This window comes from Dreissena polymorpha, chromosome 3, assembly GCF_020536995.1.
Source record: "Dreissena polymorpha isolate Duluth1 chromosome 3, UMN_Dpol_1.0, whole genome shotgun sequence".
Lineage (NCBI taxonomy): Eukaryota > Metazoa > Mollusca > Bivalvia > Myida > Dreissenidae > Dreissena > Dreissena polymorpha.
In genome coordinates, this window is record NC_068357.1 from 114123917 (window position 1) to 114232031 (window position 108115).

The 108115-nt window shown below is 35.6% G+C and overlaps 4 protein-coding genes and 1 long non-coding RNA gene across 7 annotated transcripts; 2 read left to right on the plus strand and 3 right to left on the minus strand.

Annotated features, from left to right (window-relative positions):
- Positions 1-8901: 8901 nt before the first annotated feature.
- LOC127871095 (uncharacterized) lies at positions 8902-32583 on the plus strand. Of its 3 annotated transcripts, XM_052413774.1 has the most exons (4): positions 8903-9598; positions 15876-16086; positions 30900-31419; positions 31682-32583. In XM_052413774.1, the coding sequence occupies exons 2-4, from the start codon at positions 15979-15981 to the stop codon at positions 31852-31854; spliced, it is 801 nt and encodes a 266-aa protein (XP_052269734.1). In that variant the 5' UTR covers positions 8903-9598; positions 15876-15978; the 3' UTR covers positions 31855-32583. The 3 variants fall into 3 exon arrangements, with proteins under 3 accessions (XP_052269731.1, XP_052269734.1, XP_052269732.1); XM_052413771.1 differs by lacking the exon at positions 15876-16086 and having other exon boundaries at positions 8902-9598; XM_052413772.1 differs by lacking the exon at positions 8903-9598 and having other exon boundaries at positions 14954-16086.
- Positions 32584-36680: 4097 nt separating this feature from the next.
- On the minus strand, positions 36681-65423 carry LOC127871094 (EP300-interacting inhibitor of differentiation 3-like). The gene is made up of 11 exons (XM_052413770.1): positions 65314-65423; positions 64367-64484; positions 55345-55425; positions 54770-54900; positions 53926-54050; positions 53395-53497; positions 52662-52758; positions 49180-49265; positions 44203-44254; positions 39824-39924; positions 36681-37150 (listed from the first exon to the last, which is right to left on the minus strand). The coding sequence occupies exons 2-11, from the start codon at positions 64467-64469 to the stop codon at positions 37076-37078; spliced, it is 954 nt and encodes a 317-aa protein (XP_052269730.1). The 5' UTR covers positions 64470-64484; positions 65314-65423; the 3' UTR covers positions 36681-37075.
- Positions 65424-69653: 4230 nt separating this feature from the next.
- Positions 69654-90495, minus strand: LOC127871097 (uncharacterized). Its single transcript, XM_052413776.1, has 21 exons — positions 90239-90495; positions 88723-88910; positions 87494-88112; positions 85488-85729; positions 85177-85343; positions 84565-84746; positions 82907-83173; positions 81960-82083; positions 80980-81207; positions 79329-80119; positions 78899-79029; positions 76290-78111; positions 74199-74404; positions 73771-73825; positions 73503-73563; positions 73259-73357; positions 72962-73111; positions 72449-72567; positions 71892-72050; positions 70976-71106; positions 69654-70331 (listed from the first exon to the last, which is right to left on the minus strand). Exons 2-21 carry the CDS (start codon positions 88879-88881, stop codon positions 70197-70199), a joined length of 5847 nt encoding a protein of 1948 aa, XP_052269736.1. The 5' UTR covers positions 88882-88910; positions 90239-90495; the 3' UTR covers positions 69654-70196.
- Positions 90496-98943: 8448 nt separating this feature from the next.
- LOC127871099 (uncharacterized) lies at positions 98944-101272 on the plus strand. Its single transcript, XR_008045097.1, has 3 exons — positions 98944-99040; positions 100640-100678; positions 101210-101272. It is a non-coding gene; the product is annotated as an uncharacterized LOC127871099 (long non-coding RNA).
- Positions 101273-101702: 430 nt separating this feature from the next.
- On the minus strand, positions 101703-107819 carry LOC127871098 (putative nuclease HARBI1). The gene is made up of 5 exons (XM_052413777.1): positions 107187-107819; positions 104328-104429; positions 103971-104048; positions 103448-103554; positions 101703-102617 (listed from the first exon to the last, which is right to left on the minus strand). The coding sequence occupies exons 1-5, from the start codon at positions 107722-107724 to the stop codon at positions 102612-102614; spliced, it is 831 nt and encodes a 276-aa protein (XP_052269737.1). The 5' UTR covers positions 107725-107819; the 3' UTR covers positions 101703-102611.
- Positions 107820-108115: the final 296 nt, after the last annotated feature.

A 108115-nucleotide genomic window follows, 5' to 3' on the forward strand; every position in this document is an offset into this window, starting at 1 on the left:
CAAATGATGATGACGCACGTTTTAACATTTCACTCAACTAACTTCAAGAAATGAGCAACGTATGCGTTGAACGGAATGCATTTTCAAAAGATCAGTCAACGGAAATCGATATGCTTATTTAACCAATATACAAATTATTATACGCACTAAAACCAGTTATCTCTCTTGGTATGAAATTCAATCACGGCGTTCAGAGTATTAAAGATAATATCCCGAGTAAAATGACAATGATCCGTCATGAATACCTGTACTCAAATATTTTTTTTAGGATATTAACACGTCTCCGATAATGCATGTTACTCTACTTGCAAATAAATCACTGTCCAATCTATTTTGCAAGTCATTTTAAACAATATAGACATCGGTATTATTTGTAATAGCATCAACAGTTATATTGTCGCATTACAATAGTGACTGTGACACATGCAAACAAATGTGAACATTTCAGCTGAAATATTTATTTTTCTTCATTTTTTCAGCTATAGTTTTTGTTTATTTCAATGGTCAATATAACAAATTACATACATGTTCAGTATGAGATTTATGTAATAAATTAAAACACAAAAAAGTAACCTGGTACAAAATAAACTGACTGAGGATGAATGGGATTTCTAACGAGAAAAAAAGATTGACGCTTTAATGCACTTTAGTGTAACTATTACAAAGCGAACAACATACACAACCGCATGTTGTTATCGAAGGTATAAACTGACAAACATCTGGATACAACTGTCATGTGATATTTTCACGGTACAGCTAGAAATATATTTCCTTGAAACAATTTGAGAGATGAAACGCAATCTTTATGACCATTATATTAATTTCATTAGTGAGTCGAGTGAGTAAATGGGATGAGTCGTTTGCGATACTGTCAGTTTTTTTCTCTCTCAAACGGTCGTTTGTTAATCTACAGTCGAATCTAATCGCGGATAATTCATTTCCATTTAAGTAATGTTTGATGCCTGGAGCGGAAAATGTATTTGCATTCAAAAACAGAAAGAAAGTTAACAGCAGGTAAGCGTGAACGCGCTTTACAATGAAATATTATTACTTTTACTAATGTTTTGCTTTACTTGTAGTAAACTTGGACAGGTTTTACAAAGATGGACTGATAAAGTTGTCTATTCTTATCAAGATTTAATATGTTGCCGGCTTTACTAATGCATCTATGTGCTTGTTGTTATTGTAAAAATTCATATTACTATTGCAGGTATTGTCAACGAGGTACCGGACGATATCGAGGACTTGAGATCTCGTTCAATGCGATGCAATTTGCTATTTCATGGCTTTCCAGAAGAACCCTCTCCGGCAGCAAGGAGGTCCGAGAATTGCGCGAAAACGGTGCTAGACCATTTAGTCAATTCATTAGAAATTTCGCACGCGCATGATCTGATCAAAATTGAAAGGGCGCATAGATTGGTGCAAAATATGATGTCACAAAAGCGAGGCCGATTGTTGTTATGTTTAATCATTATCCCGACAAAATGCTTGTAAAGCAAAAAGCGCAGGAGGCTTGGAAGAAGTTCAATGATTCTAGGAAATCATTTTCCTACCCTAAGGCGCCTGGGGCTAGAGGCGCTGAGGGGTCGGATACTCCCGACGCCAACTCCATGGATGAAACTGTTCCGGTACAGAAACCGACCATAAGTGTGAGCGACCAGTTTCCGAAGACTGTACAGGCGCGCAGAAAATCCTTACTTCCGGCAATGATCAATGCCAAAAAGAGTGGTAAATCGGCTTATCTATCGTACGACAAACTTTACATAGACAATAAAATGTACACGACACATACAGTGTCATCATCTGGTTTTGACATTAGTTAGGAAAATGATCAGGGACACCTTTCATTCATCCTTTGGAATGTTCAGGGCTTAAATTCAAAATTACATGATCCTGACTTTCTTAATTTTGTGTGTGATTTTGATTTTCTGTGTTTTAATGAAACATGGAGTGCGTCTGGTAAAAAAATCGATATTGATGGTTATGAATGTCTTAATTGTCCCCGTCCGAAATCAAATAAAAGGGCTAGGAGATTTAGCGGAGGAGTAGTTGTTTACTACAAAAGTTGTTACAGTAAATACATACATCTTGTAAATATTGATCATAAAGGGATAATATGGTTTAAAATTGATAAATGTTGTTTACAGTCTGAACATGACGCTTTTGTATGTTTTTGTTATATTCCTCCGGAAGATTCAGAGGTATATAGGAATATTAACTCTATATTGTACGATTTTGATTTTTTCGAATATTTGAATACTGAAATACGTAAATACTCGGATCAGGGTGATATCTTTTTACTAGGCGACCTAAATAGCCGCACTGGTACTCTGTCGGACTATATTACTGACCTAAATCTTGATCGATATGTTGGATTACCTGAGTCGGCTATGTCTGGGGTCAATTTACCAGTGCGTGCAAATCATGACAATGGGTTTAACAATTACGGTACAAAACTGTTGTCTTTATGCAAGGAAAATAATCTCTGTATTTTAAATGGTCGTAAAGAAGATGGTAAATGTACTTATAATGCTATGTATAGAAATAGACCAGTGTCTAGTTTAGTCGACTATGTTATTTCAAACTTAGACTGTTATGAGAATATCTCAAATATGTGTGTATTAGATTTAACTGAATTTTCAGATCACTGTCCGTTAACTTTTTCTCTAGATGGTTGTATACACGTTCAACCAAGTGACAATTAAGTATTTGATAAAATTGTATGGAACTCGTCTGAAAATGATTTGTTTGATAATTTAGTGCGAGAAAAGTGTAATACATTTAATGAAATAGTAACACATTTGTCAGAAGGTGTATATAATATTGACGAATGTATGAAGTGTTTTTCGGATACTGTTTATGATATTTCTTTCTCATGCCACGGAAAAACGTATAGTAATCGCCATTGCTAAGAAAATGTTTTATGATGCGAAGAGACGTCTTGCCGCTATTAAATCGGAAGAAAACAAATTAAATATGTTAAATTGCAGAAAAGAATTTATCAAAGTAAAGAGATTGGCCAAATTTAATTTTTATAATAAGGAAAAAGTTAAAATGTCCTATATGAGCAAAGCGTCTCCTCGTAAATTCTGGAAATATATTAAGAAATTTAGAAATAGTAATAGTTATGATGCTAATGTTAGTCTAGATGACTTTAAAAAATATTTTCAAAATATATCCAATGATAGTCAAAGTCCGGTTACAATTGATGATCTAGACTTAGATAGGGATAATATAAATGTTGAATGTCTTGATAAAGAAATTACTGTTGAAGAAGTTATGAAAACAATATCTTCTTTGAAAAGATACAAGAGTTGCGACTATGATAACAATGTGTCTGACTTTTTTATCGATGCTAATAATATTATATCTCCTTTTTTATGTACAATATTTAATTACATATATGATAACTGTAGATATCCTGAGGCATGGTCTAAAGGAGTTATTATTCCAATATATAAGAAAGGTGATACAACTGTTCCTGCTAACTATAGAGGTATAACTTTAGTAAATGTTATGGGCAAAATATTTTCGTTAATATTAAGAAATCGCATTAATAGCTGGTGTAAACAAGAACATGTTTTTAACAATAGTCAATATGGTTTTAGAGATAAACGCTCTACATCTGATGCCATTTTCTTATTGCACTCGATCATACAGAAAGTTTTAGCTAAAAAGTCAAAACTATGGTGTGTTTTTATTGACTACCAGAGGGCCTTCGATTCTGTAAATAGGGATGCATTATGGACTAAATTGCTTCAATCTGGAATAAGCTGTAAAATGACAAATATGATAAAATGTATATATTTAGACGTCCAAGCATGTGTAAAAATATCAAGTTCTATGAAAATGTCTGACTTTTTCAATGTAACATTAGGCTTGAAACAAGGAGAGCCGTTATCGCCTCTACTTTTTATTCTGTTCGTGAATGATATTGTTAAAAATTTTAACTTTGATGCATTAACTGAAAAGGATTTTGAACTTTTGTCTATGTATATGATCTTATTTGCGGATGATATTGTTTTGTTTACCACAGATCCAAATAGTCTTCAGTCACAAATAGATGCTGTACATCATTATTCTGTTAAATGGGGTTTAAAAATTAATATTAGTAAAACCAAAATATGTGTTTTTGAAAAAAAGAAGCAAAATGTATATCCTGATTTTTATATAGATAATGAAAAAATCGAAATTGTTGACAATTTTGTTTATCTTGGAATTAAATTTACATATACTGGTAATATGCAAAATGCAGTTAGAGCACTAAATGAACAAGCCCTTAGAGCTTATAATAACCTTTTGAATGTCTTTGATAAGGTTAGTTTTGATATTAGTACAAAGTTATCTCTGTTTGACTCTATGATTGTGCCTATATTAACATATGGTTGTGAAGTATGGGGTGTTTATAATTATAAAGAGGTGGACAAATTGCATATACGTTTTTGTAAGTATTTACTGGGTGTTAAGAAGCAAACTCCTACATATGCAGTGTATGGTGAACTTGGTCGAGTACCTCTATCTGTTATTTGTAAAGAAAGAGCTGTTAAATTTTGGTTGAAAATAATGAAAAATAACGAATTACCTATATATCACATCTATAATGATCTATGCGATAATGTCAATACGCCTTGTTGGGCAAGTAGAATAAACTCCATTGTCGATCATCTAGGCTATGCACATATCAGATTATTTTTCGATCATAACGTGTATTATTATAGTTTGTTGAAATCAAGAATAAGAGATCAATTTGTTCAGGAATGGCATGATAGTATTAATGCAATGTCAAAACTTGATAGTTATTGCAAATATAAAACCGAATTTTGTTTTGAAAAATACTTAGATGTTATAACTAATGACAAGTTACGAAAATTATTGACAAGTATACGATTATGTTCCCATAGTCTAGAGATAGAAGTAGGAAGATATTATAACATAGAAAGAGATAATAGATTGTGCAAATTATGTAATCAAAATGCTGTAGAATCAGAATATCATTTCATTTTATGTTGCTCAAAGTATAGATGTATAAGATCAAAATATATTGGAAATTGTTCATGGCCTACTGTTCAAAAATTCATTTTATTAATGTCAACAAATAGTAAAAAATGTATGTATAATCTTGCAAAATATATTAAAGAATCTCTATGTCTAAGACAAGAAGCTCTTGAAAACCTAAATATTCTCTGATCGTTATGTAAAACTCTGTTGTGTTCTTTGTTATATGTATATGGAATTAGTTTATATAGAAATTGTATTTGTATATATGTATATGATTGTCTTTGCCATAAGTTTTCATATTTGTAAATGGCCAAAGGCAAATATTTTGCCGATTGCTAATAAACTGAAACTGAAACTGTCAACATGTATATATGCTTGCAATTATTTAATTCTTAACGGAATGAAGTGGATAATTCATTTCGTTTCACACTTAAACGCTATCTTTTGACAAACAACAGGCGGTATTGTTTATACAACAACATGATTGGTTACAATTTCGTTTCGTTTAAACCACTAACAACAATTTAATCCCCTCAATGATTACTAAAACCGTTTACATTCCGCGAGTGTATGTCACTTTTGTGCTTGCAGATCACGCAATACTGATGACTGGGTTAACACAACACTAAGCCTCTTGAGGTGTCAACGCTGTCCAAATGAAATGACAACATTTTAATAAGATATGTATTTTGACACTTGCTTGCACCTTGACCTGTTATATCGAGACTGTTTTCTTCATGATTCAGTTTCAATGAAATGTCGTGTTTTGGCAAAGATCTAGTCGTTGTAAAATGCATGTAATTTATTACAGATGAAATATCAATGTGAATTTAAACTCAACATGGGTCAATAGTTGTAACCATGTTCTGCAAGTAACCTTCTTATCAAGTGTCGACCTAATGGTCACAACAGCTTATGCCACTACACTTGTTTGGTTTCAAAGCAGCGGATCGACGAGCCTCAAACAAAAAGTTCAAATTATTTTGTATGCAAATAATGGTGCATTGTTTGTAACATATACAGCCCCGTTACTTTCATAACCTTACGCTGACAAGGAATTCGTGATATCTCCAAATTAAAACTTATGAATGGCCGACACTCATTCTGTTGGAATAAACATCTAATTAAAATCTTACGATGACTTAATATAAACTGTATTAAATGAAGAAATGTTTACCTAGGCTAATTACAAACACAATCGTGACAAGATAACTCTAATTTGTAGCAAGGAGTTACTTGAATAACGTTGTCTTTTGGATTAAAATTAATTGGACCATTTAATTGTGGTTTTAGTTACCAAATGAATTAGAGGGTGTGTCTTGTACTTCCTTTACTGATTAAAATACAATTTAAAAATATCATTAGCTCGTTGGTATTAACTATCAGATAATCTTAAACTTTATCTTACCTATTTGAGTTGTTGTAAATTAAGCTGAACAGACATTTACACTACACCACATTAAATATCAAATAAAGGGTTTGAAAAAAATAATTGTGGGATGCTATTTTTGTATATCCTGTTATGGAGTCGGTGTGATAATGAATTAAGTCGACCTAAGGTTGGTAAAGTGACTGACGTATTTCAAACACATAAATACAGGGTCTATGCGTAACGATAAGCTTGTTAACATACACGTGTTGTTGTTTAGTTGATCGAAAAATTATTATTACTTTTTGTTATCAATTTACTAAATTACAAGTAAGAGCTGTCTCGAGACAGCGTGTGCGACTAGTCTGCCGCTTTTATAGTAACTATAATTTACATATTATGTCGGCCACCTGATGCAATGACAACAAAGATGGTTTGCATCTACCTTGAAGGACACGGCATGTTAGAAGTAGGGGTTCATGTAGGGGCAGCAGTCGTAGCTAATGGCGCTGCTACACTTCAGAGATAGCAGTCGAGTGCTCACTAGGTCAAAAGTCTAGGTTTTATCAACATCCTTAATCTTTATGTCAACCTTTTAGATAATTAGAATTACCTTATAGCTTTTGAGAACTTAACCTATTTAAATGTCCATCGTGAAGACAATGCTGGCTATTTCGAAAATCTGTATAGGTTTTGAGAACATACGAAATATAATGCAACACGAGCAGACAATATTTGCACTTTTGAACGGTCGTTTAGGTTTTGAGAACATACGAAATATAATGCAACACTAGCAGACAATATTTGCACTTTTGAACGGTCGTTTAGGTTTTGAGAACATACGAAATTTAATGTCCCCCTTATAGACAATGTTTGCACTTTCGAACGGTCTTTAGGTTTTGTGAACATACGAAATATAATGTCAGCCTTGCAGGGAAGGTTTGCAAGTTCGAATGGTCGTATATATTTTGTGAATACAGAAAATATAATGTCAACGTTGTGGACATTTTTTTTAACGAAATGTTGCAAAACAACGACCGCATTCTGTTAACGACTGTTTGCTAATATGATATCACATCAATTTGGTTTAGTTTGTTCAGCCATTACCCCTATATAGTTATAAAATATTGTATTTACAGCGCACACATGTATTCGAATGGTCGCATAATGTTTCATAACAGCCGTTGGTTAATCTAAACTGTTGTTTAAATCAATTTATTTGAGGTCAATGGCATCGAAGTTTATGTCTGATTGAAACCCTGTCGAGTCCGTTTCTTAATATCGCTCACACATTGAGATCAAACTCGTGACCTCTTGGTCGCTAAGCGGATACCATAAAATCTACTACGAAAACCTTTCGTCTCATCTGTCCAGAGTAAAGTATACGACTGGCCACACAAGTATGGATATCGTCGAACAATTTGTCAATATCTGATTTAATAGTTATACTATTTTAGATTTGTAATGAAGGAGCCCCAATAAGCAAAGCTAATTTTATATAGAGACAATAAACGTGAAAAAGAGTATTTAAACTACATTTCAGTTGCCGTAATCAGGTTTGACAGCTTTTTTGTATTTAAATGTAGATATGCAATACGTGCGACGTACAATGTTTGTCTTGGTCGACCGGCTAATAATGTCGTATCATTTGTTTGAGGTCCTCTCTCTTATTCAAATTGAAATATACTTTGCGGTGAAAATATAATATAAATTGCGCGAGCTTTAATTGGGGCGTTGTGATAACTTGATAAAACGCGCGGACAGTGAATGTGATACCGCTTTATAATTAATTTAATTGGCGTTGATGACATTCGTGCGCACTGTAGTGTTGGAGCAAGATTGGAGATGTTTAAAGCAGACGTATTAAATTTGGAGTACCGCTTAAGCAGCGTTGTAGGTCTTTTGATAATAAACAGAACAGAACAGACAGTTTATTAAGACTTATACAAATGTACATCGTCTAAATACACAAAATATAATACACAATATTGTCACGTGTCTATATATTACAACGAATAATGATAATAAACAAGTGATCTTTTAATCAGTCTACAATAAGTTCTGACTGGTACACGAAAGTTATTTATAAAACATAAACCGTTTTCAAAGCGGTGTATCATTTACACAAAATGTTCAGATTGGATAGAAGTGTGTTTATTAAATATTGGTTCTTGCTGTGCCATCCTTAGTATGATCTGTAGAAAGTTTGACATCAAACATACGGTTAAATGTGGTCTGTTAAGATTGCATTCGGGTGAAGGACAATACAGTGTAAAAAGCGGCATGTGCAGAAGTGGATCACATTCGCCACACCACGTGTTTACGTTAACCATATGTGAAAGCAGACGTTTGAATGAAATATTGTGTTAAGACAAAATATGATTACCAGTTTTTAATATTGGAAACGCCTTTTGCTTAATACTGACGCTGGTCATAAACATATAAACAAGATATAAACAAGATATAAACAAGTTATAAACAAGATATAAACTTGATCGAGTGAACGCCTCTTGAGTTTAGTTTAATCGCAAAGTATAGAGACTCTAGTCGTCGTCTTATCAGTGACTCTAGTCGTCGTCTTATCAGTGAATGAGTCGATGGTTTATGGCAGGAAATTGGAATAATTGCGTCTCCAAGGTCCTCAAAATCCGCATAAGATTTATAATGTGTGTCTAGTGTTTAGTTTTTGTGTGTTTAGAGATATAATGAAGCATGAAACGTTGAATGCGAGCATAACACACGTATTTTAGCGGTCGAGTTTTATTAGGATTGATACTTAAGAATGATGTATGTGTCATCGCAAGTGTTGTCGTTGACCAGTATGTGTCATCGCAAGTGTTGTCGTTTACTGGTGTATGTGTCATCGCAAGTGTTGTCGTTGACTGGTGTATGTGTCATCGCAAGTGTTGTCGTTGACTGGTGTATGTGTCATCGCAAGTGTTGTCGTTGACTGGTGTATGTGTCATCGCAAGTGTTGTCGTTTACCAGTGACAAAAATGTATAATTTTTAAAATTTAAACATGGTTTTAAAACTTGAACTTTGAGACTGTCTTTGTGTTGGATTAAAATGGCGCCTAAAACTATAGTTTAGTTTCCGCATGTGTTGGTGTTGTTCCGGACATGAGAACTAACTCGGATCCCAGCCATTGTGTAATTCATTGTTTGAAGACTTGTTTTATCATGCTGGTCCGACTTGTGTTATTATTGGCTATCAGCGTCTGTGCAGAGAAGGTATGAGTAACATAAAAAAAATCATTTCTGCTATAAAATAGCATTTAATTTGGGAGTAAATTAACTGTTAAAGGTACCTCACTTTATCTTAGTTGAAACTGTTTCTAATGCTCATTGTACATATACTTTTATTAAAAAATGACAAACTGAATAATGTTATAACAGCAACTGAATATATACACAATTTGAACAAATTAACATTTTTTTTTCAATTAGATTCTAACATGTCGGCAAAATATATCAATTCAAATATATAAATGCGATAAATAAATTGATCAAATGCATCTCCATTTTTAGATCAACGTTTTCAATATCAAACATTTAAATTTCTAATTTTAATAATTGATGAACTGGTTGTGTTTGACAGCGATTTGAAGCTCCGCAATCATTGAGGCTATTGAACATGTCCTGCATTTGCGGTCATCAATTAAACCTGCGTTTGCGGTCATCAATTATACCTGCATTTGCGGTCATCAATTAAACCTGCATTTGCGGTCATCAATTAAACCTTGAAATTTAGTACGTTGTATCTGAAGACGAAGTTTTCAATGTATTGTAGAAGAATGTATTTGCAAAGGCAAATACGTACATACAAAGCGAAACATCGTATAACAATCACATAGGACTTATTATTTTGAAAAACCCAGAAATGGACTACAATAAATCGTTTGCCTTTGAATTTTGATAAAATCAAATTAAAAGTATGCCCTTTATGCACGCAATACAGTGTTATAAGTCACAAAATGAACACTGTTAACTGATCGCGGTAGTCGTGTATGCTATAGTAAGGTTTCGGGGATCGTCACAGAATTATCCGTAATTTTTATATTATATAAAAAGCACATAACATCACTTTTATTTGTGAGCGTTAGAGGCAATTTTGCAAATCAGTATGGGCTTAACTACGCTAGGAACCGTAACCCGTGACTGCCTGTGTGGATGACAACAGTAAAATTGAGCAGACTACGAATGCTAAAAGCGTCTGCTCTAACCACCGCATCTGCCTGTTTATAGTTTCCACTGGTACACTACATAGCGTGTATGTATTCAAAAGTATTTAACAGCATTTAAGACAACGTTGGCCAGTCTAGTGTTCATAATTGAAATCTGTACATATTGGCTGCTTTCAGGGGAAAAGGGGCTAAATGCATGTCAAATAAGATTAGCCTGTGCACACTGATTAGCTGTATCAATGATTTGAAAAAAAAACACCACCTCTCGACCTGAGCTTTAAGACACACTCTTTATAAATTTGAATTGGTTGTGGTCATTTCAAACTTGCGATATAAAAAGCCATAACATAATTTGAAAACTGAGTTGCGTCTAAGATTATACAACAGCGAATAAAATCAGTGCCTTCAGCGCTTTGATTAAGATAGCTATCACGCCTAAGGCTACGATTGTCCACGATTTATTAACATACTTTTGCTAAGGCGTGAAAACGTATTCGTACTGGCTTCGGTGCGATTCTTGAAGAATCTCTGAAGATCGTTTAATGTCACGACAGTTTTGAACATGTCAAACACGCTCGTTGCTCCTCTCAGCTCCGAAACAATCATTACAAAACAACGGATCGGAAGAGTTGTGTCGTAGGCCTATCTCAGTTTAGGTTATTCTAACAGACAACGCAGAGGCATTCTTTTAATACGTCTATCAATCTATCAATCGTTGCATATCGTAACAAACAGTTTGAAAGGAACTTGCCGACGCATGTAGATGTTAACAATGCATAATCACGTATTATGCAAATTAAACAAATACATTAAATTTGCATAAATGAAATATTTAATGCAGAAATATACAAGCAGGCTTTCAATTATAAATGCATGAGTGCGCACGAAGATATTTATTCTACGCTTTCACCAAACATCATTATAAAATCTTATTTGTTGCAACATCACAACACACTCATATGTTTAAATTATTTCATTGTGGTTTTAATTGCCAAATGAATCAAACACGTGTTTTGTTAACACGACTTTGTTTACGGAATGAACATAAATAAGATAATCACTAGCTCGTTGGTGTAAAATATCAGATAATGTGAAACTATGTATTACATATTTGAACTATTGTGAATTAACTGAATAGACAACAAATAGTACAGTACACTACATTAAAAATCAAAAAATTGTTTCAAAACAATAATAATTATGGGATATTACATTAATGTCCTGTAATGGAGTTGATCTGATAAAGGATTAAGTCGACCGAAGGATGTTAACCCATTTATGCCGAGCGTCTAGAAAAAACGCATTGGCAAACAGCGTAGACTCAGATGAGACGCCGCATGATGCGGCGTCTCATCAGGGTCTGCGCTGTTTGCTTACATGAATTTCTGTAAGAAATATTCTAAATATAGAAATTAATATACTAGACATCCCTAACGTTGGAAGTAAATTGATCCAATTTAGAAGGATGGGAGAGTCCACTAGGCATAAATGGGTTAACGTGGACGATATGGATAAGGGAACGTATAAAAAATATATCAAACATAGAAAAACATGGTTTATATCATATAAGACCATCACATAAACATACACGTGTTGTTGTTTTGTTGATTGAAACATTATTTATCTATTTTATTATCAGTTAACTACATTAAGAAAAAGAGCTGCCCCGAAACCGCGTGCTCGACTATATTGACGATTTCATAGAAACTATTATGTACATATTCTGTCAGTCACCTGATTTAATGACCACAAAAACATATTTGATGGTGAATATATGTAGTAGTTATATTGCATATGTAAACTTAAAGCTGATTTTTTTTAAATAAAGACACGAAAAATGACCATCATGATGGGAAACTAGATTTTTACATGGATATCAATTTACTTAAGTGAATTAAATTATTTTTGAAAGCAATATCTCCATCTAAGCTAGCTATTGACAAACCAGCACAATACCTCCATCACAATTCAAGGCATTGAGCGGATGCCATTTTCTACTTTATCTTACAATAACCTTGAGCCAACTGACCATACATGCAAGGACATCCTGTGTCTGTATAAATGCTACCCCATAAATATAGAAAATTACATCCATCCAAACTGACGTAATTGAGCGGAAACTCACTCTATTTATAGTAATAATTACATTGACCCCACTTGCCCATATGCATTTCACAGCTATATCATCATGTAACCTACTTACACAAACAATTTCAATCCAGACTGAAGTTATTGATTGCAAACTATTTATCTATTTCCACAAACAGTGGCCTTGACATTTGCCTAACTGGCTTCAAATGCAACCCCATGCTAAATTTGCATGTCAGCAAGGGATAGGAGTTGTTTGACATGTTTGACCTGAATGTCTTGCATACGCAGCTTGCACGCAAACCGCAACCTGACTTCTCCTTGTATAAAAAGTGGCATAACCATGTTTAAAGCATGTCTAATTTATAAGTCTAAGTGAGTGAATCTTGATAAAGATATGGAACATATATATGAAGCGTCTCATATTAATAAATACCTGTAGCAAATATAGATTTATGAAGTAGTTGCTCGCAAACATTAGCCATAATTTTCTTAGTAAAAAAAGATACATAATTCGGCTAAATTTAAGGTCGGAGTAATTGAACTTTGTATGTGACCTCACACAACTACAAAGAACACATGAGTAAAGTTTCAATTGATTACCTATAGAAAAAAACAGAGATATGGAGAAGTTGCATGTTTACTTTAGCTACACTTGTTAGCTCGAAAATAGGGCAAATTATGTTAAGATGCGGGTCAGATTTATGGAACATGGTCAGAGACATAACAAAATGGCTATGAACATGTGTTTATTTTCCATTGAATAGAAGAAACAGTCATACGGAAATATGCATGTTCAATGGCCCCGAATATGTGAAGTTATACATGAAGTTTTAATTGACTACCCGTAGTAGAAACAGTGATCTAGATACGCTTACTACAAACATAGAATAACGCGGACGCCGACGACTACATAGAATAACGCGGACGCCGGTGACATTTAGTAGTATTGATCGGACAATTCAGTGAACAGTGGATCTAAATAGCAATTCAAAATATGGAGGCATCGTATTCAAAATTGAATGAACTGTTGTTTGTTCGCCTTTTTTTCTACAACTTATGACATCTTCTAGATATCCACACATACAAACCGACCCCGTTTACATTTTTTACATTAATTCGACGCGCTAAAGTATGTTTGCATCTTATTTGAAGGACACGTCATTTAGATGCATGGTACGTGTAGGGGCATCGTTATCAATGGTAGCACAGGGCGCTGTTGCACTGGCACTGGAGAGATAGCGTTCGAGTGCTCACTAGGTCAAGAGTCTAGGTTTGGACAATATCCTATATCTTTGTGTCAAATGTGTAGACAATGAGAAATACCTTATGACCTCTGAGAACATCGAACATAAAATGCCATACGTGTAGACAATGCTTGCTCTTTCGAAAAGCGATATAGGTTTAGAGAAAATACGAAATAAACTTTCACACAAGAGGACAACGTGTGCGTTTTTAAATATACTATATATATAATATTGAACAGCCGTACAGGTGGTTATATAGTTCTATATTCACTTTATTTATTTTGTTAAGCCATCACATTAAAAAATAGTAATTTTTTACTGTGCGCTTTAGAATGACCGCATGCATTTTAATATCAGCAGTTGTTTAATTTCATCCGTAAAAACCAAGATGTGTTTGTGAAATACTATGTCTCCCCCCTCCACCCATATATTTGACTTTTGACCTTGAAGGATGACCTTGACATTGACCCTTTTTGAGCTCCATGTGATATACATGCATGCCAATTTTCAAGTTGCCATCTTCAATATTGCAAAAGTTATGGCCAATGTTAAAGTTTGACGCAAACAAACCAACAAACAAACCAAGAGACAGGGCAAAAACAATATGTTCCCCAGTATAGACTGGGGGCCATAATAACGTACATGACCACCAAGACAAGTGTGGATATCATCGGACAAATATGCACAATTTCAATAATCGTTATACTATTTTATATGTACTATGGAGAAGTCCCAAATAATCATAGTTAATTATATATAGCCATATTAAACATGAACGAAAGTACGTAAACAGTATATATTAAATATAAATTAAATAATCATGTTTTTAACAGTGTTCTATTTTACGCAAATGCGCGCACAGTTGGTCTCGGTCGACCGACTGATACTGTCGTTGCATTTGTTTTTATGTCCTATCCATTAATTAAGTTGAAATTTACTTGCGGTGAAAATAGAATATTAAAATCACGAGCTTGCGGCTGTGTTTTAAATTAATTTTACGCACAGACAGTTAACATATGTCGCTTCATTATTAATGTTATTGGCGCTTATGAACTTCGTAACGTTTGTACACACTTAATTGTTTGAGAAAGATTGGAGATGTTTAAATCAGACGTATGAACTTTATGGAGTAACGCTTTCAGACGCGGAGTACGAAATGGGCTTTTGATAATAAACAAGTGATCTTAAATTCAGATGACAATGCGTTCGGACCTGTACACGAAAGCTGTTGAAGAAAATGTTTTGAAAAGCGGTATATATGCGGTATATATGCGGTATATATAATACAGAATGTTGAGATTGTATAGAAGTGTGTTTATTAAATATGGCTACTTGCTGTGCTTAGCTCAGTAAGATCTAGGTAGAAATAGAAAGTTTGACATCAAACATACGGTTCAGTGTGCCTGTGAGATTGCGTTCGGGTTAAGGACAGCACAGTACTTGATAACAGTCTGCGCCGAAGTGGATCATATTTATCTCACCACGAGTTCATGTTAACCGTAGGGAAGAAGTTTGAATAAAACATTTTGTTAACACAAAATGTTGTGGAACGGTCTATCATATTGGAAAGGCCTTTAAATTGCTTTATAACGCTTATCATAATTATATAAACAAGATATAAACTAGATCAAGTGAGTGTGTGTGCAATTTTAAACAGTCAAGTGAAGGCCTTGTTAGTTTCGTTTTATCGCAAAGTGTAGAGACTCGAGTCGTCTTATCAGTGAATGAGTCGATGGTTTATGGCAGGAATTTGGAATAATTGCGTCTCCAAGGTCCTTAAGATCCACATAAGATTTATAATGTGCGTCTAGTTTTTAGTTTGTGTGTGTTTAGAGATATAAATGAATCATGAAACGTAGAAAGTGAGCATGGCGCACGTGTTTTCGCGGTCGAATTTTATTAGGATTAGTACTTGTTGAATGTTTTATGTGTAATGACAACTGTTGTTGTTTACCGGTGACAAAAATGTATATTTTTTATAATTTGAAGGTAGCTTTGAAACTTGTACGTTGAGACTGTCTTTGTGTTGGATTTAAACGGCGCCTACAAGTGAAGAATAGTTTTATCGTACGTTAGTCAACCTGTTTCGGACATGGGGACTAAGAAAGAAACCGGTTATTGTGCAATTCATTGTGGAAAGACATGGTTGATTATGACTCGATTAGTGTTATTATTGGTCTCCAGCGTGTGTGCAGAGAAGGTATTAGTAACATCTTGTTATTTATGGTACTAGTATAAATTGTCTTAATTCGGTTTTGATTAAATGTTCATTTCTTACGTATTCACACTTAGTAAAACAGTTCCAATTAAAAGCGACTTTCATTAATGTATGTTATACTGGCTAATGTTTAAACATCAACTACTAAATATGTACAAGTAAAATCGATTGACTTTTTCATTTGCTTTAAACCTGTCTGTCGTGACATATCTTAAAGATTTGTCAAATATATTGACGCGATATATTCAATTACTAAACTGGTCCTCTATTAACAAATTAGCTCTTTCAATATCAAACATTTAAAATTTATTTTGAAAAAAACTTTGATAATTGCTGAACTCGATATGTCTGAGAGCGATTTAACGCACCGCATACATTAAAGCTATTGATTCAGGCATGCATTTGCGGTAATGAATCAAACAATTAAATAAATTATGTCGCATTTGAAGACGAAGTTTGCAAGCAATTGCAGCACAATGTAGTTAACATTTGAGAAGACAAGCGCACCAATGCAATGCTTAACTTTGTAAAACGAGCGCATAAGACGGATAAATATGAAACATCCATTTACGGACGTACATGTAGTATGTGTCTTTATAAGTGATATAATCAATTTAAAAAAAGGTTCTAAATACATGTTATATAAAACAGATCTAAGTAAAATGCTACATTTAGAGTACAGAGCACTGAATTATCCCTAATTTGTCACACAAGAATTATTGCCATGCTACTTGCGCAGGAACATTAACGAGAAATATTTACAGCATGTTAAATGTTTATAATAGCTAATAAGACCCGTCCTCGCGGTCACGTTTCAGGCTACGACTGTCCACGATTAACAATATCTTGGTAAAACGTGAAACATAACCGTACTGGCATCGGCGTAATTCTCGAAGAAGCCTTGAAGATCATGAAGCGTATAGACAGTTTTAAACATGTCTAACACCAACCTCCGGGATTTGACGGGAACCAGCATAGCTGGATAAAATCCATGCCTTCATAACCAACCACGGGATGAAAGCCTAGCCATGTGGGGAGGCGGAAAACGACAACGGGCGAGGCATGGTATGGTATTGCGCAAGGGGGGGGGGATAGAGGGTTATGCTTAGGGTTAGTGTTAGGGGTCGGGTTAGGGTTTGGGTTAGCCTAAACCCAACCCTAACCCTAACCCGACCCCTTACCCTAACCCTTTTTGGGGTTATCACCCCTGACCATGCCTCGCCCCTTGTAGTTTTCCGCCTCCCAGCCACGTGGTGCAATAACTTAACCGTTGTTATTTTTACTTTTTTTTAATTTAGGTAAAAAAAGTATTATGAACCCAAACTTATACACTATTTTCAAACGTAAAAGGAAATGATACTAATTTTCATAGTATAATACTTAAACCAATAAAATAAAATCCTACCATATCCGGTAGGGTTTTCTTGTGGTGGCAGAGATTGTATGTGAGAGCAAGGAACGACAACTCTGCGTGGAGAATCGTCTAACAAATTCATGGCTCCGTTAACGATGCATAATCACGCACACACAAAACCATTTATGTGAATGAATCATACACGAAATACGTATAAATATTGTTACAAACATCACAAAATATAAAAAGTGGCCTATGAACTTGAAAAAAAGTTTCATTTATTTTCTTAAATTCGTATTTCTGCATATTAAATGCATACAGTATTTAATGACGGTGTACAATTATAGTAAAATGTAGTAATGAAAAATCAGTCATATACATAGGTTCAAAGACAGACAGGAGTGCAACAATAATCAAAGTGAGCAAACAGTTATAATACATCGTAATGCATTAACAGAACATTGTATGACGTGTTTAGAATTTATATTATATATAAATCCTATACAGTATGAAGATATATATATATACATGTGAGCAAAATATAATATGAAGAGGTCTTGGTTCTTTTTCTAGATATAGCAGACATGCGAACATTTCAAATTATAAAGATTTTTTTTAATTCACGAGTTACACAATGCACAGTCAATATTGTCAAAAAAGTGAAATTATTGATTCAAATGCATTTACAATATAACAGCTTGAAATCTTGACAGCTTTAGCTGATCCAATGTAGTTTAAAATAAATCTGAGTCAAATTGCATTCACATACACGTATATGTGTTTTCACCGGTACGTTACGTACCCACGATTGTCTTAACTCGTGTTATAGAAATAACTACTAAACGGCAAAAAATCGTGGGAAATTCTCACAATTCATATAAAATAACGGTGTTTGCGTTGTAATGACCAACTTTTGTGCGTTTTAATAGTGTGGTGGTACCGCGTCGCTTTGCTGATCTGACGAAGGAGCGGATCTGAATGTAGTACTTTATATATCGCACTGTAATTATATGGTCCGCTTTGAGAAAACGGGGCTTTATGCATGTGCGTAAAGTGTCGTCCGAGATTAGCCTGTGCAGTCCGCACAGGCTAATCAGGGACGACACTTTCCGCTTTTATGCTATGTTTCGTTTAAAGGAAGCCTCTTCTACACGAAAATCCATTTAAGGCGGAAAGTGTCGCCCCTGATTAGCCTGTGCGGACTGCACAGGCTAATCTGGGACGACACTTTACGCACATGCATTATGACAAGTTTTCTCAGAACACGACTCATATTGTAGATTGGCGAGTTTTTTACTTTTCAAGTGGCTAAACGCGTATAGACACATATATAATTCAAGCAATAAACATGTTAGCTTATTTCGATAACAAGAAGCAAACCGAACAGTGCCATACGCATTATAGTATAAGAATTTGTATACTTTATACATCTAGAAAAAAACAAACATTTTTGTAATGTGCAATTTATAGTTTAATATAGAGAGAAATGAAGCACAATATTAGAGGGTACTAAAATACACTTTCCATGATCCTGTGTATATCCTGTTGCTTTAATGTATCCAGAAATACATGCGTTGAAGTCAGTGCTGAATGAAAGAAAGTGTTGAATGAACTAGCATGAATTTAGTTTTATCAATGTTTAATATTTGAATGAGAAGTGCATTATAACTTTCGTCTTGTAGCGTTATAAACTTAACTAGTTTGTGAGTGTAAACGACAACGAATACGAAAATATAGGTTTACCTCAATCGACTTGTAATCACTCGAATAAGGTGTTTAAGGAAAGATGATAATTATGAACAGTTGGCCAAACAAATGCATGAACCATATTTTGACAATTCTTCGTGTTATTTATATGAGTTAATATCGACGAAAATGTTGCATGAACGTGTCAAGAAAAAAATATGAATTGAGTCAATGTTGAACAGCCACTTGTTATACAATTAATAGGCGTTGACAGAACAAGTAATTCACACGTGTACGTACCAGTTTATAATAACATTGTAATGTATCAAAGGTAGGCTATGTAATATGATCCGTACGTTCATGAATGAAGGAAATCAGTAACTCGTATACCCCTTTATAAATACATGTCGAATCTGAAACAGATGTTTTCATTGTCGACGCTTCTACTTGAAATCCACACACACGGTTCACTTTCTTCAGTTGGGTATTAATTATTTAAAACATTAGTAATTTTAGAATAGGATATCTTGACCTGGGTCCCGGAAAGTGTATATCCGGTATCAACCTTTACTCATTTTAGTAATGTGTAACCTATTGAGCGCGCATTCCACGTACCAATTTCCGAATTTCACACGGTTTCATATGCTGCCCGGAAAGAAAGAAGTTGCCCATCATAATTCTCCATTGACGTTTCGGATTTCGATTCAGATACAATAGTGCTTCTGTTTGAGCATGTGTGTCACATAAGCATTTGTCGCAATCTAAGACATAAGAAATGTTCAGAAAACTGTTAGCAACCCGTGGTGCTAAATATAACCGGTCTAAGCAAGACAACGTGACGCATAATGTTGAAGGGACCTTTTCACGTTTTGGTAAATTGAAAAAATTAAATAAAAATGTTTCAGATTCGCAAATTTTCGTTTTAGTTATGATATTTGTGAGGAAACAGTAATACTGAACATTAACCAGCCCTAAAATAGCCATTATATGCATCTGTTGATGATTTAAAAACCTGACAATTATAAAGCGTTGCAACGCAAAACGATTTTCAAGAATAATTTGGAGAGTTCTGTTGTTTTGTTATATTTTGTGAAACTACGAGGATTGCTTATTTAAAGTATAAAACACATTAATTGTTGTATGAGCACGGGCCGAGCGGTCTAAATGGTAAACTTTTACTCCAGGACTCTCGGGATCAGTGGGCCCCATTGAGGATTTTTTTCTTTTTCAAATGTTATTCTTGATTTTTTACTGGAGCTTTTTATATCCAATGTTTACATTTATAAAGCATTTAATGACAAACTTGAATAGCTTTGATTTTGCTGAACCATGCAGTGTCCTCCATTTATTGTAATTCATATTTTTGATATTTTGGTGTTATTGATTTTTAATCACGACAAGGTATAAGATAGTTACGATAATAATTAAATACACTTGTCATTACGAGTTCCTTTGTGTTGGCCCCTGCTGCCCCGTTTGGCTATGCAAAAAAAAACTTTTGAACATAAACCTTTTGATGGTCATTGTGAATAAATAAAACATTTCAATATTCAGTATTACAGTGGAAAGCACAAGGTGATTACAACATAATATAACAAACATAGCATTTTTCACCCAGTATCTTTTTTGCTGCATATCTTTGGAGAGTTCCTTGTGAAGCCGTTGGGGCTACAACCGGTGTACAGACAAACACCTTTTTTGAATTGACAGTATGTACATTTGTTAATATAACATGATACGATAAATGATTTAATTCACTGTTCATCGAGCATGTAATGTTACTGGTTCGTTTTGTTAACTCTTTCAGTGTTGGAACCGAACTTTGAAGGCCTTTGCAAACAGTTTGGATCCAGATGAGACGCCACAAAACTTGGCGTCTCGTCAGGATCCAAACTGTTTGCTATTCTGATAGTATTCTTTGAAAATAATCGAAGAAAATGCTAATTTTAGAAATTCAGCAGACGGCATTTTAGCAGACGACAAATTTCCCAGCATGCAAAGGGTTAATATGTAGTTTCAAGTTCCAGTCTTGCACTTATTCAATTCGTTGCCAACGATTTAATTTTATGACAAAGATGTCGTCTCAATAAAAGGGAACTCGTTTGTTGAAAAATAAGCAGTTTTGTTTGTTAAATGGCATTGTGTAGTCTTTTCCTATGCTTGTTTAAAAAGCGTGAATATTCAGTATCTATAGAAAACGTACAATACCCATATATCACACTCTTCAATGACTTAGTGTATATGAAATTTGATTTAGCAATTCAATTTCTTTGGTTTTCGTAATTCATATAAATTTAGATTCCGTTTTTGATATGGAATGTGAAAAATGAAAGGTTTTTCGCATATAAACAGTTGTTTTATAGTTGCGTACTTTAAGGACTATTATTTCTCTTTTGCAATATATCTTGTATATTGTATTTTATTTGATTGCTCTTCTGATGCTATTAAATATTTAATCAGTAACGTCGTTGGTAAGGAAACTTTGTGATTATTCATTACACAAATAATAAAAACATATTGTATTGTAATTTATTGTAAATATAACACGTTCTTCACACTTACATAACCAAATGTTCATATGTGAAAATAGTATATACATCAATTATTGTATGAGCACGAACGGCCGAGTGGTCTAAATGGTAAACTTTTACTCCAAGACTCCAGGGATCAGTGGTTCGAGCTCCGTTGAGGGTTACTTTTTTAATTTTTTTAAATGTTATTCTTGATTTTTACTGGAGCTCTTAGATCCAATGTTTACATTTATAAATATAAAGCTTAATGACAAACTTCAATACATGCCAAATTCTATGAAAAGGCCCCTTTACGTCTAAAAGCGTACATGCTCGGTAATATAAATTTTAAATCAAAATTGTTGGCGTTTGGTACATCGGTTTGTTGAATGCATATTAAGAAGTTCAAGATAGAACAATCTGATGGACAGGGACCAACAGCTTTCATTTTGCTGAACCATGCAGTGTGTCTTGCATTTATTGTAATTTATATTCTTGATAATTCGATGTTATTGACTCTTAATCAAGAAAAGGTAGAAGATAGTTACGATAAGAGTGAAATAGATTTGCCATTCCGGGGGCCGTTTCATAAACGATCGTACGACAATTTTAACTTACGAGAGAATTTTGTAATGTTAATAAGTAGACGAACTAGCTCGCCATGCTCGTCAAATATATACGGCGCTAGAGATGCCAATGTAATTAATTAAGTACTGAAAATTTATAATCATATGATATGGACTTTCGCAATTATGTATCTTCGAAAAATGTATCGTATCATAGATGTGTACTACGATGTTAATTGAAACGGGCCCCAGAGTTCCTTTGTGTTGTCCCCGGCTGCCCCGTTAGGCACTGCATAAAAAAGAGTGTGAACATAAACTTTTTGATGTGCAAATAAATAGAACATTTCAATATTCAGTATTGCAGTGGAAGGAACAAGGTGATTACAACATAATATAACAAACATCGTGTAACTTTTTTCATTCTGTACGTTTTTTGATGCACATCTTTGGAGAGTTCCTTGTGAAGCCGTCGGGGCTACAACCGATATCAGGACCGTAGCCAGGGTTTTGAAAAGGGGGGTGTGAATTTTTGTCGTAGACGATTGTTACTGAACAACGAAGTGGAGAAGGGAGTATGTGCGGGAGGGGATGTTGAAACGTAAACTCCTGCATTCTGGTCATTTTTAACCAGGTTTTCCGAAGGAAAAAACTGGTTATTAGATTGGCGAATGCGGGCGGGCTGGCTGGCTGGCTGGCTGGCTGGCGGGCTGGCTGGCGGGCTGGCGGGCTGGCGGAACAAGCTTGTCCGGGCCATAACTATGTCGTTCATTGTCAGATTTTAAAATCATTTGGCACATTTGTTCACCATTATTGGACGGTGTGTCGCGCGAAATAATTACGTCGATATCTCCAAGGTCAAGGTCACACTTTGAGTTCAAAGGTCAAAAATGGCCATAAATGAGCTTGTCCTGGCCATAACTATGTCATTCATTGTGAGATTTTAAAATCATTTGGCACATTTGTTCACCATCATGGGACGGTGTGTCCCACGAAAGAATCACGTCAATATCTCCAATGTCAAGGTCGCCACGACTAAAAATAGATTTAAAAAAAAAAAAAACTTACAAAGGGGGTTAATTTTTTTTGGTCATTTCAAAAGTTCAGTTTGAGTTTTCTCCCTTTATCAGATTTTTTTTTCACAATGAAAACCTGGTTTTGTGACAATTTTGTCCCTTGTTTTTTTATGTATTCAGAGACTGAAGTTATAGAGCATTTTATATGAAAATTCACTTTCATTGACTTTCATATCAGTGACTGATCTACATGAATATGATACAACATACATGTATTCCCCACCACGTTTTTCAATAACCACCTTTTTCGATCAGTCACGGGAATACATCATTTTATACGGTGTTTAACCCGACACAAGTATGCGCGCACACACTTTGTTTACCTATGCAACACAAATTTATAGAATGTGAAATCAACAATAAGAACGGTATCAAATATCATTATTTATTGGAATCTTGGAATCTTTATAAAATTGGTGTTTTTTACCATTCTAACATTCTACCATTCATAAATCGAGCGAATGAAATGGAAATATTTGACTTTTTTACAAAACAATTATTTGTCTGCTACTATGGATAGTATCAGAGGCCTAGCATTGCTCAAAACGTGCTAATAGTGTATTGTACAGCAAACACTGATTAACAAAACCGGGTCTTCTCTAATGTGCATCAATTCTAAAAAGAAATCAAAATGGTATAATTGGTTACTTATTTATTTTTCTAACTATTTTTAACAAATAAGTTATCTTTTTCAAAAACAAATTTCGGACACATACGAACACTTAAGGCTTCATTAAGACCCTATAACTACAAACTACTGGCCCTATGGTCTCAAAGTCCTTAACAATGTATACCAGGACGTTGAAGCAAAAAAAGTACTTATTTGCCCATTATATGCTCAAGATCCGTCACAGGTGATGACAAATTAAACGTTTACGTCCAGCTGATCATATAACGTCTTGAATTCATTATAACAACTGTTAAAGAGTAGGACATTCATAGTGTGAAGTTTGACATAATTAAAACATTGTGGAATGTTCTGTATGTGGAGCAGAACAGATGCCATAAAGTGTTGGGAAATAGAAAAAAAGCTACATTGCTTTGTAACAATGATTTGTTTTCTTGTTATTCAAAAAAAAATAATCACCTAAACTATATTTTCTTGTTTATAAGATTATTTATTTATTCAAGTTAATCAAATTGTTTTTCCAGCCGTTTAGATAATTTTCGAAAAAGGCTATTGGACTGGGATTTCAACCCACAATATGTAGGCTTCAACATTTTGTTATGATATCTATTGTAGTTATAGCTTTAACAGACATTAAAAACGATTACAAAAGTTACAAAACAATCATTTAGTATCAAATATCTATAAATAAGTATTGATTGTATACGGATTAGAGTGCCAGGTTAATAATTTTGCATTATACAGAAAACAAATATCTATTTGTAACAAAGATTCCAATGCCATTTTGCGGGGACCGGCTTCTTAGATCTTCTTAAATTTTGCTATCACTACTTCTAATGATTTCAACAATTCTACGGTTAAAACTTGTAAATAAAAATCACGCACTATCTTGGAAATGACTTAATCGAAAAATTAATTATATGGAATCTTGTCGGTTGCATATTGAATACAACATTATTTTAACGCTTAAATACGAAGACTCACTGGGTTCCTGGAAAAAAAAATTTTTCCGTTTTTGCGTCCAATAAAGTTGGGTGCAACTGAGAGTACAATTTTTTTACTCGTCCAAAAAGGTTGGGTGCGAACGCACCCAACGCAACCCCCTGGCTACGAGTACGGATATAAAGACATACACCTTTTTTTGCATTGACAGTATGTACATTTGTTCATAAAACATAATACGATACACGATTCATTACACTGTTCACCGAGCATGAAATGTTACTGGTGCGTTGTGTAATATGACGTTTCAAGTTCCAGTCTTTTAACAAATTCAAGTCGTTGCCAACGATTTAATTGTATGACAAAGATGTCGTCTCAATCAAGGGGAACTCGTTTGTGGAAAAATAAGCAGTTTTGTGTGTTAAATGGCATAGTTTAGTCATTTCCCATGCTTGTTTAAAAAGCGTGAATATTTAGTATCTATAGAACACGTACAATACCCATAGATCACACGCTTCAGTGACTAGTTACGGAATACCAATTGGGCCATCGTGGTTGCACATTAAAATCCAGAGGGCGACAATGCGACAACGCGATAGTACGATTGCGACAATGCGCTAGTCATATCGTACTGTCGCCATCGTATTATCGCATTGTCGCCATCGTACTATCGCATTGTCGCCATCGTACAATCGCGTTGTCGTACTGTCTTTATCGTAATATCGCATTGTCGCCATCGTACTATCGCACTGTCGCTATCGTATTGTCGCACTTTCGTCATCGAATTATCGCACTATCGCATAGTCGCCATCGTACTATCGCACTGTCGCCATTGTATTGAGGCACTATCGTAATCATATAATCGCACTATCGCAGTGTCGCCATCGTACTATCGCACTGTCACCATCGTATTGTCGCACTGTCGCCATCGTACTAATAGTACGATGGCGACAAAACGATAGTCATATCGTACTGTCACCATCGTATCATCGCATTGTCGCCATCGTAATATCGTATTGTCGCCATCGTACTATCGCGTTGTCGTACTATCGTCATCGTATTATCGCATTGTTGCCATCGCACTATCGCCATCGTATTGTCGCACTGTCGTCATCGTATTATCGCAATCTCGCATTGTCTCAATCGTATTATCGCACTGTCGCCATCGTATTGTCACATTTTCGTCATCGTATTATCGCACTATCGCATTGTCGCCATCGTACTTTCGCACTGTCGCCATCATATTGTCGCGTTGACGCATTGTCGGCATCGTACTATCGCATAGTCGTCATCGTACTATCGCGTTTGGCTCCATCGTACTATATATCGCATCGTCGCCTTCGTACTATCGCACTATCGTATTGTCGCCCTCTGGATTTTAATGTGTAACCACGATGGCCTAACGGTGTTCCGTAATAAGTGTCTTTGAAATTTGATATAGCAATTCAATTTCTTTGGTTTTCGTTATTCATATAAATTAAGATTCCGATTTAAATATGGAATGTAAAAGATGATTTTTCGCATATAAACAGTTGTTTAATATTTATATAGCTAAAGGACTATAATATATTTTTTGCAGTGAATCTAGTATATTATATTTTATTTGATCGCACGTACAATTATTTAATCAGAAACGGTCGTTGGTAAGGAAACTATGTGATAATTCATTACACAAATAATAAAAACATATTGTTTATTGTAAATATAACACATTCTTCACACTTACACAACCAATTGTTCATAAGTGAAAATATACAAAGAGACAAACACGACTCATGATCGTAATAATGGTCATCGTAATTATACGGCAAGGGCTTTTAAGTCGGCCGATATTTTGTGTTCGTAAACGTTAAATGATAAATTAGTTATGCACAAACAAAAATTAAGTATGACAGACACTTTCCCACTCTAATGAACATTCTTTCCATATACACTGTACGTTAATTTTGCGAATATTATTGAATTTCATAGATGGACAATACAAACAATTTTTATATATGACTCAACCTTTTTTGGTAGCCAACAAGTTAAGATGGTGAAATGTTTCTAATATAATTAGAATCTACTTGTGTGAATTATATAATTAAGACCGTTTAAATACTTGTCCATAAGATTAACGCGGGTTGATTTTTCGATCATAATTCTGAAATGTTTTTAGAAATGATGCGGCCTTTTTTAGTCTGGAACATGCTCAGACGTCCAAGGTAATAAATAGAGAATAATAGGTTGGTGACGTGGATGAAGAATGGTTATCTGGCAAGTCGGAGGAATGTTCGGCTCACCCGATAAGATCCTCCGAAGCCAGATAACCGTTCTCCATCTACGTCACCAACCTATTATTCTATTTATCCTGTCACATTTACAACATTCGTTAAAATGTTTCTAAAATATCTAGTTTTCGAGTATTTTGTGTTTAAATATGTAATATTGTTAACATCACGCGCGAAAAAAACATTGTGACGTCACGTTAGGCAAAGCGCTTAGTCTAGCTTCCATCTTGTTAAAACACACAGATATCGAGCTACTCGTAATTAATTCAATACACAAAGACGAAATTATGCTGTTTAAATAATAATGTTTTTACATGTATTTGGTATTTTATTAACAGAAAAAAGTATATTTTATTAATAGAAAATAGTAAATGCATGCGCTTGCGCGGATAGCAACTGACGGATATTCGAGGTCACGTGGTCATCTAGCCTAATATCTTTTGGGATATTAGGTTACCTGGTTATCGGGCTTATTTAAAGGCATGTGACAGGATAAATAGAGAATAATAGGTTGGTGACGTGGATGGAGAATGGTTATCTGGCAAGTCGGAGGAATTTATCGGCGAACCCGATAAGATCCTCCGACGAGCCAGATAACCATTCTCCATCTACGTCACCAACCTATTATTCTATATAACCTGTCACATTTACAACATTCGTTGAAATGTTTCTAAAATATCTAGTTTTCGAGTATTTAGTGTTTAAATATGTAATATGGTAAACATCACGCGCGAAAAAAACATTGTGACGTCACGTCAGGCAAAGCGCTCAGGCTAGCTTCCATCTTGTTAAAACACACAGAAATCGAGTAACTCGTAATTAATTCAATACACAAAGACGAAATTATGCTGTTTAAATAATAATGTTTTTTACATGTATTTGGTATTTTATTAATAGAAAAAAAGTATATTTTATTAATAGTAAATGCATGCGCATGCGCGGATAGCAACTGACGGATATTCGAGGTCACGTGGTCATCTAGCCTAATATCTTTTGGGATATTAGGTTACCTGGTTATCGGGCTGATTTAATGGCATGTGACAGGATAAATCATACACGAAAAAACAATGAAGCAAACTTAAACATAACATTATAACCATAAAAACATGAGGAATGCGACCTCGCTGTAGATGTATTGTTCTGACATGTTTCTTGTTGGAGAAGAACCGCTGACTGACAGCAACATGGGTCTGTGAGTGGAGGATATTGCGGTTTGGGCTGACAGTCAAAGACATGAGCAAAAGTTGTAATGAGTACAGGCAGTGTACATGCAGACACAGCCGAATTCCGAACGGCTTTGATAAGATCGAGAAAAACGCGGTCGACAATTAGTGGTGTTATGTATTGTATTCTTAAAAAATATATGAAAGCAATTTTGCGCATCAGGCATCAAAAACTCACTCGTCCGCTCATGTATCGAGTTCTTTTACTTGAGAAAAGTTGTAACGATTACATGAAGAAAAGGCCGAATTCCGTACGACTTTGATAAGATGGAGAACAACGCAATCTATATTTAGTGTGATATATACATAGTATACTGAATAATACCTGTAAGAAACATTGCGCACAGTGAACAATATCGTAAAATAGGCCTAGAATTTAATGTAATTTGGGTTTGTTTGAATCCATCAATTTAATTTTATCATTCTTAGTTTAATCTTTATAAAAGGGAGTCATGATCGACAGAAACGCAAAACAAAACAATAATCACAAGGCCCGAGTATTCTGTAGTTTTAAGCTAAAGACAATAATTAACCATAATGCCACCGTCAAACATTGACAATAACTCCTTAACCATAATGCCACCGTCAAACATTGACAATAACTCCTTAACCATAATGCCACCGTCAAACATTGACAAAAACTCCTTAACCATAATGCCACCGTCAAACATTGTGCGTTGTAGCACTTGCATAAAATTATTCTGTTAACGTTTGATGAAAACTGCGTGCAAAATATGGGCTGTGAAAGGAACAGAAGCTTTTAAAATGTAATTATAAACAAAAGCGATTAGTCTTTGGAAAAAAAATATTGCAAGCGTGAAACCTTGATAATATGTGCTGTAGCACTTTTGGATTATTATTCCGTTTAAGTTAAGTGACAATCGCATGCAAAAGCTGGACTTAAAGCATACAAGCGTTTAAGTGTTATTTGAAACAAAAAGACAATAACTCCTACAACATAACTACATTGCTAAACCACATACATATACTCCATAGCACTGGCCAAGTTTGGCGAAAATCGCATTCAAAATGTAGGAGAAGTTAGGAACAGCAGAGTACGGAAACACACGTGCAAGCACACGGACGCCAGCCATTTTTGTATTGTTTTCCTTCGTCATTTGCGAGAGAAACAAAACGTTACCACTATTACATGCATGTGGTTTTCATAACATAACATCTATTTCTTTTATAACAACTTGGCTTTTTGATAAAGCTATACACCGACCTCATATCGGTAAAAGCTATTTTTACTTGGATCGTACCTACATGTATTTATGATCATATTGTTTTAACAATTGCGCAATGAGAAACACGACAAAGCCGCATTATGAATGAATTTATTTCACTTAGATTTGGAAAATTTACAAGATTGTCAATGTAAATACATACAGCACAGAGAACTACACATAGAACAGGGTTAGTTATGTGTTCCTAACAGATAACACCTGTAGTATCTTTTAAAATCCCTCTTAAGGAAGATCGTGGGTAGAATCTTCAAAGCAGGATATGATAGCTTATCTAATGTAAATAAAAGCGTGCGCTGATATGCAAAACTTAAATAATGTTTCTACTGAACAAGTTTAATATTTGTGATCTAAACGACTTTGCACAGAGATAAGTTAACGGTTTGCACTTCGTGAAAGTAGAGACCTATTGTGTATGGGTGGATCTTTGTCAAAAAAATCTATAGAACAGTCAATATAATCACAGTAATTACCTTACATGGGCTATATTGCATTCACTCATACAATAACAAATGATAGGGAACTGGTAAAGTAATTAATGATAACAGCTAAACTATATTTAACATGAAGTATACAACTACATTTGCTTTACGACTGTTCAAACGGGATAAACACAAACACATCGATAAGCCTCAGCTTACAGACACAAGATGTGTTACACAGTTATTACTTGAATATGGGCCGTGCTCTGTGAACAATGGGTTTAATGCATGTGCGTCAAGTGTTGCCCCAGATTAGCCTGTGCAGTCAGCACAGGCTTATCAGGGACAACACTTTCATCTTTGATGATATTTTGCGTTTCAAGTAAGTCGCTTCTTAGCAAAATTGAAGTTTAGGCGGAAAGCGACATTTAACGCATGTGCATCAAACCCCCTTAATGTTTACTTTATTGTTTGGCACAAGTTATACCTAATCATGGACTAAACGTTTTGAAAGTGCGTACTCAATCTGCGATATTATAACCAGTACATGCTTTCGTATGTGTTCTTACATTTGTTGGTTTTATAAACACATGCATGAATAACTTGTGTTTTTTTTGTTCAAGATTAAATTCGTATAATTTTAACACAATACAACAGTTGTCCGTTATGGTGCGTTATACAAAACAAAATTAGCATAACTTAGGTTTGGTGCCTTATAACGTTATTTTGTTTTAAATTTGAGTGTATACTACATTTTTGTGATTAGTTTGTGTAAAACCAATCACAATAAGATATGGATTTTCACACATAGGCAAGTATATAGACGACCTAACGCAAGGCTTTATAATGCTCATGTACTAGTATGTATTATTTTCAGATCCCGCTGCCCAACTTCCAAGATCTCCGATCCAACTACCCGGGCTACAAGCATCATGGCGGAGTATACAGTAAGCCCGAGCTACTTGGCCACCTTGCCCTTCACAACGCCAGTGACCTACTTATAAACGACACAAGCGCCTTACGATTGTCTTACAGTCTGAATCACATTGGCGGGGTTCATTCGCTAGGCACGGAGCTAATTCGACTGTCTAAGTTCGGACATGATAGTGTTCAAGGCCAAAATAAAATGCAATATATTTACCTTCCAATTGCGTTTGGACCATATTTGGCTGACAAGTACGGTTACCCAAATATATCAAAACTGCATATGACTGATCCGTCGCAGACCAAACACTCGTTTTGGGGACAGCAAGGCATTCTAAGGGTCATTACTTACACTGAACATGGAAGTCGACCAAAAGGTCACGTTGCATTGTGGGATTGTAACCATTTCCACCAATCAAAAGACTGGATTGCTGAACATAATCTTCTCACTGTGGAATTCTGGGCTTCACCAGGTTGGTGTAATGACACGCAAGCGCGATTAAATATATGCTTATCGGTCGTTAAAACACATAAGTAGATAAGTAAAATTTAAATACATTAGTCAAATATGTTAATTTTGATCTTCCATTAAGTTATATATACAAAGAAAACACAATAAGTCGGTTGACATATATGATATAGTTTAAAAAAAAATCAATTTATTAAACATTTAAATTAATAGTTTGGCATTGATATATAATTATGAAGAACTATAAATTATACAATTGGTTCCAGATTCGGCATGCAAAGAAGCTGACCTGGATTACAACAAATCAAAATCTGTGTTGCAAGATGCTAGTGTCCAATCGGATTCAGCGTTACAAGCCCACCATCAGAGACACGAGGCTATACCACAAAATGTTCGACATCGGGCTCGTAAATTGCGAAAACAACAACGCAGGCACTGAAAAAAATAATTGTTTCTAACAAAAAGTATTGTTGATTACAAGTTACGTCTTCCATGCACATGAAACACTGCGCTCTTTATTTGACGATTTGAATGCTTGTTGTTACGTTACAGAGTTCGCATTCACTAAAGTTGTGTGAAGCAAAAAAAACAGGGACGTTACATAACCATTTGGCGGATCGGTCTCCTCTAGACCGTGTATATGTTTGCGAAAGAAAGGATAGATGTTCAAGGGAGAGTGCATTTTCTAATCATGCTCTACTGTGTATTCATTTTGACTCGTGCAAGTCGCATACAGCTTGCATATCTAATAATGGAATATGCTCGTCTGCTGTATGTACCATACAGAGTATCTCTTGCTAGACTTAAAAGTTGATCACATGTGCGTTCAGTTAAATTATGTTGCATAGTGTGCAATGAATATATATGTAGCTTGGATTGTTTTATCAACTCAAATGTTACAAAAATAGTTGTCATGGGCAAGTTTATATGCATTTAAAATACTTTTCAACGTAGGGAGTGAACCGTTGTGTTTGTTTCTAATCTCATTTTCGTTTCATTATGGAAGTACCACTGTAATGTTAAATTCACATTCAAACATGCCTCTAGTCAAATTTGAAAAATGTGGAATATGTTAAATTTAATTCTTAGATATTCGCATGTGTTTGTATTAGATTTATGCAAATGATTGTTTATATTTCATGCTGTCGAATATTAAGTGCTATATTTATTATAGTTTGTGTATATTGTCTAAATTCGTTCAAGGTCAAGATGACGTTGAATGATATGGCTGGATTTGGTATGGTAGTAAGCATCTAATAATGTCAGTAATAATCGACGTGTTTTACAAAATGCTGCACGACGAAACAGAAATATCTAGTTAACCATGGACCGATTTGAATTATTTCCAAGTCCAGATAAATCTGATTAAGGTAATATCTATGTAAGGTCGGTGATTTGGCTGGAAAAGATAGTGTCGTAAGGAACAACAGTGTCAGTAAAGAGTATTAGCAATCGGCGATAGTTCTGGACCAAATGCATAACCTGTAACATACAGATACAACAGTAAGATCACTTTATTCCTCCCACATTAGGATGGTTGGGTCATTAAAATAGAAAAGATGTTTTCAGCACAATAATTTGGTTCTGTATTTGATGCGTTTGAGAACAAATTCTATGAGTTCACCACTTTGATTATTGAATTAAATACAGCAAGCTTTCAATTTATAATCGAATCACAACGCACAGGGAATGAACAAAAACTGTAACGTGACCCCAAAGTCCACGTCAGTAGGCGTTTTATTGAGGAGAACAGCTACCGAGTGAGCTTACCGAGCCGCTTACACAGCTTATCACCAATCCCGCTACAGTTTTAGGGTGCAGGATCACGTGACTCTGTTAGTATCACAATAAAATGTTAATGGATCTAAAAACACTGTTATGTGGTGCTTTTTCCAAAAAAATATTAAAACAATTTTTCTAAAAAATTTCAACTAGCAACTAAACTTTTAACTAAAAGGCAGATTTTTATGCTGCTTATGGAAATGCGAAACACATCAGAATTACTTTATTTAATAAGCCTTTGTTCTTGTTCAAAAAATCCATTTGTACTGCATTCATTGTACACGTTTATGCTTCACACAATGTGAAATTTTGTCACCGATTTCAGATGTATTCAAAGATTTATACCATAAGATATCGGAACACACTGCAAGAAAAACTGCCTTTAATGCACAAAAGATTTTTGAGAATGTATTTCCATAACTTGAGATATTAAGATGTTAATAATGTTAAGTATCGCAGGATACATGGTGTCCAGAAGATGTGTCATGGAAACAAATTCAGTTTATTTTACAAACAGTAGGATAAAAACAAGTTATTAGACTAGATACACAAGTAATCTTATATATAAAGTACGGGTAGCAACAAGGACGAGATAAACATATTGTACAACACATATTTTAAGGACCAAATGTTTAAAGCTGACCCATACATATAGGATCTGACACGATTTGTCATTTCATACCACTATTTTTTTTAAAGTTCAATAATTTTGGCAATTAGCTAACCTTTGGCGAGTTTACAAACAAATTTCCTGGACCTGTTGTATAAAACATGGTATGAAATGCCAACAAGTATAAGATATTTTTATCACATGCTTTTAATTAGCACAGAAAATTGTGTGACGTGACTTGAAGTTGCAACATCATTTATGAAAATATTGCAGCGGGATAGATCAGTGAAACAAAAAGTAGCCACTAAAAATGCTCAAATAGCTATATTACAAATGTTAAAGATAAAAATATTCATAATAGTTAAATTAAATAAAAAAATCAAACTGTCCTGAAATAAATTATGGTACAGGACTGCTGAACTAGAATCAATAAACATAGCTCATTTATTGGTCCTATCATGAATGGACTCGCAGGTAAGGAATGTAACCAAACAATTTTACTTATTGCACTTTTTTCCTGCTCAATTGATTTGCTTTAAGTATGGGTATTTTTTAAATTTTGTTTGTAAATTTACACAATACTCCTTCTTCATGTATGAAGTTTTGACAAAAAAGCAGCAACAGGTACTCGGTAATTAAGGTTATCTACATATATCACACTAAACACTTCAATGTGTTTATAATAATATAATAACACATGCAATCTTTAACATTAATCTCATATTGTCACAATTTTATATACAAGTTTAAAACATTAGGTAATCAGAAAACTTGAACTCTTCTCTTAAACCAATAAATATAATTTCACATTCTACATATATACATACATATAAGGGCTCTGAGAGAACCTGGCTTAACCCTTTCAGTGCTGGAACCGAATTTTAAAGGCCTTTGCAAACAGTTTGGATCCAGATGAGACGCCACAGATTGTGAGGTCTCATCAGGATCAAAACTGTTTGCTATTCTGATAGTATTCTTTGAAAAAATCGAAGAAAATGCTAATTTTAGAAATTCAGCAGACAACATTTTAGCAGAAAACAAATTTCCCAGCATGCAAAGGGTTAATGCATGTGTTGCTCCAGTGAGCACAGGCTCACCAGGGACGACACTTTCTACTTTAACAGGAAACACTTCACATGCATGAAGCCCGGTTTTCTCAAAGTGCATCTCACATTTTAAACATCAAAATATGATTTCTAGAGAAAATTAAACAATAAAATCTTAGCAAGCTCTTATATGTACATAAACTAAAGGTGCAAACATAAAAACTTTTAGGTAAAAATTGATCCTCATTTTATTGAACTCATATCAACAGTTACTCCATAAATGAACACACTGGGCAACATGTATAACTTATAAAAACAACAACAACAATGCCCATGGAAGACATTGATAGAAATAACCTGTGCATGTTCTATGTTTAATGTCTCTTCTAAATTATATCACTTAATTTCTTCAGTATTAATATCTGGATCCATATTAATAAAACTCCATAAGACAAAATCTAGTTACATTTTTTAATATCAAATTCTTTAGTCACTGGCTATTTCATAAAAAGATCATTCTACACAATAAATTTTAAACAGGTTATTTCTTCCCTGACGTATATAATGGAATATCTTGTAAATATTAATCACCGGATAGTAGAATTGTTTGAACACTTCCACTCATGTTCAATACCCATCCTGGTAATAACATTTCAGCGGAGACTTAGTATGAGCCTGTTTAGAAGTAAACAAAAACAGCGCAAAATGTATAAACAGACCCAACAAATTTCGGATCTTAAAAAAATAAAAAGAGAAACATCTAGCGTTCCTGTTGAACTAGGGAAAGATCAAATACAAACAAGCAAATGTCTGCACTCGTCCCATTTCTGCTTTCTGAAATAGCATGAATACTGGTCATGTACGTAATTCCGGCCACTTTTGGGACTATTTAAGAAAAATCTTTAGTGTTAGGCAACTGTTTGAAACTAAACTTCACAAATATAATCCTGGGTTCAAAACTCACCTAGCATGAAAATTTAAATAGAATTAGATCGGTGAATGTTACTTAATGAACAGAAAATGATGACATGTAAACTATCCATTTTCGTAGGTTAAATGTACCTTAAAAATCGACCACTTTTCGGTTTGATCTGCAGATAAAATTACAAAGCAATATCTTTTGACAAATGTCCTCAATTTCAGAGTATTAATCAATGTTTATACTATTAATATTTTTGACTTGAAATTTAAAATAAATGCGAAATTATTATACCATTTACTCCCCCTACCTCTTTTAATAAATATGCACAATGGGGAAACTGCTATTTCATTAAAAAATATTTGTTTTTAATGTGTTTAATAAATTTTTTCAAACATAGCTAAAAAAGTAAACACATTTTGTTTGAAAAGTTGACTTCAGTGTTGATTATTAGTAAACGCTTATATATAATATTTAAACATGTAATCTAGCAATATTCTTATAAAGGGAGGTAATTCATATATTAAAAATTTATATTTAGGTTCTGATTTGTATGTTTTGAATATAAGGTTTTGTACAATAAATTGGTAAAACTTTGATTAAAGTTTATTAGATAAAATAAAAATAATTTTATCAAATATATTTGTTTCTTATATGATTATAATTGTTGCAACATATGATGACATCACTTTCCCCATGAGCCAAATATTTCCTGCTATATTTGTGACATTTTAACACAAAAGTTTACGGTGATATGGTTCTTACATTTGCAAAATATTGAGAGTGGGGATGGTTTTCATGTTGATTTTTCTAAATAAAAACAAAATATGTGCGTAAAGATCATGAAAATGATTTTACACAGGTGGCCGATTTTTTACGTACAGGCCGGAATTACGTACATGACCAGTAAATATGATGATGCTTAATAAATATTCTAACCAAACTGACTTGTGAAAATTTGATAACATTTGAAGCCACTGACTTATTTGGAGAATTCCAGAGTGACCTCTGTGCTATGTAAACTTAGTAATATTGATTGCCATGGAAACTAAGTAATATTGATTATCATGGAACTTAGTAATATTGATCGCCATGGAAACTTAGTAATATTGATCGCCATGGAAACTTAGTAATATCGATTGCCATGAAAACTTTGTAATATCTATTGCCATGGATGCATGCTATGTGACAGCATCAAGATTAACACCTTGCCAGCACTTTGTGAAGGAATACTACATATACAGGGACCCCTACAGGCGGATTGTCCACATGCTGGTATCATCGTAGACTCCACAAAGGTTTGTCACCTGTTTCCATTGTTTGTTGAAACGCGTGGAGGAATCTGGGCTTGTCTTACCTTGTATACAGTCACAAGTTTCTGAAGAATTAACAAGCAGAATGTATTAATATGAAGCATTACAGAAAATTTCAAAAGGCAAGGAAAGAAAACAAATTAAGCTTTGACTTTTAACCCTTTACCACATAGATACATATTTTGATGCATTTGAAGTCTCATAGAAAGTTAAATTAAATTAAAGACCTTTATTACTAAATTCAAATTTGTAAGGCTTCATTTCCAACCCTAAGATATTGAAGAGCAGCAAACAGCATAAAACCTGAACAGACTGCGAGTTACTTGCAAGCTGTTCTGGTTTTATGCTGTTGGCACACAGCCATTTTCACTGGGCTTCTACATGTAAGTGGGAAAGGGTTAAGTGTGACATTGACCTACAGGGAGTAGTTATACAAAGCGTTTGTCACCACATAGCGAGAACGTGTTCTTTTAAGTGCACAATTAATTACGTACTAACATGCTCAGACCAAAAGATGCAAACACATACACTCAACTATTCTAAAGTCTATACATGACCCTTAATGCTCAATGCAAGAAAGCTATATTAAAAATACTTGAAAATACTAGGTTTTTTTTCCAACGTAGTACTTTGCCGACTATCTTAGCTCAAACCTAGCATAATCAGCATAAACGTTCCTATCATTTATTTGTTTATACCTTTCCATATTAAGCATTATAATATTGCATGTACTGAAGTGAGACCTATATTGCTATTAGTTATTTTCAAATATAAACCTAGCACGTGGGTCCCATACTTTACAATTCTGCATATTTTTTTACCCCACCCTGACCCACTTACAGTGCGTGTCTACCTGTAAATATCTTCTAATAAGTAAATAAAATATATAATATCCACTCTAATTGTTTTCAAGCAACACCCAACTTACATTTCTATCCCCTATGTTGAAACTTGTATTTCCCATACCCAACCTTCAGCATGTGCTTATTTATCTGTTATTCCTAGCACTAAGCAAGCTGAAGCCTATATTCCAATCCCCTCTCGCATTATTTACTTGAGCCTACCCATTCTCTTGTTAATTGCTAGTGCCTAACTTTGCTTTCTTCTTGTTATTTCCTAGTGCCTCCCTACAATTCCATCTCTTGTTATTTTCTAGTGCCTCCCTACAATTCCATCTCTTGTTATTTCCTAGTGCATACCTTCTAATTTCCCTCCCTTCTTTCTTGTTTATGTCCAGTGTCTACCTGCAAAGCCTACTCTCTTGATATTTCTTATCCTACACCCAATACCCTTACAGTGTCTACCTGCCAAGCCAACTCTCTTGATATTTCTTAGCCTACACCCAATACCTCTACCTGCCAAGCCAACTCTCTTGATATTTCTTAGCCTACACCCAATACCCTTACATCTCTTGATATTTCTTAGCCTACACCCAATACCCTTACATCTCTTGATATTTCTTAGCCTACACCCAATACCCTTACATTTTTTCCAATAGCATACCTTCCAATACTGTTATGTCATTTCTTAAAGCCCACCTTCAAGTCCCCTTTATTTGTATATTGTTCCTAATATCCACCCCCTTCATGTCATTTCTTAATGCCTTTTTTGCAATTTCACCTTTAATCCCATCTTTAATATTTCCTAGAGGCTTTTTCTCCAATGCCGTATTGTTATTTCCTAGTGTTTAACTTGCAATTCCTGGTTGTTATTTTCTAGTGCTTAACTTGCAATCCCCTCTTATTATTTCCTACTGTCTCCATGTCCAAATCCCTCTTGTTATTTCCTACTGTCTCATGTCCAAATCTCTCTGTTTTTTCCTACTGTCTCATGTCCAAAACCCCTTTTATTATTTCCCTCTTTCTCATGTCAAAACCCCTTTTATTATTTCCCTCTTTCTCATGTCCAAATCCCTTTTATCATTTCCCACTTTCTCATGTCCAAATCCCTCTTGTTATTTCCTATTGTCTCATGTCCAATTCCCTCTTATTATTCCCCTCTGACTCACGTCCTATTCTCTCTTGTTATTTCCTGCTGTCTCATGTCCAATTCCCTCTTGTTATTTCCTACTGCCTCATGTCCAATTCCCTCTTGTTATTTCCTATTGTCTCATGTCCAATTCCCTCTTGTCATTTCCTACTGTCTCATGGCCAATTCCCTATTGTTATTTCCTACTGTCTCATGTCCAATTCCCTCTTGTTATTTCCTACTGTCTCATGTTCAATTCCCTCTTGTTATTTTCTACTGTCTCATGGCCAATTCCCAATTGTTATTTCCTGCTGTCTCATGTCCACTTCCCTCTTGTTATTTCCTACTGTCTCATGTCCTATTCCCTTTTGTTATTTCCTACTGTCTCATGTCCAAATCTCTCTGTTTTTTCCTAATGTCTCATGTCCAAAACCCCTTTTATTATTTCCTTCTTTCTCATGTCCAAACCCCTTTTATTATTTCCCTCTTTCTCATGTCCAAATCCCTTTTATCATTTTCCACTTTCTCATGTCCAAATCCCTCTTATTATTCCCCTCTGACTCATGTCCTATTCCCTCTTGTTATTTCCTATTGTCTCATGTCCAATACCCTCTTGTTATTTCCTACTGTCTCATGTCCAATTCCCTTGTTATTTCCTGCTGTCTCATGTCCAATCCCTGTTGTTATTTCCAATGGTCTCATGTCCAAACCATTCTCATTATTTCCTACTGCCTCATGTCCAATCCCTCTTGTTATTTCCAAGTGGCTACCTTCCAGTCCCCTGGTGTCAGGGATATCACAGTCTGGTGCCTTCTCTGTCTACTTCTCTCTTCCTCGGACACAGCATTTCTTCTCCCACTATCTGCTGGGCCTAAAACACATATCTAGTTAATAACAAGATCCTGAATAAGATACCAAACTGTGGAATGTAAGAAAAAGTTACCCACCCATGGAATGTTAGAAACAAGATGTGTGTGTGAAACACTATGTCCCACTATATTTGACCTTTGCCCTTGAAGGATGACCTTGACCTTTCATTACTCAAAATGTGCAGCTCCATGAGATACACATGCATGCCACATATCAAGTTGCTATCTTCAATATTGCAAAAGTGTACATTAAATGAGCGAGTTTGACCCATATATTTGACCTTTGACCTTGAAGTATGACCTTGACCTTTCACCACTCAAAATGTGCAGCTCTATGAGATACACATGCATGCCAAATATGAAGTTGCTATCTTCAATATTGCAAAAATTATGGCAAATGTTAAAGTTGGACGCAAACAAACAAACCAACAGACAGGGCAAAAACAATATGTCCCCCACTGTAGTGGTGGGGGATATAAAAATAACCACCTATGAAATGTTAGAACAAGTTACCCACCCGTGGAATGTTAGAAAAATACCCACCCATGGAATGTTGGAACAAAAACACTCGTAGAAGCCATGTCTGTATTGATTAATTGGTTCATTTGAACAAGTCTTCCTCCAAAACAAGGTCAGTGACAAGGTGAAAATGGGGTCAGATGATGTGAGCGCTGAGTTATCAATGGAAGTGTCAAAGCTTTATAGTAAGACTGTTAGTGCTATCGAGGTAAAGGTATGGGTTCTTCAAGAATGTGGACCTTACTGCAATTTTAGGTCAATGCAAAGGTCAAATGAGGTCAAGTAATGTGGAAGTGTGAAAGTGTTCTTAGAATATCTATGCTAGTAACAAAGCTTTGTAGCAAGTGGTATAAATGTTACAAAAAATTGTGATTTAACTCAGAATTTGGACCTCAAACACAGGTCTATTTATAATTGAAATGAGGTCAGAAGATATGAGTAGGCTGATAAGTGTGTGTAAAGATGCACAAAGTTTAGACATTTTAATCAGCAAAGTGATAAGGATTTTCAGCTTTCCAATATTTGAAGTATGCTATTTTTAACCTTTTCCATCTCAGAAGCAAAGTGACAATGGCTATGTGCAAACAGCATAAAACCAGAACAGCCTGCGAGTAACTCGCAGTCTTTTCAGGTTTAATGCTGTTTGCAGCTCATCAGTATCAAAGGTTTGCAAATGGAGTCTTAGAAACTTGAATCTAGTAAAAATAGTCTAAAATTAAATGTAACTTTCTAAGGGACTTCAAATGCGTAAAACTACGTATCTAAGTGGTAAAGTGTTAAAAGAATTATGCCCCTTTTCAACAGTATAATCATATCATAACCATCAATTGATCTACTCCCTCTTTACTTGGGCAAGTACTTTACCTTTGCTAAGTGCATTGTTTGACTATAACAAAGTGTATGTACTTTTGTACTTTTAAAAGGAACTGAAAACTGCCCTTTTGCATCTGTGATAGGGGGAGCATGGCTGCAAAAAAAGGTTCTAATTCATACACACATCTTATGATGCAAGGCTGGACATTGATCCAGCAATCACCAGATTTGCTCTACAGCGCCCTACCTTCTATGTGCAAGGCTGGACATTGATCCAGCAATCACCAGATTTGCTCTACAGCACCCTACCTTCTATGTGCAAGGCTGGACATTGATCCAGTAATCACCAGATTTGCTCTACAGCGCCCTACCTTCTATGTGCAAGGCTGGACATTGATCCAGCAATCACCAGATTTGCTCTACAGCGCCCTACCTTCTATGTGCAAGGCTGGACATTGATCCAGCAATCACCAGATTTGCTCTACAGCGCCCTACCTTCTATGTGCAAGGCTGGACATTGATCCAGAAATCACCAGATTTGCTCTACAGCGCCCTACCTTCTATGTGCAAGGCTGGACATTGATCCAGCAATCATCAGATTTGCTCTACAGCGCCCTACCTTCTATGTGCAAGGCTGGACATTGATCCAGCAATCACCAGATTTGCTCTACAGCGCCCTACCTTCTATGTGCAAGGCTGGACATTGATCCAGCAATCACCAGATTTGCTCTACAGCGCCCTACCTTCACTGTGCAAGGCTGGACATTGATCCAGCAATCACCAGATTTGCTCTACAGCGCCCTACCTTCTTTGTGCAAGGCTGGACTTTGATCCAGAAATCACCAGATTTGCTCTACAGCGCCCTACCTTCTATGTGCAAGGCTGGACATTGATCCAGCAATCACCAGATATGCTCTACAGCGCCCAACCTGCAAGGCTGGACATTGATCCAGCAATCACCAGATTTGTTCTACAGCGCCCTACCTTCTATGTGCAAGGCTGGACATTGTTTCAGCAATCACCAGAATTGCTCTACAGCGCCCTACCTTTTATGTGCAAGGCTGGACATTGTTTCAGCAACCACCAAATTTGCTCTACAGCGCCCTACCTTCTATGTGCAAGGCTGGACATTGATCCAGAAATCACCAGATTTGCTCTACAGTGCCCTACCTTCTATTTGCAAGGCTGGACATTGATCCAGCAATCACCAGATTTGCTCTACAGCGCCCTACCTTCTATGTGCAAGGCTGGACATTGATCCAGCAATCACCAGATTTGCTCTACAGCGCCCTACCTTCTATGTGCAAGGCTGGACATTGATCCAGCAATCACCAGATTTGCTCTACAGCGCCCTACCTTCTATGTGCAAGGCTGGACATTGATCCAGCAATCACCAGATTTGCTCTACAGCGCCCTACCTTCTATGTGCAAGGCTGGACATTGTTTCAGCAATCACCAGATTTGCTCTACAGCGCCCTACCTTCTATGTGCAAGGCTGGACATTGATCCAGCAATCACCAGATTTGCTCTACAGCGCCCTACCTTCTATGTGCAAGGCTGGACATTGTTTCAGCAATCACCAGATTTGCTCTACAGCGCCCTACCTGCAAGGCTGGACATTGATCCAGCAATCACCAGATTTGCTCGACAGAGCCCTACCTTCTATGTGCAAGGCTGGACATTGATCCAGCAATCACCAGATTTGCTCTACAGCGCCCTACCTTCTATGTGCAAGGCTGGACATTGTTTCAGCAATCACCAGATTTGCTCTACAGCGCCCTACCTTCTATGTGCAAGGCTGGACATTGATCCAGCAATCACCAGATTTGCTCTACAGCGCCCTACCTTCTATGTGCAAGGCTGGACATTGATCCAGCAATCACCAGATTTGCTCTACAGCGCCCTACCTTCTATGTGCAAGGCTGGACATTGATCCAGCAATCACCAGATTTGCTCTACAGCGCCCTACCTTCTATGTGCAAGGCTGGACATTGTTTCAGCAATCACCAGATTTGTTCTACAGAGCCCTACCTTCTATGTGCAAGGCTGGACATTGTTTCAGCAATCACCAGATTTGCTCTACAGCGCCCTACCTTCTATGCAAGGCTGGACATTGATCCAGAAATCACCAGATTTGCTCTACAGCGCCCTACCTTCTATGTGCAAGGCTGGACATTGATCCAGCAATCACCAGATTTGCTCTACAGCGCCCTACCTTCTATGCTGGACATTGATCCAGCAATCACCAGATTTGCTCTACAGCGCCCTACCTTCTATGCAAGGCTGGACAGTTTATTTGACCCTTCATATTAAAGTCAAAACAATAATGTATTTGATTAACAAGTAAGTATTCCTGCTTTAAGAAACTGTCAAATATATTTATAACAATAAAAAGTAGCTGTTTCAATAAATATGAGTAGATATTAGGTCCATATAAGGCCAAAATAAGCTTGGGAAATATGGATGGATAGATTATAGTCTTAAGCATTTAAAACGTACATAATCTGTCAATGATTGAAGGAAATAAAGATGGACAGGTCAATAACTATACGCCTTCTGCACCAAGATGCCAGGGGCATTCAAACAGAAATGAGAAATCGCAAAATGTCTCATTATCAACTTTTGAACCAACGAGAAATTTGAGACAATGCAGTTTGAGGCAATGGGAGTCGATAGTAGTTACTTTTAAAACAATATAATTTGTCTAACACTGCATTTTGTGGATGTTCATGGGTGCTCTCAACTACGAATTCAAATGTCAAATAAATGTCAAAGTCCAAAGTCTTCCATTAGACATTACCTACAAATTTCACGGATTAAAGATCATTTGAAAATCCTAGGTTTTAAGAATCTATGAATTTTCTTATCTGCAAAAAAAAGAATCGACAGCACTTACGAATCATAGGAATCTACAGTACTTACGAATTATAGATATCTACAGTACTTACGAATCATAGGAATCTGAAGGTCTTCATCAATAAATATCTCAGCTAGACCATCCTGCAATGATGAAGAAAAAACATGACAATAACTACGATGGTGATTCAAGTACAATTACTCTGTATCTTTTTTATGTAGTATTCTAGACCATAATAAATGATATAATACAAACAAAGGTATGATACACGAAACTCAACTAGAGCAAATCCCTCTCATAACCCTTGGCATTCCTTTTAAGTATTGCATGGACCAAACAAGAGCACCGCCTTGCGGGTGCAGACCGCTCATCTATTTTCTTTTTAAAGGTGAAGGGACTCTCAATTTCAATCGCAAAGGAGGCAAGGGTGGAGTGAAGAGGGGTGTATAGTGTGGGGGTGTGGACATTTAAAACATTATCTTCCAAAAATGCGAAAAAAAATGAAAAAAAAAATCGGGGGTGGGGGGGGGGGGGGTGGTCGGGGGAAAGGGATTCTTGGGTGCGATGGTTGGACAGTATTTCAAAAATAAAAATAAATATTTGTGTTTTTTAACCGTTTCAAAAAAAAAAAATGGGGGTGGGGTGGGGGGGGGGGGGGGTATAGTGTGAGGGTGTGGTGGTCATTTGTGAGATGATCTTAACAAAAAAATAAAAAAAATTAGGGGGGGGGGATTCGGGGAAGGGGGGGGGGGGGGGGGGAAGGGCACGGGGGATGGTTTGGGTTAAGTCTATTGTGGTATGTCAGGTAAGAGTAGTTTTGTCAAAGTATCAATCAAAACTAATCATAAATAAAGAAGTTATGGCAATTTTAGCAAAATTTAATAATTTGACCTTGAGAGTCAAGGTCATTCAAAGGTCAAGGTAAAATTCAACTTGCCAGGTACAGTAACCTCATGATAGCATGAAAGAATTTGAAGTTTGAAAGCAATAGCCTTGATACTTTAGAAGTAAAGTGGATCGAAACACAAAATATAACCATATATTCAAAGTTACTAAGTCGAAAAAGGGCCATAATTCCGTAAAAATGACAACCATAGTTATGCAACTTGTCCTTTTACTGTACCCTTATGATAGTTTGCAAGTGTTCCAAGTATGAAAGCAATATCTATGATACTTTAGGGGTAAAGTGGACCAAAACACGAAACTTAACTAAATTTTCAATTTTCTAAGTATAAAGGGCCCATAATTCCGTCCAAATGCCAGTCAGAGTTACATAACTTTGCCTGCACAGTCCCCTTATGATAGTTAATAAGTGTTGCAAGTATGAAAGCAATAGCTTTGATACTGTAGGAATAAAGTGGACCTAAACACAAAACTTAACCAAATTTTTAATTTTCTAAGTATAAAAAGGGCACATAATTCTGTCAAAATGCCAGTCAGAGTTACATAACTTTGCCTGCACAGTCCTCTTATGATAGTTAGTAAGTGTTGCAAGTATGAAAGCAATAGCTTTGATACTTAAGGAATAAAATGGACCTAAACACAAAACTTAACCAAAATTTTCAATTTTCTAAGTATAAAAAGGGCACATAATTCTGTCAAAATGCACGCCAGAGTTATCTAACTTTGCCTGCCCAGTCCCCTCATGATAGTTAGTAAGTGTACCAAGTTTGAATGCAATAGAATTGATACTTTCTGAGAAAAGTGGACCTAAACGCAAAACTTAACCGGGCGCCGACGCTGACACCAACGCCGACGCCAAGGTGATGACAATAGCTCATATTTTTTTTTCAAAAAATAGATGAGCTTATAACAATGTAACAGACAAGAAGACATTTAAATGGGAATATCATAAAATCTAAGTGACTTGCACAGATTTTTCAGGACAAATTATAGACAAATATAAAACAAGAGCTGTCTCAATAGGATGACATATGCCCCCGATAAACGCTTTGATAGAAGTTATGAGCATTTCTCGAAACCTAAACGCATTTGTCGAAACCTAAGCGCGGACCTTAAGTTCAAGGTCAAGGTCAAAGGGGTCAAAATTTGTGTGCATATGATAAGGCCTTGTTTATATACACATGCATACTAAATATGAATCTTACATCTGAAGCGACATAGAAGTTATGAGCCTTTTTCGAAACCAAAACGAAACCTAAACGCAAAGTGTGACAGACGGACGGACAGACTGACAGAAGGACAGACAGACAGTGCGATCACTATATGCCCTCCTTCCGAGGCATACAAATGCATGATACTCACTGAACATATAAATGACTGAGTGATTGCAAAACATCGTAAAAACAAGAGGCCCATGAGGGCCTGAATTGCTCTACTGCTATAAACACTGTGCAAGTTAGGAAAGAATAAGATAGAAACTGTGTACTTAATCGCGCAAACAAGGAGATTTTTCTCAAATTCAATGGGAGATTATTGTGTATTTATTTTTCTGATACTGCTCATATTCAATATAGTTCAAGTCCTCATTGATATAAAGATACTGTGCAAATTTGGAAATAATTGGATGAAAACTGTGAAATTAATTGCGTAAACAAGCGGGATTTCAAAATTTTCTCATATTCAAGGGGAAGTCATTCTGGACTTATTGCTTCGATATTGCTCTTTTTAGACAAGGGCTGTTTGTAAAACATGCATGCCCCCCATATGGGCAGTCAGTTGTAGTGGAAGCCATTGTGTGAAATACGTTTTTTGTCACTGTGACCTTGACCTTTGACCTAGTGACCTGAAAATCAATAGGGGTCATCTGCCAGTCATGATAAATTGATCCAATTTAGCTGGATGTAAGAGTCATAAATGGGTTAAAGTTTTAGGAAAGAGAAATACAATGATATTTGACCTTTGACCTTGAAGAATGACCTTGACCTTGACTTTTAACCACTCAAAATGTGCAGCTCAGTGAGATACACATGCATGCCAAATATGAAGTTGCTATCTTCAATATTTCAAAAGTAACCAAACTTTAACCAAGGAACTTTAACCAAGGTTAAAGTTTTTGGACACACACATACAATGAATGAAATATGGGCTGTCAGTTGTAGTGGCAGCCATTGTGTGAATACGTTTTTTGTAGCTGTGACCTTGACCTTTGACCTAGTGACCTGAAAATCAATAGGGGTCATCTGCCAGTCATGATCTATTTACCTATGAAGTTTCATGATCCTAGGCCTAATTATTCTTGAGTTATCATCAGGAAACCATTTTACTTTTTCGAGTCACTGTGACCTTGACTTATGACCTAGTGACCTGAAAATTAATTGGGGTCATCTGCCAGTCATGATCAATGTACCTATGAAGTTTCATAGATCCTAGGCGTAAGCATTCTTGAGTTATCATCCGGAAACCATTTTACTGTTTCGAGTCACTGTGACCTTGACCTTTGACCTAGTGACCAGAAAAATCAATAGGATTCATCTGCCAGTCATGATCAATGTACCTATGAAGTTTCATGATCCTAGGCTTAAGCATTCTTGAGTTATCATCCGGAAACCGTTTTACTGTTTCTAGTCACTGTGACCTTGACCTTTGACCTAGTGACCTGAAAATCAATAGGGGTCACTGTGACCTTGACCTTTGACCTAGTGACCTGAAAATCAATAGGGGTCATCTGCTAGTCATTATCAATGTACCTATGAAGTTTCATGATCCTATGCGTAAGCATTCTTGAGTTATCATACGGAAACCATTTTACTGTGTCAAGTCACTGTGACCTTGACCTTTGACCTAGTGACCTGAACATCAATAGGGGTCATCTGCCAGTCATTATCAATGTACTTATGAAGTTTCATGATCCTAGGCGTAAGCATTCTTGAGTTATCATCCGGAAACCATTTTACTGTTTCGAGTCACTGTGACCTTGACCTTTGACCTAGTGACCAGAAAAATCAATAGGATTCATCTGCCAGTCATGATCAATGTACCTATGAAGTTTCATGATCCTAGGCTTAAGCATTCTTGAGTTATCATCCAGAAACCGTTTTACTGTTTCGAGTCACTGTGACCTTGACCTTAGACCTAGTGACCTGAAAATCAATAGGGGTCATCTGCCAGTCATGATCAATGTACCTATGAAGTTTCATGATCCTAGGCCTAAGCGTTCTTGAGTTATCATCCGGAAACCATCTGGTGGACAGATGGACAAACCATCTGGTGGACGGACGGACCGACATGTACAAAACAATATACCCCCTCTTCTTCAAAGGTTTGAGTCCTCATTGATACAAAGACACTGTGCAAGTTTGCCAAGAATTGGATGAAAATTATGGACTTAAAAAAACTGAATTTTCATGTTTTTCTCAAATTCAAGGGGAGATAATTCTGGACTTATAACTCCGATATTGCTCATTTTCAATAGGGTTTGACTCATCATTCAGATAAAGACACTGAGCAAGTTGGAAAATAATTGGATGAAAACTGTGGACTTTATTGCGTAAACAAGCCTTATTTCACAATTTTCTCAAATTCAAGTGGAGATAATTCTGGACTTTTTACTCTGATGTAACCCATTTTCAATAGGGTTCGAGTCCTCATTAATATAAAGACAATGAACAAGTTTGAAAAGAATCGGATGAAAACTGTGGACTTAATTGCGTAAACAAGAAAAAGTCTAACGCAAGGACGGACGACGGAAACCACGCCATGACATAAGCTCTTCAGGCCTTCGGCCAGTAGAGCTTAAAATTGCTTCTCATAAATAGAAAGCCTTTGATTTTTAAGCAAAAGCAACTTTAACAAGAGATGTGTTCGTCGGAAATACTGTCCCCTTCTTGGCGGCTTTGATTTTTTTGTTGACCTTTGACCTTGAAGGATGACCTTGACCTTTCACCACTCAAAATGTGCAGCTCCATGAGATACACATGCATGCCAAATATGAAGTTGCTATCTTCAATATTGCAAAAGTTATGGTAAATATTAAAGTTTGCCCAAACAAACCAACCAACCCAATTGACAGGGCAAAGACAATATGTCCCCCACTATAGTGGTGGGGGACATAAAAAGGAAATATCTGTATATATAAGAAATATAGTGGAATATAGCAACTACATACCCTTACAAGGAACGAAACATAAAATAGATTTTCTACAGAATGCCCAAAAGAGTCCGGATTTATGACAAACTCAAAGAAGGAGATTTCTGAAAATAAAACAAAAAACAGGCATAAATTACAAGGTTTTACATCCAACACAATCATTTGATTGTAAATTTACATACAAGAATCAAATGATTCAAAGCTTGCTATTCATGCAATTGAAGTTAGAAAAGGGATTACTTGTTTAATAATATTATGTCCAATAAATGCATATCAGTGCTGCCATGAACTTTTGAAAACCATGTGAACAAACTTCCTACAGAAATACAAATTTCCTGACTGAATGTGATTTTGGAAGATTGGCTCATAATATATGTTAGTTTTGACAGTATTGTCCCACACATTTAATTAACATTTCAGAATTGAAATTGGTGAGAAAAAGGGGCCTTTTCACATATTTTGGCATGTATTGAAGTTTGTCCTAAAATGCTTTTTTTTTATAAATGTCAACATTGGAATTAAATAGCTCCGGTAAAAAAACAAGAATAAAATAAAAGAAAAAAAAGTAATCCACAACTGGGCTCAAACCACTGGCCCTTGGAGTAAAAAGTCTTGCACTTAAACCACTCAGCCAACCGTGCATATACAGTGAGTGTTGTATTTTATACATAATATACCGTAAGCAATCCTCGTAATATATCAAAACATAAAGATAACAATAGAACTGAAATTATTAAATCTTGTCGCTTTTATAACAGTTACTGTAAACATATAGAAATTTGTCGGTATGAAATTGCGTGGTTTAATAAAAAACAACTAATTCGTTGACACGTAATTTCGTGGATTTCAAATTTTCAGGGAAGATTGACAGTCATAATAATTAAACTTTTCTTAAAACAACCAGAGTAATAACGAAGAATAATCTGCTAATCTTTTTTGACAAGGCTTGAGGTTAATGTGCACTGAAGCATGAAAGTGTTGCCGATAATTGTCGACAAGAGCGAATAAGCAGCGATCTTGTGGGTCCCCGCTTGCTAATTGCTATCAATGTTGTTATGACAATATTTGCAATTCTCTGCTCAATCAAGCCCCTAGTAGTAACAATTGAGTAATAAGGTCCCCAATATACACGTGTGAAAACCTCTTTTAACTTAAATTGACACTAATTGACATATGTGATAAATCTGCAAACTGTTAATTTGACGACGTCACGTAAAAGAGAACAATCGTTGATGTACAGTTTAAATTCCGTGCTTTATTTAAAGTAACATTACCACTCAAAATCAACGAAAATTGCGTACAATTGTTCGTAAAATAAACTTAACCAATTAAAAATCAGTGTTTCTTATGGCAATTGCCAAAATTTCAACGCCAGATGTGGTATGGTAAAATAGATGTTTGAAGATACAAAATGCTCGTTTTTATTATCGTTTTGCATTATCTATTCATACGACACATGAACACTACCATTGTGTTTGTGTGTCGAATAAAAAGATATATTCGCGGGAATTAATTGTGGCCACAAATACATAAAAACGAGCATTTTGTATCTACAAAAATCTATGTAATCATACCACATCTATTTTGGCTATTGCTACAAGGAACACTGATTGTTACGGTGTAAACTTTATTTTACGAAATACTTAACGAAATTTCCGTTGATTTTGAGCGTTATAGAGACTTTAAAAAGTATTATTAACCAAACACTTGTCAAGAAAACAACATATTGTATTACCTAGCATATCTCAATCAAATATCTCAGAAATAATAAATAATCGTTGGTACTTGAATTTGTTGTTCAGCGGAACAACAAAATCCACGAAAATTCGTACCACACATACTTTAATGGTTTTGCAGTAATAATTTTAATGTTTTTAAATTGTCAATCAAAAGATGCATATATAATTGATTTATTAGAGCATAGTAAATGTTTATTATTACTGTTGTCTCGCAAATCTCATAACTACAACTTAAGTTTGCAAATCTGAAACATTTGTTTTTTAATTTTGTCAATTTACCAAAACTTGAAAAGGTACCTTTAAGATGAAAATTTTAGGGATGGCATCGAATTCCAATATCGGTATTCGAATGTTCGCAAATTCATTCAATCGAATATTCAAATATTCGCATAAAACGGCTGGATTGATTTTACCTTGTTATGTGTTAATTTCCATTGGTTTGTAAGCTATATCCGTTTGCTAAATACGAGGCTGTTTATTAACGTTGCTATCTAAAAATTGTATCGCTGTCGACTAATACTATGACCGATACTGTGATCAGACAGAAATAGAATGAAAAACATCGTGTCATAGAATTTTATTTTTTATTGATTCCACAAATTTGTAGCAGACCGCGCATATGTAAAACTAAGTTTACACATATTACACGTTGCAGCTTCTTATCCAAAGACCGTGTAAAGTATTCCATACTGCAGAAGGGGCTGGTGGCATTTTCAGATTTGAATTATGATTCCTTGGTGATTGTTTAATTTATATCATCTGTTACTTTTGAGTAATTCACATATTTAAATGTCTGTTCAAACTGTGATCACAAAAACTAAATTATTATTCACAAGTAAACTGAAGCCCTTAATTGGTACCTAATTGACAAACAACAGTTCGGGCCCTTTCTTATAGTAAGTATATTGCATTGAGCGATTTGAGTAATTCACACATTTTAATGGCTGTACATACTGTGATCACAAAACTTAAATTTTGTTTGCCAGTCAATTGAAATTGTTAATTGGCACCCCATTGGGGAATAACAGTCGGGGTGTTTCTTAGAGCGTGTATATTGCATTGCGCAATCAACACTGATACGGGCCGCGTTATCAGTTTGACACGAAGAACGTCACGTCAAACATGTTACTCCCAGGTGATTTCGGTTGCTTTTTAGTAAGCGGTTCGCAGGTCATTAAATATTGGTGAAATTACGTTTGGATAAAAATGCGAATATCATTTTTATTATTCGAATGCTGACCATTCAATCGAATATTTGAATAATTTTGCCATCCCTAGAAAATTTGAAAAATAATGTTCTTTCAAATCATTGCATAAATCCCATTTAATTCAGGGAAATCTGTATAACTTTAGATAATTGATCTTTTAAATATATGTTGTGCATACCATTTTCTATTAGCAGTATAAATGAGAGTGGGTACGGTATAGGATTATTGATGCAAGAACCTCTGATTTATTCAGAGACAAACATATGAGTCGTGTTCTGAGAAAACTGGGCATAATGCATGAGCGTAAAGTGTCGTCCCAGATTAGCCTGTGCAGTTTGCACAGGCTAATCAGGGACGACACTTTCCGCTTTTATGACATTTTTCATTTTAAATGAAGTCTATTCTTAACAAAAATCCAATTTAGGCAGAAAGTGTCATCCCTGATTAGCCTGTGCAGACTGCACAGGCTAATCTGGGACGACACTTTACGCACATGCATTATGCTCAGTTTTCTCGGAACACTAATGATATTAGTATGCTCTTGAAACCTTACTTTTCCTCTTCCTGAAGACAGACTTGAGGATTTTGAGCACTCGGTCCACCTCCTCAGTTGTTGCCTCACATTTATCACCATCATTAAAATTCGTCAACTGTGCAACAAGAAATGAAATATTTATATGTGTCACGCTCTGAGAAAACTGGGAATAATACATTTGCGTAAAGTGTCGTCCCAGATTAGCTTGTGCAGTTCGCACTGGCTAATCAGGGACAACACTTTCCACCTTAACTTGATTTTTGGTAAGGAGGCACTTCCTTAAAACTAAAAATACCATAAAAGAGGAAAGTGTCATCCCTGATTAGCCTTTGCGGACTGCACAGGCTAATCTGGGATGACACTTTACATTCACGCATTATGCCCACTTTTCTCCAAATGCGACTCAAATCAATTCACATAACATATTTAATTGATTTCTTATATAATAATTAATTACATGTATATAATATCCATTGAAGTGTTTCACCATTAAGTTAACAAGACAGACAGTGACATAATTTTAATAATTCAATTATTCAATAAAATGATTTCTTATATTTTTGTTAAACTGTACATTATAACAAAATGACATCAAAGTGAAGGCACATTGCGTTAAAATTGAACTAGGATAAATATTTCTGCAATGAGAGAAACAGTATAAGGAATATTCCTTTCATTTCTTTTTCTTAAGCTAATTGTATTGTGCATGATTGATGTACACTTTATTTGCCAAAAGAAATAAAACAGCCACCTGATTGGGGACAGTTTCCCTCTGGTTCTGTGAATCTTGAGCCCTCTGAGTCCGAGGCTGCCTCTCTCTCACAGCTCGAGGCCCGCGCTCAAACGACCCTAACCTAGTAGGAAATGGGAACACATAGAAATGAGCATTGATCTCGGAAAACAGGGTCTAGTGCATGTGCGTAAAGTTTCGTCCCAGATTAGCCTGTGCAGCTCAACTAAATTACATTATAGACAGACAGACAAATTTATTGGTATATTATTGGGAAATACAATTAGTACATAACCATACAAACGTATCAAATATTTCAACAAGAGCACCGCATAACGGGTGCCAATGCTTGGCTGCACGTGCAGTTTTGAATAAATGAAAGCTTGTCAGATTTTTATTTTTTTGTAAACGTGTCTGCAGACAAGATATTATTGCTTGGGTAAGAAATTGATGAGAAAGAGGATGTGGTTTGCACTCTATTACAAGCTTTGGTGCCTTATTTTGCAACTTTCAATTGAGACAAATAGACCTAGGAAGTCAGGCAACTCTTACATAAGGTTCAATGGTGGGGTACTTGCAAACAAGGGAGCAGCTGAGCGACCAAGCGCGGCCCAGGTGTTGGCAGAGATTCGAACTTCCTCGTCATGGGCTATAGGCCTACATCCAAAATATGAGCTCTGAAACAAACAGTTAACAGGACTGCATTCAAATGCAATCCAAGTAAAGCATTATTACTTTATATTAAGTTGTAAAACTGTTAGTGGAAATAAATGCGTGTTCCTCTGAGTCTCTTATATTTTTTTTACTAAAGCAACTTAAGAAGATTTTGGGGAATATATTATAATTTGCGCTTCTTACTCCTGTTTCTCAGCCTAAGCCGATGATCTTCAAGTTACGACTAAAACACGTAAAGGGACAATAATAAGACTAGACCCTCACACATTATGCCCCAAGAAACAAAGCTATTTGGGCAGGTAGTGTAAACAAGCTTTCACGCAGTCCTATAAGGAGAAGTATGAGACTCTCTGGCACTATGTTTTAAATGGACCTGAACTCCTTTTTGAACTCGAATAATTTATCATTAGAACCAACCTGGACTCATTTTTGAACTTGGTTAAGTTATCATTAGAACCAATGTTTTTTTTAACAAGTTTCATGATAATTGAGTCAACAATTTTAACTTTTAGGGTGTTCACATGGTTTCATTGTAAAAAACCTGCTCCATTCCCCAGCATCAATGACACAGACCAGAATCATTGACAAGCTATCAAGATTATATTTGAACACATTCTATGCACAAGTTTTATGTAAATTGGCAAGAAATTGTGTCTCCTAGATTATCCATAAGCTTTTTTTACAAGTTTGACCAAAGAACACTGCAAACAACAAAACTTACTATTCGGCTTGCAAACTCCGCAGGACTAAAGCGGACAAACTCTGTCGACAGAGCCTGCGCCTTCAAGCGCCCAATGTTGGCAATCATGTTAACAGAGGCTGAGTCAAGCACGGCCTCCCTAGGCCTTTTAACTGTAGCAAACACAAAAAATGTTGTCATCATTTACCTGTTACATGAAGGTCATTTTTTTCAATTGGGAAGATTGATCTTCTAACATTAACTTAACAATATGATTGTTTTAAATTGTGTCTGTTAATGAATTATGAAAGAGACCCGTTCACAAAATGTATTTCAAACTTGAATTAGTTAAGGCTACACATAAAGTAATTGGCAGACGTTCTGTATTTCAATTTTGATGTTGTTAAATTATGTATAAATTAATCTTAATATTTCTGAGTGAAAATAAAATGCAACACACGTTATTGATGCAAAGTTTTATTCATTGAAACAGCACACAATCAATTAAAATATTAAAAGTGATGACATTAATGCTAACTTGCAGTTTCAGACTTAAATTATAACTACAACTTTACATTAATTAAAGTTCTTGTACCATTATAATACTGTTAACAAACCATTTTGAAATTCCTCATTGATTTGGTCCAACTTTTCCTCCAGTTCTTCGCTCTCAGGATTAATCAGGTCATCTTTGCGATCTATATTGAAATTAAACATCAAAATTAATTAACAAGCATATAATCATCCCATTTTCTTAATATGATATTTAACTTTAGGGTGCATGCTTTGCTTTATAGTGCAGACCATCATTTGTTAACGGGACCTTTTCAGTTTGCTAAATTTACAAAATAAAAAAACAAGAGCACCGCCTTGCGGGTGCAGACCGCTCATCTATTTTCTTTTTAAAGGTGAAGGGACTCTCATTTTCAATCACAAAGGAGGGAGGGGTTGAGTGAAGAGGGGTGCATTGTGTGGGGGTGTGGACATTTATTACATTATCTTCCAAAAATGCGAAAAAAAGGGAAAAAAAATCTGGGGGGTTGGGGGTGGGGGGAGGTGGGGGGTGGGGGGGGGGAAGGGGTGGGGATTCTTGGGTGCGATGGTTGGACGGTATTTCAAACATAAAATAATAAAAATAAATATTTGTGTTTTTTAAACGTTTCAAACAAAAAATGGGGGGGTGAGGTGGGGGGGGGGGTATAGTGTGAGGGTGTGGTGGTAATTTGTGAGATGATCTTAAAAAAAATAAAAAATCAAGGGGGGGGGGATTCGGGTGGGGGTGGGGGGGGATTCTTGGGTGCGATGGTTGGACGGTATTTCAAACATAAAATAATCAAAATAAATAGTTTTGTTTTTTAACCGTTAAAAAAAAAATTTGGGGAGGGGGTGGGGTGGGGGGTATAGTGTGAGGGTGTGGTGGTCATTTGTGAGATGATCTTAAAAAAAAAAAAAAAAAAAAATAGGGGGGGGGATTCAGGGGGGGGGGGGGCACGGGCGATGGCTTAGGTGGAGTCTATTGTGGTATGTCAGGTAAGAGTAGTTTTGTCAAAGTATCAATCAAATCTAATCATAAATAAAGAAGTTATGGCAATTTTAGTAAAATTTAATAATTTGACCTTGAGAGTCAAGGTCATTCAAAGGTCAAGGTAAAATTCAACTTGCCAGGTACAGTAACCTCATGATAGCATGAAAGTATTTGAAGTTTGAAAGCAATAGCCTTGATACTTAAGAAGTAAAGTGGATCGAAACACAAAATTTAACCATATATTCAAAGTTACTAAGTCAAAAAAGGGCCATAATTCCGTAAAAATGACATCCAGAGTTATGCAACTTGTCCTTTTACTGTACCCTTATGATAGTTTGCGAGTGTTCCAAGTATGAAAGCAATATCTATGATACTTTAGGGGTAAAGTGGACCAAAACACAAAACTTAACCAAACTTTCAATTTTCTAAGTATAAAGGGCCCATAATTCTGTCCAAATGCCAGTCAGAGTTACATAACTTTGCCTGCACAGTCCCCTTACGATAGTTAATAAGTGTGCAAGTATGAAAGCAATAGCTTTGATACTGTAGGAATAAAGTGGACCTAAACACAAAACATAACCAAATTTTCAATTTTCTAAGTATAAAAAGGGCACATAATTCTGTCAAAATGCCAGTCAGAGTTACATTACTTTGCCTGCACAGTCCCCTTATGATAGTTAGTAAGTGTTGCAAGTATGAAAGCAATAGCTTTGATACTTAAGGAATAAAATGGACCTAAACACAAAACTTAACCAAAATTTTCAATTTTCTAAGTATAAAAAGGGCACATAATTATGTCAAAATGCATGCTAGAGTTATCTAACTTTGCCTGCCCAGTCCCCTAATGATAGTAAGTAAGTGTACCAAGTTTGAATGCAATAGCATTGATACTTTCTGAAAAAAGTTGACCTAAACGCAAAACTTAACCAAAATTTTCAATTTTTTAAGTATAAAAAGGGCACATAATTCAGTCAAAATGCACGCCAGAGTTATCTAACTTTGCCTGCCCAGTCCCCTCATGATAGTTAGTAAGTGTACCAAGTTTGAATGCAATAGCATTGATACTTTCTGAGAAAAGTGGACCTAAACGCAAAACTTAACCGGACGCCGACGCAGACGCCGACGCCAAGGTGATGACAATAGCTCATAATTTTTTTTCAAAAAATAGATGAGCTAATAAAAATCTTTTAGATTCCCGAATTTTTGTTGTAGTTATGATATTTGCCAGAAAACAGTAATATTGAATATTTACCATGCTTTAAAATATCCATTATATGTATCTTTGGACGATTAAAAACCTTGAAAATTATAAAGAGTTACAAATGCGAAACGATCTGATAATTTGAAGAATCTGTTGTTATCATTAAAGATTGTGAGGTAGCAGGCTCTTTCGGCCCCAAGCTTTTTCGACCCAGTCCAAAATTTCAGGCTGATTCGGCTCAAATAGACCAGGCTTATTCGACCCAATATTTTATCACACCTTTTCTTTAAAACTTAATTGATTACAGAGAGTGTTAGATTAACTAGCCGTCCGTCTGGTAAAATATATTTTGATTATAATTGAATAAAGCTGTTTTAAATGATAATATTGTGTTGTCGGTTTGTTTCATTGTATTGCTTTTGATTATGGATGATTAAATGAAATTAATTGAAAACCATTATTGTTTTAACAACTGTTACCAATGTATGTAATTCATTATTGTTTTAATTGCTAAATTATGCCGGCTTTTGATTGAATCGATTGTCCGTTTGTTTGTTAAATATTGCATTTGATTAAAGGTGTAAATTATGAGTATTTGTTTGCTATCTTCAATTGTTGTTTTTTTGTTGGTTATTTAGCGAAATATTGTAAAAATGCTTTTTAAATGCGAACTGAGATATGGCATGCAAACGGGGATTAATCTTATGGCCTTATTAATTTGTTAATCCGGTGACACATGACACATGTATTTTACAACCGGATAAAGGTCATAAAACTGGGCATAGATGCGGGTGCTAGTAAATGGCTTCACTCGATAATGAAAGACGGGGTCGTAGTAATTAAGCGTATGCTGTCAATTAGAACCTTTTTTTCTATGATTGATTATGCAATTAAATTGATAATTGTGTTTTGTCAACTTTTAAGTTTTATCAATATGCAAAAAACTTAGTGAAATGTAATTGAAATTATAAATGAAACAATCAATCATAAAAAACAAAAAATTGTTTTAATTTCTTTCTTGACGCAAAAAATTTGGAATATTAGGCCACAACAAATTAATGATTTGTTCTACGGATTTCTGCTTCCCAAAAATGAAGCGAGCGAGCGAAATAAAAATAAATTTATTTGTATTCTATTTTTGTTAAATCACAAGCGAGCGGACAGCGAAAAATACAAAATACATATATTGTCTATGTAAAATGATATATTTTGCCAAATAAATGCATGATATCTGCAAAACACCAGTACAAGATCATTAAGAGGTAATAATTGAGTTTAAGCCCTTATCAAATGTTTGTAAAAATAAATAAAAAAAGTCTCTAATAATGTTCTGCTTACTTGCACCAGGTAGTGATTACTTAAATTTAACATGGTACAGTCAGCTATAATAGATTTTGTTGATGTATCAGGGGTCTAGCTAGGCTCAAAATTTATGGAGAAGTCACTTCTCCCTAAAGCCAAAATAGGGAGATTTGGTAACATATTTGAGAGAAATGGTTCATTTTGGTCATAGATATTAGTTTTACGTATATTTTGCAGCAACTTAGTGGTTTCTGTTCAGCTTTCAATCAACTCTTCACTTGTTTTATACAATAAGACATTCTAAGTGTATACAACCAACATTTTCCTCATTTCTCATTGATTGTTGATTATAATTGTACTTTAAATTACTTTTTTTTCTTAACAGGTGTATCAAAGAAACTTCAATTGTAACAAGCCAGTAATGTTCAGAATCTTTTTACTCCCTTGTTAATTTTAAGCAATTCAACATTAAATCAAATTCATATTTTGTTACAAATATTTGTTTTAAATTAAAAATTCATTTAAAATCTCATTTTACAGCAGAGATTCCGAATCTGACCTGTAAATGAGCCCCATATTTATTGCCAGTGCTAGTTTACATTTTCCCATTTGATCATTCCTTAGTATTGTTTTAATGGGCTATTTAACATAGCTATATCATAGTTATTGGTAGCCAGCAGAAGGCAATTAATCAAGGCATCATCTATTAACAATTTCAAGAAGTGTAATAGCTCCAGGCTGTTCTTTTGAATGTTCAACTTAGCATGACCTGTACATGGGGCACTAATGGCTGAGAATACTCCTGTGTCCAATTCTCCACATCAAATTGATTTTAATCGGTCAATGTCTGGCACAACGTAAATCATTAAAAGGAGGAGAAGTCACTTCGCCTTCATGAAATTAATGTGCGAAGTGAAGATTAATTTGGCGAAGGAATCGCCCATTTCGCCCATTCGCGAGACCCCTGTGTATATAGATGTGTAGATTTCGTTTTTACTAAAAGGCATATATTATATATATATACATTCGATTTGAATTGTTTATTTTGTTTATAATTTCAATTAAGGCCACAACAAATTGATTAAATGTTCGATGGATTTGCCGCACCTAAAAATCATGCGGCGAATCCATGATTCACAAAACCATGCGCTTTATGCGCAGTAATCCAATTATCGGCTGATTGCCCAGCATGTGTGCGCAGTGTGTTTCAACATAAGCGGCTGTTGATTTAAGGGGCTCAAAACTTTGTCAAATATTGAAAATGAAAGTGGAACTCGTTTTCTGTTTAATGAATTGTACAAGCACGTCGGGCTTGTAATATTGGATTTCCTACAAGCCCGAAAGAAAAAATACTAGTTTTTTGCTGTCGGACTAGTGCGAATTTCGACGACTGTATTAAGGAATCGACCGAGACAGGAGTATACGTATCTATGCGGAAAGGGTAAAACAAATTTTTTAAATGTCGTTATCAATGACGTAATTGCTGTTTTTTTCTTGAAAAGTCATAACGCATTAAATAACTTCATTTCACTCTACAAATGTAATAAAAATAATGTGGGCGTATGGTGGGTGCAGCCCATACCCCCCCCCCTCAAACGGCCCCGGCGCGTCTGAAACAAATCCTGTGAAAAGCACTGGGTAACTTAGTTTCATGCGATCGTGAGTGGGTGGCAGTGCTCCAGCTAGCAATAAATAGAGGGGCGCTGCGCCCCTCTAAAATTTGTCCCCTTAAAAAGCGCCCCTCTATTTTTCTGTCAAATGCCCTTTTGATCTCTAAATTCCTGCTTTCATGCCGTATTAATCGCCAGAAACTTCGACATGAATACACAGATAACACCCTTACATGACAGCCTGGGGTGTATTAATTCAACACATTGTGAACAAACAAGCCAAAAGGGCATGGTTTGTTATCAGAGCACTAATTAGCCTTTTGTTGCAGACGATAGTAACATGCTGTGAAAGATTATCTCTGAGGTCACGCTTGGTTAGGCACAATCACACTCGAATGAAATCAAATTCAGCACTATTGATTTTTTTTAACTTCTGAATTCTTTGGCTATAATTTGTTTGCAAAAATAGTGATTTTTAATTCAACATACCTATTAACATTTGAAAATTAATCATCTTTTTTAATGCGAATATGCGGTTAATTTTTAGTCCGAAATTACCGCATGAAAAACATATTTGTGTTTGGATTTTATTTCTGAACTTTAAAACACTGTCTGTCCCCAATCATGATGAATTTTAACATGAATAGGGGCAGATAGTTGTTAATTCAACAAATAATGAACTTGTTTGGAAGGAGGATTTATCACTCTGCAAGTAAAATGTAATGTTGATATTGTCATATATTTTCGCGACCTAACGAAACTGTCAACGTTGTTGACATTAGTTGAAATAACGAGTTGTGAAATAAATATATCCTATTATTAACAATAACAATGTTTCATTTTAATCTCCAGACTGGATGCTACTTAATAGTGACATTGATCATTGTTTAGACTTTAAATTTGTCAATATAGGTTTTTGTTTGAATTAATATTATTATTGTGGACAAACATTGGCTCAAAGTTATTTAAAGCAACAAATTTAAGTAGTGACAGTCACAACGTTTTTTTAACCCAGTGAAACCCCTGAATTTATTTCATGTTTTCTTCATTTCATTTTCTTCTGAAAGGCCACTAATGCTGAAACTGGAACCTGAAAGATTAACATGCAGTTCAATGATGATAGGTGATAAAAAACAACAAAATTTCCCCCCCCCCACACACACACACCGGAAAGAAATATAATATCTACATATCTCTAATGCGTGTAGTCGGATGCTAGCCCATAGCGGTTAGGAAATTGGCTATTAAGTTGTTTTCCTTAGCGCCAATGTTGATAGTAATATATTTATTGTAATTTCATTACACAAAATGAGGAACAGCATACAATTGGTGAAGTCATCCAATGCACTAGTGTTTACGATTAATAAGTATATAGTATAACCAAAGTATATACTTAAGTATATTTATAACCAAATGCCCTATTTTCCAAAATAACGCGTGAAATGTGCCCTTTTTGGGGAAGCTCCCCTCTATTTTGAAAAGCTGGCTGGAGCACTGGGTGGGGTTAAATTTTTTCAACTTTTAATTACGTGATTTAATAACATTGATTTATTCTTTGATCAAGTTGCATTCATTTCGTTCATACGCCCATATTAATCTTAGTTTTGGGGCGTAAACCGGAATCATGGTGGTTGTTCTGTTGGTTTTTATCATGGGTTGAATCTCACCTGGATGGAAAAAAAGAGTTGTTAAAATGATAAATATACAACAGTGATTTTTTTTGCCCAAAATTACCGCCGAATTTCGGCTGCTTCCCAATCGCGAAATTCCATGTTTTTTCCCAAAAATCTGACCAAAATTTCCCAATTTTTTTTCCAAATTTTCACAAAAAAAAAAAAAATTGTTTTTTTTTTTTAGAAAGAAGTGTCTTATGATTTCTTAACTCTAGATTTAAACTTTATTTTTTTTAAACATCTAACAAACTATATACCTTTAATTTAGTCCTTTTTGTCGATAAATAATTCCCAAATTTGCCACTTTTATTGATTAAAAAAAAATTCCCAATTTCACCAGACTCCTTTTCTCAAAATGGCTAGAAAACCCCCTGAACATGCACTTAAAAACAATATTAATTCTGTTACTTATACTCATATTTATCATTCTTAATTTTTCCCAATTTCATGGTTTATCACGCTTTTTTTTCCCAATTTCACCACTTTTCTATGGTGTACATAGAGGTTTTATGTAAAAACCATCCGCATAAAGTGACTTTAAAAAAACAGGCATCTTGTCTAAAGAAAATAAAAAAAATAAAAAAATAAAAATCTTCCTACCCTACCTAGAAATTTTGGCAATGTTACCAGAACCACAACATTATTTTGTTTAGGCCTCAGTGTTGGAGGTCATAATTTATATTGAAGATATTATTTGTATCCAGTGGGACATGATAGAGCTAGCGATGACATGTTCAAGTATTTTCAGCAAATGCAATTTGCATTTAAGTGATATTGGTCTGTAATTTATAGCATTATGTTTGTCTCCTTTTTTACAGACCAGGCTTACATTTGCATGTTCCTGTTTAAAGATTAGTCAGGATTGGGGATGTTTCTGTATTGCATTCCTTTAGAAGTCTGTTGGGTATTTTATCAATAATCTGGACCGGAGTCTTTATGGATTTTAAGGTTTTGTAATTCCACTTTCTGAGACAGTGTTTTTTTCACTTATACAGAAAGGTGGCGGGGCCCATCCAAATGGGAAAAAATGCGTCGTTTTTAGGAAAAGGGGAAAATTAAAAATTCACTTGTTTATATGTAATGATATTTATTATATTAATACACATGTTTGTATGAATATAATATTCACAGCTGAATGTCTTTGTCCTTTTTCTTAAAATTAAAATATATATCAATGATTTTTTCAACATTTAAGTTTCAGACAGTTCAGCCTTCATGCACTGTCTCAGTTTTCTTAGCCATTATGATTTTAATTGGGATCTTTCAAATCGATAAAATGGCAAATTTGAGCATTTTTTATCAATAAAATGGACCAAAGTGGAATGATTTTATCAACAAATATTGACACAATATAGATACATCAGGCCTTTTCTTTGCCATTTTTGGGAGAAAAATGCAATTAATGTGAAAAGTCCACTGATTTGGGAAAAACTATTTAATACAACTCTTTATAATTATTCAAAAAAATATAAATTATAGCTATATACGTTTTTAGTTGTTTATTAAATAAATTTGAGATATATTAATCATGATTATGAGACAGTTCTTTCTAAAAAAAAAAAAAAAAATTTTTTTTTTTAACTTCTGGAGGGGATTTTTTTTACAAAATGGGGGAAAAATATATACTCTTTTTTTAGGGGAATAGGGCCGAATATCGGCACCGAAATTGCCATAAAAAAAACACTGTTGAGATGTTGATGTCCGCCATGGATGGATAAGGGCTGGGACCTCTTGCCAATATTTTGTTAAAACATCGCCGATTTAAATGCAGTTTTCATTAAGTCCAAGAATACACATTTAACTATAGATTGACATATAACACATGCCTGTTTTTGTATTTGTTCACTTCCAAAATTCGTATGTATTGTATTTCTTTTGAACTTGCAGTCAAGGATAACCCATGAAAATGCAAGCACTGATTTCCAATTTGGTCCTTTGGTTTTTGCTGAAGAGACAGCAAGCAGAAGAGACGGTATTGAGATACAAGGAATTCGGGTGCGATACCCTAGCTCTTTGCGAATAGATCCCTTGGTTTTTTTACTTGCTCAGTGTGTAGCACCGATACACGCGAGAATTACCTGGGTTTCATACCAGTACATCTCTGGGTGGGAAACACTTTAAGCATTTCTGAAATGTTCAGTGCCCCAGCTAGGAATTGAACCGATGACCTCTGGAATGGTAGACTTATGTAAATAGGAAAAGAACACTGAAATTCAAGTTAAAACTTCAATGCATCCGAAATATATACATCCGAAACATTGTACAGTCATATATCCTTCGCCTAGCCATTGAATAACCAAACGTGGACATTAACAAAGCTTTGAGAACCTTGTAAATCTTGAATCAAGGTCCTATAGTGTGACCTTATTCTTCTTCGTGCATCGTTGTCCTGATCAAATGTTTCAAATTCAGCATCGTCGTTAGCCGCCATTTCGTACGGTGCTTTCTAAAAAATACACGAAGGGATTTCTATGAAGGCGACACGCCAACAAATTAATTGTGTAAGCGCCATCGTCTGAACAAAGGGCCAAACGTGTCATAACGAGTCACGATATACTAAATACACGGAAAACTTCCCCAACACATGGCAGCCATGTTTAAGAACAAATCACAATCATTATCAAAATATGGCATTGATTGTAAGGCAGTTAAAAATGACGGATCTGATTTAACGTCCCAGGTGGAGGTGGCATAATTTGCTGTCGACTGAAAATATCTGATGTGTTGCATACTTTTTGTCTTAAGCTTGTACAAGATGTCCCGCTTTCCAATAACCTGACACATGCATATCTTCTTTTCTAAGACATAACATAATGTTAGAAAGCTCTTATATTGAGTTTATTTGTAATTAACTTATACCTAATGCATTTAAACTGCCCTTTATTTTTTGCATATTAAACAATTTCACGCTGTCGCTCTTAAAATTTTGCTACCAGTCATTCGATCAGATTCCTACCAAATATATCTGATATTATTGTGAAATAATCTAACCAAGTTTTACACGACTGAAATGTTTATTAATTTAATTTTAGTTTGATATGTTTAAGTTTATAATAATTGGGATAAACATTATTCAAAATAGATCTACATAGAATTTTGCATATCATAAAAAAACGCCAGTTAGTGGCAATCGTTATTTTGCTGTTGTTACTTTATGTTGATTTCTTTGTTATGTATTATTTACCTATCAATAACGGTCATTTAAAACTTACGAATTGGAAGCTAAAGAAATATTGAAATAAATTAACGTTTAATAAAAACTAAATGATACATACCAATAAAACACCCTATCACCAGTACAGCATCGCTCTAGAAAGCATTTTACTGTTCACGCTCATCCTGAAATTGTGCGACCACCTTTGGTAACAAACATTCGAGTATTAGCTGTGAATTGTTGTAGTGTACGGAAAAATGTGTCGAAATTTTAGGCATCATTTTAAAACATAAAGCAAGACCTTGTTTGCGGAACTAAGTCTTGGCTAATTGGCATTAACCACGGGAGAGATCCATCATTAAATTATATTTAAAAAATCGGGGGTATTTCCTGACACGATAACCGTACACACAAACGGGATGGGATGTATTTACAGAACTCGTGAATGCATTGTAGTGGATGCACTCCTCGACCTAATAAGTGAATGTAAAATTGTGTGGTCTAGGGTGAAAGTTATAGACACTATGACTATTCTTATATTTTAATTGTACATGCTCCGTTAGAAACATAAATGCCATCAAAGAACTAAAAAGCGCATATAATAAACTGCCCGCAACAAAAAGACAAACACAGAGTATTAGCCGGAGACTCCAATTTGATATACATGTATAGTGGTATCATCAGACGATTAACGAAATGCGAACCAGGCCACTAGGTCTAACAGGTACTCATTGACTTTGTCCTTGAACATGATCTCAAGCCGGTACGCCAACAATCAACACGGCACGACAACATATAAGACATTGTGCTCACAAACAACCACTAAATAATTAACATATCCATATCGGTGCCAGGTATTTGCGACAATTCATGATAGTTACAGACCTCAATATTATTCCACACATGGTAAAGCAACATCCTCGGAAATTATATATCAATATATCAAATCGAATTGGACTATCATATATCTTTAGCTGCTAGGGAACTCGCAGTCACGGTATTAGCATCGATACCAAAATTATCTATAAAGAAACTTTGGAAGACAATAATGAATGGAATCCTTAACATTTTGGACATACATGTAAAAAGCGGAAATCCCTACAATGGTTCAAGAAAGATCAGCATATGATGATAAGGCGCAAAGCTATATAGGCTTCACAAGGGAGCTATAATAACAAACCAATCGGACACTCACTAGCGTTACCACAAACACTGCAAAAATAACATGCTAGAAAGCTGAAATAGAACACACACAAATCATCATCCAAAACGGATTGGTACAAAATAACACAAAGCCCATCTGGAGAAAAAAATAATTACGAAACAAAGACAACACAGACATAGCAACTCTTAAAAAGATTGGTCAACTTGTGAAAACAAATACGAGTGGACCAATTACGGTAAGCTCTGTTTTCACGAGAGATGATACCACCGCACACTTTACCCAACCTGAGTAGAAAGGCAAGAATAATATATATCCCCAATTTATACATGTATACAGTAACTGAAAAGGCCGTAAAGAAACTCCTTTCTTGTTTACACATTTCCAAGGCTAGAGGTCAAGACGGTATACAAAACAGTGTCCTCAAGAACTGTGCAGCAGAACTAGCATCAGTCATTCAATATAAATTATCTTCCAGTACTTGTTGGACCAAGGAAAACTACCAGCCGACTGGCGGAATGCAAACGTCATGTCCGCCTCATGTGAATATTATTAATGAGAAAGGCGATGCTCACATACAATACAACTATAGACATATATCTTTAACATCGATATCACGTAAATTATTATCTTACATATGTACTGCAAAAGCATACTTAACCATCTAGAACAGAGCAATAAAGTTACCTCACTCAACGACGGGTTAGGGTTAGGGTTAGAGGGTTAGGGTTAGGGTTAGCGTCAGGGATTGAGATCCGGCTATCCCAGCAAAACGCTATATTTTAACAACCATCTATGATCGTCTGACTACCCACGACAAGGGAAACCAATTATACATAGCCATTTATGACCTCTCGAAGGCACTCGACATCCTACCACACGAGAAACTCCTATAAAGCTTGCCAGTTATATTACTGATGAGCCACTGAATACATGACTCAGAGACTTTCTTACCAACCGCAAGATTCAAGTCGTTCTAGACGGTGAACGCTCCACATCGGTCCATGTTGACTCGGAAGTCCCTCAGGGAACCGTCCCAGGCTCACTTTTGTTTTTGTTTCATATTAATGACATCCCTGACACAGTCAAGTCACAAGTGCGCTTTTTTCACCATACGTGTATGACATTGACAAACATTGTCCAAAATGTTGAAGAAAATTCCTACCTAAGTGTTACTATCCCCTCCAACTTAAACTGGGATTCACACAACAAAAGCTACTTAAGAAAGCTAATTGAACAATTGGATTTATGACAAACAAGCAAATTCGCTGAATTGATATCGCCCACCAATATGCTTCTGGAAACATAAGTTTTCTGGACGGATGGACAACGCCATTTGACCTCAATGTATGACATTGTCCTTAGCCCTTAGGATTATTGGCGTTGAATGTGAAGCACCCCCAGATGGTTGAGAACAACTATGGCAAGTTGCATGGCTCTGGCTAATGTGTTTTTTTTTTCAAGATACAAAGGGCCATAACTCCGTTATTAACATATGGTGTACAATCCCATTTGGCGTGCATCATCCTCTTATCCATATATATATATTCATACCCAGTTTCAATAAAATCCACCAAATCACTTCCAAGATATGGCTCCGGACGGACGAAAGACGGACGGACAACGCCAAAACAATATCCATCTACCTATGGCGGGGGATAACAAACCTTAAACACTGCCCAATAGCCTGCAGGAAAACAGCGTTTTTAGCTCTTGGCTCTTGTAAGGTGATCCATTAAACACTGCCCAATTGTGGCTTGTGAAGGAAAGGAATTAGAAAAAGCGTATTCCTGTCTACCGATCGACCATGAATCGAAACCGTATTTTAGCTACTTCTCTGAATACAACAGATCTTGGAGCGATGCCGGAAATACCTATTTTTGCTTAGCAATACCTGGTAACGTAATTGTGTGAATTTACATTGGCAAGTTCTCAGCGCGGCAAAGGTTTGCAACGTATAACATTGGCAGTCGTGCAAATGCCGACATCGCCTTCGCGTTGACGGCGCCGTTTACAGTGTATAAAAGACATCATGACACGTGGGTTCTGTGACAATGTCCGCGTGCTCCATGTTGAAATACTGGATGATCGTATGTGCGAGCGTTTCAGTTTGGACGATGAGTGTTATAAGAGTTGGACGTTACCATCATTGTACATACAAGTCTCATGAGAAAACATTACTGCATATGCATATAGATTCGGCTGATATTTGCTGTCAGCTGTTTGCCCATTGAGTTTTTCTTTTATGTAAAAGAGACGCGTTTTCAGAATTAAACTGTAAAATGTGCACATTGTTCAGGACAAAGGGAACAGTGAGCTTATCTGTATCATTAACTGTTCTTGTCGTCATACTTATGTGTATGCTACCATCGCTTATTAGAAGTTTCAACTACATGTACTATCGTTTATATCTTGTGTTTACTAATACAGACAAGCGGTAGAGAACTCCGATCCGCAAACCGTCACTTGTACGCGACGCTGCCACTGGCGTAATGCACGTTATCAGGGCGTGATAAGGACCCTAGCCAACCTAGTAGTGGTGTTCGTAGCGATCTTGCTGCCGACGATAATTGTGGTAATAGATTATGACGTGTCTCATAGTCGCAAAGAGGTACCATCGCTCGCTCTCAAATGGGCGATTACGCTGGCTTATCTTAACACGGTGCTTAACCCATGTATGCCTAGTGTCTAGAAGAAAGGCCTTGGCAAACAGCGTAGACCCAGATGAGACGCCGCATGATGCGGCGTCTCAACAGGGTCTGCGCTGTTTGCTGAAAGGAATTCCTGTAAGAAATATTATACATATAGAAATCAATATACTAGACATCCCTAATTTTGGAAATAAATTGTTCCAATTTAGAAGGATGTGTGAGTCCACTATGCATAAATGGGCTAACACTGTACTTTATGGATCAGATTTCACGGATTTGCCAAATATTATGCGCCGTTGCTGTACAAACAAAACAACAAACCACAAGGCAAGAGCCGCTGCCGGGGAACGCCGCAACGACGGCGGTCATTTCAGGACGAACACATTTTAAACTGACCGGACTTGGTGCAATAATATGTGTAACTGACGGAATAAGAAATGCAATAAACTACACGGATATTTCTTTTTAAATGTCTTTTTAACTCTTCTTTTACGATTTGTCAAAAATGACATGTACTACATTTTCCTTTCGCTATTTGCCATGCTACATATAACCAACACACTGAAATCATTAACTGCTATCAGAAGTCCTACAAAGATACTATAAAGCCTAACGTTCGCTTTGAACTAACTTATTTATTGCTATGCGAAACTTTAATATTTTATTCACAATAACGCAAAAGAATCCGATGTATTTCAATACTCGGCAAACATCACAAGCTAACTTCCGGTTAAAGTTTTATCACCGTTACAAACACTTCACACAAAGTTTATAATAGCCAAGCAAGCTAATATTTTCATGACGTTAAATAGCCGTTCGAATGGACACTTACTTTGTTTCTCTTTCGCTTGTCTTTTTTATTAATTGCGTCTCTCATTCTTTGCTTTTTTTCAATTTTGTAAGTACCACTGTTACACACGTTAAGTGTTGTTATAAAGAGAGATACCATAACGTCTAGTAGGGCTCTGGTTGACAATATTATGCTGCTTTTTACATGGGAAATCACGAAAAAAGCGACATAGGTCCAATATATGTAACAGGAACATTGGATTCACGTTAACCGTCAGAGTGATTTGACTTAGACAGCCACCAACATGTCAGTTAGATGGCAACAAACGCTGAAATACTGGTTGCTTCGGAGCTGTTTTTTTCCGCGCTTCGCTCGATCACCCCACCCCTGAAAGCTAGATATTAATTAAATAAGCGCTGGAAGAAGGACTTAGGCGGTTCCGGTTCTACCGGTTGCTCCTCGCGTTGTTCCGGAACTTCCGGTTTGGCGACTTGAAGTGTCAGGATCTGGCGGAGAGCGGCGCTGCATTTGAGTTCCTGTAAATGGAACATTATTACAGTGTATATATTTATATGATAAAGGTATATGAAATAATTTGAGGTAAAAAAAACAAGAAAGCGCGAGTTTCTTATTACGTATTAATTCATGCAGTCTTGTGATATGAAAATGCGTGCATTTTATACTAACAGTTGTTCATCCATGCAGTCGTTTGATATGAAAATGCGTGCTTACTTTTCTATCAAAATTTAATCCACGCGGTATGTTGATTTAAATTTGCGTGCGTTATATACTATCACGTGTTCATTCACGAAGTCTTCCGATATGAGAATGCGTGCGTACTTTACTATCACCCGTTAATCAACGCGGTCTTTTAAGGAAGCGGACAACGACAACGAGCGAGGCATGGTATTGTAATGCGAATGGGGGGCGGGGGGGGGGGGGGGTTAGAGGGTTAGGGTAAGGGTTAGGGTAAGGGTTTGGGTTAGGGTTAGCCTTAACCCATACCTTAACCCTAACCCGACCCTAACCCTAACCTAACCATAACCCAGGGTTATCTCCCCTATACCATGCCTCGCTCGTTGTAATTGTCCTCTTCCCGGTCTTTTATATGGAAATTCTTGCGCATTTTACTATCATGTGTTCATCCACGCAATATGTTTATATGAAAATGGCTGAGTACCTGGTACCCGTCTGCAAGTTCCCTGTATTCAGGAACCGCAAGGATTGCAGACGCGTCCCCTGTTGTTGGTGTTTGCACGTGATCTTCGGGTTTCAGACGAATTACGATAGACCTTAACTGGTAGCATTGCACTGGAAAGGGATTATTCAAGATGGACGTTGCACGAACTTGACAGGTAACATTTGTTAAATTAATAATTAATGTTGTAATAAAAGTAGAACTACTATGTAATGTTGTCTTGAACCCAATTTTTTTTCGCAAATCAAAGATTAATATTGGTTAGCATAGTGTGTGAATATAAATTATTGAGAAATAATTAAAGATAATACTATAGTTCAATGTCTAGGTTGCCTGTCATTTGTTAATAAACAGTTGCTGATTGAATTGGTCGAAAAGGTTAATGCAGAATATTGTATTTAGCTATATATACTTTAAATAAACTTTACATGGAGAAAATACAACACAAATACTTCTTTTTTTCTATGACACATTTAAAATATTTTAAACATTTGCAACGACATCTTTGTTTATAAATGATTTACCTAGCTAAAGCTGTATCACAAATATAAGCTGTGTTTAAGGCCAAATAACTTGGGAATGCGTGGATCACTGATGACGCATCGTTTCATGTATAACTACACTTCATGGTCGCGACATATTTCAATGTTTAATTCAATCGCTTCAATGAGGTTCAAGTAGTTACCTCCACAAACGTATTAAATGTTATACATGAACAAATTTCTTAATGATAACAATATTCGTTTATTTTTATGTAAGTGTGTTTTATCATTATTTCATATATGGATATCGATACATACTTTTGTTTTATAAGTCAAATAAAAGAAGTGCCTTTGCACAGCGCAAAATCACACGGATTATTTGAGAAGCGACACCGTTGAACACCATGGTCACAAACCTTGAAGAATCGTAAGTGCGCCGGGAGCCACCGGCGTTGCTAGGAAACCAAACACCTTTAGAGCCTTCAAACCACCTTGACACATTTGGTCCACGAGGTCGCTCGAGATAAATGCCATGTTGTGTAACTCAAAATTTTCCAGCTTCTGGCAACGTGTTGCTGTTAATTATTTTAAAGCAGATAAAAATACACGATTAAACGTATGCAAATAAAAAACCTGCAATACAATTTCACAATAACTTGAACACTTCTCATAAAGTACATGCACACTTTCTCAATCAGTAAAATAAAAAAAACGAATAGGGAATTCAAAATTTGTAAAAAAAAAACACGCTAAATACGACGATGCCATAAACAAAAAAGGTTTCGTATTCGCGAGTATTTTTTTTTTAAACTCTTGTCGGTGAAAATTTGCGTGTTTCGCGTTTCCGTTTCTCCTTGAACAAAATCCCCTAATTTAGCAGAACAAATTGCCGAAAAGTTATTCCTTTTGGTGGCATTGGTTGAGTGTAAAATTAAACTGTTTTCTTTCTTTCCAACAAGTTTTCGTTCCTCACCTATGAAGACGAGACTGCTGAGGTCTATGTGTCTGCCGCCGAGGCTCAGGGTCTTCAGGTCCGACAGGCACTGACCAATCATCTGCACGCATCGCGTCGTGAGCCTCTCTACGTTGGCACTGAAAGCGAAACTGGAGTCGTATTACAGAAATATCGTTTTTCTGTTTTACAAAAACACATCCCCCCAAGTTTGACATTTTATTATTTTGTTTCATGCAATATCTAAAATTGCAGTATGGGCAGTAGTATAGATCGGGAAAGAAAACTTTAAATAATATACTAAGTTCTCACACACAAAACTGTGATACGGTGCATTTTAATAAAAAATAGCTTTATTTTTATAAATCATAATACCGATGAAGGCATGTGCAGAAACAAGTATACTTATTAACTTTATAACTCAAAAGAGACGTGTTTTGTGATAAAATTAATTTTATTATCCCGAAACAATATATGTTTGCGTATGGGCGGACAGAAGAATGCTTCTGAGATTTACAGGACCATGTTTAATACCAGGGCATGATGGGGTGTATCCGCAGCGTCTGCAAGTCTCGACAGCCCGACCCCAGAGCCCACATGACCTCTTGGCCTATGACGTCATGGTCGCTGAGGTATGTCACGTGACGTAACATCCGACAGCAGCAGCTGGCTATCCAGAGACTCCTGAAAATTATAACATTTTGATTGTGATGATGATCATAGGTGGTGGTGGTGGTGATGATTATTATGATGATGATGATGAGGAGGAGGAGGAGGAGGAGGAGGAGGAAATCCCAGTTTTAATGGTTTAACTTTATCAATAGAACTTACTTCGCGGAGAGCAGAGTTCCACAATTTACTATGGAGACGGTGTGTAGTGTCGCCTCAGCTCTCTTGAAAATCTGCTCAATACCGGACTCGAGAGAGTGACTACAAACACAGATATATAGATATATTCATGTTTTTTACGCCAAAATGTAAGTTTGAAATTATTAATGTAAATATGTAAAAGAAGCCTTTTAATAACTATGTATTTAGCAAAGTATATACGTATCCAGTAGTCTTAAATAATTACCGAATATTTTCGTTATAATCTTCAATAGATTCGTCCGTCCGTCGGTTCCGTGGCAATAAATCTGAAGATGGGGAAACATAGACACGTAAGAGCCAATTATGCATTTATAATCGTAAATTTTGTGTTTGAAGATATTGGATCAGAAATTGTCATTATGCGTAAGTCACTTAATATTTATAGTTTCCTCTTTGACCGCATAAATCTTCTTATTTTATATATGTATTCGTGTAAACAATGCACGTGTACAAAAATTGATAAAACAGGTTACCCTCCAATATCAGGACCTTCAGCTGGCTACATCGCTTTGAGAGACGAGTTAGAAACTGAAATTATCAAACTGACGCATGTTCTTTTTTCAGTAACATTCGCGACCCTTGCTTATAATATAGAACTCCATTTATTAAAAAAGACCTGTGGCGGAGCTCATATATTAGTAGGATGAACATAATAAGAAGTCGTTTGAGCTCGACATTTATTTATTTCATTGAGTTAAGATAGCTATAGGTATCACTCGTATGGCCGCGTCCATTTGTTTTTGTTGTCACTTACATATTTAACAGCAAACTTTTCACAACAGAAAATTATACACATGCCGCAATTCGCTCTGTTAACAGTATGTTATTATAAGCTATTATTATAAGCGTTAATAATAATCCTAAAAATTAAGAAAGATCGTAAGCTCACACAAATACCAACCTCATTTGATACTTTTTCGTGTCTCAACGCCACCCGGACCCACAGTCGCGGACTCCTGGCGACAAGGCGCCACTCGCGGCACACCCGGGCCGCCACGCAGAGGGCTGCCGCGTTCAGGAATGAGAAGATGCTTATGAGCGCCCGCCGCCGTCGTCGCGTCGCCTCCCGCCGCTGCACCGGAACTGCTTCCATCATATCAAACGAGGCTGCATTCCGAAATATGGGTTAGTGCAGTGTAAGAATTTCGCGTGTTTTTTGCAATTACGAAGTATTATTGAATTTATTCAGTTGTATACGCCAACTGAGTTGTTTATTTACCGCGATATTGAGGCATACATTTAGATTTGAAAATGTTCTGACTTATTACAATCGAAATATTAAAGACCACGCTCCACCGGGTATTGGGGCTTATTTTGGCGTAGTTTAAAGTAAGGATGATTTTTAAACAAAGATATCTTATTTTAGTTGGTATCGCAACTAAGCGCCTGGGAACAAATTCCCAGAGGTAAAAACTCATAATTAATGTGACTAAATTTGTGGTGGTACATATTTAACATCCGGGCCTCTACTGAGAGCGCCGCGGTATCCAGGAACAAGAAGACGACGATAAGCGCCCGTCGCCGAAGCGCAGCTGCTTTCGGTAAGTGGTTTGCATTCCGAAACAATGGGTATATTAATGTATTATTTCTTGTGTAAAATGGATTAAGCTAAGGGCGGCTAGTGATTCTCGCCTACTTGATATACCATTCTAAAATGTTAGTGCGAACTAGTGCTCTCGCCCTTTAAGTTTCATTTGCAATTACTGACTGTGTTTTATTTTTTTGTGCGATTTACAAGATATTACCTTAGTATAAGTGTTCATTTATTTTTGTTAACTTTTTAATAATAAACAGGTTCAAAAGATACATGAAATTTACTGCTTTTTTCTTCACTCATACGGTACATTCGCATGTGTATATCGCGAAAATTGCACGCTGGCATTCTTCGCCAAACATGATCATAGATAATAGATACTAATAGGTATATATAGACATTTCAAAGAAGTTCAATATATTGTTGGAAGCACTTTCAAAATATGGTAAGAGCGCGCAGGAGTGCTAAGCATCAGAAATCATGTCTTATTTATCTTTTCGAGAGACAAAAGAATGTTATATTTCCGGAAAATTCATAGTATTGTACTCGCTTTGCCGGGTTATTATAACGTGTATAGACGTTTTTTTCCAATTCAAAGGCAATTTATGTGAATATAGAAAGCATATTTCTCTTTACCAATAAATTCCCATAAAATGTAATGTAATATTATACACCGTATTTTGTTCTAAGTAGTATACAGTTGAATGATTCGTTTTTGTGTGGCCCAATAAATAATTTGTTACGCAGTGTCCACCATCATTATGAGGAAACTATTGCCATCAATAACACAAATGATACGTGCCCTGGGAAGACAGGGCTTAAGTGCGCAAAGCGTAGTCCCATATTAACCTATGCAGTCTGCACAAGCTAATCAGGGGAAGAAAATTCACGCCTAAACTGGATTTTCGCCAAGAAGAGACTTCTGTGAAAAGGAAACTACCATTAAAGCGGAAAGCGTTGTCCCTCATAAGCATGTGCGGATTAGACAGGAATATCTTTGAATACACTTTATGCACGTGCATTAAGCCCTGTTTTCCCAGCGCGGGGTTAAAATATAAATCTTAGTGTTTTCCGTCACCGAGGTATGGGGGTCAGTTTTTAAATGGAACCATGTACCAAAAGCTTGAATATATTTAATATATTAAATGTTAAAAAATAGTTTAAATGTTTCAACGAAAGAACCAACGAATCACAAACACAAAGCTACACCAATTTCTGTTTTCAAATGACCCAATATAAATAAATAAATACAAAAGTAAATAGACAGATAAACAACATACATTCCAAGCGGTTAAAAACATGCAAGTTCTACATCAATAGGATATGCTATACGGTAAAATTGTTGGATTGTTTCTAAGGGCAATTCAGGAATACCAACATGAAATGATAAAACTAAAATGCCTAATGCCCATTTTGGTTATTACGTTTTCCATCACCGAAGATCTCACTACATTTAACCTTGTGAAGAAGCCGAAGACATTGTGTTTCGGTTGTTCCTCTTGCCCCAGTCCTTCGGCACTGAATCTGTGTCAGTGTCAAGATCGAAATCGTCGTCAGTCAACGGCCCCTGGTGGCCCAAAACCGTATTACCTACTGACCTCATTTTATCCGAAAATGGGTCTTCCATTTCTTCCGCGAAAGCAGACGAAAAAGCCTCTCTTATTGAATTACCAACGTCTTCAAACAGAGGGAGTTTTTGAACTTCAAAATTTTTGCCTATCGGCGGTTGTTCATTTACAAATTTGCTTTCTAAGTTTGTATATGACTCGACTTCTGATTTATTGTCACCCGACATTGGTTGTTTCAGTGTTAAGTCAATGTTTTCGTTAAGCACCTTCATAAATGAAAGGTCCAATATATTACTTTCCGAAATATCTTCCGCGACACTATTGTCATCGCTTAGTAGTCTATAGCCATCGTCTTTTGGATAGTCGAGTGCTTTACTATTTGCAATACTTTTACATGGCTCTGTATTATCGACTTCGTCAGTAAACAGGTGTTCGTGTTTATTTGCTTGGACTGATTCGTGTGCAACAGTCCCAACCAAAGGTGACCCGGTTTTGTTTTGTTCGGCATGTATGCTGAATGGATCCCATTTGGATACAGAAGCCACGCAATCCTGCTCAATTGGTACCGTAGACTTTTGCGTTGCCTTTTTATGAACAGCTTCTGGCTTACTAGACCTTTTAGGTAAAGTGTGTACAGGAGAAATATCTGATTTCGTCAATGGATCTTCAACGATTTTTTTAATAGTCGGTTTTCCATTTTCTGATTCTGTGTGTTCACGATCAAACTCTATCCATCTTCTCTGGCTGGCTTTACTGCTTTCATGCAATGCGTTCATAGCTTTCACTGGGACATGGTTAACACTAGAAGCATGACCTTCGGACCGGTCCGCCCAACTTGGACTTTGGATCACATTATCATAAGACCGATTGGGCGAGAATGTTCTGCCATGAGATGAAGTTACTGTCATTTTGCTTTCAAAGTCACTTGTACGGAAATGCGGCAAACTTTTGCTGGTCGATTGATGTATAGGCGACACACCTTTACCGTCTATTATATCTTTTCTCTTTTGTTTGTACTTCTCATTAAGGTCTTTGATCTTATCGTCTACCGACCGCGGTCTTATATACTTATTATCCTTTGCACGTTTATTGCCGTACTTCTTGGATATTCGACGAATAGTTTCGCTCACCGAATCTTCAGTTATGGTTTTGGATATCGCTGAATTCATGTCGGAAGGCAATGAAGAATCAAACGGGTAATTTGGCTTTACTGCAGGAGATTTTCTAGTGTACATAAACACTTCTTTCGCGCCCGAAGAAACCTCTTTGTCTGAAATATTTTCTACCGAAGGCCGTCTAATTGGTCTGAAAAAGCTATTATTTCGCTTGAGCTTTTGGACCGAATTATTCCTGTGTTTCATCTCCGTTTCAAGCATCTTTCCGCCTTTAATTCTAGAAACAGTCGGTAATTCGTCGTATTTGGTTCCCGAAGATATGTAACTCTTAATGCTGTCTGATACTGGGTCGTGGACTTTAACGGACCTTTCCGAGATTTCATCCTTCCTGGGGCAGGATGAACTTCTAGATCTGCTTATTGCTTTTCGCGGCTTTGAGTGCTGAGTATCGGGCTTATTGCGCTTGTCATCAACAGTATGCCATGGTCCATGGCGTTGCATATATGGTAAATCGGTTGAAATGGAGATGGCGGGTTTGGACTGTACGCGAGGGACTGTGTTCTTCGTGGCTATAGCTTCAGTTCCAGAAGGACTTTCCTGGTGAAAGAAAAAAAAACATTTAAATAAAAACCTTTTTATTTTCCTGAACCGCTTGTGATGTGATTATACATACTGAAATGAAAATTTGATTCTTAGTTTTGTATTCGTCAATATGTTTCTATTCCCCAACGATTTCAGAAAAACAACATTACATATTTAAACACATCAAATGTAATGTTTAAAACAACTGGTAAACAACAGACATGGAAAACATTATTAACGGAAGGTAAACGAGGTTATGGTCATCGGGATTAGGCTTGAATATATTGTTTAATTCACTTGTTATACTTTGTAAATCAATCTTATTGGATATTCACTTGTTATACTTTGTAAATCAATCTTATTGGATATTCACTTGTTATACTTTGTAAATCAATCTTATTGGATATTTAAATCTCCTAAAAGTCCAAGTTCAAGCCATTTGGTTAAATCCTCGTCATGGAAAACTGGGGTTAATGCAAACGTTTGAAGTGTTTTCCCACATTAATCTGTGCACTCCGCACAGGTTAATCAGGATTTTCGTTTAGAAAATACTTCCTTTAAACAAAAAATCCATATACGCGAGTTTCGTAACTGATGAGCATGTGCGGACTGAACAATCTAATCCGAGACGACGCTTAAGGGAAGGGAAAGATATCATTACAATAAGTCTAAGATCAACTAACGGCATTCCAATGCCTACCCTATCAAGCTAGAACCACGCCTACCCTATCAAGAGTTCCCCAATGCCTACCCTATCAAGCTCGTACAATTCCTACCATAGCAAGAGTTCCCGAATGCCTACCCTATCAAGCTCGGAGTCCGAAACGTCTGGCAGTGTGTCATCCCCGTCATCCCACATGATCCCGTTCTCATCCATGATGTAACTCAGTCCGGGAACCGTGGGGCTCTCATCTCTTTCACTCCGGTCTGAAGCTACGAAAAATAATGATAAGATAAATAAATGATATTGCACTTATGTAACATAGTACTATTGCATACCAATCTATACTGTGTAAAAAAATCACAATGCATTTTTATCAATATTATTTTTAATTGTTATAACATTTTTTATGTTTGTCGGAATTACATTTTTGTTGTTGTTTTTTCAAAGGACTAAGGACACGTAAAATCGTGGTTTTCTGATTTTGGAAAAAAAATGTTTAATCGGTCAGTTCACGAAATAAACAAACATTAATGTCCCATAAATAATAATGAGTTAATAGTATTATTACCTATAAAGCCATCTTCATCCTCGACACTTATATCCTCTGAAATCGATTTACGATGCATGTTTGTGCCATGTTTAACAAGCTTGTCGTTATTGTTATGGGTATATTTCCTACTTCTTTTTAAAGGTTTATTTTCCGCCTCCACTGTTTCCCATTCTCTTGATCTGTTTCGAGAGCTTCTGGTGTTGACCTTTGGACCAGAGCCCCGAGTTTTTTTCCGTTTTTGTTCTTTGTCGATGCCACTGTAAGATAAGCCGACGGATGTTGGTCTTCTAACATTCTTTTCGATTCTTGTCTTTGCTTTATCATCAGTTTGATCAAAGTCGTCAACTTCAATGTCTTCTGTCTCATGTTTTTCCAACTCCTCTACTTCGCTATCCGATGCTTCAACGTCATGATTGTCCGACATCTCCCAAGCATATTCCGAATCAGGTTTAACATAGCTTTCAGCTTTACTTTGGTTGGGTCTTACATGGCTTTCAGCTTCACTTTGGTTGGGTCTGTAACCTCTTCCAATCTGTCTGGAAAGAGATTTATGTTCCCTTCTGTCTTTGCCCCTCTGCCATTCTCGTTCAGCAGGAGCAGGCATCAATATTTTTGGTCGATTTAGTGAGTTTTTATATTTAGTTCCAAAGTTGAGAGGTATTTGTTGAGCGCTTGTTGTAAACTGTGCCTCTGATTGTAAATCTGAAGGAACTTTGTAATCGGCATGTTGCTCGCGCATTTTTGAATGAATAGATGACTCTTGATTGTTGGCAGAAATGTCTCGTTTTAGATGGAGAGTTCTAGGCAACCTAAAAATAAATAATTAAATAATAATAATAATAATAATAATAATAATAATAATAATAATAATAATAATAATAATTAGAATAATAATAACTATAACACTACTACTACTACTACTACTACTACTACTACTACTACTACTACTACTACTACTACTACTACTACTACTACTACTACCACTACTACTACTACTACTACTGCTGCTGCTGCTGCTGCTGCTGCTGCTTCTACTACTACTACTTCTACTACTACTGCTACTGCTGCTGCTACTGCTGCTACTACTACTACTACTACTACTACTACTAATAATAATAATAAAAATAATAGTAATAATAATAATAATAATAATAAAACATATAATAATGATACATATTATATACATACTTATATTAAACTTTGTCTAAAGAATTTAATTTATATACTGAAGTAACATATTGATACAAATATATAGGTTTTTTGCATTTTAAAGTTTTTTTTGTATGTATGTACGTGTGTATGTATGCATGTATGTATGTACATGGTCATCTGCCTGGCACAGCTAATAACATACCCGCTGTCAATCTTACAACTTTATTTGGACCATAATCAAACTATACAAATATATTTCTGTACACATCAATGTGAAGTATAGTTTATGTACAGATGTGTAGTGGTACTTGCACACCATTACACGAGTGAACGTGCCCATGATTTTAACAAACATTGGGAATTCACGGTAAGGTGAATTGAGCATGCAGTACTATCTGAGTTATCTGAAAGTTATCATACATTTTGTTTTCTAGAAGCTCAATTGCAATTTCACGAGCAACATTTCTGGTTTACTTTTAATATCGAAAATCTCACAAAACAAATTAAAAAAACATACGCCTGTCTTTCTGAGCTCTCGATGCCCAATGTTTTTACAGAGTTTTCAGTGATTAAGCTGGTGTTGGGTTCTATCGAGACATTCGATGAACTCTTCAGAGTTTTGAGTTCTTCTTCGGCATCTTCCGCTCTATCGATCAGGTTCTCGATAAAGGTTTCCAGCTTTGCTCGCGCCACTCTTTCTTTGTTTGCCGTTTCACTTAGAAAAGTTTTGAGATTTTGCAGTTCTCTGAAATTAAGATAAATTCGTGTTCGTATCGATGAGTAAAGTAAATGAATACTATACGAGAATGTTTTATAAATAGTCTTAAAGAACACTATTTTGATTCAAATTATTTCCCGACACTGACTGATAAAACTCTTCAAATTGCATATGTAACAGTATTTATGTATGGGCAGGTGTGATTGAATCGCCGTTCATTAAAGGTGGAGAAACAGAGGAAACACTCGTTTACCTGTATACGTTGATGATGCACGGTATATCAATAAACAAACCGACCACAGTAATTGAAAATGTTTATATAATGAAACAAACACAAAGTTAATCAAAACGTCTTTACATGCCGATTTCTAACAATAATTTATCTTACAAATACTGCACTTAGGTTGGATTTCTTCTTCATATTGTTTTCTCGGTCCAATTCTTTTGTATTTATTATCATACATATTTTTTACAATAAAAGAGCTCGCTCTGGGAAAATGGGGCTTAACGCATGTCCGTAACGTGTCTTCTTAGATTAGCCTGTGCAGCCCACAAAGGCAAATCAGGGACGGCACTTTCTGCCTTAACTGGATGTTCGCTAAGAAGAGACTTTTTTAACACGAAACATACCATGCATGCTGAAAGTGTCGTCCCTGATTATTCTGTGCGGACTGCACAGGCTGATCTGGGGCGACACTTTACGCAGATCTATTGGGTCCGTTTTCCCAAAGCGAGGCTTCGATCGAGTGGTTCTAGAGCTCTTGTGACCGATCTCTTACGTGTGAGTAGCTCGCAGTTCCTGCTCCTTCGTGCTCATAAGGCTCTTCAGATTCTCCACCACCGATCTGTTGGTATCCGCCAAGTCCTCCAGGGAACAGCTACTGTCTTCCAGGCGTCGCTTTTCTGATCATAGACTCCTTATGTATGTCATCGTTGGATAACATTAACCTTTTTTTTTTGGGGGGGGGGGGCAACTGAGCGTAATGAATGTTCGTAACGTGCCATCCCGGATTAGCCTGTGCAATTCACGCAGCTTATCGGGGACGACACTTGTCGCCTAAGCTGGTCTTTCGTTTAATAGAGACTTCCTTAAAACGAAAAAATGCAGACTTCACAGGCTTATCTGGTATCACACTTTACGCACATGCATGACGTCTAATGTTCCCATAAATTTGCTCTTTTGATACCATTTATGCTCATGACTTGTGTCATTACACACCACATATTTTATTTAAATCTCCGTATTTCATAAGATTGTGTTTTGCTGCTATCTGACTTCTTTACTATACGATCATAAACTGGGAACAACAATCTCTTGTATATACAATGTTACTTTTCTGATTGGATCCAGATTGATTTTAATTAACATACCCGGTTAGCGTGTTTTATAAAAATATGCAAAACTCTTGTATTTCATTAAGCAAATTACTTAAGTATGCAAAACTCTTGTATTTCATTAAGCAAATTACTTAAGTATGTCATTTATACTGTTAGTTACGAAGAAGAGCTGTTTTCCTAAAAATGTAACATATATAATATAAACATCTTCTAAACGTACATTTGTTACTAGTAAGTAAATGTATGTAGTATATACAAAATTCTTCTTCTTTCAGTAAACTTGTTTTCCTAAAGAAACATATGTCATATCAACTTATTTTTAAACGCAATTTTCTGTTGTAAATTACTGAAGTATATAATGTATAGTACTATTGTATATGCAGTATACCTGCTTTGAGCATGTCCAGTTGTTTCATTAACTCTTCGGTTTGATCCACCTTTACCTTCAGAAGGCGTTGCATGCTGATAGTATTGCTGTCTGCTTCCTTCAGAAGGCGTTGCATGCTGATAGTATTGCTGTCTGCTTCCTTCAGAAGGCGTTGCATGCTGATAGTATTGCTGTCTGCTTCCTTCAGAAGGCGTTGCATGCTGATAGTATTGCTGTCTGCTTCCTTCAGAAGGCGTTGCATGCTGATAGTATTGCTGTCTGCTTGGTCTAAAGGCAACATGTTTTGAATAATTGTTTGATATGACCCGCATCTTTGGAAAACTTGGTGTGATGCATGTGCGTAAAGTGTCGTCCCAGATTAGCCTGTGCAACCCACAAAGGCATATCAGAGACGACACTTTCCGCTTTATTGGAATTTTCCGTTTATAAAATTTAAAGGTCTCTTTGAAACGAAATTCGAGTTTAGATAGAAAGTGTTGTTCTGATTAGTCTGTGCGGTTTGCGCAGGCTAATCTGGGACGACGCTTTAAGCACATGCAAGAACCCAGAAAGAAGATCATTAATGTATGTATTCAGTGAAGTTAATTGGGAACGTTTTAATTACATGTTAAAGACAGGGTATTGTTCAGAATATGCAACTGGTCAAAGTATGTTGAGCAGATAAATGGTTACCCGTTTCTATATTTTTCATATTGACACTTAAAGATATACACCATGGAAAGGCATTCACTAAAGAATCAAGAAAAGTAGGTCATATTGGTTCAATTATATATTATTTGTGAAAAATAGAGCAATATTCGTCGTAAAGAACATTTTTTAATAAACCAGCACATTACACCTCAGCATCGTAATGTTAAACAATTAAGTTCATATTCCTTATAATATGCTATCATTAATTACCATATACTATTTTTGCAATAACTGAACCATAATTTTCCAGCAAACAGGTTAATATCTGCGACTGAACCATAAGTTGCCAACACAAAACAAATTATAACCGAACTATAATTTTCCAACAACCTAGTAAATAGCTGAACAATTATTCGCCACCACCCCAGTTAATAGCTGAACTTTAATTTGCCAACAAACCAATTAATAGCTGAATCATAATTTGCCAACAAACCAGTTAATAGCTGAACTATAATTTCCCAACAAACCAGTTAATAGATGAACAATAATTTGTTAAAAACCATTTAATAGCTGAACTATAATTTGCAAACAAACCAGTTAATAACAGAAGCTATACTTTGTCAACAAACCAGTTCATACATTAACTATAATTTGCAAATAATCCAGTTAATAGCTGTATTATTATTTGCCAACACGCCAGTTGATAGCTGAACTATAATTTGCCAACATACCAATAAATAGCTTAACTATAATTTGCCAACAAACCAGTTAATAGCAGAGCTATAATTTGCAAACAAACCAATTAATAGCTGTACTATAATTTGCTAACAAATCGGTTCATAGATGTACTATAATTTGTCAACAAACCAGTTCATAGCTGTGCTATAATTTGCCAACATCCCAGTTAATAGCTGAACTAAAGTTTGTCAACAAACTAGTTCATAGCTGAGCTATAATTTGCAGTTAATAGCTGTACGATAATATGCAAATAAACCAATCAATAGCTGAAGTATAATTTGCCAACAAACCAGTCAATATCCGCGCCTGCTCGGCCAGTCGTTGCTGTGTGATCGTCAAAGCGTTGATCTGCTGAATGGCGTGCTGTAACTGATCTTCTTTCGTTGCCATAGCAATCTTCATGGCTTGACGGCCCTCCTCGGCGCTCCTGTACACCTGCAGCGTCTTTTCCAGCATCGACTCTTGCTCTGTCCTTCAGTACAAGATTATTTCCTCTTGCCAATACACGTTTGTTCATTACATTAGTATTTAATATAACTTATATGTTTATTAACATTAAAATACAAATGGTATTACTGGAAAAAAATAGCATAGTTAATTTCTAGTTGCCTGACCGCTCCCGACGATTTATAGAAGTAGTAGTGTAGTGTAGTAGTAGTGTAGTCGCTTAGGATGCATATAGTTTCAAAACGATTCTTTGACTAATTACGAAGAAATGATAGACTAGTGTTTGCTACAAATTCATTTGCAAGACAACGAATATAACACGTAGTCGTCGACATGTGTACATGAGTTTATGCATGTGTTATTTAACAAGCCATTGACGCGTTTAATAGCGCTGTCCTCAAAAAGATTTTAATGCAGACGACCTTTGTCAGAATGCGCCCTACTTTTTTCATTACCTTAATTTACTTAGCGAGTCGTTTACGCGCTCTATTTCTCGATCTTTCTCGTGCAAAGTCTCGCGCAGACGAGAACTGTCCGTGTCCGCCTCTCTCAGCAGACGTTCTGTCTCGGATACCAGTTGGTCCCTCTGCCATTCCAGCTGGCGGACTCTCTCCTCGGCCTTCTAGAAGAAAGATGAAAAATCCAACCTGTGGAAATCCCATTCCTAAACCTAAATTTTTTTATGAGTATTGAAAAAAATGTTTCAAATATGTATTCAGTTTCAGAATATACACGTTTTTATATACATGTACATCTAAATACAAACCTTCGAGTCTATTGCCTTTGCTTTCATCTCCTTTTCCGACAGCTGTCTCAACATCATCAACTCCCGGTTCACGTTTTCCAATAACGCGTCCCTGCGGTTCAGGTCGTGTCTCATTGCCGTGCCGTACTGGTCCGCCTGTCTAACGAGACCCTCCGTCTCTGTCAGAAGTTTCTCTCGCTCTGTCTGCAGCCTGTCCCTCTCGGTGTTGGCTTGCTTAAGGTCGTTTTCCTTTGACCGCATTTCTGCAGCGTATTATGTACATGGAAAATGTTCTAACTGGATATTAACCCAATTATGCCTAGTGGACTCTCACATCCTTCTAAATTGGAACAATTTATTTCCAAAATTAGGGATGTCTAGTGTATTTATTTCTATATTTAGAATATTTCTTACAGAAATTCCTTTAAGCAAACAGCGCAGACTCTGATGAGACGCCGCATCATGCGGCGTCTCATCTGGGTCTTTGTTGTTTGCCAAGGCCTTTTTGTCTAGACGCTAGGCATAAATGGTTTAAACGGTTGATTTTTTTCTTTGGCGTTTCTTTCTAACACATGTTTTTACCAAGAACCAATAAAATGTTGAAGAAATTTCCCGCCACTTTGTCATAATGAATAACTGGATTGTTCACATTTGTTAAAAAATGCTTAAGACGTCATGACAGATGTATTGTGTTGATGCGCAAACACTGTCATACATGATGACTGTTCGAGTCGCTGAACCAAATACATGTACATTTATCTGGAGTGATCAACACAGTGACACACGGCAGTTTTATTTCTACGCTTGTTTCCACAAATACCAGTCTTCGTTCGGCGTTAACATTCTCGTAGCTGAGTCTATGGTAAGATTTTAAACTACGTTCGTACTCATTTAAATGCAATTTGGTGAAATTCTAATGAGAATTATTCAGAAAAAAAAGCAACGACATTAGTCATAACGCTTTGATTTTATTGTCGATCGCTTTAACCAATAAAAAAACATATTAATATAAAGTTCGTTAATCTTTTGGAGAGACATTTCTTGTTATTTATGTTAGATGTCTTTTTCGCCTGTAGCTTTCTTTCCTTGACAGCATTTCTTCCATTTGTTTTATAACTGGGCAATGTTCTTAATGGCTACATGCACATGTACGTAAGATTTAAGTTTCGTAACCGTTATGTATTTGTTTATCTTTCACGACATTGGATAGAGTTTACTGGAACTACATGGGCTTAAAATGGTCGGACACATAAGAAAGACTGAAATGTTTTTAAAAAAAGGACCGGTTTTGCCAATGTATCAACGAGTTAAACGTACAAGACCATGACTTTTCGAGAACGGTTAAATCATACATAATAACATAATAAGTACCATAAAATTATGTCAAAAGAACTTACCATGTAAATTTGATGATCCCATTCTCATGTATATAATATGAGTCGTGTTCTAAGAAAACTGGGCATAATGCATGTGCGTAAAATGTCGTCCCAGAATTTAAATGAAGTCTCTTCTTAGCAAAACTCCAATTTAGGCGGAAAGTGTCGTACCTGATTAGCCTGTGCGGATTGCACAGGCTAAACTTCATTTAAACGAAAAATGTCATAAAAGCGGAAAGTGTCGTCCCTGATTAACCTGTGCGGACTGCACAGGCTACACTTCATTTAAACGAAAAATGTCATAAAAGCGGAAAGTGTCGTCCCTGATTAGCCTGTGCGGACTGCACAGACTAATCTGGGACGACACTTTACGCACGTGCATTATGCCCAGTTTTTTCAGAACAAGACACAAACATATAAGCCTCGCTCTGGGGAGCTTCTTGAGTGCACAAAAGTGTCATCTCCTATTAGGCTGTGCAGTAAGCTAAGAAGAGACTTCTTATAAACAACAATATAATACAAGCGGAAAGTGACGACCCTGATTAAATGGTGCGCTCTGCGAAGGGCTATCTGGGATGACACCACGCACATTCATTAAGCCCCGTTTTCCCTGCGCAAGGCTCATATTCTGTTTTAATATTGGTAACTCACCACGGACAAGATCCTCTATGATGCGCCTCTGTTGCAGACACTTCTCGTCGACGATGGACTGCATGTGTTGTAGCAAATCATGTGACTTTGACAAGGCCTCAGTCTGCGCGCCGGGCCGCGTCATATCGGTAATCGTGACGGGCATCTTTGAAATACCGTCACGAGATATATTAGTAGACGGACCGCCGCGTCCTATCCGCGAGTTAACATTTAAGCTGGGCGAAAATGACAGCAGACTTGGACCGCGATGTCCGGTTAGATTATCGATATTAATTGGTATCGAATCTAGCTTAGTTGTATAGTCGTCGAACAGCATTGAAGACGAGAGGTGATGCATCGACGACGCCTTGTTTCGGATCTCCTCGATCTTTGCCCGCTGAACCTCCTGTTCGAGGTGTTCCGACTCGTCCTTGAACAATTGCAACAATGGAGACGACTCTCGAAGTTCTCTCCGCCAATTGTCGTTCTTGTCGAGATTGCGTTTATTCAGCACTTTCTTCGCGTCAGAGCACGGTGAGCGCTGCGTCCAAATTTCCGGTCCACGTTCCAGGCAGTTGTCGATGTCTGTCGCGGTCGTGTCGAAAAGCTGCGCACGAGTGTGCGGCTTTACAAATCCCATCTGGTAAAAAGGCGGGCATTCACTCGTAAATAAATTGAATAATGAAATACTATGTTTCTACGTTAGGGCCATCGTGGTTACACATTAAAATCCAGAGGGCGAGAATGCGAGAACGCGATAGTAAGGTGGCGACAATGCGACAATACGATGACGACATTGCGACAATACGATGGCGTCAATGCGATAGTACGATGGCGACAATGCGATGATACGATGGCGACAGTACGATATGACTTTCGCATTGTCGCCATCGTACTATCGCACTGTCGCCGTCGTATTGTCGCACTGTCGTCATTGTACTATCGCGTTCTCGAAATCGTACTATCGCATTGTCACCATCGTACTATCGGATTGTCGCCATCGTATTGTCGCACTGTCGTCATCGTATTGTCGCCATCGCACTATCGCGTTCCCGCATTCTCGCCCTCTGGATTTTAATGTGTAACCACGATGGTCCTAACGGTATTCCGTAATGTTTCTGATGCATGTTCTAATTCCAGCAACTTATTTTGAGTTACAATTAATTATCCTACCAGAACATTTAAGTCAAATTACAGGGGAAAGTATTAAAAAATACGATAATCTGTGAGCAATAATAATTTCAAATTACTTGGAACGAATGGTCGTGTTGAAGGTGCTGTCGCAGCTCCCGGAGGGTCGCGAACCTGCGAGAGTTACCGCACTTTGGACATCGAAAAGGGATCAACTCGTTCAGGAACGCGGGCACGTCATTCCGCGTCGTTGTGACGCCATGGCTTGAAAGATCCATTGGTCAGATGCGAGTGTTGTCTGTTTTGGCTGCAAATGTTGATTCTGTTATACCGCGGTTTAATAATCATTAGTCATAAAGTAATTAATATAAGAATAAGTTCCAAAAGTGAAAATCAGCAGAATATTTGCAAAAACTATTTATATTAATGGACACCTTTATACCGATAAAAACAACACCAACAACGAAGAATTAACATAATGTTAAATATGCCATGTAACAGTTTCAACAAGTTTTTATAGTAGTCTGTTGTCTGTATGTGTGACTAGGCAATGTATCATTTAAGTGGATCAACTTGGAAGTTATTGTATATTTTTATTCGATTTAAAATATGTTCAGACATAGCAGTTATAACATACTTTTGCTATCCAGATTGGAAATATTGTTATTATGAACTGATTTCATTTACGTTTATTATAACTTTTGCCAATTAATAAGATTTTTTAACAGCGGCTGTATTCGTGATCGGGGAATTATTTACCATGGAAACTCAAAGACAATATAGTGCGGCATGTGGGTGATATTTTATCTAAATGCAGACATGTATTCAAACTATTAATATGCCGTCTTTGATGACATTGTTAAGAAAAAAATATATATACAATGCAAACGAATATTTTTCAAAAATCGCCTCCACTAATACTCGTTCGAAAGCCAACAAAAATATCGAAACTCAATGAGAATTGTATATTTAATAATTAATATAAATATTCATATAAACGTTTATTTAACGAAACATATAATAAAAATGTGGAACACTTGTTATCATGATCTGCAGGGGGGTGTCATTTGATATATTTGAATGGAGTAAACTCTTGCACACGTGTTCATTGTTTAACTCCCTTTGATAAAAAAGTGGATTCTCACTTTAGCTACTGATGATGCTAGTATTTTCTTAACATATTCCAAAGGAACATTGATCTGCCATAAAAAAAACTACTACACACAGTATATCTGTATAGACAGAGTTTACAAAAATACCGCAAACGTTAAGATATTTGGCATAGCATATACTGATACGACAACGAATTCCGCACATTTTTTACATTTTTTTCTGTTGTAATATTGAAAGTTAAACAATTCATAATAATGCTGTACCTAGAGTTTAAAATACGTGACAAAGACGTGATACGTAGGTGATTTGTTTACGTAACTCAAGTAAACTCAAGTCACAAAACAGCTTTATGACGTATACTTCTATTTAATAAGTATATATAAATAAGAAGATAATAAAATATGGAAATAGATCTACATTGATATTTTGAATATTTGCATTTCTACAATCACCTCTTGAAACAATATTACTAGCGTCTTGTTATGATTAATCTTCGCCACAAATATAGGTATAAGTATATACCTGCAGAACAGTTATCGCTCGAACCACATTTTATCCCGTGAAATTATCATCGAAAGTCACAATGCATATTAATAATTTCCTCCACACGTTTCAAACCGAAACGCTACACACAAACGCGTTAAACACGAAAAGGACAGCGCATTTGGTATTGCTCGTAAAACTCGAAGAATCAACAATACTGGTGGCAGATTTCTTGCTCATAAAATATAGATGTAATTCTCGACGGCAACATCTGGTACATCACGTGATTCAGCGAGACTTCATTTTACCTGTAGAGAACGTGCATTTTACATTATCGAATAATTCGTCCGATACGCGAGATAAATACCGAGTCAGAATTGATTAAATGAGGGCGTTATCCATGGTCATTTGATTATGAAGTTGTTGATTTATTTGATTATAATAATGATGATGACGATAATTTTGATGATTTGATTCACTTTTAATTAGTATTAGTTATCCGCTCAGTCATTTGCTCGTTATGATAATTTGATGCAATAAGTACGTAGGATATTATTTTTCAATTAGCTCTAATTGAAAAAAGAACAGATAAATATACTAGATATAAATATAATAGTAAACCTATCTATATTCTAAAATCTGTTTTGTTATGTTACAATATGAAACTGATCTAAAACAACAAAACTGATAATAAAAACATTACTGTATTACGGCGCTAAGCCACACAAACGAGACAAACGTAAAGAGTGTCGACAGAATGGCTCTTGTTTCCCTCTCAAAACGCCAAAAAGTATTGCTGATAGGTGGGCAAAACTGTTTTGGTCGTATACTTTTTCGGGGCAGCTGTTTATGCCATCTTTTCACCTTAGCATGACCTTTGTAAGCGACCAATCAATTTGAATATAAAATTTCCCGCTGGTAGGCCTGAAACTTTTCGCAGTAGAAAACGTGCAATCTACAAACAGATTTCAAATTAACATAAATTGTTATTCCATCGACTTTCTTTTTTTTAAGTATAGGGTATCAAAAGGGATTAACTGCGTATTCAGCATGAAATCATTGTATCTCTTATGATAAGGTTTGAGAGATAGAGCAGTTTCACACTCAATTCTCGACATCAATACAGAGTGAGTGCCCCTTTATATTTAGAAGAGTGAGAGCGCTTGTACTTAAATGCTGTGTTCTCATATTTGGTAATAACTACGATATTGCATTCGGTGCATTCATAAATTTTAGATAATATAAGTATTGTTGTTCAGTAATCTGATATACGCTTTGACGAAAATATTTAAAATTGCTTTCGAAATTGACCGTTAAACACGTAAATTTTTAAAGCTTTAAACAAGCCGTCGTTCCAACTTCCAGCAGTGGAATTGTTACCTCACTTAAATGCATTGTATTCCAACCCGCAAGATATCAAATTCAGTTTGCGGTCAGTTACAGAAATCGTTATTATATAAATGCTATCGCGTAAACTAAGTGAACTTGAAGTTCATTTTGATCAGAAAGATACTAAATAAATATATTCGGCGATATTATGGTATGTCAGTCATAGATTTTTAATGTGTTTTCAACAAATGCATGATAAGGACCTATTTTAATTAATCTAATAAGAAATATTTATCCACTTAGACAAATTTATTAAGCATGAGCACGATGATTCACGATACTCTTAATAATAGAATCAAATAAGATTCGAGCGTTGTCGGCTGACCTATATGCATTCATTTATTTTCACGCTTCTTGTGTTTTTTTTCTGTAAATATATAGATATCTGAGTAATAATATCTAATAAAGCGAAATAAGCCACGAAATCTGGCGCAACACCCCGTAAATGATGTGCGTGTGATGCAGCTAAGAACTGCGCAAAAAAGGCATTCGCTATTTTTGATCTCATCGATCTAACTTTTGATCGTTCATATACACCGACCACAATCAACGCCGTATATCTTTTTAAAAGATATTTCTTGTTTTAATTATACATAGTTTTATAAAAAGAAGCATTAGCATGCAAAAATTCTCTACAAAATCACTATCTTAAAAAAAATAGCTTAGTTAGTTTTCGTTATTGAAAGTCAATATAGAGAATATGATCGAATCAACCGGTATATGAGTTGATGGCAAAGTAAATAATTATTTTATTCTATCTATCTGTCTGTCTGTCTGTCTGTCTGTCTGTCTGTCTGTCTGTCTGTCTGTCTGTCTGTCTGTCTGTCTGTCACAAAAAGTATTTAGTAAACTGTAACCTTGCTGCTATTTAGAATCCGTTAATTGTGACGCAAACGGCAGAGGCGTGTCGGTTCATTCTATACATGTACATAGATGGTGACGTCACTACGTTATTGTCACCTCTGCATTGTGTACACACCGGTCTTACTGACCTGTGTAATGACGCGAAAGGAATTGTTAGTATAGAGGTGACATTAACGTAGTGACGTCACCATCTATGTATAGAATGGTCACCTCTATACTAAGACGCATCACATTCCCCTGGTTTGTGGAATAATGCTTCCGCCAAAGTAATTCTGCGTAGGAATGAAAATGTTAATAATGAAAGAAAAATAGTTTTTTATTGCGTGTTTAAAACGGAATGTTTAGAGAAATGTTATTTTTTTATGTTTAAATGTGATTATGAATCTCTTTAAAGACTGAAAGCGATTATCAGAAGCACGATTACCTGACCTTCTTTCGCTTTCATTTTTCACTCGTAAAAGAAGTACTACCCACAAATCCTTTCGCGTTAGTACAAAGGTCAGTAATACCGGTGCGTACACAATGGTGACGGTTGGGTAGGTATTTATTTATAACCGTTTATTAATACTTTAAAGCGATTAAGCATGAATGTTTGTGTGTTATTTTAATTTCAAAAAATTCACTCTAATTTACAATTAAACATGCACAAATAACCATTTTATGATTTCCTTATCAAACAGTACCGGATAATAATGCGTTAAATTAATATTTTAGCTACGATAAATATTAACCTAATAAACCTTGAAAGTAAATAAAATACGGCAACTGTGTTATATAAAGCAACAATAACAGATTACGATTGAGGTCCGTGGTACAGCGATGGTAAAGACAAATGGCATGAACAAATGGCATGAAAAGTTCGTTATCGTTTGCTATCATTTGCCCAGGTTAAATGGAAGGTCTGTGTTGCTATCATTTGCCCAGGTTAAATGGAAGGTCTGTGTCTTTGACAGAGCCTTCTGTCCGTGCGAATGCCAAGGGCTTACAGGTGTTCTACCCCATACATAGAAACACCTACGTCAACGCTGTCCAATTTGACCTTATTGCTGACTTTAAGTTATGTTATTTTCAAACCTGCTTAGTATACTTATAACCTTTGGGCTTTAAATTTTTACAATAATCAATATTACTTGGCAATACTGAAGAAAATCCTATATAGCAAAACATGACACGCCAGTTTCAAGGACACGTTCATTCAATCTAAATATTTAACTTAATGAAAATCGAAATCGATTGGACCTTTCTCTTTACATGCCAAATAGGAATGTCAGTGTATTGGGAGAAAACCTGTCGAGCCTTGGCATCTGAGAGTTAATGCGGGCATACATGCTATATTTGATATCTTGTATGTGAACTGGCAATGCCGGATGCAATCTTTGATATAGTAAAAACGTATAAATATATGCAAGATAATTTTAAACAGAAGTATGTTTATTGACGAAAAGTAGGACAGATCTCTTTGCTCTATGTAATAAAATACCCATAATAATGAAACAAAAAAATCTTCTTTCAAAGGTGTATTTTCTATAATGCAGACATCAGCAATGCATACATAAGAGTTATGTTTAAAAAGGTAAAATGTTCATGAATTCCGAGTTGAACAATTTATATGTGTACATTTTAATTTCGATGTGTATATGCAATAATACCTTTTACACATTTCACCAAAAAACAATCACTAATAATATTATTGTTGAGGTAAATATAATAAAAATAGTATTCAGTGTTGAATGACAAGCATACATTGGGTTCTCTACATTGCGCATAATGTTTACAACTAATAGTATTAGGCATTCTTATAAGTACACGCACACTCAATTTGGTTTTCTTCATCGACGCCAGTACATCAACATTTGGGATTGCATTTCATTGATGATTTGAACAAGGTAAGTCATTAGTTTTCGTTATTGAAAGTCAATATAGAGAATATGATCGAATCAACCGGTATATGAATTGATGGCAAAGTAAAGAATTATTTTAGTGGATTTTAGTGAATTTTCGGATTTTAGTGGATTTTCGGAAATATAATAGAACACTCGATGCCATAACCTGAAATAACAAAAAAAAAACGACAAGGGTCGTCACACAAAAATAGGGCGGTCGGTTAGGGGAAACAAAAAAACATTTTACGCTTGTTGGCAGATTATGCTTTTCAATCAGTTCTTTTTTACCTTAGATAGATTTATTTCAACATAAATGCATATATTTAAATGGCAGCATGTTATATACACACAATAAATAATAAAAACAGCCTTCATTTATAAACAAATCAACATTATACGTTAAGGATTGCACAAGTTTGGGTTTGCACTTAAACCCTTATTTCTATCGTGGTCCTTTAGATATAATATTGTATGACATAGGGGACAACGTTTTATATCACAGTATATAATAATAGCACAGTATATAATAATTAAAGACATATGACATATTTAAGTCACACTAACTTTTGCATAGAATATTTTCTGATAAGTTCTAGACTAGACATTATTAAGAATTTATCACATTTTAAGTATTTAAAAGTGAAACATAATTATTTGTCATGCTATAAAACAATCATACAGCAGCTAGATAAGACACAATACATCTATCTATATCAACATTCGTATTAAATCAACAGTAAGAAATCTTAAAGAGATGCCTATTAAAAATCTACCTGTCTTAAAAAATGATCCCTTAAACTGTGTTTAAACGATGACATACTTTTGAAATCTCTGATATGCTGAGGAAGAGATTTCCAGAGAGTCCAACAATTGAAAAAAACAGACTTTTTGCCAGACCCCTTGACCCTTGGAATGACATACCTGTTGCAATCATGCATGTTAAGATCGGTATTAAGTGAGTCTGACTGTGTTCTAACTCTGAGTCAAGTATTCTTATTGTGGATATTACTGACTGGAGTAAAATAATCTCCCAAATATAGCGGAGCCAACTTTGAGCTAATTTAAAAAAAAATGACAAAGTGTGATCTGGTTTACTCGACTTTCAATAGGCAACCAGTTAAGTCTAGTAATATGTTCTTTACCTATGTGAGACCTAGGATGCAAATTTAGTATGAACCTGATAAGTTTTTGTGTGTGACCTGTAATTTGCTTTTTAACATTTGAGTTTAACCAGTGTACCAAACAGAACAACCGAAGTCAAAGTGGCACTGCATTAAAGACATGACCAGAAGCCTTCTAGTATCTGTTGATAAAAAATTATTTTTTCGATATAAAAACTTTAACCTTGCATTGACCTTCTTGATGACTGACTCTGCCATAGAAGTGAAAGACAAATTTTGATCAATTGTAACCCCTAAATACTTTACTGATGATGTAGATGAAATGGGTGTTCCATCACATGAAATATTTAAAATGGATTGTGATCTAAGTTTCTGCCGTGAACCAAACAGAATTGACTTGGTCTTACCTAGGTGCGATGACAGTTTGTTGTCATTTAACTATTCGCTGACTTGCTTTAGATCATCACTACGAATCTTCTCAACCGTAGATATGCTTTTATCCGAAACTAAATGGCAGAATCATAAGCATACAAGAGTAATTTATTTTTAACCACAGCTGACATATCATTTACATATATTAAAAACAACATGGGACCAAGTATGGAGCCCTGGGGGACACCACAGAAAATGTTTTCTGACGACGAAAAGTTACCAGACACATCAACAGGCTGCTTCCTGTCAGACAAATATGACTGTAACCACTTTGTTATATCATCTCTCAGACCAGAAGCACGGAGTTTCATTAAAAGTATGGAGTGGTCACCTGAATCAAAAGCCTTCTGTAAGTCTAAAAGAACCATGCCTTTAAATTTACCTTTATCATTTTCACCTCTAATTAAGTCAGATAAGTGAATAACACATGTGTCGGTGGAATAACCTCTCCTGAACCCAGACTTATATTTATACAATAAGCCTTGATCTTGCAAATACTTTTCAACTTGGTCATAAACAATACGTTCAAATATCTTTGAAATGATATTCAAAATAGAAACAGATCTGTAATTACCAGCACAAAGATTATCATTCTTCTTATAAAGTGGGAAAACTCTTGCAGACTTAAGATCATCAGGAACGACCCCTTGTATGAGTGACAAGTTAATGACATGAGCATGAGGGGCGCAGCAATGATAGAAGACCCATCCTTTACAAACCTAGAAGGTATACCATTCAACCCAGTGGCCTTTTATTAGTAAGTGAATTTAAGTATTTCAAGACTTTACTCTCAGTCACACGTGAGAAGGAATAACTATTAGGATGAACCCCTCTACTTCTGTAAAATGAATAAATAAAACTACTACCAAATGTGTATACCCTTTATGGAAGTTTCTTAACAAGTTCAGAAGCAACTGTTGTGTAAAAGCTGTTGAATGTCTCAGAAATACAATACCGTTCAAAACAAATATTGTCATTTATTTTTAACCAGGTTTTTCGAAGGAAAAAACTGGTTACTAGATTGGCGAATGTCGGCGGGCGGGCGGGCTGGCGGGCGGAACAAGCTTGTCCGGGCCATAACTTTGTCGTTCATTGTGAGATTTTAAAATCATTTGGCACATTTATTCACCATCATTAGACGGTGTGTCGCGCGAAAGAATTACGTCGATATCCCCAAGGTCAAGGTCACACTTTGAGTTCAAAGGTCAAAACTGGCCACAAATGAGCTTGTCCGGGCCATAACTATAACATTCATTGTGAGATTTTTAAGGTCAAGGTTGCCACGACTAAAAATAGATTTATTTTGAAACAAAGGGGGTTAATTTTAAAGAATCTGTTCAGTTTGAGTTGTCTCTCTTTATCAGACTTATTTTCACATTGAAAACCTGGTTTTGTGACAATTTTGTCCCTTGTTAAGCATATATTTGCATTAGGAGTAGAAGAACCTTTCTTTGAAGACAAGCCAAGGGATTTAAGTATTTTTCATAGCCAATTAGAATTATCATTGTTTTCTTCTATGGTACTTTGGTAATAATTATTCTTAGCACTATGAAGAATACTTTGAACTGAATTTCTTATACGTGTTATAACTTATTTCAGACTTCTCAACCTTATATTTGTGGAAAGCTCTATCTCTTTCATTTATAGGCTGCAAAATAACTACACAATATCCAAGGTTCAGTCCTTTGCTTTAATCTGACTTGTTTCACCTGCGCTATGCAATCAATAACAGAAATAAACAATTTCTTAACATTATCCCAAGCATCACTTGCACTGTCACATGACAAAACAGGAGTCCAATCAGTTGAAAACAAACTAGCTTGAAAGTTCTCCTCATTGTATTTGTTCAAAGACCTTAAATTAACAGTATTATGAGTACCGATATATGACTTAACAGATTTTCTGGTACAAAATATTTAAAAAAGGGTCACTAAAAGGAGTATGTATTGCACCAGACTGTGAAATATTGTCCTTAACTGAAGTTAAAGGGGCCTTTTCACGTTTTGGTAAATTTACAAAATTTAAAAAAGTTGTTTCAGATTCGCAAATTTTCGATTTAGTTATGAAATTTGTGAGGAAACAGTAATACCGAACATTTACCATGCTCTAATATAGCCATTATATGCATCTTTTGACGATTTAAAAACCTGAAAATTATAAAGCGATGCAACGCGTCGCGAAACGATTGAATAATTTTGAGAGTTCTGTTGTTGTCGTTATATTTTGTGAAACTACTAGGATTGCTTATATATTCTATATAGTTATAGAAAACAGAGAAACAACTTCATTCTTTTTCAAAATCAATTTACTCAGCGTTTCGGTCAAAGGCTTTCATCAGGAGTAAAACATTTGTTATAAAGCAAAGGAAATGATGTCACAATAACATGACGTCAATTGCAACAACGTCAAAGTGTTACATACTATTTGGAGTTAAAATATAACCAAAATAATATATAACATCATTATAAAAAGCATTTAGTTGATATATGTATATGTTATTTAATGAACTAGATTAATATGAAATAAGACAAAGCCTCAAAGCGAGCTCGAATAATGTTTAATAGAAGAAAATAACAAAAAACTTTAATAAAGATAATATTTGAATTAAATTATTAAAGGCACTTCCTAGCAGAAACACGTGGAGTTCGTAAAGACTGGTATAAAAATAAGGAAATGGACTTTTAATTATTATGTTAATCAGCAATTAAAGAACAAACGGGCCATATTAAAGGGTTTCATGTGACCTGATGAACTGAACTGTTAGCCCAAAACCCCGCCCAAACAGATTGTCACGCTATCAGTTGCCAGCCTTGCAACCACAAGTTTACCTACGAAGGTCAGATCGGGTTTCGAACCCGAAACCACCAATGAGCCATCTAATGATACCGGCCTGGTTTGCTATTCCAATTAAGCTATCTGACCTTTTGAAAAATATATAGGTAAACTGCAATACTGTAAAATAGCATGATTACCTTGCTTAGGAAAATTTTACAAAAAAATACATTTAATTTAAATTGTGTAATGATTTAGAACCAGATGGGGCATGCGTATACGGGAGCTTACCGCGTTTAAGTGTGGTTAGCTTGATCAAAACTTCCATGATGGTGTCGTTTTCGTGTTTTTCGTGAAGGAGTAGCGGATATTTTCACCCGGTAAGCCAGTTTTAATTTATATTTACTTTTAAAGGGGCCTTTTCACAGATTTTGGCATTTTTTAACTTATTCATTAAATGCTTTATATTGATAAATGTAAAAATTGGATCGTAAAAGCTCCAGTAAAAAATCAAGAATAAAATTAAAAAAAGGAAAAGAACATTGCCCGAAGCAGGTTTCGAACCAGTGACCCCTGGAGTTCTGCCAGAGTCCTGAAGTTAAAACGCTTTAACCTACTGAGCTATTCCGCCGAGAACACATACTAAACGTATTTTATACCTTATATAAGCAATCTTCGTAGTTTCACAAAATTTAACGACAAAAACAGAACTCTCCAAATTATTCAATCGTTTCGCGTTGCAACGCTTTATAATTTTTAGGTTTTAAAATCGTCAAAAGATGCATATAATGGCTATATTAGAGCATGGTAAATGTTCAGTATTACTGTTTCCTCACAAATATCATAACCAAAACGAAAATTTGCGAATCTGAAACAACTTTTTTCAATTTTGTCAATTTACCAAAGCGTGAAAAGATCCCTTTAATGAATAAGCCCTTTCGGCTCTACGGTGTTTGTGCTCCCCTCGGTTTTTTGTTTCAATACCGTAGACGTCGGAATAAAAAAGTTATTGAAGCAAAACCGTCGACAAATTTGTTGTTTAATTTCTTGAACTTCGAGATGTTGGATGTTCAAATGTCATTTTCTCTCATAATAAACAGTATTTTGTGCATGTTTACAGTAAAATATAACATAAATCACGATGATGTTATTATCTCGACGCGTTTTTATGTCTATTAATTCATTTAAAGGGGCCTTTTCACAGATTTTGGCATTTTTTAATTCATTCATTAAATGCTTTATATTGATAAATGTAAACATTGGATCGTAAAGGCTTCAGTAAAAAATCAAGAATAAAATTAAAAAAGGGAAAAGAACATTGCCCGGAGCAGGTTTCGAACCAGTGACCCCTGGAGTCCTGCCAGAGTCCTGAAGTAAAAACGCTTAAGCCTACTGAGCTATTCCGCCGAGTACACATGCGTAATGTATTTTATACCTTATATAAGCAATCTTCGTAGTTTCACAAAATTTAACGACAAAAACAGAACTTTCCAAATTATTCAATCGTTTCGCGTTGCAACGCTTTATAATTTTTAGGTTTTAAAATCGTCAAAAGATGCATATAATGGCTATATTAGACCATGGTAAATGTTCAGTATTACTGTTTCCTCACAAATATCATAACTATAACGAAAATTTGCGAATCTGAAACAACTATTTTCAATTTTGTCAATTTACCAAAGCGTGAAAAGATCCCTTTAATGCCGAATTATTTAAAAAAAGTTGTTCCTTTCCTTATAGTTATATCGAAGATGCACAAATATTCGCCACTTATACGTTTGATGTACAAATCTGTTTGTCAATGCGGTTTTGAGCAGTAACATGCTAGATAAATGAATATGTGTATTGTATTGTTCACAAAACTTACCCGTGATATAAATGAGCGATTCCGTAAAGAGCAATGTGTAGGGGTCCAATGAGGGAAAGCTATTTCCCTTGTTTTTTGTTTAAGATAAAGATTTGTTTAATTAAATTTCCAGATACGCCGAGATGCCCGAGAAGCAAGGAAAACTCAAGCTGTAAGTTCTTTCATCAACATAACTCTAAGTCTATAAAGTAATATGTACGAAATAAAAAAAAATATTTGTAAATGTCAACAGTGTTTCAATATTTATTGAAATGAATTGTATATATCATAAAATGTAATGCTATAATTACAAATACTTCTTACAATACCACTAATAGTACAAGTGCTAGTGCTACCACTACCCCTAAAACTACCGGTACTATGCTACTGCTACTGCTTGTGGTAATAATATACTACTTCTACAGCTACTTCTAGTGCAACTAATACTACTACTGCTACTTCTAGTGCTACTACTACTACTACTACTACTTCTACAGCTACTTCTAGTGCTACTACTACTACTACTACTATGACTGATATTTCTACTACTTCTACTGCTACTACTCATACTTATGTAACTACTACTATTACTACTACTACTTCCACCACCACCACCACCACATTTTCTTCTGTTTTCCTGTTTTATTCTGTTAAATAACTTAAAAATATAAAATATATTTGGATATTTGTTGTTCCATTCTAGCAACATCTGTTCCATCAACCTCAACCTCAACCCCACTGTCCAGTGACAGTAGCAGAAAGAGGAAATAATGGGATATGTAAACATGAGAACTATAACTATTGATAAATCAGTAGTATTCTTTTTGTTGAATTATTTTCTTTTTATTGGCAAGTTCATGAAATGTAAATGCTTGATATTATTATGTCTTTTTGTTAAAGCTTCAATTCATTAAAATGTTCATTTAAATGTAAGATCAAGTACATGTACTTTGTGACATACTTTTGAACATTGATCTTTAAGGACTCTCAAAGATGCCCAGTAAGAGGCCCTGGAAAGCCAGGCAGAGATGAGTCGGAAGGGGGCAGCGTGTTACCGAAAAGTTACACGACTTGCCGAGTTATTGATAGAACGCCTTGATAAACAATGAAAACATTTATTATTCTTGTTAATGTTATTTTACTGTTAAATCTTTTTGTTTGATAGTTTGATTTGTTAATAACAACAACAGTTAATACAATTATAATTTATTTTACTTCATATGTTCATGCATTTTCACCATTTTAATTGCAATAAATATTTCATTTTCCTATACAAAGATGTTACTGTTTATATACAATCGAAAGCTTGAAGTACACATACATTGCACTATTACTTTATTAAATTAATAAACACAGAGGAAAAATGTTAATACAATGTAAACAAGAACAGCAAATTTCCTGTGATATTTTAAAAAAGAAATCAGAATAACAATTAGTAATTTTTAAGATAAATTTCATAAATGAAACAAGCAAATTCCTTGAATTGATATCACCCGCCGATACGCGCCAAATAAAGAACAGGGCAGTAACTGTAAAGTAACACAGTGCAGGGCTATAGATATCAGTGAAAATAATTGCAATAACATTGCATTGCAATTCTCCACACTGATATCTATACACTCATGTCTTTTTTATGTAGAAATCTTTTATCGTATCTTAGATATAGCCCTAAAAAGTTACACCATATAAACAACAAAGGGCAATAACTCTTTATTTTAGAACGTAAAGGGTTATGGTTCTTGTTCATGGTATACACCCACGCCTGACAAGTTTATGACAGACAGACAGACGAACAACGCTAAAACTATATCCCTCCGCCTTCGGGTTGCAGGGAGATAACAAGAAGAATGAAATTATTATCAATGTAGCACTGTTACATTCAACATGAAAAACATAGTGGAAAAAACACTTAAACATCATACAAAATACTGTTCAATCAGTCTATTCCTAACACCACGTCCGTCCATTGGTCTGTCAAAGTTCTGTACGTCCGGTTGTTCGTCAAGGTCGTCTTGAACATCCGGGTTCGGTTCCCCCCACATCCGTCTCATGTTGTGCAGCACAGCGCACGCCAACACTATCCGCGTCACCTTTGCAGGCTTCATTCAAATCTGAAAATGAAATACTTCTAATAATAATTAATAAATAAATACAATCCTAACTGCAACATTCATATAATGTGTCGTGTTCTGAGAAAACTGGGCATAATGCATGTGCTAAAAGTGTCGTCCCAGATTAGCCTGTGCAGTCTGCACACGCTAATCAGGGACAACAATTTTTGTTTAAATGATATCTCTTCTTAGCAAAAATCCAGTTTAAGCGGAAAGTGTCGTCCCTGATTAGCCTGTGCGGACTGCACAGGCTAATCTGGGACGACACTTTGAGCACATGCATTATGCCCAGTTTTCTCAGAACACGGCATATATGTTGGTCATTATTTTCAGATTGGCAATGTTAGCAGTAATGAATTAAAGGGACTTATTCACATAATGTGTCTTCACATAGGTTGCCATTTATTTTATACTTTGTATAACCATCCACGTATTGTTGCAAAATATAACGATAACAAAGGAATCGAATAAGTATAAGTCGGCGGCATTAGTGTTATTTCTCACACTGACATAAAAATTTCATTTATTTCTTGAATCTGTGACAAAAAGTTGAAAAATTCAAATTTTTATAAACTGTAAACAAGTCCCTTTTAGTATGCATTCATGAAAATTAAATTAAGCATACTTATCCAAACAAGGATGTTTATTATGAAATGAAAACCAGTTATTAAGTATCAATCTTCATTAAGGTAAATTTTAAGCTTCCTGCATGAAACATTAATGAATATTGGTAAATTTTAACTGCTTTTGTGTTGACAAAAGACCTTATTCATTCAATTATTAAAGTTTATTATTAACTTTATTATTATTAAATCAAACATTAAATTTACCTTCACATGCAATATATGGAAGGTCCTCTTCCATACACCAAAGCACCTCTCTATAATGTTTCGCGTGCTTATGTGTGCTTGGTTGTACCGTTCTTCGGCTTCATTTCCTGTGATAATGGTAGCAATAATGATAATTATAGTTATGCTCATAATAATTACTAGTATTCATTTTATTATTATTTTCATTTAACCTTTTTGCTTTTTTCCTGTGATAATGGTAACAATAATGATAATTATAGTTATGCTCATAATAATTATTCATTTTATTATTATTTTCATTTAACCTTTTTGCTTTTTTATCAGCATATTAGTATTATTGTCGTTTTTAGTGCATTTAACAATTTATAATCAATTATTTTGTATATCATAATGAGTTTTTAATAAATAATTCATATTAGTGATATAATTATAAAAGCATTTGTACCTCAATGATTTTGCTCATTATACCAACACAGAACTGAATTTCTTTCATAAACTAGTTGAAACAAATTATGATATTAAAAAACACAACAACTGATCTTACTTGGATGCAATATGGGTGTCATTAGGAATGGTCGACAGGGATAGCCACTGTCTCCCAACAGCCAACCACGTCCAGGATCTGCATGTAAGATAGATATATAGCAAATCACACATATCACAACACATACATGTTTATTAAATAATTTATTTAATTTTTAATGATATAACATAGTATAACTGTAAGGTATAATGTATTTTAGGATTAAGTACATGACTACATCACAGTCTATCTTTACTTTATTATAAAATACTAGGAGTCTATGGAAGTCACAACATGAACATACTAGTAAAACTCTACCTGTTAAATAAATAAATAACTTTCAACATTATATGAGGTAATACAATTTTTATGCATTACATTGATGATTTGCATCTAAATGTCTGCCAAGGTTGGACATCCTGAAAACGTTGGCATCATGGCAGCTTCCTGGCCAGCAGGCATTCATGCTTGTAAAATTCCCTATTGAAAATGGATTTCAAACATGAGCTAAACATTTCATTCCGTGTATCATAATTAATTTACATAGGAATCTCAGGGTTGTTATTTTGTATAATTATGCTAAAAATGTATGTGAATTTTAATTTTAGCTGAAGTTTTTATAAGTAGATTAAATAAAACAATGTCCTTTGATGGATTCTGTTACCAGATAACACAATTAAACATATTTTAATAGTTAACAAAGATAACATGTAAAATTTATTTGATTTGCAATTTGTAAATATGTAACTCAAGATTTTTTAACATTAAAATCTTTTGTTTAATTTAATGGATGTCCTCACTATTACTGCATTAGATTTACAATAGATGAACTATTTTTAGAGATTTATCTTGAGTTAAATAAGAGAAAATAATGTTGTTTTAAATGTAAAGCAGCTTTGCAGTAGTCTTAACTGTTTGAATTCTTTTACAAAACAAATAATTAATTTTATATTTCTATCAAATTAGATATATAATGGGCTATTAATTTTCAGAGATAACACTTATAAAATGTGCAATTTCTTTCACTTGGGAAATTTTATTTTTATGTCTTGTTCAAAGACACAAAAAGTTATTACAATTTTTAATGAAGATTTTTGGTCCAAATTTAAATATTATATTTTGCATGCACCATAAATGAATTATAATTCAATTCTTACAGAGAAATTGTCTTAGTTAATACACATTTGCAATATAAACATATTGTAATATCTACCTCCAATGATAATAAACAATCAAACTATCAAACAAAACCTTAGCTTTCAATATTTAAACATTTTACATATGGGTAAATACAAGATTTTTCAGTGGGTACCCCGTAGGGAACCTCAATGTCCAAAATTTCAATGTACACGAACTGTGTAGTCATGTATATGCATTCAGAGAAAACTGAGTGGATTTAGCCAGTTTTCACACGTTAAGTCGCAGATACAGTCGCATTTTTATAGGAAAGGAAACGGAGTTAAATAAACGTGGATGTGCACGTGGACAGCAGTCATTTTTATTATACCTCACTTTTATTTACAATGCTAAACTCCCATAGGCCATCGTGACATAGAAATACTTTCAGACCCAGCGGGAATAAATTTACTGTCCAAAATATACTGTATCCCGCTGCCATAGCAATCACGTGCCACCCGCGGGAAAATTTTTACTGACAAAAAAATACTGTATCCCGCTGCCTTAGCAATCACGTGCGGAATGTTCGAAAATTATACTGTCCCATTCGCGCATGCGCAGTACGAAGTTTTGCGTGTCTGGATAATTTAAATATCGATTGCAGCTGAAACTGTGCTGTAGAATAGATTAATGCCATTATTTAAGCTTTGACAGGAGTCAAAAAGAAAATCAATTTAGTATAAACGACACGCTTACCTCAAAGGCAACTTTAATCCAATGCTAAAAACAATAAAGTTACAGCGATATACACTTCCAGTGTCTGTTCTTAAAGGGGCCTTTTCACAGATTTTGGCATTTTTTAACTTATTCATTAAATGCTTTATATTGATAAATGTAAACATTGGATCGTAAAAGCTCCAGTAAAAAATCGAGAATAAAATTAAAAAAGGGAAAAGAACATTGCCCGGAGCAGGTTTCGAACCAGTGACCCATGGAGTCCTGCCAGAGTCCTGAAGTAAAAACGCTTTAGCCTACTGAGCTATTCCGCCGAGTACACATAATGACGTATTTTATACCTTATATAAGCAATCTTCGTAGTTTCACAAAATTTAACGACAAAAACAGAACTCTCCAAATTATTCAATCGTTTCGCGTTGCAACGCTTTATAATTTTTTGGTTTTAAAATCGTCAAAAGATGCATATAATGGCTATATTAGACCATGGTAAATGTTCAGTATTACTGTTTCCTCACAAATATCATAACCAAAACGAAAATTTGCGAATCTGAAGCAACTTTTTTCAATTTTGTCAATTTACCAAAGCGTGAAAAGATCCCTTTAAGGTGTTATGCATGACAAACACACAATCCGAAATACGTTTTGGATTCGTTCGATGCTTTAAACAAATATTTTACTGTTAAAAAAACCACCACGTCCATATTGTTGTCCCAAAATGTTTCGTCACCGAAATGACGTCACACAAGTACGTCATAAATTGCGTAATCAAGTGATGAAAATAAAATACGGAAAGCTGGTTCTGTAATATATTTTTAAAGAAATAATTGACGACTAAGAAAATTGATGGGATAAATTGATTACTAGGTCGGTGCCGAATAAAGCGCAGTTTATTTTGCTCTGCCCGTAAATCTGAACCACTCAACATATTAATGGTTGTTTATTGCTGAAATTAAATTAAATTATTGAATATTAAAATTGTTCATGGTTCATATAAATTGTTAATGTTTGAATAGTTTATTCGGTATAATAAAATAAATATTACATGTCTGACAGGGTGACAGTAAATTTGTCAACTTTCGGAAAAATACTGTCAACCTTGGCTTCGCCTCGGTTGACAGTATTTCCTCAAGTTGACAAATTTACTGTCATCCTGTCAGCCATGTAATATTTATATAATGTTTAAAGTGGATAGTATGATTTGTTATTAAAAATTGATGCGATCATTTCGTTTTATGATGTATTGTTTAATATATTAAGACGAAATTCTTGCATTGTGAACATCATTAAAATAATGAAATATGAACTACGTGTTTTGGATAAGATTCCATGGATTTAAAAATTAATGCAGTTTTTCCTGGACATCAATAATACAAATTGGCTTACCGTCTCTGTCACAAGTTGCCTGTACGTTGATCGAGTGATAGTGTTTCCTGTTGACGTACGCTGCTTCGTCGGGCTGCCCGGGTGATAGAAGACGGATGTGGGTTCCGTCTATACAACCAATGACAGAAGGGAATCCCCGAACCCGGAAGAAGTCATTAGTCGCTCGGCGTCGGTCTTCGTCGCTGGTTGGAAATTTAATGAAACGGTCCTTCAGTCCGAAAATAGCGTCAACGACAGCGGTGATAACCCGAGAAACAGTAGCTATGTCAACGCCGAAGGTGTCGCCGATAACCTGAAGAAAATTCCCAGTAGCCAAGAATCGAAGAGTTATAAGTATCTGCTGCCGTGTTGACAGAGACCTGTTTCGTCGCGTCTGTCGTCGTAAAATAGGGTCCAAGAGGTCGACAAGTCGGTCAAGGCTCTGGGCAGAAAACCTATACCTTCGGCGCAGTTCGTCGTCATCAAGTCCATTCGTTTGTAAGTCAATTCGTCGAAATCGTCGCTGTCGTCTGTGTCTAAAAAAAAGTACGTCCGCCATGTTGGTCAGTAGTCCGTGTGGTAACCAGCGTCTAACCAGCTCATAGAGGTGGGTTACAAATCACCGCGGTAATAGAGCGGTTACTGGCAACGTCGTTTTTATACAAACCGCCGAGACGCGGTAACCACAGCGGTTACTGCGATCTTGAGGTTACCTTGTGGTTAAATTGTTTATACAATTGGCTGCTGGTTAGCGACTGTCACGTCACCCACCGTACTAAAGATAGCGACTGTCACGTCAACCACCGTACTAAAGGTAGCGACTATCACATCACCCACCTCAAAGTTATTTATATATTGTTTTAATTTATGTTTTAAATATGGTTAAACACAGTTGATCACATCTTTTGATTGCTTGAATCAGTCACATTTTATAGTATCTATAAACAATG

What these genes read in the sequence shown, in the direction of transcription:
- LOC127871094 (XM_052413770.1), bottom strand. Translation starts at nt 64,469, where the DNA reads ATGGCGGCTAACGACGATGCTGAATTTGAAACATTTGATCAGGACAAC. An exon ending in CAATGAGGAATTTCAAAATG is followed by an intron (nt 54,901 to 55,344) that starts GTTTGTTAACAG and finishes TGTTTGCTACAG; the next exon opens with TTAAAAGGCCTAGGGAGGCC. An exon ending in TGACACCAGGGGACTGGAAG is followed by an intron (nt 37,151 to 39,823) that starts GTAGCCACTTGG and finishes TTAATTCTTCAG; the next exon opens with AAACTTGTGACTGTATACAA.
- LOC127871097 (XM_052413776.1), bottom strand. Translation starts at nt 88,881, where the DNA reads ATGGATCTTTCAAGCCATGGCGTCACAACGACGCGGAATGACGTGCCC. An exon ending in CATAGAGGATCTTGTCCGTG is followed by an intron (nt 85,730 to 87,493) that starts GTGAGTTACCAA and finishes AATACGCTGCAG; the next exon opens with AAATGCGGTCAAAGGAAAAC. An exon ending in ACGAAAAAGTATCAAATGAG is followed by an intron (nt 73,826 to 74,198) that starts GTTGGTATTTGT and finishes TGATAATTTCAG; the next exon opens with TTTCTAACTCGTCTCTCAAA.
- LOC127871098 (XM_052413777.1), bottom strand. Translation starts at nt 107,724, where the DNA reads ATGGCGGACGTACTTTTTTTTAGACACAGACGACAGCGACGATTTCGA. An exon ending in GGCAACTTGTGACAGAGACG is followed by an intron (nt 104,430 to 107,186) that starts GTAAGCCAATTT and finishes CATTTTCAATAG; the next exon opens with GGAATTTTACAAGCATGAAT. An exon ending in TTTAGATGCAAATCATCAAT is followed by an intron (nt 104,049 to 104,327) that starts GTAATGCATAAA and finishes TCTTACATGCAG; the next exon opens with ATCCTGGACGTGGTTGGCTG.
- LOC127871095 (XM_052413771.1), top strand. Translation starts at nt 9,488, where the DNA reads ATGAGAACTAACTCGGATCCCAGCCATTGTGTAATTCATTGTTTGAAG. An exon ending in TCAGCGTCTGTGCAGAGAAG is followed by an intron (nt 9,599 to 30,899) that starts GTATGAGTAACA and finishes TATTATTTTCAG; the next exon opens with ATCCCGCTGCCCAACTTCCA. An exon ending in GGAATTCTGGGCTTCACCAG is followed by an intron (nt 31,420 to 31,681) that starts GTTGGTGTAATG and finishes AATTGGTTCCAG; the next exon opens with ATTCGGCATGCAAAGAAGCT.